This window comes from Jaculus jaculus, chromosome 15 (genome assembly GCF_020740685.1).
Source record: "Jaculus jaculus isolate mJacJac1 chromosome 15, mJacJac1.mat.Y.cur, whole genome shotgun sequence".
In the NCBI taxonomy this organism is placed as follows: domain Eukaryota; kingdom Metazoa; phylum Chordata; class Mammalia; order Rodentia; family Dipodidae; genus Jaculus; species Jaculus jaculus.
The window spans coordinates 6,795,467-6,939,645 of record NC_059116.1 but is presented as its reverse complement, the minus strand read 5'-3'; the positions used below and the strand labels follow the sequence as shown (position 1 = coordinate 6,939,645).

Genomic DNA, 144,179 nt, shown 5'->3' with positions numbered 1-144,179 from the left:
CATAAAGCCGGATGCACAATGTGGCACATGTATCTGAAGTTCCTTTGCAGTGACAGGAAGCCCTGGGGTGCCCGTTCTCTCTCTCCCCTCCCTCAAATAAATAAACACACATTAACAAAATGAAGTGGAAGGTTTTTCTAACAATGACACCACCTGAGGTTACTGCACCTCCATGTAAACACACACCAACCCACGTTCATACAGGAGAGAGAGAAAGAGAATGAGTGAATGAAACTCCTCCCAACTCTGAGTCTACAGGGAACTTTTGTGCTATGCAGGCCTCTATGAAAGTTTGTAGTAAGAATATATGGAGAAACCAGGTGTGATGGCACACGCTTTTAATTCCAGCACATGGGAGGCAGAGGTAGAAGGATTGCTGTGAGTTTGAGTCCACCCTGAGACTACATAGTGAATTCCAGGTCAGCCTGGGCTAACGTGAAACCCTACCTTGAAAAACAAAACAAAACAAAACAAAAATGGCTGGTGAGATGGCTTAGCAACTGGGGTGCTTGCCTGCAAAGCCAAAGGACCCAGGTCCGACTCCCCAGGACCCACATAAGCCAGATGCAAAAGGTGGCACATGCATCTGGAGATCGTTTGCAGTGGTTAGAGGCCCAGGCACACCCATTCTCTCTCTCTCCCCCTGTATATTTCTGTATCTCTCTCAAATGAATAAATAAAAATAAAATATCTAGAGATTAAAAAATGTAGAGAAGGAAAAAATTTTTTGATAAAAAAAATTCACAAGATACTTAATTCCTCATGAGATCCAATGAGGTGCCTATTGGCCTAGTTAGAGGAATTAAAAAAAAGAAAAAGGCAGTGGAACTCACGAAGCTTCCTGGTTTCCAGGTCAGCATTAGCGATCATTGCAGGAGGAGGGAGGAATGAGCAGAATGCGGCTCCCGGGTTCACCCAAAGCCTCTTTCACTGCAGTTAAGCTCCAAAAAGCATTCTGTCGTCAGGCAGGCCGAGGCTGCACAGATGCCAGCCTGGTGATGGCTGGAGGCTTCCTCCCTGCCTCCTGGCGTCGCTCCTCCTCCCCAAGCTACCAGACTTTCTGCCTGAGCTGAGCTCACCAATCTCCCTTTCCAGTGTCAGCAATCGATATTCCTTCTACGTCCATGGGCGCGCACATGTGTGTGCGTGTGTGTGTGTGTGTGTGTGTGTGTGTGTGTGTGTTGTAGTGTTTATGGATGGGCAGAGACACACCACATGCACACTCAAACACACACACGCACACACACACACACACACTCACACACATGCACGCACACATACACTCACACACACACACACACTCACACACATGGTACTTCAGCTTCATTGACTTTGGAGCTATTCCATGAACTTTCTTGTCTCCCGTGTTTTTGTTTCTGCTATTTCCTTCTTTTAAAACAAATTGAGAGAGGGAGGGAGAGGAAAAGAGAGAGAGAGAGAGAGAGTATGGCCTGCAAGGGTCTCCTGCTGTTGCAGATGAACTCCACACACATGAGCCACTCAGCGCACCTGCCTTTACATGGCTTCTCGGGAATCAAACTTGGGATATCAGACTTTGCACGCAAGTACCTTTAACCACAGAGCCATCTCCTCAGCCCTTGGATACTTGGTTTGTTTGGTTTGGTTTTCTAAGGTAGGGTCTCACTCTAACCGGGGCTGACCTGGAACTCACTATGTAGTCTTAGACTGGCCTTGAATTCACAGTGATCCTCCTACCTCTGCCTCCTAAGTGTTGGGATTTAAGGTGTGTGCCACCACGCCCGGCTTCAAATCCTTTTAAAACCTAAGAACTAAAGTCCCTTTACCTTCTTCAATCACAACGTCACTGCAAGCTTTTAAAAGCAAAGTCAGTATTTATTCTTTGAGCGGCCCACTGAAGCCCCCAGAGAGGTGGGTGGTATGTGAAGACATGTGGTTTGTATTCACTATACAAAAGAATGAAGGGGGCTGGGGAGATGGCTTTGAGGTTAAGATGCCTGCCTACAAAGCCTAATGACCCAGGTTCGATTTCCGAGTACCCACGTAAAGCCAGATGCACAAAGCATGCATCTGGAGTTCCTTTGCAGGGGCATGAGGCTCATCTGAGCCCATTTTCAAATCCCCTCTCTTTGCTGTAAATAAATAAATAAGATTTTTTTTTAAAAGAATGAAGGAACTTGAGAACACGGAGACAGCTATGCCTGGTAGGCAATTAATTCCTCTACAGATTACTATTCTCAGCTTCAGTATTTGCTAATACTTTTAGCTCTACAAAAGTTCCTTAGAGTTCTCCAAACCTTTATTTCCTCTATGATGGGAGAATCATATATCATTGTATTATCATGAGCATTAAATGAGCTAAGGCCTGACACTTAAGAAAATGACAAATGCTGGAGAAACATGATTTCCCCTGGTGGTGTGCAGGCCTGTGATTAGCTGTGAATATTCACTGGGAATTTATGTCACTGTAAATTATTTTAGAATGGAATGGGTGCTATTATGCAAGAATGTCAATGTAGGCAGAGGTAGGAGGATCACCGTGAGTTCAGGGCCACCCTGCGTCTTCATAGTGAATTCCAGGATAGCCTGAGCTACAGTGAGACCCTGCCAAAAAAAAAAAAAAAAAAAAAAGAATGTCACTGTATGAATTTCCTAGGGATACCATAGACAGTGGCCTCAAAATGAGTGATTTAGACAAAAGAAATTATTTGTCCCGCATTCTGGAGGCTGAGACGTCTCGATGGTGGCGGTGGCAGGGCCGGGCCCCTCTCCCATGATCTAGGGAAGGGTCTTCCTAGGCTTGGGTGATTGCTCCCCATCCTTTGTTGATAACTCCAATGCTCTAATATCTGCCTGGGTCACTGCCTGGCCTCCCTTCTGTCTGTGTCCTTGTCCTGAGGAATCCGTCATTAGACTAGGGTCCACTTATACAGCCAGAACAAGCTTGGTCACATGTGCAAGGACCTTCTTTCCAGATAAAGTCACACTCTCCGGTTCTGAGAGTTGGAGCTTGGAATAGGTTCAGCCACACCAGTGACCATGAACTCCATCTGGGTGGCGGCAGGAGGGAGGGCCTCCCCGGGAATCTGCTCGTGACCCCAGGTGAGTGCTGGAGCATTCCTGGATCTGGTTTCTGAATCATGAGAGGGGGACTTGGGATCGTAGGCTGGGGATCGGATGGCTTCACGAGCACCACTGAGGCTGACCTCAGGAGGTCTTTCTGTGGTGGGCACCTGGCCTAGCAGTAGATTCACGGTGTCCACTCCATGTGGCAGGAGCTTGCTTGGGCGGCATTCCGAGACAGCTCCCCAACAGCAGCCTTCACATATAGTGGGGACCTCATTTCTTTTATTCCTAAACCACTAACCTTAAAAAATATTTCTATTTTTAATGAAATCTGCTTTTATTTGATTTTGTAGATTTCTTTAGGGTCCAGATTCATTTCAAACATTACTGTTGACAACTTTTTTTTTGTTTATTATTTATTTATTTGAGAGTGACAAACAGAGAAAGAGGGAGACAGAGAGAGAGAATGGGTGCGCCAGGGCTTCCAGTCACTGCAAATGAACTCTAGATGTATGTGCCCCCTTGTGCATCTGGCTAATGTGGGTCCTGTGGATCAAGCCTTGAACCGGGGTCCTTAGGCTTCACAGGCAAGTGCTTAACCGCTATGCCATCTCTCCAGCCCACTGTTGACAACTTTTGAATGCCTTTAAGATAAAAGAGCCAGGATATGACAATGTTTTCTTTTTCTCTTTTCTTTCCCTTTCCTCCCTTCCTCCCTCCCTCCCTTCTTTCCTTGTTCTTTTTCTTTTCTTTCTTCCTCCCTCTCTTTCTTCCTTCCTTCCTCTTCCTTTTTCTTTTCTTTTTTCCTCCTCCCACCTCCTTTCCTTCCAAAAGTTCCCACAGATGACCAGGGTAACTGAGGGTAACTTGCATTCCCCTGGGTCACCAGAGGTCACACTGTGTCATTGGGAACATAGATGTCCCCACTCATTGGTTAAAAGTGGACCCAGATATTCAACGCTTGTGTGAACCTGAAACAAAAAGGGAAAATCTTTTAGTCTAGCAAATATTACACGAAGAAAAAGATCTGTTTTCTACTTACAAAGCAGTTGAACACATTTTATAGTCTGGCAGAGCCCTTATGGTCTCCCCAGAGATTTCCTGTTAAATAACTTTAAGTTCCAGGGAGACTGCAGTCTTGGAAGTTTCAGTTTTTATTACGAATGATGTCATTATCCAGGAAATAACCTCCAGAATTACATTCTTTGTGAGGATTATATTGAACACTCTACAAAAGTATAGATTTTTTTGATGTACATGCATCTAACAACCTAAACTTGCCAAATTGGCTAAGCACATTTGGAAAAAGAACCAAATTTAAGGATTTTTGTTGTAGAAATATTTCTAATATCTGTATTGTATAGTATATATCCAAAGAACTATATTTTGCCTTCCTATTAAGTTTTGCAAGTATGGCTTATTATAACAGTAATAGTCAAAAGAGAAATTGAGAATTTCAATTGAATGGAGAATGATAAAGTGCTGTGAGCCCATTAATGAGTGAAACTTAGAGCTATGTGATTAATTTCTTGATTAGCTTGGAAGGGTTTTCAAAGATAAAATCCAGCACAGTTCCCATGAACTTAACACTGACTTTGAATTAATGGCCTCTAAATTAATGAGGTTTTATTTTGAGTCTAACTTTATTTTTTAAAATTTATTTCAAGTATATTAAAATTTTCTGGACATCTGTAATAACTCAAAATGCTAAATCACAAGAGCCAAAGATAACACTATGAGGATTATGACATCAGCGGTATGCTCTTTGAAGACAAGCCTAACTTGAGAACAACTTCAGATCCACCTTGTTTGAGACAGGATGTGTCGTCCTTCTTCACCACGGTGTTTGCCAGGGTAGCTGGCCTGCGATCTTTCAGAAAATCCTCCTTCTCTGCCTCCCTTATTTTCTATAGGCACACTGGGATTACAAATGCTGACAGGGCTGGAGAGATAACTTAGTGGTTAAGGCACTTGCCTGCAAAGCCAAAGGACCTCGGTTCAATTCCCCAGGACCCACATAAACCAGATGCACAAGGCGGCACATGCATCTAGAATTGGTCTGCAGTGGCTGGAAGCCCTGGGGCGCTCATGCTCTCTCCTTCTCTCTCTCTGCCTCTTTCCCTCTCTTAAATAAATAAATAAAACTTAAAAACAAAACACCAAACAAACAAAACAAACAAACAGGTGTGGTGGTGCATGCCTTTAATCCCAGTGTGTTTATGGAATAACCAGGGACTATAAAGTCAAACTGGGAGCCATTGGGTTATTGTACAGACTGTCATTATATTATAATCACAAAACCTTCCAAGTTTCACCCGTGAATGTGTTTGGTCGTCTTCTGGCCAGTTGATTTTTTAATGTTGGGACTTTAAGCTTGAGACATTTGAAGGGTTGCCTGAAATTTGTTTCTCCAGCTAAACTTGTCCTTATTAATCCTTGAGGTTAGTTCCTTGGCTTCAGTCCCAGTGGAAAACTAGACACAGTTTTTGTTTAAAATAACAATGTTGTTTTTTTTTTTTTAAAAAAAAAAACAGAAACATTGTGTTTGAACAAAGTGTTTATGTAAAGCAACAATGACTCTCTGCCAGGTTCTGACTATCCAAACAAGTTACAGTGTCATGTTAAGGACAGTGCAATCTGAAGTTCATGTTTCAGTTTCATTGAGAGTTATTCTATGAGAAAACAGGTAAATTGGGGCTGGAGAGATGGCTCAACATTTGAGGTGCTTGCTTGCAAAGACAGATGCCCTGGGTTCGATTCCCCAGTACCCACATAAAGCAAGATGCACAAAATGGTGCATGTGTCTTAAGTAGTTTGCAGCAGCAGCAGCCTTGGTGCACCCGTTCTCTCTCTCTGCTCTCCTTCTTTCCTCCCAAATAAATATATATTTAAAAAGAGACAGATAAGTTTGAAGCTATAGTTACACAGGGCCATTTGGTTAATATCTGTGGGGCTGCTTAATGTTTTCAACAATAACCACATCTGATGTTTACAGTTATTTGGATAACCATGTGGTTGAGCCAATTGAATCATTGCAGCCTCTGACAGGGTAGACTGTGTGGCCATGGATTGTTTGGGCTGCGTCAGGACAAATGAGGCTCTGCTTGCAGACTACATCACTGTTTATTTAATGAAATAAATATTTTAAAAATACTTTATTTTTATTCATTTATTTATTTGACAAAGAAAGAGTGAGAGAGAGTGAGAGAATGGGCACGCCAGGGCCTCCAGCCACTGAAAATGAACTCCAGACGCATGTGCCCCTTTGTGCATCTGGCTAACGTGGGTCCTCGGGAATTGAAACTGGGTCCTTTGGCTTTGCAAGCAAATGCCTTAAGCATTAAGCCATCCCTCCAGCCCTAATGAAATAATCATAGTGGGTACAAACAGCACATGGAAGTAACTGTTTCTCCCTCTATGGCTTTGTTCGATCTCTGTCCCCTGATCTGGGATAGCACCTTCGGCAGGTCTCTTTGCTTTTCAGGGACTTTGGGTTGTAAAGACAGCCTCAGGAAGCTGTGAGGCCTGCTACAATTGTTCTGCTAGTCCAAATCAAAACTTATCTCCCTTCAAAACTGCTTCCATCCCATCTCTGGTCTCATCTGGGGTTTACAGCCACAGTAGGGGCTGGAGAGAGGCCTCAGCAGTTACGGTGCCTGCCAGCAAAGCCAAAGGACTCAGGTTCGATTCCCCAGGACCCATGTAAATCAGATGCTTAAGGCGGCACATATTTCTGGAGTTCATTTGCAATGGCTAAGAGCCATCTGCCTCTCTCTCTCTCTCTTAAAGAAATAAATAAGTCAATAAGTAAAACTAAAGGCAAAGTAGGAAGGGCCAGTCCCCCTTTCTTCATCCTTCCCCACACTCCTGACCCCCATCTACCTCTGAGAGTAGGTCCATAAAGCACGAGAGAGAGAGAGAGGAAGAGCCAGAGAGCAAGAGAGAGACAGAGAGAGAGAGAGAGAGAGAGAGAGAGAGAGAGAGAGAGAGAGAACAAACCAAGGCTATTGTCTTGGTTCCATCCTAGGGAGAGTGTGGCCTGAAGAGACACAGACAGGAGTCCCAAGATGTGCACTCTCTCTGTTTTAATTTGTTTATATTTTCCTTTAACTACTCTGATGGGAACATTAAATCAATGTAGCTCATTTTTGTGAAACACAATCTCAAAAATTCAATTATTTAGTGCCCAGAAGGGTTTTAGAGATTAAAATGCTGTATTAAAATATGAAAGTATTATTAAAATTAAATACATCTTTTCACCATGCAATTAAAATGCATTGTTAAAAATGTGTTCTTAAAAGGGTTGGCATAACTCCTCAAAACATATTTAATGCTATTTTTGTTTTGCCTTCTGCTAATTTCCCCAAGCAGAATTAGAAATTGTTTTCCTCTGTTGTTTCTACAGCTTTTTCCTTATGCCTTTATGTTAGTGAGATTGAATTTAATCTGATTTAGTTCCAAGTCACATTACATAGTGCGACTGCACGCTCAGTATGGAGCTGGCCTTCAGCAGCGCTTTCTGTCAAACGCCAGTCTGAGCGCACACACGAGCATATGTGCACACACGTGTGTGCATGCGCGTGCTATCTTTAATGCAACTAGTGTCGTGGGAAGAACAGAATTCAACAAGAAAAAGTGGGAGGGAGCAAGAATGACCTTAGATGCACGGAATGAGCAGTGAAGATCTTCAGTAAAGCTACGTACTTTCCGTACAACTGTAACATGGAAGTGAAATTATCTAGAGAAACAAGGGGCTGTAAGAGGAGAGGGCCGTGGGGAACATATAAGAAAAAATTTAAACTATAACTAAAAGTATAATTTTTTTTTTTTTTCGAGGTAGGGTCTCATTCTAGCCCAGACTGACCTGGAATTCATTATATAGCCTGAGGGTGGCCTTGAACTCATGACAATACTCCTACCTGTGCTTCCCGAGTGCTGGGATTAAAGGCATGCGCCACCATGCCTGGCTAACATTTTTAAATTAATGTGTGTATATCTCTATCTGTGTAGCTATCATCTATAATGTCCTTTCCTTTTTTTCTTTTTTAATTTTGGCTTTTCAAGGTAGGGTCTTGCCCAGGCTAACCTGAAATTCACTATGTAGTCTCAGGCTGGCCTCAAAATCATAGCCATCCTCCAACCTATGCCTCCCAGGTGCTGGGATTAAAGGCGTGCACCACCACCAAGCCCAGCATCTTTTCCTTTTTGTAAGAATTCACTTCGTTGATATCCTTATTCTCAGTCTCAAAAAGGCATAACAGAATATTCTGGTAGCCACATTTTCCTTTTACTACCTCTGGCCTTGAACTTGGTAAGCACACTTTGGCAAATTGGAAGTCTTTCCTAGGTTTCTAGTCTGTTCAAGTTTCCAGCGAGTGTGCCAAGTGTGTTGGCGCTTTTCCTCCCTTGTGCACAACTCTGACGTGCTTACAGGGAGCTGATGCTGTGTATTGAACAGTTGGTGTTCAAAAAAAGAATGCTCATGAGCCACACTTAATACGTTCATGGCAAATGTAAGATGCAGAGTCGCAGTGTGGATGTATATATAGGGTTGGGAATGTTACCAGAGAGGCTTTTTTTTTTTTTTTTTTTTTAAAGGAAGAACATTAAACAAATTAAACTAAGCCAAAAATGTACATTAAAGTTAAAATGTCACGAAAGGCAAGATGATATAAACCATTTGTCTTTACTAAAAATGCAGGGCAGAGCCCCCACCTTAGGCACACTTATTCCTGAAACTTCAGATTCTGAAGAGAATGAAGACTCTGTCCTGTTTACTTATCTATAAACATGTTTCATAGCTTAGTAACAGCTCCCGAGAAACAAAAACTCTTTCTAAGCCATTCTGGCGAGGGAGCAAGTTGGATGGGATATGGGTTAGCTGAATGTAAAAGGCCAATGACACAAATCAACGATAAAAGAGGGACAAAGGCCACATGAGCGGAAGGAAGACTGGATTTCACTTCTTATATGTCTCAGAACAAATTCTAGGGATGAAAATTTTCTAGAGAAATTGGAAAAACAAAAACAAAAATAAAAATGCAGCGATGGCTTAGCAGATGAGGCACTTGCCTGTGAAACCAAAGGACCCAGGTTCTATTCCCCAGGACCCATGTAAACCATATGCACAAGGGGGCCCATGCATCTGGAGTTTGTTTGCAGTGGCCAGAGGCCCTGGTGTGCCCATTTTCTATCTCTATCTGCCTCCCTCTCTCAAATAAATAGTATAAAAATAAAAAATAAATCTGCTAGGAAAAGCCTGGTTCTGAAGCCCCTTGTTAGGAAATGATTCTCTGAAATTTGTTTCCCGGTATTTTGCTGCTACAGCTGGAATACATTTTACTACTCTCAATTTCAATCTAAGAAATTTATACTTAGGAAATTGACAGGTCCTGAAGTTAATTGACAAAAGGCTGTGCAGGGAACAAAACTGCATGTGTAAACCTATGATAATCTGGTTCAATGCATCTTAGTGGTGGTTGCACATTTTACCACTTTAAAATTTTCATTATGTGTATTGTTTTTCTTCATTTAATTTTTTCAGGCATAATCTATTTTTCTTCTTTTTCCCTTTACTATAGAGCTCTTGAATTTTATTACTAACCTACAATCTCATTATTTGAAGAATTCTCAACAGAATTATTTTCTTCCTTCTCTTTATCTTAGGATCTTTTTGTGGTTCTAGAGTCCAGTGGTTAATTTTTTTCTTCTTCTTCAACCTCTCTTGATTACAATGAAGCTTTTGAAGCTTTATGTGTGTTTAGAGATGCAATTTTGAAACTCCTTGTTTTTATTCTGTTTCTAATTTCTGTTTTTTAACTACTTTGCATATTTATGGTAGCAGAAGGATATGTATTATATATACATATAAACATTTTTCTCTTTTTTAAAATTGTATTTATTTGTGAGAGTTGCAGAGAAAGCCAGATAGACAGAGAGAGAATGGGTGTGCCAGGGCCTCCAAATGAACTCCAAATGCATGCACCTCCTTGTGCGTCTGGCTTACTTGGGTCCTGGGGAATTGAACCTGGGTCCTCTGGCTTTGCAGGCAAATGCCTTAACTGCTAAGCCATCTGTCTGGCCCACATCTTTCTCTTTATACATAAGCATACATTGGAGAAGGGCAAATATATCCCCATATACACCAACCAACCATACGAAGTCATTTCAAGTAAGTTAGTGTTAACCAAATATCCCCAGACTTCTTTCATAACTCTAGTCCTTCTCTCCTTCTCAACATACATGCTAGTTGGGTCTCCATTGGCCTTTGAAGCCCTTCTCTCATTGCTGGGACTTTTTGGAGGTAGCCGCGGCTCTTACTTTCGTGGATAAATATTTAGAAATGACATCAACACTTGCAAGCTCAAGATCTCACCCTTCCCCCCAACATGCATGCTGACTTTTTTAAAATTCCTTAACATTTAGACCTCTAAACGTTCTCCAGGGGTGGATGCTGAGGAGGGTGGCAGACACACACCCGCTCATTGGAAGTTGCACTGACGGGCATTCCACAGCCCACACTGGATTCTTAGGCTCTGTGTGGAGCCAGAGGATTTGCCCTAAGGCCATGGAGCAAGTGGGGGGCAGAGGCCGTGTAGAATGTCTCACCAGAGGCTTCATTGCGCCACCGTCGTCTGACCCACTTTGACTAAGAAAGATGAGAGTGAGGAGGAGGAAGGCATCCCGACAGATCAGAAGAGTAGAGAGCAAGACTGGCCCCCATGAAGCTGGGACGTGGTCTTCCACAGAGCTGCCCAGTCCTCTTGTCCTGTTTGATGGGACCAGTTGGAAACCACACAAGGTGATCCAAAGGACTGGGTGATAATTTCCAGCTTTTGGGTCTTTGATTCCCCAAATGGAGGTTCCATTTCCTCTGCCCAGTAATGGCATAGTTTTGGATGTATTCTGGGTGCCCACCTTAGCAGATGATTCTTACCTAAGTCATGCTGCCCTGTACACTAGCTCTGCTTGCAGGTGACTCCAGATGTCTCAAGCTACTAGATATAATCCAAAGAGCTTTGGAATTTACAGTCAGTAAACATGGCATCTCAATATTTAACATGTATTTATCCAGAGATGGGTTGACAAACTACTATGACTAGAAATAGTTGGGGTTCTTATGTAAGCACACCCCCACGCCCACCTTCCCTCTGCTTGGAGTGCACGGCCCTTTCCTTCTCTCTTATCCATCTGTCCAGGGCCACCTCTATTTTCATCATGCATGCTGGGCCTCCATAGAGTTCTTACATTGTTTTTAACCCATGACTCTTTTTCACCTGAGAAATTTTATATACCTGTCCCAAGCATATAAATACAGGCATGCAAATCAAACTTTTACTTATAAAAACACCATAAAGGAATTTATTTTAAAACAATTCTTTGGCATCCATAAAATTTTACCATAAAAGCAAAGGCTGGAGACATGGCTTCATGATTAAGATGTTTCCCTGCAAAGCCAAAGGACCCAGGTTCAATTCCCCAGGACCCACATAAGAGGGATGTACAAGGTGGTGCATGCATCTGGAATTCATTTGCAGCAACTGAAGGCCCTGGCATGACAAAATGGCACAAATATATTTAGGGCCATCTTAGAAAGTGAGGGAAATTCTCTTTTAATCCCAAGCCATTATTCCTTTAACTATTTCTTTTAACAAAATTTAGATCAGCAACTTAAACAATAATTGTTAAAATCAAGCATTCTAACACAATACAATCTAAAGATATACCAACATGTTAAGGAATGATAATAGGAATATATTAACATCCTTTATTTTCCATAATTGAGCTATTACATAAGAGCAGAAACCTTTGTCTGTATAGAAAAGTATACTGCAATTCACAGCATATCATAGTCTGGACTCTGAGCCAAGTTGTTTTTGGCAGCTTTTATTGGCATTGTAGAGTGTGATGGCATGTCCAGTCCAAAATATGTGTGTTATATGTTCCAAACCCAGGCTACAGTGGAGTCACATGGTGCAACATGGGTGGGCACTACCAGAAACCCCTTAGGTACATTATATATTTGATTGAGTTCCTTTTATTTATTTATTTATTTATTTATTTATTTTTTTTTTTTTTGAGGAAGGCTCTCACACTAGCGTAGGCTGACCTGAAATTCACTATATAGTCTCAGGCTGGCCTTGAACTCATGACGACCCTCCTACCTTTGCCTCCTGAATGCTAGGATTCAAGGCGTGTGCCACCACACTTGGCAGTGAGTTAATTTTTGGTCTTTATGCATTTAGAAGCTTTTTACTGTCACCAAAAATTTCACAATCCCCACATTTAGTAACATCACCCCAATATGGGTTTGCGGCTCCCAGTTAAGAAGCTGAGTTCTGGTCTGGAGAGAAGGCTTAGCAGTTGAGGTGCTTGCTTGTGAAGCCTACGGGACCCATGTCCAAGTCTCCAGGTCCCACGTAAGGCAGACATGCAAGGTGATGCAAGCGTAAGGCTGCGCATGCTCACAAGGGGATGCGCAATGGAGTCTGAGTGCAGTGGTTGGAGGCCCTGGCGTGCCAATCCTCCATCTCGCTAATAAAAGAAACTACAAAAAAGAAGCTGAGTTCTAAGGCGCATGGCCTTGTATCTGCTCCTCTGCTCCTGCATCTCTGATGTGTCCCGGAAGCCTGTCTGCATCTATGTCCCATGAACTTCTACTCAGTCTGCAGGACTGTGCTCCAAATACTCCTCCAAGTCACACCAGCAGCCACCGAACTCATCCTCACTTTCAGAAATTGAAAGCAACGAGGGCTGGACAGATGGCTCAGCGGTGAAGGCACTCGTCTGCAATGCCTAACAACCGGGGTTCGATTCCCCACTGTACACGTCAGGTCAGCTGCACAAAGTGGTGTGCGCATCTGGAGTTTGTCTGCAGTGGCTAGAGTCCTGGACTCGCTTGCATTCTCTCTCTCCTTGCAAATAAGTAAAATATTAAAAAGAAAATAAAATGATGTCAGAAAGAATGTAAGAGCCAAAGGAAGGGTACCACTCCATACAATGCAACTGTCCAGACAGAAACTGGCCTCAATATCCAAGACCTCTCAGTGCCTGGCACTACCTTCACAGGAAACCTCATAATAGGTTAAAAAGGTGATGACATCAAATTAAAAGAGAGACTAAGGGGGGAGGGATATGATGAAGAGCAGAGTTGAGAAGGGGAAAGTGGGGGAGGGGAGAGAATTATCATGGTTTGTTATCTGTAAGTATAGAAGTTGTCAATAAAAAATAAAAATTAAAAAGAAGAAAAGAAAATGAAAGTAACTAAATCCAGCGGGGCTGTGGCTTTAGGGAATGCCAGAGCTCGGGTGACAGGCAACTCCTCCGTGGCCAGTTCCTGTGAATTTCGGTCTTTCCAGTTCATGGTCAGGATGGCACCGGCTGCCCCTCCTGCTAATTGTGACCCAGCCAGATCCTCAGCTGATAACAGCCTCCGCAGACACCTGGGAACCTGAGCAAGTCCCTGAGCCAGACCGCCTAGTGACCTTACTCCTGGATGCCAAACCCAGGAGCTCTGAGTGCTCACCCGTGTTGACACAGTCGTGGGAGATTCGCTACACACACGATGGAGAACTGTGACTATGAAACAAAGCTGAGCAGAGGCGTGCCAGGAGGGCTTCAGAAAGAGGCGATCAGGCTGGAGAGATGGCTTAGTGATTAGGAGGCTAGATGGCAAAGCCAAAGGACCCAAGTTCGGTTCCCCAGTACCCATGTAAAGCTGGATACACAAGGTGGCACATGTCTCTGGAGTTTATTTGCAGTGGATAGAGGCCCTGGTGTGCTCTCTCTCACTGTCTCAAATAAATAAAAATATGTTTTAAAAAATGACCTGGGGGGGGGTGCTGGAGAGATTGCTTAGTGGTTAAGGCGCTTGCCTCCAAAGCCAAAGGACCGTGGTTTGATTCCTCAGGACCCAGGTAAGCCAGATGCACAAGGTGGCATATGCATCTGGAGTTTGTTTGCAGTGGGTGGAAGCCTTGGAGCACCGATTCTCTCTCTCTCTTTCTCTGTCTCGTTCCCTCTCTGAAATTATATGTGTGCGTGTGTGTGCGTGTGCGTGCGTGTGTGTGTGTGTGTGTGTGTGTGTGTGTGTGTGTGTGTGAGCTTAGGGCTGGGGAGATGGTTAAAGGTGGGTTAAAGGTGCTTGCTTATAAAGTTTGCCAGTCCAGGTTCAATTCCCCAGCCACCCATACCAAGCTGGATGGGCATTTGTTTGTAGTGACGGGAGACTCTGGCATATGTGGGTGTGCATGTTCCCCGCCCCATGTGCACACAAGCCCCACCTGTGGGGTGGTCTGTGGTGACTCTGAGAGCAGAACAGTTCCTTTGTGATCCCAGGTGTGCACTGGCAGCTCTTGACTGGCATCTGGACCGGCAGGGTGAGAGGGTAGAGGTTAGTCCCTCGGGCGGTGGACCTTGGCGTCGCTCTGGCATTCCTCTGTACCGTGTTGCCGAGTCCCATCGGTCCTGCAGCAGTGTCTCTGCTCTGCGGGCCAGTGCCTGGAGCTGCTGTGACCCAGAGCTGCTCCAACTGGCGGCAGATGAGCATCGTCGGCGCAGCTCTGCAAAAACTCCCTTAGGGTCAGGAAAACTCAGGAAAGCTCGGTGGGTAAAGTGTTTGCTGCTCAAGCATGAGGACCAGAGTTGACCTCCGGCGCCCACATCAGTGCTGGCTGAGCACGGCTGGGTGCCTGAATCCCCTCACGAAGGAGGCGAAGTGGTGTCCCTGGGGCAAAGTAGCTGCTTTAGCCTAACCCGCGGGCCTTAGATGCAAGTGAGAGCCTCTTCCCTAGCCAGTAAGGAAGAGAATGATCAAGGAGGCCACCTCTGGCCAGACACGTCAACCCCTCCCACGCCCCACCCCCCCCACAGAGATTGAAACTCTTTCACCTGTGTTTTCATAAGGCCAATTAAGTCAGACTGTGCGGGATGGCTCTTAGATGACTCCTGGTTTGAAAATTCACCCAGGAGCTCTGATACCTGGACAGATGGAGAAGGCAACCTTGCTGTTCTCCCCGGCCTGACCTGGCTTTGTGCCCCGATTATTCCCTCCAGGAGAAATCATTCACACGTTGGGAGAATCAATTTGCAATTCTCTAAAACGTGATTGTTCCAGAAGGGATTATTGAGGGAGCCAATGAAACAGTGGTCTGGAGAGGCACGGTAAGTGTCCGGAGGCGGGCACTGTTATCGTGGGGAGTACGCTCCTACGCCTCGCAGGGTGATTCCAGCCCGGAGCACCTTGGTGGGGCTGAGACCTGCCTTTGGCTACTTGCCCCTGCCCCGCATTCATCTTCACACAGGGCCTGGTCAGCTTTGCTCAATCGCCTTTTGGCTTGGAAACTGGTTAGATTCCCATTTCATTTTCATTTTCGATTCCTGTTTGGAAATTTCATCTTTGACAATTTCATACGTGTACACAGTGTATTTTGATCATAGTCAGCCTTGTCACGCTTTCTTACCCCATGAAACCCATTCTTCATGCCAGCTCGTCTCCTTCCCTTCTTTGACGTATTTGCTTGCTGGTGACCTACTGAGCTGAATTGGGGTTGCTGTGTAAGCACAGATGGGGTGCACTTACTGGAGCATGGGCTCAGTGTAGACTTTAGAGGGACAAACTACCTCCAAGCCGCAGCAGCCCATATGCACCCAACTGTCAGCCCACTCGCCAGTAAAGAGTTTGAGCTTCTCTGATGTGAGAGCGTCGCGCTATGCTAAAGCTGTGGAAAAAAGACAAAGCCAAACCAGAGAAGAAGCAAGAAAGTGGCCTAGAAGCTCACAGAAGTGACTAGTCTTCGTCAAATAGAATCCTGTTAGACTTAAGCCATCTTTCAGTTTTATCTCTCTGTCTCTGTCTTGCAGTTCTCGAAAAACCCCTAAGAGACAAAGGACAGTGCTTACTAAGCTATGGAACAGGGCTGGCGAGATTTCTCAGTGGTTAGAGATGCTTGCTTGCAAAGCCTGATAGCCTGGGTTCAATTCCCCAGTTCCTATGTGAAGCCAGATACACAAAGTGGAGCAGACGTTGAGTTCATTCACAGAAACAGGAGGTCTCAGTGCATCTATTCTCTCTCTCCTCTCTCCAGTAAATATGTTTTTAAAAAAAAATCTATGGAACAATTTGGAGGATCACAACTGGCAGGCTAGCTTCACAGATGTGTGACCTGTATGGTCATTCAGACCTCGCACTTAGAAAGACCACCCTGGATCATGTGTCCTTTCAGTGATCAGCTCAAAATTCCTGAAAAATTTCAGGCATGGACCTCACTTTTCTGTTTGTGTTGAGATCCACAGAATGATAGCGAGTGTAATATTGTATTTATTATTCATTGACTTTATTTTATTGCTTTGAAAAGGCTTTAAGGAAGAATAAAAGGAGGCAGATAACATAAAATTTTAAAGTAACTTTTATTTATGTAATTAATTTATTTGAGACAGGGTTTTCTATGTAGCTCAGGCTGCCTCAAGTGTGTGTGTGTGTGTGTGTGTGTGTGTGTGTTATCCATGTATATATGTGTGTCTGTGTATGTGTGTATATGTGTATGTATGGTATGTATGTACATGTATGCATGTGTGTATGAGTGTATACATGTACATGTATGTGCGTGTAGGTCAGAGGTGGACTCCAGGGGCCTTCTTCAATTGCTGTCCATCTTGTTCTTTTAAACAGGATCTGTTTCCACAGCCCTAGCCTTGCAGGAAGACGTCGGCTTGCCTGGCACGTTGTGTGGGTTCTGGGGATCTGAACGGAGGTCGTTCTGTGAGCACTGCAAGCACCTTACTCACGGAGCCATCTTCCTAGGCTTTGGCCTCAACCCCCCCCTTTTTTTTTTTAACTTTTTTGGTTTATTTTTACTTATTTACTTGAGAGTGATATAAGAGGCAGATAGAGAAAGAGAGAGAATGGGCACTCCAGGGCCTCCAGCCACTGCAAAGAACTCCAGATTCGTGCTCCCCTTTGTGCATCTGGCTAACATGGGTCCTGGGGAATCGAGCCTCGAACCAGAGTCCTTAGGCTTCACAAGCAAGCACTTAACCAGTAAGCCATCTCTCTAGCCCTGGCCTCAAACTCTTGATCTTCCTGCCTCTCAACCATCACAACCTGCTCAAAAATGGCCCTTTAAATATTTTTAAAATATTTTATTTAGTTATTTATTTAAGAGAGAGAGAAAAAGGGAGAGAGTGAGAGAAAGTGAGAATGGGCACACCAGAGGTCTCTAGTCACTGCAAACAATCTCTAGACGCATGTGCCACCTGTGCATCTGGCTCACATGACACGGTACTGGGGAATCCAACCCGGGTCCTTAAGCTTTGCAGGCAAGTGCCTTAACTGCTAAGCCATCTCTCCAGCCCCAAAGTGGATTTTTAATGAGGCAAAGGAAATCTGAAGCAGGGAATTTAAGATGGAGCAGCGATTGAGTTTACCATGTTAGAAAGCGTATCAGGACATCTACTTCACCTAGTAGAAACTGTTCACAGATGCGATTTTAGGCTTCCTAGCAGCCATCGTAAGACGCACATTGCCCACGATCAGTGGTTAACAGAAAAGCAGTCGTGTCCATGATGGGGACCAGAAGGAAGTTTCTTTTATGAGTATTCACATTGGGGCACACTCAAGAGTTCTTTAGGGACATTGCCGGTAAAATCAATGTTCTGACCCAGTAAGTAGGGTCACCATGGCAGTCCTTTTGAGAATGCTTTAAATGGCTTCTTAGTGTACAAAATAATGGGCAGCATTACGACATTTTGATTCATATACATCAGGGTAATGTGTTCATATTCTCCTCTGCTCCCTTCACCGATTCCCTTCTTCCCCCTCACACAATCACCCTTCAGTTTCCATGTCATATATATGTGTGTGTGTGTGTGTGTGTGTGTGTGTGTGTGTGTATGCAAATACAAATATAATTAAATTTAGAGTCCACATGAGAGAAAATATGAAGCATTTTATTCCTTCCATTACCCTTTCTATTTTCCGCCTTTTGGATCACCTCTTCCTTCTTAATGCCCCTTCTCCTCTCATGTCATATATACGTGTTTGCAGTTATTGCACGTGTTTATATTTAAACCTGGCCCCTGCCCATGAGGGAAAGCGCGATGCTCTTCTTTGCATGGGGCTTAGCTTGCTCCACATGGTAACTTCTATTCCATCCATTTCCCTGCAAATGATACAGCTTTATATTCTCTACAGCTGAATGAAATCCCGCTGGGCACACGCACCATGGTTCACTTACCAAGCATGTGTGGATGGGCATCTAGGCTGGTTGCAATTCCTGGCTATTGTGACTAGTGCAGTCGATAGGCATGGAGGTGTCTGGGCTCCTGTGACTTTGAACCCTTTGAGGATATATCCGGCTCAGTTATACGGCAGGTCTAGTTGCAGTTTTCTGAGGAGCCTCCACGTTGATTTCCATCATGGCTGGACTAGTTTACACGCCTCCCCGTAGTGGGCCAGGGCTCCTCCTTGCCCACATCTTTGTCAGCGGTGGTTGTCACTTGTTTCTGGGGACACTTGATGCCATATGGAAAAGGATGAAACGACATCCCAATCGTCATCTTCTCCTTCCTCTTCCTCTTCTTTGTTTTTATTTTTTATTTATTTATTTTTTGTTGTTGTTTGTCTTTTGTTTTTTGAGGTAGGGTCTCGTTCTCGCCCAGGCTGACCTGGAATTCACTATGCAGTCTCAGGGTGTCCTCAAACTCACGGGGACCCTTCCACCTCTGCGTCCCAAGTGCTGGGATTAAAGGTGTGCACCACCACGCCCGGCAGATCCCAAGCTCTTTAAACAGGCACTGGACTGAGTTGGAAGCCAGTGCATTTTTTCAAAGCTTCTCCTTTAAAAAAAACACACAAAATATACTTATTTATTTGCAAGGAGAGAGAGAGAGAGAGAAAAGAGAAACAAAGAGAATGGGCAGACTAGGGCCTCTAGACACTGCAAAAGAACTCTAGACACATGTGCCACTTTGAGTGTCTGGCTTTATGTGGATACTGGGGAACCGAACCCAGGTTGTTAGGCTTTATAGATAAGCCCTTTAACTGCTAAGCCATCTCTCCAGCCCCAGTTTTTTTTTTTTTAATTTTTATTTATTTATTTATTTGAGAGTGACAGACACAGAGAGAAAGACAGATAGAGGGAGAGAGAGAATGGGCGCGCCAGGGCTTCCAGCCTCTGCAAACGAACTCCAGACGCGTGCGCCCCCTTGTGCATCTGGCTAAAGTGGGACCTGGGGAACCGAGCCTCGAACTGGGGTCCTTAGGCTTCACAGGCAAGCGCTTAACCACTAAGCCATCTCTCCAGCCCCAGCCCCAGTTTTTTTAATATTTTATTTTTACTTATTTATTATTTATTTGACAGAGGAAGAGGGAGAGTGTATGAGAGATTGAGGGGGGGGGGAGGGGGGAGAGAATGGGCACACCAGGGCCTCCAGCCAGTGCCAACAAACTCTAGAAGCGTGCACCCCCTGGTGCAGCTGGTGATGTGAGTCCTGGGGAATTGAACCTGGGTCCTTTGGCCTTGTGGGCAAATGCCTTAACCGCTAAGCCATCCCTCCAGCCCCACAGTGCAGTTTTAATTCACATTTGTCTCAGGGCTAAGGATGTTGAACTTTGCTATTTATGTATCTTCTTTTGAGAACGATCCATTTACCCATTTGTTGATTAAATGGCTTCTTTTCTTGGTGTTTCATTTTTGGAGTTCCTGGTAGAGTCCAGGGATCACAGTAGAGACGGCGGAGTTCCTGGTAGAGTCCAGGGATCACACTAGAGACGGCGGAGTTCCTGGTAGAGTCCAGGGATCACACTAGAGACAGTGGAGTTCCTGGTAGAGTCCAGGGATCACACTAGAGACGGTGGAGTTCCTGGTAGAGTCCAGGGATCACACTAGAGACAGTGGAGTTCCTGGTAGAGTCCAGGGATCACACTAGAGACGGTGGAGTTCCTGGTAGAGTCCAGGGATCACACTAGAGACGGTGGAGTTCCTGGTAGAGTCCAGGGATCACACTAGAGACGGCGGAGTTCCTGGTAGAGTCCAGGGATCACACTAGAGATGGCGGAGTTCCTGGTAGAGTCCAGGGATCACACTAGAGACAGTGGAGTTCCTGGTAGAGTCCAGGGATCACACTAGAGACGGTGGAGTTCCTGGTAGAGTCCAGGGATCACACTAGAGACGGTGGAGTTCCTGGTAGAGTCCAGGGATCACACTAGAGACGGCGGAGTTCCTGGTAGAGTCCAGGGATCACACTAGAGACGGCGGAGTTCCTGGTAGAGTCCAGGGATCACACTAGAGACAGTGGAGTTCCTGGTAGAGTCCAGGGATCACACTAGAGATGGCGGAGTTCCTGGTAGAGTCCAGGGATCACACTAGAGACAGTGGAGTTCCTGGTAGCGTCCAGGGATCACACTAGAGACGGCGGAGTTCCTGGTAGAGTCCAGGGATCACACTAGAGACGGCGGAGTTCCTGTAGCGTCCAGGGATCACACTAGAGACAGTGGAGTTCCTGGTAGAGTCCAGGGATCACACTAGAGACGGCGGAGTTCCTGGTAGAGTCCAGGGATCACACTAGAGACAGCGGAGTTCCTGGTAGCGTCCAGGGATCACACTGGAGACAGTTGGCAAAGGCATCTCCCTGTTTTGTAGGCCGCCTCTTCACTCTGCCAGTTGTTTTCTTTGCTATACAGAATCTTTTAAATTTCATTTTCAATTATCGGGATCATCTCCTGAGCTATTAGAGCCCTTTGCAGAGTCTTCGCCTGCACCTATGGTGTGAAGTGCTTTTCTGTGTTTTCCTCCAGTGGCGTCAGAGTTTCAGATTTCTTACATTAAGGTCTTTGATCCATTTTGAATTGATTTTTGTGCAGTGTGAGAGATTGGGATATGGTTTTACTGTTTTCCTTAAGGATATCCAGTACTATTTATTGAAGAGACTGTCTTTTCCAATGAACGTTTCCAATATCTTTGTGGAAGATTAGGTGGTTATAACTGTGTGGGGTTTGTTTCTCAACCTCTATTCTTTTCCACTGGTGTATCTGTTTCTCTAAGGTCAATTCTACAGTTCATGCAGCACAAAATTCAGTAAGAGGACCTAGCATAGCCTTGAACATTGGGAGGGTGTAGCAGACAGATTCAGGTTCACTGAGATAAACTTCCAGACCAGGCACAGTTATGGAGGAAGGGATTTATTGAAGCTTGCAGATCCAGGGGAAGTTCCATGATGGCAGAAGAAGCTGGCCTGCCTTCACAGGTCCAAGCAGAGAGAGAGAGAAGTACAAGCCTAAAGGTCAAAAGCCACAGCACACTTCAGGAACTCCAGCTAGGCACACTTTGCCTATCTTTAGATTGAAATCTGAAACCCACCACCACACCTTAAGATCACCCAGTGACATTGTCTCCAGCAGGTGGCTACAGATGCAAACTACAAACAATAAAGAACTGAATATATTGGGGGCCATCTATTCTATTCAAACCACCACAGAGGGCTTTTCACAGAATTGTCAAAGCATGCATGCATGATCGCATCACTGAATAGCTATGTGGGATAACACAAACCACACTAAATGTCGTGCTCCGGTGCTCTGACTTATTTCAGAGTTATTGAAAAAGAATGCATTCTATCTTCTTTAGATTTGCTTCCAAAAGAAAATCTATTGTCAAAAAACAATATCAACAGAGTGAAAAATCACCCCAAAGGATTAGAGGAAATATATACAAATCACATATTTGATAAGAGATGAAAATCCAGGACTGGGGAGATGGTCTGTGGTTAAGTGTACTTTCTAAGCAAGCCAGTAAACAGCTAGGGCATGGCCCTGTATGCCTGTAACCCCAGTTCTGGATTTATTTCCCGGTGCCCATGGAAGGCTGGATGCAGGCTGAAGCTTGAAGCGAGAGACCCTATATCCGAAGGTAGTACACAGACTCCTTGAGGCTCTCCTCTGACCTCCACCTGCATGCAATGGCATGTTTTAGCCACAGACACACACAAGCACATGCAAAGCAAAGACAGAAAAGCTGAAAGGAAGAAAGGGAGAGAGAGAGAGAGAGAGAAAGAAAGAAGAAAGAAATAATATATGCTGGGGAATTTCATAAATATCTCTGAGCTGCAATTTCTTCAACTGTGCACTGGGGTAAGAATTTCCTCTAGGCCAGGTGGGTGGAGGATTGAGGTAATGTTTACAAAGCACCTAATATATTGAGTTATGTGTATTACTGGATCAAGCATTATCACGTTACTGACACACACAACAAATGCTACCCAAATGGTAGTTAGCATTGCCTCAGTTTACCCTGTAGGGGCACACTCAGGAAGCAAGTAGCATGGGGCTAATACAGGGCACGGGCCGTAGAGTCCAACTCTGTGTCCAGAAGGGTCAGAGGAGGGATTCTTCTAGCGAGGGTGCCGCCAACAAGTGCCACAGAGTGGGTGGCTTGTCCAACAAATGTGTCACCTCCCACTTCTGGACTTTAGGAGCCTGAGGTCGAGGGCTCCTCGGGGTGGTCCACTCTGAGGGCTGGGAGGGAAGGCTGCGCTCTAGCCCACCTCACTGGCTTAGACACGGCCGCCTACTCCCATGGTCTCCATGTCAGTGTCCCCTCTGCTTATCTGTGGCCTGATTTCCCGCCTCACGTTAGCATCAGCCACTTTGGATTAGGACTCACCCTAATGACCTCATGTGTATGTCCAAATGTGACCTCGTTCTGAGGTAAATTGGGTAAGGAGTTCAGCATAGTTTTGTCTACTTTTTTACATGTGTGCGTGCTCCTGTGTTATGTGTACAGTGCGCATGTGTGTCTTTGTGTGCATGTGCATGCACGCGTGTGTGTGCATATATGTGTGTATGTGTGTGCCTATTTATAGGAGTGTGAATGCAACTGTCTGTGAAGGTGCATGTTCACATATGTGTGTGAGTGTGGAGGGAGAAGTCAGTGTCAGGTGTCTACCTCAATTACTTTCTACCTTATTATTATTATTATTTTTGAAGTAGAGTTTCACTCTAGTCCAGGCTGACCTGGATTTCACAATGTAGTCTCAGGTGGCCTCGAACTCATGGTGATCCTCCTACCTCTGTCTCCCGAGTGCTGGGATTAAAGGCATGTCCCACCACGCCCAGCTCCACCTTATTTTTAAAAAATATTTTATTTATTTATTTGAGAGATAGAGATAGAGATAGAGATAGAGATAGAGAGAGAGAGAGAGAGAGAGAGAGAGAGAGGGAGAGGGAGAGGGAGAGAATGGGTACATCAGGGCCTCTAGCCACTGGAAATGAACTTTAAATGCATATGCCTGTGCAAGGTCATCCTCAGCTAGTGTTGGAGGCTAGTCTGGGCTACAAGATTCTCTCAAAAAAAGCAGCAAAGCAAAGCAAATAAGCAAACAAATAAGAAAAAAAAAACAATAACACGCGAACGCAGAGACCTTCTATAAATAGTGTTAAGGTTTTCTTTACTTAATATTTTATGTATTGATTGATTTGTTTGAGTGAGAAAAAGAGAGGCAGATAGAGAGAATGGGCGTGCCAGAGCCTCTAGCCACTTCAAATGAACTCCAGACGCATGCGCCCCCTTGTGCATCTGGCTTCACATGGGCACTGGGGCACTGGCCCGAGGTCCTTTAGCTTTGCAGGCAAGCACCTTCACTGCTAAGCCATCTCTCCAGCCCAAAATTTCCTTATTTAAAATATTTATTTAGTTATGAATACAGAGAGCAGGGAGAGAGTTAGAGAGAGAGAACAGGCACAGGGAGACGTTCCACTGCTGCAAACAAACTCTACATGCACGCATCTCTGCGCGTGTCTGGTCTGTGTGGGTACCGGGAGCCTGAACTCCCCAGCCAGCAGGCCTTGCAAACAAGCGCTTTAACCCCTGGGTCGTCTCCCCAGCGCAGTGTTAAGGGTTCTTCTGAAGAGACAGGAAAAGGGTTGAGAAACACATGGACAATCTTCACCCCAAACCTGCTGCGAAAGGAGGAAACTGACAGTGGAGGAAAAGGCATCAACTCAAGGGCAGGGAGAAAGAGGACTCTGTGCTGGGCTCTTCCACCACCTCTACTGGCCGGGCCTCTGGGCCTCACCCAGACGATGTCGCTTCCCACCTGGCCACTAGAGGGTGCTCTGAGCGGATCCTGCTGATCAGGTGCAATAGAACCATGGTGGGTACACAGTGGAGAGGTCAGTGTCCACTAAGAAATTGAGGAAAAAGATAACTAATATACAAGAGTTAGAGAGGAGAGAGATAGAGGGGAGAGGGGGAGAGAGAGGGAGGGAAGATGTAGGAGATTTAGGTCAGTCTTGATCCTACCCTCTCCAGTGTCTTGTGGTTCAGGTGTTTCCTGTAAGGGTCTAGTGAAGGTTCAGCCATTTGGTCTGTCTTTTAGGAAGTAGGAATTTATGGTACCATTGCCGTTTGGGTCCGGATTACTGTTTTCCACCCTTTGATTCCCTCCCCGCCCTCCCATCCATCTTATTGTCTAGCCCATGAGGTGCTTGCTGGGTATGTAAGGCATCTTGGGCAGATTCAGGTTAGGTGTTGCAGATGAGTGAGACTATGTGTCGACTTTTTTTCTGTGATTGGGTAAATTTGCTGAGAATGATCTGTTCCAGGTTCAACCATTTTTCCTCAAATTTCTTTATGTCGTTTTTTCTTACTGCTGTATAGAATTCCATTGTGTAGATATACCACATCTTTGTTATCCATTCTTCTAATGATGGACATCTGGGTTGATTCCAGCTTTTAGCTATTACGAATTGAGCTGCTACAAACATGGTTGAGGAACCGGAAGAAGCCGAGTAGGTGTGAAGTTGGGGGCGAGTACAGGGTGCCATGTCTGTTCAGGTGAGCGGAGGGAAGGAGTACACGGCACTGGAGCCAGCTTGAGGGTCAGCCAGCAAGCCACTGGATTCGGACTTCAGTCTTGAAGTGGAGGGGCGCCTTCTTCTAATGCTTCTAAAGCTGCACCGGTCCACTGCCTGACAGCTGGAAATGCTCCTTTGACAGCCAGGTGAGGGGAGGAGCCAAGTTTGACGGACAGGCGGAGGGAGGGGCCAGGCTTGAAGGACAGGTGGGGGGAGGAGGATCCAGGTTTGATGGACAGGTGAGGGAAAGAGCCAGGTTTGACGGACAGGCGGAGGGAGGAGCCAGATTTGATGGACAGGTGAGGGAAAGAGCCAGGTTTGATGGACAGGAGGAGGGGAGGAGCCAGATTTGATGGGCAGGCGAGGGGAGGAGCCCGGTTTGGTCAGGTGAGGGGAGAGCCATGTGGATGCCAGGAGCAAGCTGGCAGCTGATGCAGAGGAAAGATGGGGGAGCATAGTAGCAGCCCCACGGGTGAACCAAAGGGAGGTACCTCTGAAGAGAAGGAGGACAGACGGGGCGATGGAGGACAAAGGGGTGGGAGAGGGCTGCGCATTGCCTGCCGCCCTCCGCTGCCTGCTCACCTATGGGCATGCCAACCCACTGGACAGTGAGAATGCTGCTCCGTTTGTGACGCTGTCCCTCTCCTGTGCCCTCCTTCTAACAGAGGCATTGGCAATTTACTGATGGGAGGGGGGGCTATGGGTCAACCCTAATTTGGATAAATATGGCAAGAAAACAGCAGGTGTCTGCCACCGTGGAGGGCAATCAGGAGTTGGATAGCCAGCCAGCATATCATAATGGGCATAATAAGTGACGGACCTTTGGCCATAGTCACATGATGATGCCCAGCTGCTTTGGAATATGTCTTGTGCTGAGGTTCAAAGAATAGTGATGCTTCGTTCAACCCATCACTACTTTTAGAAAGCAATCCTGGAAATAGAAGTTCTCCTTTTGGGATTTCCAAAATACAACAGCATTCTTTTGCATGTGTATGAGGCATGTAGTTGCATGTATGTTCTTTGTGTATGCGTGCATGCTTGTGTATGTGCGTGTGTGTGTGTGTGTGTGTGCATGCAGGTAGGTAGGTAGAGGCCAGAGGCTCACGAAGGGTGTCTTCCTCAATTGCTCTCCACCTTAAATTTTTTTAAATTTTTATTTATTTAATTGAGAGAGAGAGAGAGAGAGAGAACACCACGGCCTTCAGCCACTGCAAATGAAGACCAGATGCATGCGCCACCTTGTGCATCTGGCTTACATGGGTCCTGGGAAATTGGACCTGGGTCCTTTGGCTTTTCAGGCAGGCGCCTTAACCATGAAGCCATCTCTCCAGCCGTCCACCTTAACTCTCGAGACGGGGTGTCTCACTGGACCCATTGCTCACTAATTCAGCTAGACAGGCTGGTCACCAAGCCCAGGCTCTCTTTCATCTCTACTTCCCAAGTACAAGGATCACAGTGACATGCTGTTGTTACTGGTTTTGAGAGTGACAACAGACCCTCTCAAGCCAGTGACTCTACAATTTGTGGTCTTGCAACTTGCAAAGAATTGATGAGTAGAGATGTGGCAGAAGGGTGTGTTAACAAGCTTTATTTTTAAGAAAGAAGGTTCCCAGGGTGGGTGGGTCACCCTCATGGTGACTTTAATCAGAATCTCATATAACCATGGGAGTGTGAATTAGGCATGAGGCCCAGTGAGCTTTACTGGTTAGACACATGAGCAACAAGGCTGCATGCTCTCTCTCTCTCTCATATTATTTATTTATTTATTCCTTTATTTTTTTGGTTTTTCGAGGTAGGGTCTTACTCTTGCCCAGGCTGCCTTGGAATTCACTCTATATTCTCAGGGTGGCCTCAAACTCACGGCGATCCTCCTACCTCTGCCTCCCGAGTGCTGGGATTAAAGGCCTGTGCCACCACGCCCGGCCTTCTCTCTCTCTTTTGTTTGGCCCAACATCTCCTTGGGCCTTGGATTCCTGGAGTTAGTTATAAGCACATCTCTCGTCTCCAGCTCAGACATCAGAGCAGGCTGAGGACGAGCCGAGGGTCTCAGTGCTTGCCTGGAGCGCTCGAGGCTCTGTGTTTGACTCCCAGTGCTGATAAAACAAGACAGGAAGCCTCAGAGCAGCGTGCGTGTGTTGTGTTAGCTGATGCGCTGAATTAGAGAACCACGGAGGGTATTTGAAAGGCACCAGGAGCTCTGGGTTCTACATCTTAAGAAAGATGGTTTAGCTGTTGACACCTAGATAACTGTCTTCTTCCGAACTTAGAATGCCAGGTAAAGGCCACCGAGCCAAGAAGTGACCTGGTAAGAGGCCAGCTAGTGTTACACGGGAGCAGAGCCCACACTCAGTCCTGGGTACTTGGGTCTTTTAGAGTCTGAGCACAGGGCAGGTTTGGCTTGTGGCCTTCTCTCAGTTCCTCTCTTGCCTTCTTTCCCATCTTGCAGCTCCTGGTCTTCCTTCCTGGATTAGTTGCTGGGGACTCAAGTTGAAAGATGATTCTTGCCCTTCAAGACCAGGAAAGAGAGTCTCACAAGTTATCTAAAAGATCATCACATTCTTTTGTGACAGTGTCATCCCAGAGAGAAGCTTTGCCCTCGGCGTCATGGGATCGAATTTATCTCGGCCCCACCCTCAGTTCTCAGAGATTTAAGAGCTCCGCTCAATAAACCTTTATTGGGCACCTGTCCTCCAAGCTGCAGGCACAAGGATGGGTAAGAACTTAGCCCTCATTTGATAGGGCATCTGCCAGGTTAGGGGGCTGACTGACCTTGTGACGCAGTTCCAGTATCTCAACCTTTGCCCGTGGCTCAGGGTCGACCTCATCCCCTCGCTGCCTGGTCTCACTGACAACTGGGACAGTCTTTCAGTTTCCTGGTATTGCATGCTCTCTCGGTCTGCCTGTCTCATCTCAACAAGTATCTTCTAATGGGACTTCTCCGTTCTCTATCTAAAGTTCTCCCCACACCCACTTCCTTGCACTTTTCCCCTTCATTTTATCACTCATGTGATCACTATGTTATTTATAATCTTGTGTATTGTGTGTTTCTTCCCCCAGAAAATGCTATGACTGTAGGAACTTGGGTGTGATTTTTTCCTCTCTCTCACTCTCACTCTCCTGGCACATAACCTGTACCCAATTTTACTGTGCCATCAATATTTGCATCTTTTTCTACATTTACAGGACTGGGCACCTTCCTCGTAACCCCGGTTCTTCCCGCCCTTGGGCACTGTCTTGATTCTTTCTCTTACAACCACGCATCGCTGTCTGGGTTTTAAGTGAGCTCAGAGGCTCTGAGCTCGGTGGCCAGCTTGCAGCTCTGAACTCCAACTGGCCCTAGCTCCCTTGCTCTTGGATCTTTCTCACGGAAGAATTTGTTGCAGCATGTTCCTGCCTGTTCCTTGGTGTGCTGGCCTCCAGTGTGCCTTAAGAACTGGCCCATCCCAGCCTGCCCCAGTTAATTAACCTTCTCTGTGTGACTGCTTTACAAGACTGGACAGAAGGCAGAGCACCCATGATGCTCTGTGAATTAAAACCCCAGCCAGGGTAATGAAGAAAGTTGGAAGTGTTTTCTACAATATGCTGCATTCTTGTATTCCCTGCCTCAAAGATTGTCTAGAAAGCACATTAAAAAAAAAAAAAGACTCTAAACATTTTGTTATAATTACCGAATTCTGAAATTAGTTTCTCAAAGTAATCCTGAAAGCAATGTTTCATAATCATATTTCTAGGCTGAGATTTCTTAGTAAACTCTTCTGGTGTGAAAACTCACTCCCTTTAGTCCAAGCTCTTGGTCAATGTATGAGTTGTAAATGCCCTCCTTAGCTTCTCATTAAAATGCTTCTGAGGGGCCTGGAGAGATGACTGAGCAGTTAAAGCACTTGCCTTTTAAAACCAAAGAACCTTGGTTCGATGCCCCAGGACCCACCTAAGCCAGATGCACAAGGTGGTGCCTGTGTCTGGAGTTTGTTTGGAGTGGCTGGAGGCACCAGTATGCCCATTCTCTCTCCGCCCCCCCCCCCCCGCCTCTTTCTCTCTCTCAAATATATAAATATAATACCTAAAAATGTTTTGGGGACTAGATAGGTGGTTAAGATGCCTGCAAAGCCTAACAATTTGGGTTTGATTCCCCGGTGTCCACCTAAAGCCAGGTGCACAAAGTGATGTATGTGTCTGGAGTTTGTTTGCAGTGGCTGGAGGCCCTAACATCCCCATTCTCTGTCTCCCTCTTTCTCTCTGCTTGCAAATAAATATTTAAAAACGTTTTTAAAATCAGGCTTAGTGACTTGGGAAGCTGAGGCAGGAAGACTACCATGAGTTTGAGGCCAGCAGTAAGACCCTGTCTCAAACGTTTCTTTCTTTCTTTTTTTCTTCTGCCTTAGAGTTAAAGGTTAAGATGTTTTTGCAAAGTGACCCTTGTCTTCTAAGACATTCATATAGTTGACACACCTCTGTGGGGCACGATAGAGGTTGGAACAAAGGCAAAGGCTCAGCCTGGTCACTTCAGGAGACAATGATCAAACTGGGATCCCCAGAAACCACCGCTACCCCGCAAGCTTTATCTATGCCCAGACAGTAAAATTTCTGGCACATTTGGAAACACCATCAACAGTTTGTACATGTGGGACAAGAAAGGAAAGGCCAGGGAGTTTAAAGTCGATGGCAAAGAGCCCTCGTGGTTCCCAAGGGCTTCCTTCACTTTTTATGATCACGGCAGAAGTATTTTGATGGGGGTCCTAGTTGAAGGAGGAGACCCAGGACGCCACGACGAGCGCAATGCCTGTAACTGGGGTGTAACAGACACCATTCAGTTGAACCCCAGAGCTGGAGAACCCTCCCCCCGCCCCCCGGGAAGCTGGCAGGCTTAACTTGGTTTCATTCTGCCAAGAATTCTTTAGAAGGCGCCAGAAGCCAGGGGCAGTGGCCCAGGATGGGAAGAGAAACTATCTTCGCCCACCTCCCCCTGGGCTTCCCTAGGACACAGTTAGCTGGAAAAGCCAGGGATCCCAGCCTGTCTTTGGATTTTTTGGGGGTTGGTGGGGCATATGACACTAAACGTGTGTGCCTAAGGAAGGAGCTGTGTGCGGCTTGTTTAGTCTGTGAGAAGCTGGGACTGAACTCAAGGCCTTACGCGTGCCGGACAAACACTTCACCACTGAGCTCAGAAACCCGGCTCTGGTTTCGCAGCGGCTGGCGCTTCTTAATAACACAGGACCTGGCCCCTCCTGTTCCCCAGCTCTCTGCGCCCCATCCACCCGCAGGGCCCAGGTGTGAGGCTTCCCTACCCGGCTCTCCCAGGGCACCCCCCCCCCCCGGGCCCACAAGACCTCTCCCTGGCTGAGCTACGTGAACTTTTTTTTTTTTTTGGGGGGGGGTGTAGAGGGCAGCTAAAAAGGACCTGCAGGAAAAGACACTGTTTATAAACCTATAAAGTCCTCCCTGGCTGGGGTCGCGGGACCCCAAGGAGCCGCTGCCTGGGCCACCACCTCCGCCGGTGGGAGCCGGGCTCTCCAGTCACACCTGATCGCGTTCGGGCCTCTCCCGCGCGTGGGGGAAAGAAACGACGTCGGGGTGCCGTCTGGTGGCGGGTGGGCACTCGAGGCCAGTTCTCGGGTAGGTTGGCCACCTGGGGCAGACAGACGGACGGACTGACGGACGTGCCAGCCAAGCAGCCGGGTGGGGGGGGGTGCGGGAGGAGGTGGAGCCGCGGCCGGGGAGGGGCGGTGCCTCGGGAGCGGAGCCCAGCCTCCTCCCGCCCCTCACCCCCTTCGTGTTTTAGTCCCCGGTGGTGACACAGAAAAAAATAAAAATAAAAAAATAAATTAAAGAGCTCCGCGCTCGGTGGCGGCGAGTGCCTGGCGGCGGTGTCCGATCCAGGACGCAGCCCGGCAGGTGGGGGCGCCGCCCGATCGGTCAACCGGGCGGGGAGCTAGGGTTTGCCGGGCGCCACCGCCGCGCTGCCAGCCGCAGCCAGGGGCACGCGTCTGGCGAGCCGGGGCCCGCGCGCCTGGACCACCCAGGGATGCCGGATGCTGCGCTCCCGCCGCCCGGAGAGGTCGGTGAGTTTCGCTTTGTCCCCTCCGGGCTCAGGGTGGTGCAGAGGGAGAGAAAGAGACAGAGACACAGGGAGAGATTTGGAGAGATGCAGGGATGGATGTCTGCGCTCTCCGGCGGGCGGGCGGTGACACCTACGGAGGTGGGAAAGGACCCCCGTAGCCGAGTGTGTGGAGGGGTCCCATCTCGGACTGGAGTGTCTGCGGTGGCCCTGGGGATTGGGATCGCTGAGCCCGAGCGGACACCCTCCACCAGGAGAGGTGGTCCCGGGAGTTGCGTGCCTCCCCACCGCCACTCGCCCCCGAGCGCGCCCGCGGAGTTGGGGAGCACGGGTCGGGGCCGGGGAGCGGCGCGGTGGCGGGTTCCGCCGAGTCCTCGGATGCCCCCTGGACCGCGGGTCCCCGGGAGCGAAGGAGAAAGGGAGGGAGCTTTGTGCACGCGCCCCGCGCACCCCGGGGACGCACGGGCACGCGCCCTCGTCTCAGCTGCGCCCCCAAACCTCAAAAGCCCCCGCTGGTCCCCCGTAGTTCTGGGGTGTGTGTGTGCGCGCGCGCGTGTGTATGTGTGTGTGTGTGTGTGCGTGCGTGCGCGCGCGCCCATGGAGTGGGGCTCTCCCCCCCAGAAGTTGCCCCCGGGCCTCCCCTGGGAAAGGAGGAAGGCCCGGGGCGGGCCACACACCGGGGGTCTTTGGGGCGCATACGCGCTCCTGGGGCCCTGGCTCTTGGAAGGACACCGGCAGGACAAAGCCGGCCGGGGACTCGTGGGGCGCTGCTGGGACGGTGGCGACCCGGGATCCCGCCTACCGTGGGGGTGTGGTGGTGGTGGTGGTGGTGGGGAACGCTGCACGGATTTGGGAATCTGTAGGGACATCCAACCAAACAGAGTGACAGTGACTTTGATGAGGCGTCGGACAGGGGATAAAAAACAAAAACGCAAAATGCTCGCGAGGGCAGCAGCGCCGCCTGCCTGGCCGGGTGACTAGGCGCCCCGCACGGCCATCTGTCCCGATTTACCTAGGGTCTTTCGTTGGCGTCGCCTTTGCCCCGCGAGGCTGTTCTCCGCCCTCTCCCGCTCCTATTACCCCATGGCTAATGGAAGCATTAGCACGCGGAACACCCTCGGGGGCGGGGGAGACTGCGGAGCCCGGGAGCTGTTGTTTATCCCGCCTCGCCCCTTCCTCGCCCCGCTGGCTGTGCCCTCCACCCCGCAGCCGGCCCCTCCCCGCGCACCCACTCACTCGGGGCCCGCCCCCGAGGGTGCTTTCTTTTCGGTGTGTGCCGCGCGCACCTAACCCTCGCTGCATGTTATTTCACTGCAGGCTGAACAAAGCTCGCTCTCTACTGCGCTTCTGCTCGCCAGCGTCTTGCCTCCCCAAACGCGTTTCCACTTGATGTCATCACGCAGAAGGGGGTGAAAGGGACTCGTGACAGACCCAGGTAACCCCCACGACGATTTGGGTAGTCGCCTGGGTGTCTCTGGCTCATTGGGGCCCACCGTGGGTTGTTGATTTATTTTTATTTTTATTTCTTTATTTTTTGCATTTGTATGCTGACCTATGAAGAGATGGGAAGCTGTCTGCCCCAGCCAAACCAACTGTGAACTCTTACCTTAGGTGCTTGTTTGGAAAGTGGCATCACCGCCCCCCCTCCAAACAAATTGCATACGACTTCCTTCCTTCCTTGGGGAGAGGTCATTGGGAGCAGGGTGCGTTGGGGGGTGTATCCATTCCCCCTGGGCTGTAGCTGACTATGGGCTTTGGATGGGTTTTAGTAGTAGATTTAGGCTTCAGTCTATATTGAGGGTCTCGCTGGTTGAAAGGGCCACGGTGAGGTTGATTCTGTAAGGCTAATGATCAATTTGACCGGTGCTCAATTAGGTCACTGGCCAGGTACAGTGACCTTCTTATCAGATCATGTCTTCCTGCCGTGGCTTCGTGGTAGCAGTGTCTGTACTATCCAGGGACCTGCGGGCTCACATGCAGTAAGTTGCCGGGAGGTGTGTGTGTGTGGGGGGGGGTGGGGGGGTCGATGTGAGGGAGAAGACAGAGCTTCGGGTGACTTCTCATTTACACAGCCACGAACCCTGGGACTCTCTCTCACTGTGCATTTCATCCTTGGGATGTTGGTTCCTTTCCCCAAATGTTGGTGTGTTCGTTTCTTTCTAAGGATAGTTCTAATCAGATTCGGAATGGTGGGGGTGGGGGGGGGTTGTATTTTGCAAGTGTAATGTTTTGATTTGCCAGTACACCTGAGCATTCTCATCCTCTCCTGGAGACCAGCTCCCTGCGCATGCACCCCACACAGGGGAGCAAGGAGTAAGAGTGGCTAAGGAAGAGAGGGACTCGGGTTTTGCCCATAGCTTACAGAGCTCTGTAGCAACAGCATGGTGCCCAGCAGATGCTCCCACCGGCCCGCAGTGTCCCTGAACAATGAAGTTAAAAAGACTTCAAAGAAAGATTTGTCATTCACCTCTAGGCTGGTTTTGTTTTGAAAGGTGACTTTAAAAGCAGGAGCGACGCCAGCTTTCCTTCTTCTTCTGCCTGGAGAAGCGCTCGCTCTGAGGATCAGTTACTGGGTCCTGGCTGAAACAAAGGCCAAAGCTTTGGAGAGATGAGAGTTCCAGTGTGGAGCTGGGTGTTTTGACAGGTGATTTTCATGTCAGCAGTCACTCCGGGTGTGTACGGTGTTGCTGCAAGAGGAAACCCCATGTGATGGAATAATAGGGACTTGTAATCATGCAAGAGAATCCAGGGTGTGGCTTTTTTTTTTTTAAATAGAAAAAATAAATGCCTCACACACAAAATTCCACAGGGGAAAACAGCTGTCTGCACATGCAATTACTCGCCCAAGGACAAAGATAGGCTCAGCGCAGCAGTGCCGGGCTTCCCCGTGGCTTTAAGTCGTGTGCAGCGATAAGTCATGGCACAGTGTTGTACTGATGTCTGCTTTGGTGTCTGTTTAGAAGGAGACTCCTACCCCAGGTGTCTGCAGCAGTGGCTTAGCTTGGCTCAGCTCACCTTTGGGCTCCCGCACCTTTCACGGCATGCTGCAGAGGCTTATGGTCTCGCCGCTGTCACCTGGTAGCCTTCCGTGAGAGGTGCCCAGGGGTGGGAGGTGACAGCTTAAGGCACAAAGTGAATCACCGTCAGGGAGCTTCTAGGGAGACAGAGGAAGAGAGGCCTGATCTAAGTGGGATGGATGAAGGCAGTATGGGAACGGACTTGGAGGAGGAAGCCACCCAGCCTTTGCTTGGTGCGTCTGTCACAGGTGAGACCTCTGTTCCCTCAATGCCTGGGCTGCCCTCAGGGGTCGTCTTTTCATTGCCATCCGAGAACGCTTAGATTCCGTGAGTTCTTGGGCGTTCACATTGCAGGGTCATTCTATTTTTCTTTCTTCTTCCTGCCTATCTTGCTGGTACCCTCTTCCCTCTTCGTCCCAGTCACACTTTAGTTTTGAAACAAAGTGTGATTTTCCATATGGCAGGACTTAGAAAGCAGACGCAGGGGAGAGTGGTGGCTGGAAGAGGCTTTTGCATGTTCTTCCGCTGCTCTGAGCGGTAATGTTGTCAGCAAAAGGGGCTAGATTTTGCTGCGGTAACGAGTGCCTCCGCATCTGGACACTCGTCGTGGTTTCCTTCCTTTCCCTGGCCGGGTCTGCCTAGCGGGCTGCTGGGCTTTGCTCCCTGTAGCCACTTGTTCCACAGACCAATGGAGTCTTGATCGATCCTGGTCTTACACAATCACTGCAGCTCCAGGAACCAAAGTGTTACAGGGTGACATGCAGTTCCATGATCCTGTGCAGAAGTGAGCTGGCTTGCTGGGACTCCACTACAGCTACAGGAGCCCACTTAGCCGTGATTCAGTGTTTCTTGCACGGGATGCAGAAAAGCTAAGCGGCACTGGTGACTCCCACACTGAACTGTCCCAGAGAACCTGGTCCAGGACTTGGAGGTTATTCATTTTCCATGAGCATGGTTTGAGTTCATCAGTGATAAATCTCTTAAGGAATCTGGTCCTTCCACAACCTGTTATTTACTACTGTGTTAATCTGATATTTACACACATGACTGTCCACTGGTCTTCTTTTTGAGTGTTTGGAGTACTGGTCTACCCTGCAGTGACAGGCCAGTAGGCATGTCCAAGGCTGATGCTAACACACAGCATTATGTAATAGAGAGGTGCGCTTGCAGAATTCCTCTTCCTTACCATCTGCTTCTTGCTGAAGACTTCCTGATTTTGTTGGAACAACCCGGGGCATCAAAGGAGTGGCAGGTGGGCATGGAGTCACTCAGAAGGTGACCTGCTGTAGCAAAGAGCCAAGGAAAACGAACACTGCTGGAAGGGGCAGGCATGAGTTTAGGGTAAACGTGGGTCACCTTCTTGTTATTTTGATGTTTAGATAAAGCAAGTTTGCCAAGAGGCTTTTTTTTTTTTTTTAGGTCACTGGAGTCATAGGACATGCAGAAAGTTCTAGAACATTCACACTTTGTTAGCCACTATGTGGGCAGTGAGAACGGTGAAGTTTCAAAAGCTTCTTTGTCTTACTCTTCATAAAAAGAGTTATGAGGGCTGGGAAGATAGCCCAGTGGGTAGAGTGCTTATTGTGCAAGTGTGAGAACTTGACTTAGGTCCCCAGAACCCATGTCAGAAACAGCCCTGGGTGTAGAGGTTTGGGCTTGTAATCCTGGCACCTGGGAAGTGATGACATGTGGATGGGTCCCTGGGGCTCGCTGGCCAGCCAGTCTAGCCTAATTAAGTGAGTTCCAGGTCAATGAGAGAGCTTGTCTCAGAAAAGCTGGGTGATGTCTGAGGATATCGTCTGGCCTCCACAGAAACACACACACACACACACACACACACACACACACACACACACACAAAGATTTGGGAGTTGTGGATGAGCACCACCAGGGGTGTGAGCCAAGAAGTAGCAGCTTGCAGAAAGCCAGTTGGTTTGGGAAGAGCTGGTCATTTACCACATTGACACAACGACATGCAGAGAGCAGAACTTTTAAGATGCGGTAAGTACTTTAAGGCTAAGCATGGCATCGAATGAAGCAGTTTCGCTCCTTTCTCAATGTCATCTTGAAGAAGTCATTTTATTTATTTGCACACATGTGTGAGTGTGGGGGCAGGGTCTCACCAAGGCCTCTTGCTATTGCAAATGAATGCCAGGTGCTTGCACCACTTTATTTTTAATTTTTTAATTTTTTTGTTTTTCGAGGTAGGGTCTCATTCTAGCCCAGGCTGACCTGGAATTCACTATGGAGTGTCAGGGTGGCCTTGAACTCACTCACGGCAATCCTCCTACCTCTGCCTCCCAAGTGCTGGGATTAAAGGCGTGCGCCACCACGCCTGGCTTTATTTTTATTTTTATTTTTTTTTTTGGTTTATGAGGTAGGGTCTCACTCTGGTCCAGGCTGACCTGGAATTAACTATGTAGTCTCAGGGTGGCCTCGAACTCTTGATGATTCTCCCACCTCTGCCTCCCAAGTGCTGGGATTAAAGGCGTGTGCCACTATGCCCAGCTAACTTGCACCACTTTTTGCATCTGGCTGATTTGGGTGGTATGGGAATTGAACCTCGGCTGGCAGGCTTTTCAAGCAAGTGCCTCTAATCACTGAACCATCTTCCTAGTTCCAAAGAAACCGTTGATTTGTGTGTGTGTGTGTGTGTGTGTGTGTGTGTGTGTGTGTGTGTGTTTAAAGATGGCTCTTGTAAGTAGAAGTGACAAGGTAAACTGAGTTGGCCTCTGAAGTTACAGTGACTGAGGGGACATTCTGTGAGCATAAGGACATAGAGGTCACCGTCAGATCCAGCTTTTCTTGAGTGAAAGTGTGTTCTGGTAGTTGTCCTCCATAGCCTCGCGTATTAGTGAGTAATCCCCATACTTAGTCTCCAGTGGGTGGCAGTTTGGGAGGTGGAGCCTTGCTGGAGGGGTGTGTCTCTGGGGGTGGTCTTTGAGGTTTATCAGCCCAGCTCCAAGCCCAGTAATTATGTTGTGTCCACCACAGCTTCCTGCTCCTGTCCCCACCATAATGAAACTTCCCTTCAAAACTGTCAGCCTGCGGGCATGGTGATGCATGCCTTTAATCCCAGCACTCAGAAGGCAGAAGTAGGAGGATCACTGTGAGTTCAAAGCCACCCTGAGACAACATAGTAAATTGCAGGTCAGCCTGGGCAAGAGTGAGACACTACCTCAAAAAAAAAAAAAGAAAAAAAAATCTATCAGCCTAAAATAAACCCTTTCTTCCATAGGCTGCTTCTGGTAGGGTGTTTTGTCCCAGCAATGAGAAGATAAATGTGACAGTGCCCAAGGGCTTCCTCTACTGGGTGGTGGGAGACTAGGAGAAGACATAGACCAATCCAGGCCTGCTCAAGGAGCCAAGGTTGGGCTAAGGATGCACACAGGCTGAGTCAGAGCAAGCAGCTCATCTGGAAGGACATTTGGGAAGCTCCTACCTCTTTGGTCCCGGGAGAGGACACTTGTGGCAAAAGTGAGCGGTTCTCAGCACCACCTGTCCCAGTATCACAGCAATCCGGAAGGAAAAGGTGCTGGGTTTCTGCTGACCGGTGTGACTTCTCCATATGCTGGGAGTCCCAGCAGTCTGTCTGCATGGTGCAAATCCCAGTTTGGATGCGTTTCAGGGTTTTTCTATTTTTTTTAAGTATTTTAATTGTTTTATGAGAGAGAGAGAGAGAGAGAGAGAGAAAATGAATGAACGGGTGCAACCGAGCTTCTTGCTACTGCAAATAAACTCCACATGCATGTATCACTTTGTGTATCTGATGTGGATACTGGGGAATTGAACCCTGATCCAGCAGGTTTTGCAAGTGAGTGTCTTTAATCACTGAGCCATCTCCTCAGCGTTGGTTTTCTATTTTATTTATTTATTTATGAATGAGAGAGAGAGAGAGAATGGGTACACTAGGGCCTGTAACCACTGCAAACAAATTCCAGACACATGCATCACCCTGTGCATCTGGCTTTACGTGGGTCCTGGGGAATCGGACCTAGGTTCTTTGGCTTTGCAGGCAAGTGCCTTAACCTCTAAGCCATCTCTCCAGCCCTCTTTCTTTATTTTTTTTAATTTTTAAAAAATTTGTTTATTTTTATTTATTTATTTGAGAGCAACAGACAGACAGAGAGAGAAAGAGGAAGAGAGAGAGAGAGAATGGGCATGCCAGGGCCTCCAGCCACTGCAATCAAACTCCAGATTCATTCACCACCTTGTGCATCTGGCTTACGTGGGACCTGGAGAATCAAACCGGGGTCCTTATGCTTCACAGGCAAGCACTTAACTGCTAAACCATCTCTCTGTTTTTTTTTTTCTTTTTTTAAAAATTTCTAATTAACTTGATGTCCACGCAGGACTTAGACGGAGGTCTCAAGCAGTTGAATGTGACCCTCATTTATCTTGAGTGGCTTTAAAAATATTTATTCAGGGCTGGAGAGCTGGCTTAGCAGTTAAGACGCATGCCTAAGAAACCTAAGGACCCCAGTTTGATTCTCCAGGTCCCACATAAGCCAGATGCATAAGGTGGTACATGCATCTGGAGTTCGTTTGCAGTGGCTAGAGGCCCTGGCATGCCCATTCTTACTCTCCTTATCTCTGTCTCTAATAAATAAATAAAAATAAAATCTATAAAATATTTACTCATTTGCAATGAGAGAACATGTAAGTATGCTCTGGCCACTGCAAGCAGATTCTAGATGCATGCACCACTTTGTGCATCTGGCTTTATGTGGGTCCTGAGAAATCGAACCTAGGTCCTTAGGCCTCACAGGCAAATGCCTTAACAACCAAGCCATCTCTCTGGCCTGGCATCTTGATTTTTGCATAAATAAAACTCACTACAGTTATCTTGGGTGATCTATTCCGGCTCACCTGGCTTCCTGGGGTACCTGCATGTAGAGATGGGTGGGGGTGGTCAAATGAAGAGTCCTCCTCCCTTCCCATCTCATTCTCACCTATCAAGGAAATGCTACCCAGATGGCTCACCTCTGTTTTTCACTGCAGGTGGTCACCCTGACTTATGCTCCTCACTGAAGTTCCATGAGAGTTGATGAGATTTTGGTAAGAGTTTTGGCAGGTACTGTGGAAACAGGGAGCTTTGTTCTTGACGTTGTAATTCTGCTTCCTGACAGGGCAGTGGTGTCTGTTCTTACATGCTCAGACAAGGGGCACCTTTGCCTTCTCACATCCCCTTTGCACTGTCATGCTAGACCAAGAGGCTGTTGGCCATTCCCTCCCATGATAGCCTGTGTCGCTGCTGTTTTCTTGTGGGAGGAAGTTCACTGTCAAGTCTTTTTCTTTCAGCGTTTTCCCCTGCTTGACCCCAAGCTTTCTTTCTCTTTTAGTCAGGGTTCTCTAGAGGTGTCTAGCTGCAACCCCACTCCTGGTACCACTTTACTGTTGCAGTCAGGTTTGCATTGCTGGTAGAAATCGCCCAACCAAGAGCGGCTTGTGGGAAAAAGAGGTTTGATTTGGCTTACAGGCTTGAGGGGGAAGCTCCATGATAGCAGGGCAAAACTATGACATGAGCAGAGGGTGGACATCACCCTATGGCCAACATAAGGTGGACCATAGCAATAGGAGAGTGTGCCAAACACTGGCAGTGGGAAACTGGCTATAACACCTATAAGCCTGCCCTTAACAATACATTCCCTCCAGGAGGCATTAATTCTCAAATCTCCATCTTTGGGAACCTAGCATTCAGAACACCTAAGTTTATGGGGGACACCTGAATCAAACCACCACACTTTCCAATCTTGATTTTTCAAACTTCCCATTGGCTAAGCTAATTAGTCCACAGTTCATCCAAAATGCATTGGGTAGCCTCTTTTTAGTTCTATGGGCCATACTATGTGGACTACAATGTCCTTCTCTTTTTCCCCTTCTTCTATCCTATTATTTAAAGGTTCACCTCAGCTCTCAACCCTTCCAAAACATTTAACAGGTTCACTTTATCCTGTAGAGATCCTATATTATTCCAAAGTTCCCTGGTGAAATTGCTTATTCTCTTTTATTTAATCTATCTTCACTCATTCATTTCACTCCTTCACATGAAATCATTCATTCTTTGATATTCATTCATTCTTCAAAGAGCACTTATATTATCACTTTAGGTTGAAATTCTGCTTAAGTGAAAAACATAAGAACTCAGGAAGGTAATTAACATGAAGGGAGATACATTGAAGAGATACTTCCAGGATATCTTTTTTCACTGAGCCACACATCCAGGAATCCCCGTGCTCAGGGGCCCTTCTGGGACCTGCCCAGCTGTGGGAGAGGGTATGGGGGCACTCTTCTCCAAGGAGGAATAGAACCTTCCGTCTTCAGGATCTGAGCTTTCTCACACGTTCCTTCAACCCGCTTAGTGCTGCTTAGTATTGGCCACCATGTTTACTCACCAAGTCACTGGTGAGCCATCTTTTATCGTTCTTCATAAATCCTGTTGACATATATATACTTTTTTCACTTCATGCATGTGTATGTCTCTGTGGCGTGTGTGGTATGTGTGTTCATATGTGTGTACACGTGCATGTGGGGTCAGAGGTCAACATGGGAGGTCTTCCTCAGATCATCTCCACCTTATTCTTTGAGACCAGGTCTCTCACTGAACCTACAGATCCCTGACTCAGCTAGCTAATGAGCTGTGGGGAGTGATTCTCTGCCTCAGCTCTCCAGCACTGGGATTATGGGTGGGCACCACCTGGCCTGGCATCTTATGCGGGTGCTGGTAATTTGAACTCAGGTGCCCATGCTTGCAAAGCAAGCAAACACTTTAACCCACGGTGCCATCTCCCCTTCTCCTGACCTAAAAGTAAGTTAAAAGGAGAGAAATGTACTTCTAAGCACTCCCTCTACTTATACTAACAATAATTAAATATTTTGAACTGCCGGGCTGCCAGATGCACACCAAGGAGGTTGGAGGTGAAAGTTCTCCCCAGGGTCAGTCTAGCGAAATTGGTTGTTGATAGTATGTTTGTTTGTTGTTGTTTTCAGCTTCCATTTGTCTGTATTTTCAAAACAGGCAGCGTTAGGACTTCCCACCACACTAGTCCAGCCTAGAATAAATAGCACAGTGTGCGTGGACTTCCGATGACTGTGTTGATGGACCGACAGACCTGACCCCTCCATCTCTTACAATCACCTAGAGGGTATAAATACTTCGGCATTGCTCATCCACATGACCTGACCTCTTTTGATTTGGGAATACTCATTCACCAGCTTGATTATTATGGAGAGGGTAGAGTGTTATGACCAAAGAGGGAAATCTGTTTAGCTGCTTGGAGAAACTGGTCAGGAATACATTCATGCAAACACCACTCTCAGTTTTGAAGGATAGTCGATAGAGCTGAGATAAATGTCCCAAAGCCAGTCTTGATAGCCTGGAGAGATGCCCCAGTGGATAAAACACTTATTCTACAAGCATGAATTCCTGAGTTCGGATCCTTAGCACTTGCTTAAAGAGCTGCATGCTATGGTGGTCACATGTAATCCTAGTGTGCTTATGGCAAGAAGGAGGCAGAGAAATTTGAAATCGTTGTGATATTCCTTTTGTCATTATGTCACTCTGGGGTATATTTGCAAACTGTTTCCTTTCATGTTTTCACAGATTAAAAGTGGTGGTTGGAGCCAGGCACGGTGGCTCACACTATTAATCCCAGCACTCGGGAGACAGAGGTAGGAGGACCGCCACGAGTTTGAGGCCACCCTGAGACTCCGTAGTGAATCCTAGGACAGCTTGGGCTAGAGTGAGACCTTACCTTGGAAAACCCAAAACCAAACAAAACAATAGCAAAAGGAGTGGTGGCTGCAGCATTGAGCGTGGTGATACATGTCTGTCATCCAGAACTTTTTTTCGGTGGCATATTTTTTTTTGTTTTTGGAGTGAACCTAGGGTACTGGGAGGGTATAAACAGAAGAATTGGGAGTTCAAGCTCAGCCTCAGCTACATAGTGAGTTGGGGGCCAGCCTGGGCTGCATCAGACTATGTCAAAACAAAATGACACAAAAGAGCGGCTGGAGGCCAGACACGTGGAGAATGCCGGTACTTAGGTCGTGGTCTGCTCACCTTGTGTGAGGTGTAAGGACCGCCGCCGCCGCAGGTGGAGCTTCGACAGGCAGGTATGGCCAGCCTTAGCTTCATCATGCCATGCCGCGGGCACCGCCGAACTCCATCTGCCAAACGGAGCTTTGGTGAATAGGCCACATATTGAGAAAACCGTTTTTTTGTTTGGTTGTTTGTTTTGAGGTAGGGTTTCACTCTAGCCCAGGCTGACCTGGAATTCACTATGTACTCTCAGGGTGGCCTCGAACTCACAGCAACCCTCCAACCTCTGCCTCCCTAGCGCTGGACTTAAAGGCGTGTGCTACCACGCCCAGCTATTAATTCTTTTCAAATACTGAGTGCCTAGTCTTTGCCAGGCACAATTCTATCATCTTTGTCTTGCTAGAGTTTATTTATTTTTTTGTGATGGGAAAACTGAAATGGAAGAGAATAAAAGAAACGAATGTATGTAGATACTTTTCTCTCAATTTGTGTTTTTTAAATAAATTATTTACTTATTTGCAAGAGAGAGAGAGAGAATGAATATGAATATGGGTGTACCAGGTCCTCTAGCCACTGCAAACAACCTCCAGATGTAGATACCACTTTGTGCATCTGGCTTTATACGGGAACTGGGGAATCCAATCCAGATTGTTAGGCTTTGTAAGCTAACACTTTAACTGCTAAGCCTTCTTTCCAGCTCTTTTCTCTCAGTTTTTTATTTCTTATCATCTATTTTACTTGGTCAATTCAGTGGAATAGTTTAAAAGGTGGGGTTTTACATATTTATTTGAGAAAGAGAGCAGAAGCACTAGTGAGAGAGAGAGTGGGTGCACCAGGGCCTCCTGGTACTGGAATGAACTCCAGATGTATGCAGCACTTTGTGCGGGCCTCTGCTTTTGCATCAGTACTGGGGAATCGAACCAGGGCTGTCAGTCTTTGTAAGTATGCGCCTTTAGCCACGGAGCCAACGCTCCAGCCTCCGAAAGGTGAAGTTTTTAAAGTGAGATGATTTTGGGCTTAAATTTCAATTCTTCCATGTGACCTTGAGTAACGAAGTTCTGACCAAATCATAGGTCTCCTCATCTTCAAAGCCAGGGAGAACAACGTCCCTGAGTTGTTGTGAGAATGAGAGAGTTCAATGCATAGCCCACAGTAAATAAACGCCAGCTCTTTTTCAGTCCTGTTTCACTCAGCTTCACCCTCCTGCAGTGACTGTGTTCAGGTCTGGGGTAGACCAGAGGAGCTCTTAAGCTAGCCAAGGAGGTAACTGCATTTAAGTAATTACAGCCTCTGGTGTTTACAGAAGGATTTCTTTTGTATGTCCTTGTCATAGATGTCTTATCATTGCAATATCTTTGTGACACTTTGCTTAAGTGTTTTGGAATTTAAAATAATAGGCTTTCCCCGGAGAAAGCTGAGAGGGCTGGGAAGAGATTCCGTAGGCAGGTGGCTACCTGAACGGTCTCAGGACAGTAGACTTCTTTTCTGTAGCCTTGCCTGGGTCTCAAACCACTGAAAAACACCCTAGACTGGTCTTGTCATCAGAGATGTTAGGGTGAGAGCCTGGCCTCTGAGGATCTCACAGGTTAGGCTCTGCCACCCATCCCCATCGAGCCTATGAAAGCGACAAGGAATGGTGAAAAGCCGAGAAAGATTTACTTCGTGAGACCACAGCTGACACAGAGAAATAGTAGCCCTCCCAACGTCCATCTTCAGGGTCTGACATGGGCTTATGTTCAAGTAGAGGGCAAGAGGCACGCATATCTAAGCAGTGCTGCTCAGGGTGTGGCCCTGACCGTCATTGACCCATTATTATGTGGGTTCTAGACTCTTCTGCAAGGTTATCTGACAAGTTATCAGCACTGTCTGAAGCCTCTTCCTGGGAGGAAAGTTCCTCCTCTTAATGCCTCCAGGCTTGTTTTTTTTCTTTTTCTATTTTCCTTTCTTCTAGGATGAGATTCCTTTTTTTGGGGACAATTGTTCATTGGTCTTTCTCCTAGGATGAGATTCCTTTTTGGGGGACAATTGTTCATTGGTCTGATAGCCAAAGAGAGGGACAGAAGTGTCTCTCTGTAGAGTATCAGCATGTCATGTGTTATGAGAAAACTTGGGGAAGAGTAACCTCCAAGTTTTCTCATGACAAAGGAGTACTTAGGTCATGGAACTTTTATTTTCAGGCCAGAACAATCTCAGGAAAACCGAGACAAAGTGCTTCCTCAGGTAGAGGCCGTGTTCTGTTCCATAGTTGCTGCTGGACGCCCTGAAACAGACGTCGTGGGCAGGTTCGACATGCTCAGGCATGTGAGAGGAAGGGAAGGGGTCAGGCTAAGAAGTGAGGGTGGCATGGCTTTGTGGGGCCCTTTAAGAATACATTTTAGTATGGGATCTTTTTTTAATATAACTTTTTTTTAAAGAAAAGAACACTTTAATAAAGGCAAGGAAACTGGGCTATACCATAGAGATATAAATATGCAGTAGAAATTAATGGAGGTAATGGAAGAAATGAGCAGAAGTTAATGAGCTGGTTTTGAAATTTTTCCATCGACAGTGGCTGTATTTGTCAGGATTGTTGCCTAAGGCTTGGCACACAGTAGGCACTCAGTGAAGACTTGTTGGAGTCAATTGATACTTGAGAAATAACTTCAAGGGTTTCAGAGGGAGATGAGTGGAACCTCTGAGGCCTGAGGCCCAGGTCAGGCTGGGTTGCTGGTCATTTTCTGGCTTGACTCACACTATAGGTCAGCTAGATCCCTCTGGCAGGTGGGGAACTTGAAGGAATGCGTATCCTGGGTTCTCCTTATGGTGCCATCTGGAATGTATTGATGTAAGAATGTGTGCTCTTCATTTCTTTTTCTTGGGGGAAACCACCCAACTCCAATGGACAATCAAATTGCCTTTCTTTTGTTTGCAGCTAGGATGCTTCTGGAACCTACCCAAAGTTCTACACATGACAGCATGGGCCGGCCTGGGAATGTGTGCACACAAGACCCAGTGTTTTCTTCCCAAAGATTCCAGGATGAGTCTGTAATACCACGTGAGGGTAGAGAGGTGGACCGGGCCTGGCTTTCTACCGTAGAGAGCTGGCTCATGGGAGAAAAATGTATAAGGGCTTTAGATGAACCATGCATTCTCCTGGTGTTTTAGCTGATGCCTCGAAGGGTAACCCTTGTGTTCGGTTTCTCCTCAGGAAGGCTGTTTCTCTGGGGCTATTATGCTGTGGCCAAGAGAACGTGCCAGCAGCAGTCATCATGAGTCCATTGGTTGCCCATTCTGTAACCCTTCTGCCCGCAGCCCGAGGGGTAACTGCGAGAGGCTTACATCATCCCTTCCCATGTAAACTTGCACCCCAAGATGCTGTGTCCACCCAGATTTCCTCATCGCCTGTGGCTTCACCTAGGAAGAAGGCCAACAGCTTGTCTGTGGCAGGGCAGTCTTTTGGGTTGAATGGGACACATTTAATGACAGCCCTATATTTCTGCACACTGCGTTGGCTGAAAAAGGATTTCTCTCCCTAGACAGGTTCATTTTCTTTACAGCAGTGGGAGCAAATCTATCCAAATTAATTGTTTGTCTACCCTTAGGTTTATAAGAATAATAAATAAGGTGGTTTGCTGAGAATTGTGTCTCAAGGCAGCCACACTGCCCACACAATGTTTGTTAATTTTCAAGGAAAAAAAAAATCTTTCCAACACTTGGGAGGCAGAGGTAGGAGGACCACCATGAGCTCCAGGCCACCCTGAAGCTACATAGTGAATTCCAGGTCAGCCTGGGCTAGAGTGAGAGAGACCCTACCTTGAAAAAAAAAGCCAATAAAAAATGTCTTTACTGGGCTGGAGAGATGGCTTAGCAGTTAAGTGCTAGCCTGTGAAGTCTGAGGACCCCTGTTCGAGGATCAATTCCCCAGGACCCACGTTAGCCAGATGCACAAGGGGGTGCACGCATCTGGAGTTCGTTTGCAGTGGCTGGAGGCCCTGGCGCACCCATTCTCTCTCTCTCTGCCTCTTTCTTTCTCTCTCTGTTACTCTCAAATAAAAAAACAAAAATGAACAAAAATATTTTTAAAAAATGTCTTTACTAAGAAGGAGGCGTATGTCAGGTTTCAAAACCCATTTTACCTTATTTTGGAGCCTTCCCATGGAGATGAAAACTGTTTCTCTTGATTTCTTAGAATAACATTCCTTATGAGCCAGTGTCATCTCCAGTGGAAACTGGAAAAGAGGTGACTTCTAGGCAGTTTAGAAGTCCTGGTAACGTAGGAGGGCAGTGACGATCTATTTTGAAGTGTAAACTTCATTTAGGCTGGCACTTGTAACACCCGCTTCTCTTTGAATCCTTGTGAGCAACGTGGTGAGGTTCTGTTAGCCCTTTCTGTGAAACCGAATGCGACTTGACTTACGCCAGAAGTCTAGAAATGCATTGCCTGCTTGTTGTGGAGCATTCTCCCATCATCCTCCAGGAAGATGTGAACAGGATTGCTGTCTTGTGGCTTCTGGGGTCTGCTTCTCTCATTAATTTCTCCCTCGAGATTCTGGCTTGCAAAGAAACAAATTTCTTTCAACTGTGAGTCTTTTATTGCTAGTGATTGACGGCGTTCGATATAATCTGTAGTACTTAATAGCAAAATATACATTGTTTTCCCAAAGCTGACCACAGTGAAATTAAGAAAGGTATAAATACAATGATGGAGGGTGAGGAAGGGAGACAAAAATGGAGGTAAGGTGGTACATGGGAAGCATGGTTTAGTTTTAGCCTTGAAGCCAGGAAGACTTGCTGTGCGTGTGGGAATGTCCTCTTTGTAATTAAAAAATGTCTCACTCAAAGCAAGTTGAAGTTGTTCACTAACAGTGTTCCACAAAATGATGTGGGAGGTTACTAAATATTTTCCATCCCAGATCATGTTGGGTTTTACCTTAGATTCCATAGGAGCTATACAGTAACTGTATGTAGCCCAAGGATAACAGGTCCATTACACTCTTGCATCAGTTACTTCCTCATTGCCAAGACAACATGCCAGACAGGATCAGCTTAAGGAAGGAAGGTTTGATTTCCATGTGCAGTTCCGGGTCACAGTTCACCAGGGCGGGCAAGGAGTGATGCAGTACCCTGAGGTTCAGTCCACAGTGAAGAAATTAGTCAGGGCTGAGTGCTGGTACTCAGTCATCGTTCTCCTTTGTGTACTCCAGGAGCCTAGCCTGTGGATGACGCCACGCACAGTCAAGGTGGGCACTCCCAGTTATTCTATTTTATTTTATTTTTATTTACTTATTTGAGAGAGAGAAAGAGGCAAACAGAGGGAGAGAGAGGGAGGATGGGCACACTAGGACATCTAGCCATTGCAAACAAACTCCAGACACATATACCACCTTATGCATCTGGCTTACATGGGTCCTGGGGAATCGAACCTGGGTCCTTTGGCTTTGTAGGCAAACGCCTCAACCACTAATCCAGCTCTCTAGCCTGGGTCCTCCTACTTTAATCAAGATAATCCCTTACAGGCCAACCTAATCTGGGTCATCTCTGACAGGTGATTCTAGGTCTAGTCAAATTGATAACCAACATAAACCATGACAAAACTAACATAAACCATAACCATGCTTTAGGCATTTTAAGCTTAAAGTATCTGAAGACCATTTGCCTGGAGGTTCAGGATACAAGGTGGGTTCTGCCAACTGGGGCATGACTTTGGGTGGTGATGGCCTTTGTGAACCACACTCAACACTTGGAGGAGGGAGTGGAAAATGTGGGGACTCATTAAAATTGCGTCCACATTGTGTAGCTGAGCCAAGGATCTGTCTTTGGTCTCCCATGCGCCTGAGTCTCCATGACTTGGCAGCCATGTTTGACAGAACTGGCGTTGCGTTCTTCCAGGAGAGTTGGAGTGAAGCTTTGGTCTGTGGCACAGGTTCCATGGGAATTATTTCCAGAAGGTCCACTTGTTAAAAGCCAACTTTTGTTGTTGCATGAGAGATTTGTTCAGATGCCCAGAGCTATGACCTTCCTGCATACACTACCAAAAACTTACATTTGAGCAGAAAGGCATTTTTCAGAAATGAGGAAAGCTATGGATTCTGGCTGCATGGGGGAAGAGAACAAGCTTTTGTTTGCTTGTCTTGTATATCATCAGCATTCTTGCTATAATTCTTGTATTTCCTGCATTTTATCTAAAATCAAGAAAAAATGTGAGTTTAATATTCCTACCACTGTAAATCATTTTGACATAAGAATAACAACCAATTTTGAGCCATACATACTTTCAGTAAAAGGTAATAAAACAGCAAATGTACTAACAATTTTTGTTTCCCTGTGTATATATGTGTGTGTGCCAACACAGTCAAGTTGACATATTTGTGGCAATGTATATTTAGTACATTTAAAAATTTTTTGGGGGGGGATGATGATAGATGTTGGCACCCTGAAGTCACAGTTGTCCCCTACTCCATTAATAAATAAATCACTGTATGACATGATGGTCTTTGAAATAGGCTCTCACAAGCTTAGCCTGGCAGAATGCTACGGATTAGTGTCTTTTAAAAAGCTGAACCCAGAAGCTTGCTGATCAGACTGAATTCAGCACACACTGCTCGATTTCTTTTGCAGTGATTAATTGTGTTTGCAGTTGTGTCTGCGTGTGGAACCGTTGCCCAAAATGTGTAAGTCAGATGGTTTCCCTTGGTGGCTCTCTGGGTGACAGTAACAAACTTGTATGTTGGGAAACAATGGCTATTTGTGGATCAACTCTTGGGTGACTGAAAGCTTTCTGTTTGGATCTGGCTTATATGCCTGCTTTATTGCATTGGATTCAGGTCATTGTGCAAAAGGCCACCCCAGTAACTTTCACCCTACCTGTCAGACTGAATTCTTGCCAGGTAAAAAGAGTACAATATGGCTTGACAATGGCAAGATGGTAAAGTCTCTTTCTAATTAAAAAAAAAAAATCCTGATAGATATCTTACCTTCCAAATGTCTGACTTTTGTGTGCTTTTTGTCTGTAGAAAACATTTTTGCAACAGTCAAAGTAAGAAGAGCTGTCTTATGGCACCGGTTGTATGTGCCATAAGACACACACAGGACAGGGCTGGAGAAATGGCTTAGCAGTTAAGGCATTTGCTTGCAAAGCCAAAGGACCCAGGTTTGATCCCCCATGACCCATGTAAGCCAGATGCACAAGGGGCCCATGCATCTGGAGTTTGTTTGCAGTGGCTGGAGGCCCTGGTGCACCCATTCTCTCTCTGTCTGTCTCTTCTCTCTCTGCTTGCAAATAAATAAATAAAAATTTAAAAAAGACACATAAGACAGAAAATACTGCTAGTAGCTATGTTGTAGAGATGAGGAAAATCAGGCACAGAAGGACTGTGTAACCCTTCCAAGGTCACAGTGCAAGTACAAGCCAGGGCTGGGATCAGAAATCAAGAGTGACGGCTCCAGTCTGCGCTGGCTTGTACAGAACGCCACCTCAGCCTTTGGGCCCGGCCATCGGCGTGCGTCCCATGCCATCTCCAAGGCCCGTCTAGCATCTGCATAGGCCGCTTACAAAGTTCTTCACAGCACGTCATTGCTTGCTCTTTGTGTAGGTCCAGCATCATTTCCCAACCTCGCTGATGCTGTGTGCCCTGTGCTTCCTAACACTTCCAGTCGGAGGGCTCTAAGTCAGCAAGTTGATTTTGATTGTTTTTTATTGCAAGAGGAGGAGACCCAGGGGCACACAGGAAGAAAATGCCAGGTGGCACTGGATGAAGTGAAATTGGAGTTCAGAGGGCGGGCACATTACTTCCTGTCAGAGGATTTTGAGTGGCTTGGTGAAAAAAGCAGTATTCATCATCACCCTTTGAAGAGCGAGTAGTAATTTTCAGGATGTGTGGGCAGGTAGGAAAGGCATTTCCATTGCAGCCATAGGGAAGTGGTGGGGGAAGGTGCGTCTATCCCCTGGACAGAAAACAGTGCTTTGGATGGAGCATGGAGAGGTTGACGGCATGGGACCTTGGGGTTTATTTGGCAGGAAGATGGTGTTTATCATCGGGAAGAGGATGTGAGTAGGCAGCTGTTTTCAGAAAGCCCAATTCTGCAGCAGGCAGCATGGATCGGAGCAGGGGGGACCCAGATGAGGAGACAACGGGGTGTTTAGAGAAGAAGCCTGGAAGACCTGAGCACAGGAGCAGCCAGCGAGAGTGGGAAGGGCGACAGAAAGCACAAGACATTCAGAGATAAGATTCATAGAACTGTGCCGTCTGGCTCGACGACAGGGAGAAGAGAAGTGGAGCTTTAAGTCTGCTGCACCGCACGAATCATGTTAACAACATTGCAGGGAAAGAACAGAGTCTAGCGAAACTCAGAGCTCAAATTTGGAAATAGTGTTGCGTAAAGGGGTTCCTTGTCCCTGTGAAAATTCATGACCAAGTGTCCTTTACGAATCTCATCCTGAACCACACTGCTGACAGTGAGAGGGACCTCCCAGACAGCTGGCCTTCAAAGTACGTAGGTCAAAAGCTTGATAGGAATAAAGAAAAAGATGTGTGTTTCTTAGAACAGGGGCTGCTTGCCTGCATTGAAAATTAACAGTAATGTGTCACGACTGTGGTATAGCTTAATTTATTTATATTTATTGCTCCCAAATTGATTATGGTTTCTCCTGGGTATGAACCACTTTAAATCTTTTTTACAGTCTGTACAGTCTTTCAAGCGCTGTTCCCTATGGGAGCTCGCTTGGGCAGAATCTGCTGGAAGGCTTCCTGTCCATGCAGACTGGTTAATGCACACAGCGCCTAAGCGGTTGGCTCCTTGGGAATGCCAGCCTTCTCCCTTGTCTTCTTTCCCCCTGTGCCCTGTGCAAATTTTCACACTTCCTTTCAAAGCCCCTTCAAAGACCACCTCTGAACGCCTGATGACATCCAGCTGAAACTGACCTTTTCTGTCTTCACCATCTTGCAGACCTCAACATTGCCCTGGATCCGCCAGCTGACCAGTCAGTGATAGATGTGGACGCTTTGGAGACTGGGCCCAGCTGATTCCTTTGTGCACCCCAGGCACTTAGCTTGCTTTTTGCACAAGTAAATTTTTGGTGGGGACCATTGTGTTTCTCTCTAGTTTTTGACCGTAAGGACTGCAGTGATATCATACTTCAAAAAAAATTTCTTTTGACATCTCACACTTTTTTTTTTCCCTTTGGTATTTTTTGCGGTAGGGTCTCTAGCCCAGGCTGACCTGGAGTTCACTATATAGTCTCAGGCTGGCCTGGAGCTGATAGTGATCCTCCTATCTCTGCCTCCTGAGCTGAAATTAAAAGCACGCTCTACCACACCCTTCTCTCTCTCACACTATTTTTTTGTGGGTTGGGTGTTCAAAGTAGCGTCTCACGCTGGTCCAGGCTGACCTGGAATTTAGTCTTAGGGTGGACTTGAACGATGATCCTCTTGCCTTCAATCCCAGCCCTCGGAAGACAGAGGGCTGGGATTAAAGGCTTGCAGCACCATCCCTGGTTGGCTCTTACACTGTTTTTTGTTTTGTTTTTCAAGGCAAGGTCTCCTTCTAGTCCAGGCTGACCTGGAATTCACTATGTAGTCTCTGGGTGGCCTAATCCCAGCACTAGGGAGGGAGAGTTAGGAGGATTGCTATAAATTCGAGGTCACACAATTTTTGATGAAGTGTATTGAGTGGTATTTGTTCATTGAGGGCTATATCATCAAGAAATTCTTGCTTCTCTACCTATACTAATTATATCTTGCTCTAATATACTGTTCATTACTATTGGCTTAATTTATATATTTATTACTAGGAGACATTGTAGTGTGTATGTGAGAGAGAGAGAGAGAGAGAGAGAGAGAGAGAGAGAGAGAGAGAGAGAGATAGATATGCAGGGGAATAGACTTGAGCATTCTCACAGGTGAACTACACCCCCTGGCCCCATGCATCAAAACTTACCTTTTGAATAATCAAAGCTTACAATGCTAGCAGGAAAGGAAGCACATGACATTGGTAGTCCCAACTAGATTTTAATGGTGGAGATTGCAATGTTGAGCAAAGTTTGAATATTAAATGTCTACAATCTATGTCCTTTTATTTATTTATAAAGTTGAAAATTTTAACAGGTCCTTGGTAATGACTAAATTCCAAGCATTTTTGTGAAGCCCTACTACATAAGTTATCCAGTTGAATTCTCATAGTAATTCAGAAATAGTATCTATATTTTAATTAAAAACAAAAAACTTAGCCGGGCATGGTGGCGCATGCTTTTAATCCCAGGACACAGGAGACAGAGGTAGGAGGGTCGCCATGAGTTCAAGGCCACCCTGAGACTACATAGTGAATTCCAGGTCAGCATGAACTAGAACGAGACCTTACCTCGAAAACAACAACAACAACAAATAAATAAATACGATTCCATCTGTAAGTGAGTTCATGTATGTGTGATGTGTGTGTTGGGGGGGTGCATGTGTGCCAGACACCAGAGAACAACCTTGGGGTGTCTCTCCTCGATGTTCACCTTCTTTCGAGAGAAAGGGTGTCTTGTTGCTGAGCCTTGCAGGCTCCAGACTCTTCTGGCTCCACCTTCCGTTGCCAGAGAAACTTTGGGATTATAGACACAGGTGCCACTTTGCGTCTGCCTACACACGCATCTGGACGAGGATGGACCTGGGCTCAGAGGCTCACAGGCAGGTGCTGCTGATTGCTGAGTCACTCCCCAGATCTTGGAATCTGTTTTACCCTCTTTCTTTCATTTTTTTTCTTTCATTTTTTAAGAGGGGTACATAGAAGACAGAGCAATGCTTAGCAGACAGCTCAAGATTGTTCTGGTGAGTGAAAAAGCAAGGCTGGAAACCCTGAATTGACATCTGTAGTGTTGATAAGTTCTCTGTTCAAAAGTTTGCAGGAAGCCGGGCGTGGTGGTTCACGCCTTTAATCCCAGCACTTGGGAGGCAGGGGTAGGAGGATCGCCGTGAGTTCAAGGCCACCCTGAGACTACATAGTGAATTCCAGGTCAGCCTGAGCCAAAGTGAGACCCTACCTTGAAAAAAAAAAAAAGTTTGTAGGAAGGCTGAAGAGATGGCTCAGTGGTTAAAGGCACTCGCTTGCAAAGCTTGATGGTTCGGGTTTGAATCCCCAGTACCCACATAAAGCCAGATGCACAAAGTGGAGATAGTTTGTAGTGGCTCTGGTATGCCTTTTTTTCCCCTTCTTCTTCTTCTCTCTCTCTCTCAAATAAACAAGTAAGTATTTTTGAAAGCCTGGGGTAGAGTTACTGAAAAGTATCCATGAAAACAAGATACCATGAGAAGCAGAATAAACTAACATGAATCTTTAGTAGTTGTTTACTCACCAACAAGATGAATATCTACTCAAAATGAAATACTAAAAAGTTGGGGAGATTTTTGTTTCCAGCCACCTTTTGCTCTAGTAATAATAGAGCTGTAATTAATTGTATTTTTGTGGCTACTTTGTTTTTACACAAGAAATGCATCTGGAAATTATAGTGCCACAAGTAGCTGCTCAAATCCTGATGGTGGTGATTATATCAGTGACGTAATTGTGGAAGTAGAGAATGATGAGGTTCTTTTGAGAGAAGTCAGCTTCAGGAGGCCAGGGAATGCTTTTCAAATGTAGGGCAAGCCAGAAAGGAAAAAGGTTTAATTATGGGTTCGTGAGATATCATGAAATGGGAAATGGGTGGGGTGGCATGTGTATTTTGGAGATTAAAAATAGGACTGCCTGGGGTTAATTCAGAGTTTTGAAGGGAACATTGCCAGGGTCATTGACAATGTCTGGGGCCTCCATAGTGCGTTTTATATAAATATTGTTATCCTCTGGACTCGCTGTAGGATAAGAGCGATGTTAGGTATTTTTGCTCTCCTTCCTAACTCAGTACCTGCGGCTGATTTCTCCCTTAGTGGAGGGTTAACGTGTGTGTGCGTGCATACAGGTGTGCATGCACATATGTGTGCATTCACATGGAGGCCAAAGGTCAATGTTGGGGGTCTTCCTCAATCACTCTTCACCTTATTCACTGAGACAAGGTCTCTCACCGAATCCCCAAGCTCAGGGATTCAGACAGATAGCTAAGCAGTGAGACAGAGGGCTTTTTCCTGTCTCCACCTCCCCAGAGCTGGGATTCAAGTCATGCACCACCAGCACCACCAGCAGCAGCGTTTACCTGGGTTCTGAGGATCTAAACGCAGGTCCTTAATACTGTGTGGCATACACTTTACCACTGAGCCGTCTCTCCAGCCCAGGAGAGTTCAATGTTGCTGTGAACACATCAAGATGTCAGGAGCTTTCCATGTCCCAACGTTGTTCCCTTTAAGTATGGGAGTGAAGACAGAGAGAGGCCATCAGAGCCTCTGATGGCCCGAGGTGGGCCCTGAGTTGTTTCTGGTAGAACAAGCCATCTTGTTCCTGCTTCAGAAATCTGTCCCGACTTTGGATGGCTTTGTACCAGATGCTGCTCATCCCTGCCTTAGAGGTCTGTTGGCTTGGTGGGCCCTTGGGGTTTTGCCCACAGAGTTCCATTCTTCGTGGTGTGGGGAAGGCAACCTGGATGGTCTTCTCATGGGTTGAGCGTGACAGGACGTCTCTGCTGCTTTCCCGTCCTGTGACCCTGAGCAAATTACTCAGCCTTGATGTGGCCAGCACACTGGAAAGATTAGGACTGATATTAGACAGGTGGGGTTTGTGGTAAGGAATGCCTCTGGGTTTGATTTTTTTGAAACATTTGTTTATATTTTATTTATTTATTTGAGAGAGAGAGAGAGCTGCAGAAGAGAAAGAGAATGGGCATGCCAGTGACTCTTTGCCACTGCAGACAAACTCCAGATGCACACTCCGCCTGTGCATCTGGCTTACATGGGGACTAGGAAATCAAGCCTGGGACCTTAGGCTTTGCAGGTAAGTGCCTTAACTGCGAAGCCATCTCTATAGCCCACTTTTTTTTCCCCCTTTGGTCCATGATCTCTATGCTGGAATAGTCGTGTTCCAGGTAGAGAACGACTCTCTGAAAGTGGGTGCAGGTACTAAAGAACCAGGAATGGGGTTGGGATCTGGCTTTTGGTAGGAATATTATTTCTACCTGTGGCCTGTATTAGGGTTTTGGGGAGGAGGGCTATGGGATGAAGAGTCAAGGGAACCTTAGAACAAAGCATGGACACAGAGACAAGATGGGAGCTCAGTTGTCCCTCTGGACCATTTGCCTAGACTGGGATGGTCTCCTTCCCCAGACTTCACTATTTATTTATTTTTGGCTTTAAAAAGATGCTTGTTTATTTATTTGCAAGCAGAGAGAGAGACAGACAGGGAGAAAGAAGAAGGAGAAGACGGATAAGATGTGGAGGTAGAGGTGGAGGGGAGGGGAGAAGAAAGAAGAGAATTGATGTGCCAGGGCCCCTAGATGCTCTATATGTACTCCAGATGCATGTATCATGTGGTACATCTAGTTTTATGTGAGTACTGGAGACTCAAACTTGGGTCTGAAGGTTTTGCATGCAAGCACCTTAACCATTGTGCCATCTCTCCAGCTCCTGAGCTTCACTTTTTTATTGGACCTAAAAGCTGCGAGTTTACAAACTAAGGTGGGAACATGGGATTTGGGTTCTTGGGTTTTTCTTTTGGTTAGCTTTGACAGAACTCTTTTTCTCCTCTCCACATCTTTAAATGGGAGATAGAGAGAGAGAGGGAGAGAGAGAGATGCTTAAAGCCAAATGTCAAGCAATGAGTTTGGGCCAAGATTGAAGACTGGGCTGCAATATTACTGAATTGGAGGGACTTGGAGTCCGGGTGTGTGCGTGTGCATGTGCGCGCGCGTGTGTGTGTGTGTGTGATATGTGTGTGCATGTTCATGTGAGAATGCAGGGACACACTTGCCATGGTGTACCTGTGGAGCTCAGAGGGCTACTTTCGGGGATCCCGGTCTTCTATCTTGCTTTGAGGCAGGGTCTTTTATTGTTTTGTCCTCCAGGGTAGCTTGTCTCTAGGCTTCTTGGAATTTCTTCTGTCTCTCTTCTTGCTGGAGATGGGCTGGGATCACAGAAGCCCCCCACAGCTTCTGACTCTTACATGGGGTCTAGAGATCTGAACTCAGCTACTCAGAGCTGCATGGCAAAGGCTTTCCACACTGAGCCGATCTCTCTAGTCCCTGGAGTCTTTTCTTAAGGGGTTGACATCTGAGGAGTGAGGTGACACTTTTGGTTTCTGTCTTCCTGGAGTGGAGGTTAAATAGAGCAGGCATGTACCTCCGTGAAGAAAGAAAAGAGGTAAAGACGGGAATGGTAACAGACATGAGCACACTTGCACACACACGCACACCCACCATGCTTGTGTGTTGACATGCCTGTATCCCAGCCTCAGACTCTGACTTGTAAAGAAAGCTGCTTCCTTTTGGAGCACAGGGCGCCACATCATAGCCACAGTGAAATCTGACCACTGAAATTTGTCTTCCGTGACACGTCCCCAACTCAGCTGTTTTGAAATCCTAAAAGCCGGGTGCCATCATCAATTGTGGGTGCAATAAAATTCTATTTCCATACTTTCAAAAAATTTCTTTCCAAGAAATTGTGAGGTTTGGAAGATGTGGGAAGACCTTCTTAGGTTGTCCTAAGGACATGATGAGGGCTGGAGAAGTGGCTTAGCGGTTAAGGTGTTTGCTTGAGAAGCCAAAGGACCCAGGTTTGATTCCCCAGGATCCATGTAAGCCAGATGCACAAGGGGCGCATGCATCTGGAGTTTGTGTGCAGTGAGTGCCCATTCTCTCTCTCTCTCTCTCTCTCTTCTATTTCTCTCACTCTCTCTGCTTGCAAATAAATAAAATTAAAAAAAAAAAACACCTAAGGACATGGTGAATTTATGGGCTCCCCCATCTTTTCCTCCATGGATTAAATTCGTGGATCAGCCCAAGGTAGAAGTCTTTATCCAAAAATATAAGTGCTTCCAGGCAATCCTAACCCCCCATTCTCTCACGACCTCCTTTCCTCAGCCGTCTGCCTGTGAACCTTCTCATTCCATCTTCATGTCACTGTGCCGAGTTGATGGACGCCTGCCAGCGGAGGTAGTTGCTGCCTAAGTGTTTGATTTGTGATCATGAAATTGCTGCATCCAGATACGTGTGTGTATGGGGGGGGGTGTTCATTGGTGGGTGCATGTGTGCATGAGTGAGTGTGCACAGGTGAGAGGTGTGGGTGCTAAACTTTATGGGTCAGTTGCCTTCTCATCGTTCGGATAAAACACCCAACTCCAAGAAGCTGCCGGGAGGACAGGATTTACTTCAGTGTACAGTCTCCCAGGGTCCGCCGTGACGGGGAAAGCCCGGGAATGGAGGCTGGCCAGCACAGCTGACACGGCAGCCAGGAGGCAACAGCCAGCGTCGTCCCCGAGCGCCAGCAAGGGGACCCTGGCTGTGACACTCTCAGGCTGCCGTCCACAACACACCTCTCAGCAGAGCTCCACCTCTCAAAGGCCCCAACCTTCCCACATTGCCACCAGCTAAGGACCAAGTATTCTGAGTGCATGAGCCTATGGGGGACATTGCATTCAGACCCCCACATCTCCGTAGCTTCCACTGAAGGGATGGATGTAAGGTGGAACCATTTGCAGTCTTCAATGGTTTGCAGTCTTCTGTGACGTGGGGCTCTGAGTGCCCACCTGTCTGCTATGAGGGTGCCCGTGTCATTATTCCCTCCAGAGACAATTTGGCCAGGGGCAAATGACATTGTCTTTTTTGGCCCACAGTTGTTAGGATGTAAGAGATGGGTTTTTGTACCCCCCAAAACCTGGATCTTTATTGGAGACCAGCAACATTTGGATTACTTGGAAATATGACTAGTAGGTGGCCATTGGTATCTATGGACGCTATGTAATTCTTGCTTGTAGAGAGTAGACACCAAGAAGGACTTTGCTGTCATTGCAATGGTGACGTTTGGGTTTGACTTTAGCTCGTTTTACTTAAAATGAAAGCGGGACTGGGAGAGGGAAGTGTGAGCACCTGAGCTTGGCTCTCTGGAATCCATGGGACGATAAAGTCAGACCTGGCAGTGCAAGTCTGCAATCCCAGCATGCCTGTGGTGAGGCAGGAGAACCTCCCGGCCAGCCTGGTGAACACAGAGTGCTGAACAATGACAGGCCTGCCTTGAAACAACGTGAAAGCCCAGCGTGGTGCACACCTTGAATCCCAGCACTCGAGAGGCAGAGGTAGGAGGATCGCCGTGCGTTCGAGGCCACGCTGAGACTACAGAGTGAATTCCAGGTCGGCCTGAGCTAGAGTGAGAGACGCAACCACGATAAACCAAAACAAATAAACAAACAAAAAAAAACACCACTAACAACAAAAACAAAACAAAAAATAAAAAACAACAACATGGAAGAGGAGGACTGATGCTGTAGGTTTTGTGACCTCTACCCGCACAATCCATGGCATGTGCACCCTGGTACTTGTGAGCACGTGCACACACACACACACACACACATACACACACACACACACACACCCTTCCCAAAGGAAAGAACAAACAAAATTAGGAAACTGTAATTACACCCAAGATTATCTGCATGATGTTAGAATGTTTTGGATATATTTGCTGAGAACCTCATATCTGTGTTCTTACAAATAGCAAGTGGTTTTAGTGCCCACTCAAGTGGGCATCCTGAGACCTTGGGTAGGTACCAACCTGGGTTTCCACACGTGTGAATTCTGTGCATGGCGTCGGTCTCGTCCTGAAGACATGTTTGTCTCACTGTTGCTGACTTCCTCTCCGCTCCTCTGTCTGCCATCTTTGCTGCACTTATATGACCTTCCCTCCACTTACCAGAGGACCGGACGTAGCCTGCCTAGGTGTTACGTGTGGTGAGTGACCTGTAGGGTCAGCTGAGAGGTAACTGGGCTGGATTCCCTCTGTGTCCTGTTCTCTGAGCTAGCACTGAGCAGGTGCAGTTGCTTTGGAAACTGAACAATAAATATTGGGAGAAAATGGAAGGGATAAATATTGGAGAAAATTCAAATATTGCTTTTCCCTGGGAGAAATGCCCTTGGCCCCTTGCCCCTCACAGGTTTGTTTAGTGAGCCCACAGCAATGCGTGTGGACCCACGTCACAATCTTAGCCAATTCTCCACATGTGTGCTGGCTCCAGGGACAGTGACAGGAGTCACAGAACCCCTCTCCATACATGGCTGAGAGTCACCTTAGAGAACACTGTAAAATATGGGTCTGGGGGTCAATGCCCCTTGGGACTCATGAGGTTCTAAGAAGGTGAGTAAAATTGACAGGTGTTTAAGGTTAACTTGATATCATTGTGGAGGTGGATTTTTTTTTTTTTATGGGCATCTTGTGTATTTTTACAGCGCAGCAGAGTTTCATGTAGAATCAATGTACATCAGACATTTGCAGTTTTTTTTTTTTGTGGTGGGGGTGATTCCAAAGCAGTATCTTATTTTATTTTTATTAGAGAGAGAGAATGGGTGTGCCAGGGCCTGTAGCCACTGCATACAAACTCCAGACATATGTGCCACCATGTGCATCTAGCTTACGTGGGTCCTGGGGAATCAAACCCGGGTCCTTAAACTTCACTGGCAAGTGCCTTAACCGCTAAGCTGTCTCTCTAGTCCAATAAGCAGTATTTTGCATTTTAAATGACTCCCCTGGATTCAGTTGCTATCTTCTCCTTATGCATGGCTGAGGTTATCGGGGCTTATTTGATGCTGAACTCAAAGTCAGAAAATTCTCTCCACTCTCTAAGACAGGTGCTAAGGACCAGCCTGGTTTACATATGGTTTTCCCCATGGCTAACAGTTTGTGTGGCTAGGGGGTGTAACACCTCCTTAAAATTTTGAAAAAAAAAAAGTCCTTTCAAATGTGCTGCTTCCTTTGTCCCTCCTTGCTCCAGGGAACAATAAAAACCAGGTGACAGTTTAGTTGTCACCTCTCTGCTTTGTCAAGCATCATAACTCAGAGTTCCCACTCCGAGGACTGCTCATTTGAAATCTAGAGCGGGCTTGCTTCCCCAGCGCAGTGTCTCATGGGAAAAAGTAAACAAAATTATTGATAGGACAGAGCCTTTAGCAAATTCTCATAAACACCTTTCTTATTCCCCACCCCACCCCTGCTTATAAGGGACTTGAATCATTTCGGGACCAGCCCAAAGCCCGTTTCTTGGTTTTATTCTTGCTTCCAATTTTACTCATTTTCCATACTGCATTCTTAGTGTCCAGGGACAGGCCACCTTGTCACACACGCCACAATGAAGCAAGTGGGACAAAGGGCAGCTCAGTAGAAAGGCCAGAGCTGCTGCCTTGGGGAAGGTCACCCTCCCAGGGTCACCCCAGTGTCAGCAGCAAGGAGTGCATGGTTGATGCAGGGCTGAAGGGCTGCTGCAGGGACACACAGGAAAGAGGCGAGCTGTGGAAGGGCCCCAGGACCTGGAGACAGGTGAAGGGCACAGGATGGGAAACTGGTCTGGGAAATCAGGAGGTGAGGTAGGTGGGCAGTGAAGGTCTGCTGAGGTTGGAAACCCACCAAATTTGGATCTGTGGAGTGGGAGGGGCCTGTGGGCCTCCCAGTGACAGGTACAGTGAAAAGTCTTCAAGTCATGCCAAGTCATAAGCAAGGCACAGAGCCCAGGGAAGTGGGCAGCGGAGAGTGTGGGCATGAACCCGGGCTCTGGTCTTTACTCGAGACCTTGAGTTAGTGTTTGGGCTGTTTTTGCTGCTGCCTAGAGGTCTGGAAGATTGGGAAGGTGAGCACGCCTTCTCATTGTCCTGAGGGTGCAGGGACCATGGGCGGAGATATACCAGGCATAGAATATTCTCTCTGCCAGCAAAATGGCTCTCCCGGCTGCTGAGCAGCAGGGCGGAGTCAGGCAAAGCTCAGAGACGGGGAGCCCGGCTTGCCAGTCTTTTAGGAGGATCTGGGCAGAGTGGGCAGTAAGGTGGGTTCTGTGCCTGTCACCTTAGCTGCTAAGCTCCTGGGAAGGACGGGGGGTCTGCGGTCAGCATCGTTCTTCACTGATGCCTAGGTTGTGACCCTGCTGCTGATGGACGGAGCAGACCCGGAAGTACAAGGAGACAGTATAACCTGAGCTTGGTGACTTGTAGGAAGCATCATACAGGTTTCTAGGGCAAGGTGTTTACTTGCAAAGGCTGATGACCTGGGTTCAATGCCCCAGCACCCATGTAAAGCCAGATGCACAAAGTGGCACATGTATCTGGAGTTCATTTGCAGTGGCTCGATACCCTGGTATGTTCATTTTTTTTTTCTTTCTCCCTCCTTCCCTCTCCCTCTCTCTTTTGCAAATAAATACATGACATGTTTTTTTAGAACTAAACATAGTCACTGTCATGCCCTTTGACCAAACATTACAAAAACCTAGTGGCTAGCTTTCCCAGCCACTTTCCTTGAGTTTTAGGAGGGTTCCTTGGTAATCAGAACCGGCAGCATGACAATTTTCACCTTCACTTTAAAACTCCACGATTGTCTAAACTCCAGGGTTGAGAAAACTCTTCTTGAAGGACAAGAGTGTTAGCCCGATGTGGACGGCTTTATAGCGGGAGAGACAGTGCTAAGCTCCACCAGGAAATGGAGGCGTCTGGTAGGAGATGATAGAGGACTTGGGTTTCAGCAGTTTGCAACACAATTCAGCAGAGTATATGAAGGCAATGGAGGAAAACAGCATTGCTTTTATTTTATTTTATTATATATGTATATATATATATATTTTTTTTTCTGTGCTGCCAACCAGGTTTGTTACAAGGATTAGTAATTTAGATAGAAACAGCCATGAATCACTGCTCAGAATTTCACATTCAATTTTATCCTGGAAGCAATTTCCTTTCAGCATCCTGAGCTGTAGTTATCATTAATGAATTAAACATTACGAAACCCACAGAACTACTAATTCATTTTGAAATAAGTAGACATTTAAATCTGAAAAAGAAACCTTATTATTTTTTTTTCAGTGGTGTTTAATATTTGCCATCTGACAAAAATATAGAATGGTATGAATCGCCCAGCATGGTGAAGGCTAGGGAAATGCATGCTGGAAACCTGGTTGCGGGTTTGAGGGGACAATATTATGATATCATAAGACACATGCATTTGATCTCCGCATCCCCCCTCTGGTTTCTGGTACAGTTTCTAAAACGCTTGTGATTTCCTGTCTTCACAGTAAAGCCGTTGGTGTGCCTTGCATACAGAAGTAAGCTAAGCACGGCTTGTTACTCATGACAGACCCATTTCACCTAAGCCTGAGCTTATGCCAATGGGGCAACCCTTGGTGGGCTCTTAGATGGCCCCAGGGTGGGACCAATCATGAGAAGAGCCACCACGCTGTCAGAGCTTTGGAACTGTTAGCTTCACTCATCCCCTCCCCCACCGCAGGGAAGAGGAGCTAAAGACTGGGTTAGTCACGAATGACTAATTGCTCATTCAATCATGCTACGTCATGGGGCCTCCAGAAAACCCCTAGCTGAGGGGCTGGGGCAGCGGGGGGGGGGGTGTGTGCAGTGGATGACATGCTTCTGTTCAGCCCCCAGCCCCACGTCAAAAAGCAGCGCGTCTGTAATCCCATTGCACTCAGCTAGGGTGGAGTGTGAGGGGGAGACCAGAGGATCGGAAGCTGGGGCGAGGGGCTCAGCTAGCCTGGCAAATGCAGCGGCAAACAATGGAGACCCCGCCTCAGACAAGGTGAAGGTGAAGACAGACGTCCAACATGGTCCTCTGATCTCTATACCCGCACTGTGGCACGTGAGACCCCATCACACACCACAGCACACCACACACACACACGCACACATGCACACACACACACACACGTGTACACAGGGTTGAACTGACTGGAGAGCTTCAGGTTTGAGAAATGCACGCAGGGGTCATAAGAGCACGTCCCAACTCCACCTCCCAATGAGCCTGCACGTGGGGGATGGGACTCTGGTGCATATTTGAAAAGAGAAAGAGCAAGGCAGAAAGGTGGGCGGGGGGAGAGCGAGAGAACATGGGCACACCAAGGTCTCCAGCAGCTGCAAAGGAACTCCAGACACATGTGACACCTTGTGTATCCGGTTTTAAGTGAGGCCTGGGGAAGTGAACCCGGGTCCTTTGGCTTTGTGGGCGAGGGCTTTAACGGCTCAGCCGTCCCTCCAGCCTTTGGTGGAGCTTTTGAGGGAACGCAGCCCCGCCCTGCTCCCCCCCATGGTTTGATATCCATTCACACTGGAGCTCATTCTCAGGGCAGCCTGCATGGCTTGTAGCCCAAGTCTCCCCAGAGCTCTGAGCTGGGCTGTTTTTAACGAATGTGTCCCGGCGCCTTGGGATTGTGCAGTGGGGAAGTTATACAACGCTTCCCGGAGCCCTCTGGAGTTTGGATTTGTTCAACAGCTCTCATGCTCCATTGCTCATTTCACTTAAGCCGGCTAAGCCTGCAGCCAGGAAGCTCAGATGGGACCAGTGGGAAGTGCTGAAGGCCTTCCGATTTGATTTGGAACAATTGGTTTTAACAGAAGGACCGAGGTGGGGATTTGAGCAGATGTGTCTCTGAGGTAGATCAACAGCATGATGGCTACGGAGTAGTGCCCATGACCGGAAGGTGTCTGAGGGAACCACCCACGCTTGTCTGTGAGGAAGGGTTGTGGCTGTGGCACACATCAGATGTGCCGCCCCATGGGTTAGAAAATGTCCCCTGTGCCCTCCCGTCATCGGCAATTGACATCATCCAGAGTGTGAGAAACGTGGAGTTTCATACAGTGTGAACAAAACCAGGAGCCCCCAAGATTTGTCCCAGGTTTGCCCCAATCTTGCCAACGAAACCACACAAATTTCTTACTCAAATGGGATCTTGGATTCTCAGCTTGGTACACATAAAAATGTGCTGCGTCATGCTGTCTGCAAGGCAACTAATAGGTCGCTGTGTGCAAGCTGCTGGCAGCCCCCAGGAAGGTAGCGGGGGTGGTCCTGAGTACAGCCCCTCGAACCTCATCACAGGATCAAGAGATACTAGGCTGGGCCAAAGGGGCTTAATAAGAACAATGCCTGCTGGTCTTTCCTCATCCATGCGAATGGTCTGTCAAATAAGCCTGTAGATTTTGGGGTGTGCACATCCTTTCGGGGTCATGAATTAACAGGGCAACTTGAAGGAAATACTACAGTCGAATAGTCCCAAGGGTGGCAGGACCCCAGGACTGAATCTTCGTCCTGGGGTACAAGGGTGTAAGAGAGTGTAAGTCCATGTGTTTTGAGGGCGGGAGGAGCTGGTGCGAGTCTCTACTGAGCTTTAGACCAAGACAGTTAAGATGCCAAGAAAGCATCCTGGTGTTAGAGACCCTGACAGAAGGTCACAGCCAAGCCGGCGGTTGGCCAGCTAAGGTGGAGTCCCAGACTGCCTAGGTACCTAACTAGGGTTAAACTCTTGCTTCTGGAAGTCCAGGTTAGAGGGGGTGGGTGTGCACACGGCTAGAGAAGGGTGTTCCTTTGTGTTTCAGGCCAGCCCAGCCCCAGGGTTTTCCCAGTCCCTACAGTATTAACTTGGGTCACTCCCTTCAGGAGACTTAGTAATGGCAGAGACCCCAGTGCCAAGCTGTGCTCTTCCCCAGTCCCTGAGCATGGACTATGTTTTGGGGTATTTTTTTTTTTAATCTCCTGCTGATGCTGTTGGCTCAATTGTCCATTGATTTGTAATCACAGGGCCAATGTATTAGTTTGGAAAACACTTTTAAATGTAGATGTTTATAAACTTCCATGACGAATTTACTTTAAATGACTATTGATTCAGAGGGCCAAGCCTGAAAGAAGTCCTGTGACAGGCTGTCATCCAAAAATGGAATGAACAGAGACCCACAGTCTTCCTTCTGAAGGCTGGCCAGGCCCTGGAAGACATGGGACAGCAGTGTGGGATAATTTGCCACTTCTGTGCCCTGAATGGCCATAACATGGCCATGAAACAGAAGGGCTGGCCATTTAACAGAAGTATCTGCAGGTTAGGAGAAGCATTCTAGCAGTAACAACAGACTGGGGAACATTCTCCTGACAGTTACTGTTTTTATATAGAAAATGCCCTTTTTTTTTTTTAACCTATTGAAAATTTGCTTTATTTTCCAGGATTCAAACCATAGCCTTTGTTGGTTCTAAGGGCTCATCAGCAAGTCCAGGCCCAATATTTGACAACCTTAAATATATTAAAAAAATCATATTTAGTATCATCATGAAAATAAAAGTATAGGGATCCAGTGGATGGAGTCTTGGAACATGAGTTGGAAGAAGAAAGTAGATGGCATGACACTGGATAAGTCATTTAACTTTAGTCTTAGTTTTATTTTATTTTTATTAATTTATTTTATTAATTTATTTATTTGCAGGGAAAGAGAGAGGGAGAGAAAGAGAGGGAGAATGGATGTGTCAGAACCTCTAAGCCGCTACAAGCACAAAACCTTCAGATGCATGCACTGCTTTGTGCATCTGGCTTTCTGTGGGTACTGGGGAATCAAACCCTATCCTTGGGCTTTGCAAGCAAGTACCTTAACCATGAAGCCATCTCTTGAACCCTCATGTATTTATTTTTTGAGGCAGGGTGTCATGTATCCAGGCTGGCCTGAACTCCCTGTGTCACTGGAGATGGTCTTCAACTCCTGATCCTCTTACCTCCATCCTCTTGAGCGCTCGGATTAAAGGTGTGTACCACCATGCCTGGCTAGGATTAAAGGTGTACCACCATGGCTGGCTGTAAGTTTAGATTGTTTTTGACCATTTCCTTGTGTGCTTGTGTGAATGTGATATGGTGTATGTTTGTGTGGGGTGGTATACGTGGTGCATGCAGGTGTGTGCCCGTGGGATGGGCACCCATACGCTCACCTACATAGGGAATGGTCACCTTGCAGCGGTCAGGGCAGAATATCGGGTGTCCTGCTGCATGGCTTCCCCACCTGTTCTCAGAGCAGGAGTCTCTTGCTAATAGCAGAACCTGCTGCTTTTCATGAGCCTACCTGATTCCCTGGTGTCATGGCTACACTCAGCTGTTCATATGAGTTCTGGTGCCTTTAACTCAGGCAGTCAGGCCCCTGGAGACCCTCATGTGAGTGTAGGCAGCGACCTTACCTGCTGAGCCATCTCTCCAGCTCAAGTCTTGGTTTGGAAAGGCACGACATGAAACAGTATCTATACTTACTCCTCTTACCATGTTGTAAGTGGTCACAGCTGTTGGAAAGCTCAGCTAGTGCAGAACCGCCTATAGGAATTGTTAGCAGTGAGGTGAAAACCCAGGCTGCTTCTCTTTTGCCTGTTCCCTGCTTCTGTCTGCATTCATTCACTCCGGAGTTTTGGTTGAAAAATGCTGATTTCTTTTTGTTTCACTCCTTATTAATTTAACATGTTGTCCTGTGTAACTGGCTCTCTGTCTGGCAGAGGGCCATTAGGAGAGGAAGGATTGCGCACGGGGGTGTTTGTAAATAATGCCTTTGTGGCACTATTGGGATAATTATGGCTGTTTGAAGATGGGTTTTATAGCAAGTCTTCAATTCTCCTGTCACTCCCCCCACCCCCCGGCTCTTCCACTTAAGCATGCACATTTGTCACATGAAGCTAGCCATCCAGGGGACTAAATCCCAAGAGGAGTAAGAGACTCTGTGAACTCGCTTTGCGTTTGCCCTGGCTCATTCTACATCCCCCAGGGTCCAGAGCTTGCTCTCCACACCTTGAAAGGATACAGTCAGGACAACAGGAGGGCGCTGTCATTCTCAACACTCGAGTGTCAACCGTTTGATGTGGCTGTCTTAGTCAAATTTCTCATTGCTGGTCCAAAACACCCCACAAAAGTCAGTTTAAGGGCTAGAGAGATGGCTTAGTGGTTAAGGCGTTTGCCTGCAAAGCTGAAGGATCCAGGTTCAATTCCTCAGTGCCCGCACAAGCCAAATGGTACAAATTGATGTACATGTCTGGCATTCGTTTGCAGTGGCTGGAGGCCCTGGCGTGCCTATTCTCTCTCTCTTTCTCTCTGTGCCTCTTTCTTTCTCTCTCAAATAAATACATAATAAATAAGTATTTTTTAAAAAAAAATAAGCTTAAGGGTTTATTTCTACTCACAGTTTCATCGTTGTGGGGAAAGGCGTGGCGGCAGGAGCTCCAGGCAGCTCTCACATTCAGTGCAGTGAGGAAGCAGAGGGAGGCGGACGCTGATGCTCGGCCAGCGCTCTCCTTTTCAGACAGTCCAGGGCCGCAGCCACTTAGTGATGCCACGCACAGTTGAGGTAGGTACAAAACAATGTGCCAAGATAGCTCCCCTCAGACATGCACACCTACTCTACACAATCCTTCCAAGATGATTCTAGGTCCTGTCCAGTGGACAGTCACTATAAGCCATTGCAATGGCCATCTCTCTCTCCCTCCCTCTCTCTCTCTCTCTCTCTCTCTCTCTCTCTCTCTCTGTGTGTGTGTGTGTGTGTGTGTGTGTTAGTTTCTTGTGGCTGTGAAAAATTATACGAGGGCTCATGGTCTCAGGTTCTGTCCACACTATGTGTCGCCACGTGCTTGGGCAGAACATCTTTGTGGCACAAGTATGTGGTATGGGAAGAGCTTCTTTGCCTTGTAGAGGACAGAAAACAGAGAAGAGAATATAGGAAGGTGATGGAGCAAGATGAAGCTCCCTCCCCCCCCACAATGACCTGTGTCCTTCAGCTAGGCCACACTGTTTACAGTTTCTAGTGTTTTATTATATTTTAAACAAATCTTATTTATTTATTTATTTATTTATTTATTTATTTATTTATTTAAGAGAGTGAGAGTGGGCATGCCAGGGCCCTAGCCACTGCAAATGAACTCCAGATGCATGCACCACCATGTGCATCTGGCTTACGTGGGACCTGGAGAATCGAACCTGGGTCCTTAGGCTTCACAGGCATGCACCTTAACTGCTAAGCCATCCCTCCAGCCATAAATTGTTTTATTTTTATTTATTTATTTATTTATATGGAGAGAGACAGACAGACAGAAAGGGAGAATGGGCATACCAGGGCCTCTTGCCATTACAAAGGAACTCCAGATGCATGTATCACTTCGTGTATCTGGCTTTACATGGGAACTGGAGAGCTGAACCCAGGCTGTCAGACTTTGCAAGTAAGCTCTTTTAGCCACTGAGCCATCTCTCCAGCCTTTCCACTGTCTTTCAAAATACTGCCACCAGCTGGGGACCAAGCATTTAACACATGGGCCTCGGTAAGTCTCAGTGACGTGGCAGTCTCTGCCAGAAGCACCATTCCCTGAAGGGTCCTAGCCACGGCTTCATGTGGGATTCGTGTCCCAAGACTGTCCCTACCTCACCCACCCTCCTGATGCTGCCCTTGGATCTGGGTGCTCGGGGTGACACGTATCAAGAGGCCTCCCCTGCGGACAAGTCTGAAGGTTCTGGATCTCTGTCTCTGTAGCTTGTCCATGAGGGGAACTGTGTGTTTCACTGAACACGGTTGTTATCGGGCTTTATGTGGGCACTGGGGAATCAAACCAGGGACAGCAGGCTTTACAAGAGAGTACCTTTAGCCACTGAGCTATCTCCCCAGCCCCAGTGTTTAGTTTTGAAGAGTTTTAGTCACCACCTTCTGCTCCCTAGCCCAGAGTTGGGTCCAGACAGAGATCAGCTGACGAATTTTGTCTGTGGCTCTCTTGGAAGTGTTTGGAGTCAGCTTTGAGAGGCCTTGGCAGATCATTGTCCCCAGATTCCTCACCTTATATATGCCAACCCTGATACCCAGAGAAGCTGAGTGACCTAACTGCGATGGCACAGTGAGTCAGGGACAGAGCCAAGACTAGAGCCCAGAGCTCCTTAAATATCTGAATGTAGAGACACTTTGAATGGTTCGCTCATTTTGATTTACACTGGTTGTTTGAATTCTCCCACATGGACTTTCTAAGTCCCTCCTCTTCTTGTACAGTTTTCCAGTGTTTGTGGCAGAGTCGATGAGTACTCCCGGATGATGTGTAAAAAAAAAAAGTCATGTCGCTGACGGCTGTCATGCCAGTTGCATTTTTTTTTTTTAACTTCAAGAGTGTGAGAGAGAATTGGCATGCCAGGGCTTCCAGCCACTGCAATTGAACTCCAGACACTTGTGCCCTCTTTTTGCTCATGGGTAACCTTGCACACTTGTATCACTGCATCTGGCTTATGGGGGACCAGTTCTTCTCCCTCCTGATGAGTTTAGGGAAAGGAGAGATTAAATCCCAAGTTAGCAGCGAAAGAATGACTACCATTGCAGGGTGTTCTTTATGCAGAAAATTCTCCCATTTTCTGGTTACCCTGGCAAAACCCACCCTCCATTCCAGAGGATGACTCGCTGGCTCTCTTCAAAGCTACCTTTGGCTCTCTTCAGTTTCCTTGGTCAACAGGAAGAGAGGAACTGACCATGGAAAGTCACCGAGGGCTTGCTGTGGGTTTCTGAAGTGAGTGTGTGCATGGAGGGTGTGGGTGTGACCTATTACAACTAGTCCTGGAGACTTTTGCTGTGGGCGTGCTTGTTTTGGCAAATCCAGATCATTCTGCACCCTGAAATCTGAGAGCATGCTGGTCTTCCCCATGGGCTTTCTTGCGTGGTTGTGATGTAGCGTCTACCTCCGTGGGCTTGCTGGTCCAGTGAGACCAAGGGAAGGTCTGGCAGGAAGAAGACTCACAAGAGGTGGAAAGCATGTGGTATGCATTGACAGAGGTGATAACTAAGTCCCAGAGAAAATACTTATTAACAAGATGGTAAAAGCTTAGGAAAGAAAGCACCACAGTTATTATCTCATCAGGGGATGTCAAGAGGTGGCATCGTTAAACTGGGTCTTGAGGACTGGAGAGATGGCTTAGCAGCTAAGGCGCTTGCCGACAAAGCTTAAGGCTCAGGTTCGACTTCCTGTACCCACGGAATGGGTCCTGGAATGCCCTCCTCTATCTACCTTCTCTCTCTCAAATGAATCAATAAAATATTTTTAAAAATAAAGTGGGTCTTGGAGTTATGAAATTAGGTTCCAGTTTTTTCCCATTCTAGACATGGGGCTTGGGCACCTTCACTGACTTTGAGTCTGAGTTTTCTTATGCGGAAAATGGGTGTTGTGGGCAAGAGCTGTGGGTTTAGTTAGTGACGGCACCAGTGACGCTGGCTTTTCTCTGGTGCACTGCATAGCGGTCACCAAGTGTTGCAGTCACGTTCACATTGCTGGTAGAAATCACCCAACCAAGAGCAGCTTATGGGAGAAAGAGGTTTATTTTGGCTTACAGACTTGAGAGGGAAGCTCCATGATGGCAGGGAAAACGATGGCATGAACAGAGGGTGGACATCACCCCCTGATCAACATAAGGTGGACCATAGCAATAGGAGAGTGTGCCAAACACTGGCAGTGGGAAACTGGCTATAACACCCATAAACCCGCCTCAACAATACACTCCCTCCAGGAGGCATTAATTCCCAAATCTCCATCAGCTGGGAACCTAGCATTCAGAACAGCTGAGTTTATGGGGGACACCTGGATCAAAGCAGCACACCAAGGATGTTCTCCTCTTCCAATATGTTACTTTATGTGGCAAAAGGGCATTTCAAAACACCTATGTTTATGGGGGATACCTGAATCAAACCACCACATTCCGCCCCTGACCCCCATAAACTGATATCCATACATGATATAAAATACAATGTATTCAGTCTGACTTTAAAAAGTCCCCATAGGTGGGCTGGAGAGATGGCTTAGTGGTTAAGCGCTTGCCTGTGAAGCCTAAGGACCCCGGTTCGAGGCTCGGTTCCCCAGGTCCCACGTTAGCCAGATGCACAAGGGGGCGCATGTGTCTGGAGTTCGTTTGCAGAGGCTGGAAGCCCTGGCGCGCCCATTCTCTCTCTCTCCCTCTATCTGTCTTTCTCTCTGTGTCTGTCGCTCTCAAATTAAAAAAAAAAAAAAAAAAAAGTTCCCATAGGGGCTGGAGAGATGGCTTAGCAGTTAAGCGCTTGCCTGTGAAGTCTAAGGACCCCAGTTCAAGGTTCGGTTCTCCAGGACCCATGTTAGCCAGATGTACAAGGGGGCACATGTGTCTGGAGTTCATTTGCAGTGGCTGGAAGCCCTGGCATGCCCATTCTCTCCCTCTCTCTCTCTCTCTCTGCCTCTTTCTCTCTCTGTCACTCTCAAATAAATAAATAAAAATGAACAAAAAATTTTTTTAAAAGTCCCCATAGTTTTTATCAATCCCAATGATATTCAAATATCCCCATAGTCCAGGGTCTTTTAACTGAGCCATAATAACAAAAAAAATCCCTCCAAAACCAATAATGACACAGAATAAATATTCACACTGCAAAAGATGGCATTGGGCATAGCAAAGAAATATTCAACTAATACAAGATTTAAAAGAACGAGGGCAAACATCAGACTCTGTAGCTTCAAGTCCAACAACTTTTCTAGCAATCTCCAAGTCCGATAATTCTAACCTGCAACAAGTCTCTGGCATTGCAATTCTGCCCCTTCAGCTAGGCTACTCACAGTCCTGGAAAACTTCATCAGGGCCAGCAGCTACTTAGCAGCCATCTCGTGTTCCCAGCATCTCCACTGGGTCTCCACTGCAATCCAAGGTTCATCCTCATGGCCCCATGGAGTCTCCATGCAGGCGTCCAGCAAACCTGCTTCATACTGCCCATGGCCATTTCCAAAACACAATACTGTATTGCAAACTCAATGACTCTCTCTTTCCTGCATTTCTTATACTCCACAATACCAGGTAGGGTGCCAATTTCTTAATTGGGGGGGCGGGTAAAGCAGACTTCGAAGAACTGGACACTCCTTGAGCACTCAGGCCCCTTCAAAAGAATCTACATTCTTTCTATTTCCCCAGTGCAGGTCAGCTGGCCCAATCTCAATAGTTGTTGTCTCTCAAACAATTTTCAGGTGAATGGGCAGCAGTTTAGGCCCAAATATTTCATTTTTTTGTGCCATATCTCTCTGTTCATAACAGCCTATTTCTATGCAAAACAACCCTGTACAACTTCTCAGGATACAGGCATAACAGCAAGCTTTTCATACAAACTACTACCCCAGTCCAAGCAAAGCACTTTCTTACTCTCATAAGCCAAACCTCATAGTCCATAGTTCTTACTGCATTCACATCTTTCAACTCTGACCAGAATAGCCCATCAAGCTGTTCTTACAGCACTGCAAGGCATCTGTCAGGCTATGTTTTCAAATCCTTCCACATTCCTCTTGAAAACCAGCTCCAAAAGGCCGAAGCCACAGTCAGGTGTCCAGCAGCACCCCCACTCTCGGTACCACTTTCCTGTGGCAGTCAGGTTTGTGCTGCGGGCCGAAATCACCTGACCACGAGCAGCTTGTGGGGACAAAGGTTTACAGGCTTGAGAGGGAAGCTCCATGATGACAGGGAAAACAATGGCATGAGCAGAGGGTGGACATCACCCCTGGCCAACATCTGGTGGACAACAGCAACAGGAGAGTGTGCCAAAAACACTGGCAAAGGGAAACTGGCTATAACACCCATAAGCCCACCCCGAACAATACACTCCCTCCTGGAGGCATTAATTCCCAAATCTCCATGAGCTGAGAACCTAGTATTCAGAACACCTAAGTTTATAGGGGACACCTGAATCCAACCACCACAGCATGTAAGCACCTTAACCACTAAGCTACCTTACCAGCCCTAATCAATGGAAACTTTTATTACATAGAGGTTTTTCTTACTCACCTGTGACAGAGACAAAAGGAAGGCAGGAGGCTTTTTCCTCAAAGGATCAAGTCTCTGAGAATTGGTAAACACTGCTTCGCCTTGTGTCTTTGTGTGTCTCTAGTTTGGAGGAGGACACAATAATTTTGGAATTTCTGGAGGCCACGGTCTCTGACATTTGCCTTGCTACCTTCCCTGTGTCCCTGTTTTGAGCCGTGACGTGACATACTGCCAAAGCCAGCTCTGAGCTGCCTGTCATTGAGTACACTCTCTGACCTTTGACAGTAGTTGACATTATCTGCCTTTCACATGTCACAGGGAGGAAGTCAGAGATAAAACTGCTTTTCATAAATCATGGTGTGCCATCAGCTGTTTCCTTTACATTTCTAATGGGGTTCCTGGATAAAAAGGAGATGGAAAGCCTATAGAATAAGCTCATGCTCATGTGTAAAAGCCAATGTCTGAGATTCTGAGCAGGGACCAAGTAGGGTCCTGACTCTGGTGTGACTTCTGTGTGTGTGTGTGTGTTTGTGTGGGCACATGTGCGCCTGTGTGTGTGGAGGCCAGGGGTCAACCTCAGGCATCATTTCTTAGGTCCTGTGTAACATTTTTGAGTCAGGGTGGCAGGTCCAGCATGGACAGGCCCCAAAGTGTGCGAGTAGTCTAGTCAGCTGGCTGCCCAGCAGACTTCCGGAACTATGTGTTTCCGGTCAGCTAGAAATCAACAAGTTACGTAACCTCCCACGTGATGTGGTGTGGTGGTGTTACGTAACGCTGGTCTGGACAGTAGCCACCTCTGCCGGGACGTGTTGGGAGTGCGATGGGCGATGACATGCAGGGCACGGAAAGGTGAAGGGTGCATTGAAGAACGGCCACTGCTTTTATTGCTGCTCTTAGATTCTTTTCTCAATGAGCAATTTCTTCTCAGCCCTCCTGCCCTGCTGCTGGGACTTCATGCAGGCTCTGTCACTGGTCTGGAATTTGCCAAGTATGCCAGACTGGCTGTCCAGCAAGCCCAGGGCGCTACCTGTCTCCACCTCCCCAGGGCTGGGATTACAAGTAGGCTCCATTACACCTAGATTTTTTTAAATTTAATTTTTAAATTTTAATTTTTAATATTTTTCAAGGAAGGGTCTTGTTCTAGCCCTGGCTGACCTGAAATTCACTATGTAGTCTCAAAATGGCCTTGAACTCATGGTGAGCCTCCTACCTCTGCCTCCTGAGTGCTGGGATTAAAGGCATGCACCACCATGGCTGGCTTAATTTTATTTTATTTTAAAAAATATTTTATTTATTTATTTATGAGAGAGGGAACGAGGCAGATTGTTAGAGAGAGAATGGGCATGCCAGGGCCTCCAGCCTCTGCAAATGAACTCCAGACGCATGTGCCACCTTGTGCATCTGGCTTATGTGGGTACTAGGGAATCAAACCTGGCTCGCTAGGCTTTGCAGGCAAATGCCTTAACCACTAAGCCATCTCTCCAGCCCCCCCCCTCTTAAATGGGTTCTGGGAATCTTAACTCTGACTTTCATTTTTTGTATATGGTTAAGTGTTGTGGTCAGTTTCATGTTGCTGGGATGAACTTCCAAACCAGACACAGTTTCTAGGAGGAAGGGAATTTACTTGAAGCTTACAGATCCAGAAGTTCCATAGTGACAGAAGAAGCTGGCCCACTTTCACGGGTCAGCACCAGCAGCACCATAAGCCAGCACACTCCAGGAACCGCAGGCAGAGCTCCACTCCGCATACCTTAGGCTGGAATTCAGATGCACCCCTAAACACACCTTAGGGTGGGACCCTAGGATGCACTCACAGTGACACCTCCTCCAGCTAGACAGCTGGAAATCCACAAAGCTTTAGTAAAACTGAATCGACTAGAGGACATCCATTCAAACCTCCACAGTAAGAAGTGTATCACTGCTATCTCTAGCCTACCATGAGATTTCTTTGGGGTGAAATGTCTCCTCTGTACATATAAACATCCATATCTGGCCTTTTTTTTTATTAGACTGTATATTTAAATTTCTTTTTAAGTCATATACTTTTAAACCGGGCCGTGTTTTAGTATTCAGGCACTCAGACAATGTTGAATTCATTAGTGTTGACAGAAAAGAAGCATAAAAAATGCAAATGTTGATGTAACTTGAGCATGCCTGCATCAGTGACCAGTTTGTTATCAAAGACATATTCACTGGCAGTAAGATGGAGCACTTAAAAAATACTGCTAATGGGCTGGAGAGATGGCTTAGAGGTTAAGGCATTTGCCTATGAAGCCAAAGGACCCGGGTTTGATTCCCCAGGACCTGCGTAAGCCAGATGAACAAGGTGGAGCATGTGTCTGGAGTTCATTTGCAGTGGCTGGAAGCCCAGTGCATCCATTCTCTTGTTTTCTATTTGCCCCTCCCTCTCTGAAAGAAAGAAAGAAAGAAAGAAAGAAAGAAAGAAAGAAAGAAAGAAAGAAAGAAAGAAAGAAAGAAAAACCCTTTGCTGTGAAACTTCCTTTCTGACAGACACTGGTAATTTTCTCTTCTGTAGAATGGGCACGTAGGATCCCCTGCCCATGGTTGTTGGGAGGTTTAGGCAACACACGGCAGACATCCCATCTCAGCTCCTGCACACGTCACCCTTGGGTCTGGGGCAGCTCTGGAGTTGGGGTATATGCTTGCTCCCTATGTCCTTCCTCTAGTAAGCATTTCACCTTCTGTGAGGAACTACACCACAAATATGGTGGTTATGCCAAGAAGTTGCTCTTGTCAAAGACTATGTAGTTGAGAATTTAATTTAAAATCTTGCCAGGCATAGTGGTGCACGCCTTTAGTCCCAGTAGTTGGGAGGCAGAGGCAGGAGGATCACTGTGAGTTTGAGCCCAGCCTGAGACTATATAGTGAATTCCAGGTCAGTTTGGGCTAGAGTGAGACCCTACTTCAAAACACCAAAATAAATAAATAAATAATAAAATCTTGGTGCAAGGCAGGAGAAATAGCTTTGTTGGTAAAATGATTGCCATGCAAGCAAGGGATCCTGACTTCAGTTCCAAGAATCCAACTGAAAAGATAAAGTTGGCATGGTAGCACCTCTTTGCATCCTAGTACTAGGAAAGCTGAGCTAGAAGAATCCTTTTGGCTAACCAGTCTAGCCTAACTGGCAAGTTTCACACTAATGAGATACTCCAACTCAAAATAATAATAATAATAATAATAAAAGCCGTGTGTGGTGGCTCGCGCCTTTAATCCCAGCACTTGGGAGGCAGCAGTAGGAGGATTGCCTTGAGTTCGAGGCCACCCTGAGACTCCACAGTGAGTTCCAGGTCAGCTTGGGCTAGAGTGAGACCGTACCTTGAAAAACCAAACAATAAAAATAAAAATAAATAAATAAATAAAAAAGGTGGATGGTGCCTGAGAAATAACACTAGCGGTTGTTTTCTGGCTTCCACATGCATGCATACCACATAGAAAAAGAAGAAAGGAAGGGAGGGAGGAAGAATTCGGGGTGCAGAGGTGCTGAAGAGTGAGACCAGGAAAGCATTGCTGTTCCTGACAGGTAAGAAATGGGAGCCCTGGACGGTTTACTCACACCAGCTGGAGTCGGGCTGCTAGGGAGGAAGTTTCTGACCATTGTGGATATCAGGAGATGGTCTTGGGGGTCAGGCAGAGAGAAAGTTTTGGGATGCTGGATAGGCCCCCCAGAGGGGCTCCTGGGGAGTAGCTGTGGCTCTCTGATCTGCTTTGCAGCACAGTTAGCCCTGTGTGGTAAGGTCTTTCCACTGGTTGGCTGTTGGAGGTGCCCAGTAGGAGCTTCCTGAGTATTTGCAGCTTAAAGATGAGGAACTGGAGAGTTAAAGCTGCAAAAATCTGGGGGTGCCTCCTCAGGTACCCGCCTCAAAGAAGCTATTTGCATAATCATTAACATCACATGCAGAGCCCTCCCCCACCCCACGAGGTAGGCTTTCATTCACTGGAGCCCCGGCTGACCTGGAATTCACTATGTCGTCTCAGAGTGGCCTCGAACTCTCAGTGCTGGGACTAAAGGTGTGCGCTACCACACCTCTGCTTCCAGGTAGCCCTCACCAGTAGTTTACTGTAAAGACTCTCAGAGCTCTCTACCCATCCCCCACCTCCCTGCCACCAGCAGGTTATGCTAATCTAGTATGATAATTTCAATTGCCTCTGGGCTAAAAGGAGGGAAGTCCCCCAATTCCTCTAGCCTTGCATAGCACTTCTTCCTCCTTTCTCTCCTCTAAAACACCCTCTCCCTGGCCTCCTCTCGCTCTTTCTTTTCAGTTCTGCCTCAAGTATGTGCAATCTACCCTTTTCCTCCTCCTCTCTTTATCTCTTCTCTCTCCCCCCTCTCCTTTCTCTCAGGTACTTGCACCCCTTCTCTCTCTCCCGCTTTATTTCTCTGCCCTTTTCGCCCTCTCCCTCATTACAGTAAAATTTTAGACCCAAGAAATTGCCCATGTCACTCCTCCATAGCAAATCCCCAAACCTAACATATACTTTTGTCATAAAAAATGGGGCAAAGTCAAGTCCTCTTTTCCCAAGATCCCTTTGCAAATTTCTTATGCTGTAGTCAGTTCTATGCAGATTGATTCCGCCTTTCAGTAGTAACTTTTTCTTTTTTGTTTTTTTGCCATTAGAGCAAGTCACTAAACCTCATGGCAATTAAAATAGTTATTTGAGTTATTTTTAACTTGACTTTTCAAGAGGAAAATTATTTTAATTATTTGAAAATGCTTAAAGAAGTTTGTTCTTTCACTAGTTTTGCTTAAAACCATTTAAGAACGATGTTGAGGATCGGAATGACAATGATGGCATTCTGTGAGGTGGTTACTGTGTGCTAGATGCTGGGCTGTGGCCTTTGCACACATTTTCTCGTTACTCAGCTATGTGGGGTGATATTTACTCTCTCTCTCTCTCTCTCTCTCTCTCTCTCTCTGCCTCTGTGTGTGTGTGTGTGTATGTTCACATGTGTGTATGTGCATGTGGAGACCAGAGGATGACCTCAGATATCATTCTTTTTCCTTATTCATCTTTTTAAGAAAAATTATTTATTCACAAGCAGAAAGAGATAGGAGGGAGGGAGGGAGGGAGAGAGAGAGAGAGAGAGAGAGGGAGAGAATATGGGTGTGATAGGGCCTCCAGCTGCTGTGAATGAAATTCAGATGTATGCTCCACTTTGTGCATCTGGCTTTATGTGGGTACTGGGGAATTGAACCTAGGTCATTGGGCTTTGCAGGAAAATGTTTTAACTGTTGAGCCATCTCTCCAGTCCTCTTTTTCTTTGTTTGAGACTTTCTCACTGGCCTGGTGCTCTGGATAAGCAGATTACATTGGCTGACCAGTGAGTCCCAGGGGTCTTCCTGTCCCTGCCTCCCCAGTGCCAGGATTACCATACCCATCTGTCTTGACCAGTGGGTCCTGGGAATTAAACTCAGGTCCTCTTGCTTGCCTTGCAAACATATTACCAACTGAGCTTCTTCCCCAGCATGTTAGTGTTTTTTTTTTTTTTTTTTTTTTTTTTTTCCTTAGTGTTCACATCTTTTGAATGTGGAACATGTGGCCCAGCAAGGTTAGAAAATTTGGCCAAGTTCAAGAGGCTTGCCCCAGGAAGATCTCCCAATTGATTGCCGTCAAAGCTGACTCATTTGTGCTTTCATCTACGATCTTACTGCCTCAGGCAAAAGTCACAGTTAGGAGGCAGGGAGGAAAGGGCTTTTAAAAGAGCTAGGGTTAGCTGATGTTCCCCCCATGTCTGCTTGACAGTTTGGATACACTGAGAAAGTGCAAGTGGTCCTAGCGTCAGCCCACAGAATCTGTTAAACTGAAAACAGAAGCCAGGGGCTCCCCCGAGTCTATCAGTGAAGGTTCCATTCACACAGTTGCATGCTTCTAAACTGACTGATGGAGGAGAGCTTCATTTTTTGAGGGGGGTGTGGACAATCTGTAACCACTGGAGGAGAGCTCCATGATTTTGAGGGGGGTTGTGGACAATCTGTGACCGCTGGAGGAGAGCTCCATTATTTTGAGGGGGTGTGGACAATCTGTGACCGCTGGAAGAGAGCTCCATTTTTTTTGAGGGGGGTGTACATCTGAAACCAGAGGTTTAAGGTTATAGGCTTTGGTACTGTGTTGGCCATTTTGAGTGGACTACTTCAACTTCAACAAGGGACTACCTCCCTTGGATGGGTCTGTTGGGAAGAACGGCTGTTAACACTACCTAAAACTTATGTTTCTTATAACTGCTCGCTTAGGACACATTTTTTCCTGAATCATAATCAAAGGTCCAGGGAAATTCTTCAGGGTCAACTCTAAGGGAGTAAATGGAGATTTTCTAGAGAGAGAACTGATCATACCATGTAGAACACAGCTTTATAGTTTAAAAAAAATATTTATTTATTTATTTCTGGTGTTTTGAGGTAGGGTCTCGCTCTAGCCCAGCCTGACCTGGAATTCACTAATGTAGTCTAAAGGTGGTCTCAAACTCACAGTGATCTTCCTACCTCTACCTCCTGAGTGCTGGGATTAAAGGTGTGCATCACCATACCCAGCCCAGCTTTAGTTTTTATATGTTAAGTACCAGAGACCACTTGACTTGTACAAGAATCTCAATGTAGTTGGTCCTGTTTGTCCATGAGTCCCCCATTTATAAGATCCAATCATGCTTGCATAAAAAAGAAAAGAAAAGAAGAATTGGGAAGGGGCTGGGGAGATGCCACATAAACATAAAGACTTGACTTTAGATCCCTAGTACCCACATAAAAGCTGGGTGTGGCAATGTGCTGGGGAGGAGGAGACAAGGATATCCCTGGGGCTTACTGACCAGCCAGGCTAGCCAGATCACGTGAGCTCCAGGCTCTGTGAGAGACCCTGCCTTAACAAATAAGGTGGAAAGCCATTGAGGAAGACACCTAACATTGACCTCTGACCTTTATATGCATGGTCACAAGCATACAGACACACTTGAACACATATGTGCATGTAAACATGAACATGTATATACATAGATACCAACACACACATTTTGGAAAGAAAATTGCATCTGTAGTGAACATGCAGAGTTTTTTTAAATTATTATTTTATTTTATTTTAGAGAGAGAGAGAGAGAGAGAGAGACATGAGAGAGAGAGAGCTGGGGCACCAGACACTCAGCCACTGCAATCAGACTCCAGACACTTTCGCCACCTAGTCTCACCTTTGTGCGCCTGGCTTACATAGGATCTGAGGAGTCCAACATGGGTCCTTGGGCTTTGTAGGCGAGTGCCTGTCCTCTCAGTCGTCTCTCCAGCCCTTTTCCTGTCAGTAGTCCACAACAACGCTGTACAACAACTACCCGCATAGCATTCGCCTTGCACTAGGTTTTATAAATAAGTTGCAGCTGACTTAGAGCGAACATGAAGATGTATGCCGGCTATACGAAAAGATGATGGCATTTCATACAAGGAACGTGAACATCCTTGTGTTTTGATGTCTGTGGCGTTCTGAAAACAGTCCTTGCATACTGCATGAGCTTTGCCCTCCCCCAACCTCAGGGTAGCTACCCCAATGCCCCATCCACCTCTTGTCTTTGAAGGGAGGGAGGAGAAAGCGAGCCCTCTGCCTTTGGGTTGGGTTGGCCTCTGGCAGAGGCTGGAGGGTCAGAATGGACAGCCAGAGGACTCCCACGTGCCCTCCTTCTGAGCCTCTGCTCATTAGCTCATTAGAGGGTACGGGCCTTCTTCCATGGCTCGCGGCCCTTACGACTGTGATCACAGCACCTGTCTTGCCCCTGGCAAAGGGTTTTGCTGGGACCTACCTGCACACCATCCTTAGCGATGTATCCGTGTTCAGGTCAGCATATCTAACCTAGGCCACTATGCAAGAAAGCACCGGAGGATGTATGCTCTTCAGTGACTGACTTTCAGTGTTATCCGGGGAAAGGTGATTGTTAGCTAAGAGGTCCTGGCTTTTCTTTTTCCGATGATAGTAGGAATTGAACCCAGGGCCTTGCCCACTCTATCGCTGTGCTACACTGCTATCCAGCTTTTTCCCTGTTCATGATATTTGACATAGAAGCTGAGAGCTTCTCTCTTAGAATATGGAATTGCTATTAATATTGGAAAAAAAAACTGTACAAGTACTGGTATCTTTTGTAAAAATATTGAGTAACCGAGAAAAGTGTAACCTGTGATGTGGGGCCCATAGAGAGGCTAGGGTTGATTACAGCTGACTCTCCCTTTCTCCTCACAGGGTTTAACTGGCAGATTCTAGAGAAGCCCAGAGGCTTTTTTTTTTTTTTGCTTCTTTTTTTGGTTTTTTGAGGTAGGGTCTCACTCTGGTGCAGGCTGACCCGGAATTCACTATGGAGTCTCAGGGTGGCCTCGAACTCACGGCAATCCTCCTACCTCTGCCTCCCGAGTGCTGGGATTAAAGGCGTGCGCCACCACGCCCGGCTCCAGAGGCTATTTTTAATTTGAGTGTCTGCTGAGTTTAAGACGTGGTTCTGGATTCTGGGGTTGGCTCTGGGTTATGGGGTCAGGTCATTGAATAACACATATGTGGATCTGATGTTATGGGGAGATAGGTGACGATACGTGAAATAGAACATGGAGATGACATCCATGTTAGCAGATAATATGTATGTGGATAAAAGAAGTGGGCAGAGGTTGCTGGGAGCTGTTGCCATTTTGTAAAACGGCCACCAGGAAAGCCTTGGGAAGACAGTGCCATTTGAGTGCCAACCTGAGGGTGGTAAAGAAAGGTACTAGAGGTTTAGCAGAGGGAAAGCGGTGAGGGCTGGGTTGTGGGAGCTGGCAGACCAGTCAGGGTGGGGGTGAGGGAGCTGGAAAAAGGCTCTGAGGTTGAGGGCTTAGGATGGGATGGGCAGGTGGCACAGAAAATGTGTGTACTTCCTATGCATTGTGTGGTTACTGTAGTTGGGAGACGGGCATTGAGCTCTGACTTGGGCTATGGTGACCCCAGTGGCAAGAAACTGTGGGCACACATGGACATGAACTGGGAGCCGGGCCGGGCTATTGGTGCTACCCGCTGAGAGGGTGGTGTCTGTGGCCAGGGCAGAGGTAGTGGGGTGCAGATGTATGTATATGGGGGCTGCTGACATATTTTACATGGAACCTGTGGATGGGTTGAAGATGAGGTGGGAGGGAAATCAATGTCCCCATAATGGTACAGGAACTGGGGATGTCTTTGAGAGTGATGGGGCATTTTGTCTTAAGAATTTTTTTATTTTTTGGATTTTTGAGGTAGGGTCTCACTCTAGCTCAGGCTGACCTGGAATTCACTTTGAAGTCTCAGGGTGGCCTCGAACTCACAGTGATTCTCCTACCTCTGCCTCCCAAGTGCTGGGATTAAGGGCGTACACCACAATGCCTGGCTTATGATTTTTTTTTTTGGTATTTTTATTTATTTATTTGCAAGGAGAGAGAATGAATGGGGACACCAGGACCTCTAGCCACTACAAATGAACTCCAGATGCTTGCACCACTTTGTACATCTGGTTTTGTGTGGATACTGGGGAATTGAGCCCTGGTCTCTAGGCTTTGCAGGCAAGTGTCTTAACTGTTGAGCCATCTCTCTAGCCCTGTCTTATGAATTTTATAGATCATAAAGGATGAGGTTCAGAAGGAAAGCAGGTCGAGCTCGCGTCCAGGCGGGGGTTCTGGAAATGGGACATGGGACAGCCCCTCTGCAGACCCTGCTTCGGGCTTCTTCTGGGAATTAACCAGATGGGGGCTGAGCTCACCTGTCAGTTCTCATTCTGTGTATCCAGGCCATGTCTGGTTTTCAGAAGGGAATAAGCTCATTTACATCCCCTCTCTTGGAAGGGGTAAGATTATCTCTTCCACTGCTTTTAGGAAGAATGGAGGGTTCAGAATCCCCCCCCCCCACCGCCACGTCATGTTTCTGGCCTCTAGCAAGGTGGAGGCTGCAGGGACTCTTAGGGAAAAGAAGAAAAAGGCCAGATTCTCCCTTTACAGGCTCAATGACTTTCTTCTCATACAGCCTCAAAGACATCCCTCACGTTTAATTTGGGGGGCCCTGTTACCCCTAAACAACCATGATAAGACTTTGAGGGTATCGGCCTGAGCCACTGGAAAGATGAAAGGAGAGGATTGTGGGATGAGCACGTTTGAGCTGGATTTGAGGGAAACGAAGAATTCTACATGTTAACTGTTAACTTTGCTGTGTCCTTGAGAGACTCTGGTGGCCTTCTCAAATGCGTGACTATCGTTGACATTTGGATGGCAGTTTTAAGTTAAAAATCATATCAGCCCTGGCGGCTTGCTCTCTCTGATGTATGCTTTAAGGCAAAAATAAAATATGTTTACACAAGGGCTGTGGTGGTGGTTTTGGGAGTTCGCCTCAGGGCAGAATACGCAATGCCTCTATTTCCCACTGATTGAAAGCCAGTGTGCATAATTAACAGAGTCCAGGACACTTTGGGGGAATAGTTACGGAGGCTGAGGGACTTCTGTCACTTTGATCAGCTCTGGAAATAGCTATGTCCCCACCACACCCTCAGCAGAGTGTCCCTGCATTGTGCAAGGAAGATTGCAAGTCAGTCACGAGAGCAGACTAGACTAATGGAAGTGGCATGTTTAGCACAGCTCTGATTTATATATATGTTTAAACTTCACTGCCCTTTTGTCAATAGGCTTTTAAAAACATTTTTTTAAAATTTATTTTAGAAAGAAAGAGAGAATGGGTGTACCAGGGCCTCCAGCCACTGCAAACAAACTCCATGCATGCGCCACCTTGTGCATATGGCTTACATGAGAGCAACAGACAGACAAGAGAGAGAAAGAGTCGTGGGGTGGGGGTGGGGTAGAATGGGCACATCAGGGCCTCCAGCCACTGCAAATGAACATCAGATGCATGTGCCACCTTGTGCATCTGGCTTTACATGGGTACTGGGGAATTGAACCCAGGTTGTTAGGCATTGCAGGCTTTCACCACTGAGCCATCTCTCCAGCCCATGGCTTTTTTTTTTTTTTTTTTTTTCGTTTTTCAAGGTAGGGTCTCATGCTAACTCAGGTTGACCTGGATCTCATTCTATAGTCTCAGGGTGGCCTCGAACTCATAGCGATCCTCCTACTTCTGCTTCCCAAGTGCTGGGATTAAAGGTGTTCACCACTACACCTGGCTTTCATGGCTAAATTTTTAAATGGGCAAAAAGTCATGTCTCAACAAATGAAAGCAACCATTAAGCAATGTCCTGCCACTCTGGGACTCCCTGGAAGAGTGAGAATTACAAGTGCGGTGGGAAGAAGTCATCTATAGCCTTGCCTCAATAGAAGATTGAGTCCATGTGCATCCGGCTGTGGTATCTTAAGGTACGCACGTATCTGCCCATTGAAGATGCAGTAACACATGCTCATTCAAACTTGCTGTGGAGGAAGCAGCCTTTTTGACTGTCAACTTGAGATTGGTCTGTAATTTTCTTTTTTTGTTCTATCTTTGTCTGGTTTTGGTTTAGAAGGAGTTTGGTAGAATTCCTTCTTTTTCTATTTCCTGGAAAAGCTTAAGAAGCAATGGTGTTAGCTCTTCCTTGAAGGTCTGGTAAAATTCAGCAGTGAATCCGTCTGGGCCTGGGCTTTTTTTAGTTGGGAGATTATTGATAAGTGTTCGGATCTCCATGCTTGTTATAGGTCTATTTAAGTGATTAATCTCATCTTGATTTAATTTAGGTAGGTCATATAAATCAAGGAAATCATCCATTTCTTTCAGATTTTCATACTTTGTGGAGTATATGATTTTATAGTATGTCTCTATGATTTTTTGAATTTCTCTAGAATCTGTTGTGATGTTACCTTTTCCATCTCTGATTTTACTAATTTATGTCTCTTCTCTCTTTCTTTTGGTCAGATTTGCAATCTTGTTTATCCTTTCAAAGAACCAACTCTTTGTTTCATTAATTCTTTGGATTGTTTTTTTTTTTTTTGTTTCTATTTATTAATTTCTGGCCTAATCTTTATTATTTCTTCCCATCTACTGATTTTTGGTTTGCCCTGTTCTTCTTTTTCCAAGGCTTTAAGGTGAAGCCTTAGGTCGTTTACTTGCGACCTTTCTAACTTCTTAATATGGGCACTTAAGGCTATAAATTTACCTCTTAGAACTGCCTTCAATGTGTCCCATAGATTTTGGTATGTTGTGTTCTCATTATTGTTTGACTCTAAATTTTTGATTTCCTTCTTGATTTCTTCATTGACCCATTCATCATTTAGTAGTGTATTGTTTAGTTTCCATGATTTTGTGTATGCTCTGTAGCCTTTGTTGCTATTGATTTGTAGTTTAATTCCACTGTGGTGAGATAGAATGCAAGGAATTATTTGACTGTCAACTTGAAGCTCGCATTTGACTGGAACAGGACCTCTCGGGGCCCCGTCAGCTCTCACGGCAGCTCCAGGTGTGTGTCTGCCACGGCTGGGGGGGAGCTGCGGTGTTCTGAGGTGACTCCTTTGCCTGCTGAGGGCTTCTCTTAGGTCCTTAGCACTTCCCTATTTACAGGGCACCGTTCGAGCTGTCACTTATACAAGCATGTAAGAAAATCATTTTAACCCAGCCTCTACAGGGTCACCAACCTGTTCGGTTCTTGTGCCCACTGAGGGCCCTAGGGAAGATGAGGAAATAAAAGACTGAAGCAAGCTCTGTGTCACATGCCCTACACATGTTGTTAATCACTGGGGTGAGTGAAGAAATGCTTTTTTTTTTTTTTTTTTTGCAAGACCATTGTGAATATGTAAAGGTCAATGGAGGTTTCCAAACGAGATTAAAATGTATTTTGCAAATTCCTGTGAGAAATCAAATCTCACTGCTCCCAGCTCTTAAGCACCTATGATCTGTAGACCCATGTTACTGTTATGTCATTTTTTTTCATAAGCCCAAGAATTACTGGGTAAACATGAGTGAATAATTCCTTGGCCTGTTTGTGGAGTCTTACCTTTAAGATTAAAAATAAATAAATAATAAATAAATAAAAGAGAAAGTTACTGTAAATGTCCTACAGTCCCACATCCTAACAGTATCACGTAAAACCCACCAGAACCAGTGTGGCTTATCTTCTCTGATCAAAGTAATAACTGTTTTCTTTGGTCATGGTGGTATGGTTAATGGGCATCATTTTATGACTCCCCACTATTTGGTTACTCAGAACTTCTCTTTGGTTAGCTGTGCAAAAATTTCTAGATGTTTACTCATGATTCTGATCTTGGCTTTCACACAAAATGATCAGCAAAATTTGTACTTTGTAAAGTCTTAAACTTTGTGTCTTATTGACACCTCTTCTGTATTGTTTATTTTTACTTTTTTATGATGTAATAAACATAGTATTATTTAAAAATATTTTTATTACTTGCAAGGAGAGAGAGAGAGAGAGACAGAGAGAGAGAGGATGGGCACTCCAGGGTCTCTTGTCACTGCAAGCAAATTCCAGATGTATGTGCCACCTTGTGCATCTGGCTTTACCTGAGTACTGGGGAATTGAACTCAGGCCATCACACTTTGCAAGCAAGTGCCTTTAGCTGCTGAGCTGTCTGTTCAGCTTCCATCTTATCATTTTAATCACTTAAAATATATACTTCATTGATACTAAAATATGCATTGCCACCTTTTCCAGAACTCTCCATCTTTATCTGGTAGAACTTGCACTTTGCACCCATTAAGTGTCGTTACCTTCTTATCGCTGCCCTTGAGTTCATGGAAAGTACATGGAGGTAGGGTGTGTGTGGGGTGTGTGTGTGTGTGTGATTGTGTGTGTTGTTGGGTGTCTAAATAAAGGCCCTTCTACCACTACACAGCCCTGTGACTTTTGATGACAATAATACCTTGAGTGGGAACAGACAGCATTTTTGTGACTGGCTTATTTACTTAGTGTAATGGCCTCAAGATTCATGTTTGTGGTAGAAAGTGTCAGAATACCTTCCTTGTATTATTTATTTATTTAGAGTATGGGCATTTCAGGGCATCTAGCTGCTCCAGATGAGCTCCAGATGCACGTGCCACTTTGCCTATCTGGATTTACACAGGTACTGAGGAATCAAGCCTGGCCTCATCAGGCTTTTCAAAGGGCACCATCTCTCCAGTTCTCCTTCCTTTTTTTTAAAGCTGAATGATAAATACTCCCTCACGAGGACATACCATGTTTTGCTTATCCATTCATCTGTCTGTCATGCTTGGGATTTTTTCATATTTTTTCTATTATACAGAATACCACTGTGATATGCATTTAAATATGTTAAGAGCCTGCTTTTGATTTTCCTGAGTATGTGCCTGTAAGAGGAATGGGTACATGAAATGATATTTTATTTATTTATTTTTTATGACAAAGAGAGAGGGAGGAAGAGATTGGGCACACTAGTCCCTCTTGACACTGCAAGAGAACTCCAGACACATGTGCCAGTTTGCACATCTGGCTTTTTATATGAGTACTGGGGATCGAACCTGGACCATCAGAATTTGCAAGCAAGCACTGAGCCATCAACCTGGCGCCTGTTTTCTTTTTCTTTTTCTTTTTCTTTTTCTTTTTCTTTTTCTTTTTTTTTGAGGAACTCCCATAATGCTTTCTACAGCAGCTGGTACTGTGATTTTTAAACACTAGCCAACAATCCTGAAGACTGTTAATTGTCTAGTTTGGGCGAGGCTTGAGTTAAGAAACCAATGAAAATGACTGGAATCATACCATGGACCTGCATCATGTCTAGAGAGAGACGGCTTCTCTGCAGGGCATTCATGATCTGAAAAGAAAACAATTTTCTGAAACCCTCAGCATCTGTACACAGGGTGTTCTGACGTCCTTCCCATAGAGCAGGCTGGCTGACCCCAGCTAGGTCTGCACTGGGGTGACGGGCGCTTGGGAGGAGACGCACCTGAGCCAAGCCCAGTGCAGAGTCGGGGTGCGGGGCTGTGAAGCGGGAAGGAAAAGCTGACGTGAACACCTGACCTTCTGCCATGTGGGAGCAGAGAGGCCAGAAAGTCTCTCGTGGGTCCTAACTTTTGTGGAAATAAACCTCCAGGGAAATAAAGCCCTATAGCAAGGACCTTGAGTGTGGCAGCTGCAGGGCTTGTCCGAGCAATGACAGTGGCCCCCGCCAGAGCAAAGGGCCCCCCGGAGTACCGGAGAATGTGCTTCCCTTTTTGCCTGGTTTGCGGTCGGCTGTCAATTAATAGAACTGCACTGTGAGTTAGAAAATGCGGCCACAAAGGGTCTTTCAGGGAATGTTGTTAACGTGGAACCATTCTGACCCTCATTGTGTTGGTTGGAAAACGGAACAATGGCTTGTTCATAACAAATTGTTTGGTGGGGGGGGAGGTCCTAAATCGAGTTGCTGGTTAAGGAAAATAACAAAGTGCATATGAGATACTTGTGGTTAAAAATAAACGTGAACCTTTAGAAAGTCCAGGACCGAGTTGTTTTGTGCTTTACTCTTGTATTCTTTGTACTAAGTTTCTTTTATTTCCCCGTGCTTGCAAAGCAGGCCCTCGGCACACGCTCCGCCAGTGCCCTGCCCCTTGGCTGTACCCACCCCCTGCCCAGCCACTGGCGCTGGCTGTCATGGAATTGTTTATCTGGGGAGGTGGTTCGGTTGGTGAAGTGCTGGCTTTGCAAGCCCAAGTATCAGAGTTCAGTCCTTCTAACCCGTGTAAACAAAGCTGGTCGAGGTGGTGCATGTGTACAATCCCAGCTCCAGGGAGGCCCGAGCTCTACTGTGGCCAGTGGGTGAGTTCCAGGACAAGGAGTGCCCTGGACAGCATTCCTGAAGACCGACACCAGGGGCTGTTCTGTGTCCTCCACATCCATGTCTGCACACTTTCCTCCTGCTTTTGCAAATCAAGTTTTATTGAAACCCAGGTTAATTTGCACCCATATCATGTACGGCTGCTCACGGAGACGCTGGCAGAGCTGGGGTTTGCAGCTTCCTTTGCATGGCTGGCACAAAGCCCCTGACTAAAAGCAGCTGGCGGGAGGAACGTTGTCTATTTTGGCTTACGGTTTTGAGGGGAAGCGCCACAATGGCAGAGGAAAGCATGGCGTGGGCAGAGGCTGGGCATCACAGGCTGGTAGAACAGCACAGTAAGAACCCGGCTCAAGCTGTGTCCAAGGGGAACTGTCAGTAACGCCCCTAAGCCTGTCCCCGAACACACCTCCTCCAGCAAGGCCCCTCCTCCCACATTGCCATCAGCTGGGGACCAAGCATTCACAACGCGTGAGCTCATGGGGGACCCCTGATTCAAACCACCACAACACAGATGGACCTAAAACATTCCCACCTGTCCCTGAATGGTGGTGGCTCTGTTCCAGAGAGTGGCTGGGGAAAGTAGCACTGGACAGTCACGCGCTCCTTAAAGCACAGGAAGCTGGCCGAGCCCCTTCCTCAGCTAGGGCTTCCGACTCCATATATATGTGTGTCTGTATAAAATTAACTTTTTTGGTTTTTTTTTCAGATTTATTGATTGATTTATCTATTTGTTTATTTGTGTGAGAGAGAACAAAATAGATAGAGAGCAAGAGAGAATGAGCATGCCAGGGTCTCCAGCCACTGCAAGTGAACTCCAGGTGCATGCGTCCCCTTGTGCATCTGGCTTATGTAGGTTCTGGGGTCTTTAGGTTTCGCAGGCAAACGCCTTAACCACTAAGTCAATTCCTCAGCCCCAAATGTATATTTTTTTTTTTACTTCCATCTCGAAGGAAGAGGTGTTCTCCCCCATTCACCTACTAAGCATGGATTATATGACCCTAGTTAAGAGTCACTAGATAAGGGATGGAGAGATGGCTCAGCAGTTAAGGCGCTTGCCTGCAAAGCCTAATGTCCCAAGTTTGAGTCCCAGGCACCCACATGAAACACAGTGTGGCGCATGTGTCTGGAGTTTGTTAGAAGCCTTGGTGCACCCATTCACTCTCTCTCCTTGGAAATGAATGAATATAATAATTAAAAAAAAAGTGTACATGGGGGAAGCCTTGGTTCTGAACCAATTCCCATTTAAAAGTATGGTCACAGAGATGTCGCTACTCTACACTGGAAACAGTCCTTCTCTTTTGTTTGTCATTTTCAAACAAAACACGTACTTTTGCAGCAAAGCCGAGCCATGGGCTGCATCATTTTGTGGGTATTTTTGAGGGACAAGGACTCCTTCATGTGTGTCGGTCCCTTGGGCCTTGATAGCTTGTATCATATCACACAGCATGGCGGGAGACATTTATTACTTACTGCTCCCACCTTGGAAAAGTGAAAGCTGTCAGTGTCTAAAATTTTAGGCCTTTATAGAGAATTTTATGGGTGCCTGCTGGAAATCATTGCTAGTTAGCCTGACAGTGTTATTAAACATTCAGCATGCATGGAACCCTGAGGGAATTTCTGAAAGGTAGAAGGGGCGGGAGAGATGTCTTAGTGGTTACGCCTGCAAAGCCTAAGGACCCAGGGTCAGTTCCCCAGGACCCACGTAAGCCAGATGAACAAGGTGGCACATGGGCCCGGAGCCCATTTGCAATGGCTAGAAGCCCTGGCATGCCCATTCTCTTTCTCAAAAAAATTAAATTAAATTAAGATGAAACAAACTAAAAGGTAGAAGATCTCTGATGGGCTGAGCCTGACTTCAGACTTCCCTTCCCATGCCCTGCTGTCTTGCAGACCCTGTGGAAAGACCCATATGAGGCTGAGTAACATTTAGGTAGACCCAAATGCAGCATTGGGCACTTGCGTAGGTGGGCTTCAATTGGCAGACCCGTGCCCATTCCTGTGAGCTGCCCTTTTTTTCGCCAGACCTTTCAGGGCCTTCTTGTTAAAGGGGAGTTCCTCCATCTAGTCCTTGCCACGAGTGTTAGTGCTCTCTGGGGGCAGCCTAGGGTCATCTGGGGGTGCCCTGGGGTCAATGGGTCGAGGTGCCAAGGACTTCAGGAGAGTCAAAACTGCATTCTACAGAGGAAGGCTGGCTTAAACCACACTGCAGTCCACTTCATTTCCTCTCAGGGGTTCTGGGATTCATTTCTGAAAATGCTTGTGAAAATCTGGCATTGCGTAAGATGTAAATGTTCCTCCCCTGTCTTTGGCTGATCTTTGAAGTAGTTTGTGGCCACTGCTCTGGTCCCCTGAACCTGTCAAAAGCCAATGAGAAAACCACAAGAGCCTGAAGTTGCATTATACGCTCGCTCGTGCTTCCTGTGGCTTCATTGGCCTCCGAGCTGAACGGCCGGCATGTGCTTAGACGCCTGCAGAAGTGGAGAAACGTGTTGTTTCCCGCCGGAAGGGAAGAAATCTGAGGGTGGGGAAGACTGTGAATGAGCAAGTCGGAACACAGCCTGCAGATGCTTTAATGGGGGCTGAAAACGGGCTGAGGAAACGGGCAAGGGAGGATCTGCCCAAGTGTGCAGAGTGGGAGGAAGCCTTTGAGTCAGGAACTGTGAGGAGTCGGGGTGTTGGGAGTGTGCCCGAGCCCAGGGAAGCCGCAAACTGCCAGAGCTGGATTCCCCAAGGACCTAGGTAGCCCCTTGCCAGGCCTGGGGGACAGAGCACACTTGGGCATTGGAAGCCACTTTGGATACAGTGCAAAGTCAATCAAAGAGGACAGCTTGGGGACAAACACCTGTGTAAAGGGCCACTGATAAATTCTAGAAGCAGAGAGGCTTGCTAACCCCTTATCAAGGCTTTCTCTCTCTCTGTCCTAGAATCTTAAAACTATGAAAATAGGCAATAACTGAATAGGCAGACAGGGATCTACATGAAACATTTGGCTATGTAAGTAAGGGTACAGACAGGTCTGTAATGAATGAATTGAACCTTTTAGTTTGAGATAAATTCAGCTCCGTAGAAAAGTGAAATGAATGGCATGAAATCGTCAGCATTAGCGTCCTGACACATGTGCCAGCAACAGGACTTTTACTCCAGGACTCTTCCAGCCTGGGCCCTAGAAAGGGGAAATGTTCCCACGGAATTACAGCCCCATTGTCACGGCAAGTCACTCACTAGTCACCCAGTCACTTAGCCGATGCGCAGTCCATATTCAAGTCTCTTACCACTATGGGATTTTTCCTTCCTTCTCCATCCAGAATCCCTTTGTCATTCATGCAGGCAATTTTAGTGTCCTTGTTTCCTGGTCTGCAGAAGGGTCCTTTTACCTCTTGTTTTCTTCCCATGACGTTGGCAGTTCTGAGGAACGCATGCCAGTCCTGTGTGTTTCATTTCCTCATGATTAGTTGCAATAAATATTTTGGCACAATACCTCCTAAAATGGAGATAAGCACTTTGGCATGACACCTTCTAAATGACATTGGAATCTTCTCACTGTCACTCAGGAAGTATGAGGTCATGCTCTTTCCTGACTGGGGTGCCGTCTTTACTGTTGATTGAGGGAATGCCTGCTACATGCTAACTGTTCTCTCTGACTTCTGGTAAGCAATCTGGTAGTATATCCTTTGAGACCCGTCAGCACCCTGTCACCCAATGACAGCAGCATCTGTAGGTAATCTTTGGAGATGACAACATGGTAGCTTTTAGATTGAATGGGTTGTTTGTGTGGATAAGCTAGCATTCATCAGATAAAGAAGAAAAACTCTTCTCTCAGTCCTAACTGGTCAGAGTGCTAAAAATAAGAAGCTGTTGAGTGCTCAATGCTCAGCCCTACAGGGAAAAATCTATACCACCCTCTCCAAGGATCAGGGAAAAGGAGAGGGAAAGAGACAAAGCGCTGGAAGATGGGAAGGAGCCCCGCCAAACTCTCATCTGGACATGACATGGCCATTATAACCCATGTATTCTCTCTCATGAAGAATTCTTTGAAAACATTTATGTGTGTGTGTGTGTGTGTATGTGTGTGTGTGTGTGTGTGTACAGACATACCAGAGCCTCTTGCTGCAGCATATGAAAGCCAGACACATGCAACATGTTGTGCTGACTTTCCATGGGTGTTGGGAGAACTGGACCTAGGTCAAGAGATTTTCCAAGCAAGCGCTTTTAACTGCTGAGCGATGATGGTTCCCATACCCTAAACATTTCTTGAATATTGGCTGTATTGCCAAGTTGAGTTCAGTTTATTTGCTTCTGTTTGAATTCAGCTTTAGGGTGTGATTTATTCATCCTCTGTGATTTATTGTTTTTGGATGTGGAAAGTATTTACATGGTGGAAAAATCCCAGCTGCGTAAAAGACACACCAAGGGCTCTCGCACTTGCGCCTACCTCCCAACTCCTCACCTGCTCTGCTCTGGCCAACTGCTCTGCCCTTCCCGTGTTCATTTTTGTGAAAACAAACCAGAGTGCGCTCTAGCTCTTCCAGCTTGCACACCTACTGATTGACAGCACTGCCTAGCTTCTGAGGAAAGAATGCACACAGATCAGAACCCTGGCCTCATACGCATCTTTCTGGCTGAGGAGATCCAGGTGAACTGGGGTCCACCGGGCACCCCAGCTGGTCTAATGCTGGGTGTTGGTGTAAATTCCTGCCCTTGAGGCACTTCACTTGCCAGTTAAGGGACACAAGTAAGAAGATCTATGATCTTTGTGGAGAGAGGCGCTAGGAGAACAGGACCAAAGGGAGGTTTCTTGAAGGACAGGCTTTTTCCAGGTTAAAAATAAATAAAAGGAAGGATGTCATCCCAAGAAAGCAAAAGGCATAGAGCTGAGGAGGCACGTTGGTTTTAGAAGAAGGCAGGTGGTTCGGAGTGCGTGGAGTGTGGGGCTCATCTTTGCTCTCATGTCGGGATAGGGATCATAGTTTATTCCTAACGAGTCCTTGGATGGTTGGTGATTTGCTTACATGTGGAACAGAACAGCCTTACGTGAGGTTTTTGCTGGCCATACTAAGAAATAAGGGAGCTGGTATTCCCAGTGTTTCTGGCATTTTATCGTATGGATAAGTGGATTGTTTCTTTTACACAAATGGCAATTAGATTATGAAAGTAGCCATCATTATGAGAGGTTTCCTGGACCCATTCCAGGTTTATGGACAGGAAAAAGAATCTCTTCTAATTGTCATGATGTTTTTGTCTCTTTATCTGTTTGTTATAATCTAGCTTCAGGCATAGAGGACGTTTATAAAATACATAGCCTCTCTGGCCCTCCAAGCTCTTAAAATATTTTCCATCAGCTAAAGAAAAACAAACAAGCTAAGTTGTTCCTCAGATTGAGTTATGTTGGAATCACTTCCTTAAGTATTTGTGTGCGTGTCCCCATCTGTCCTGTGGTCTCCTGGATGGAAAAACAGAGGCGAGAGGACAATTCAAGGACTGGAGTTCCTGAAGGCACCTGGGATTGCATCAGTGGCCCCAGCAATGAGGCATCAAGGACCACCTCGAATTGGAACTTCTTGGAGGCTCTGCTGTCTCCTGCCTCCTTCACATATAGGTTCCGTTTGCCCTTGATTTGTTTTAAGTTACTCAGGAACTTGAGAGCATTTGTCTTTTCTGAAAGTACTTTTCTGAAGTACACTAGCTGTCTCAATGAACCAATTTAATCTGATTCTTATGACCTACATCAACTAACTGTTTATAGGAAATCCATTTTCATTTAAATCTGTGTTTGTTAACTCTCATGACTGCCACATCTTTGTGAGAGCAGTCAGAATGTACATAACCTGAAGATGGTCTTTTCTCTTTCGGTAAAAGTTGGTGATTTGAGTAGAAACATTCAAACCAGGGACCTAGGAGGTCCTATTGCTATTGTCTGGTTGGCACGGGGGCTTGGTTTTAGGTCTCTGTATGCTCTCAGGTATGCTAGGGATCTTGAATAATGCACAAAAGTGCCATGCTGTTCAAGGCACTCACATCATGCCAACAGATTGACACAGCCGCCAGTGTCTCCCTGGTATGCTGAGTGGGGAAATGCTTTATTACCAAATTTTTATTTGGTGCTTTGGGACTGGGGAGGTAGCTCTGTGGGTAACATACTTGCCTCACAACCATGAAGAGCCTGAGCTGGAAACCCGACACCCATGTGAAAATGCTGGTGTGGCCGGGCGTGGTAGTGCACGCCTTTAATCCCAGCACTCGGGAGGCAGAGGTGGGAGGATTGTGAGTTCGAGGCCACCCTGAGACTCCATAGTGAATTCCAGGTCAGCCTGGGCTACAGTGAGAAAACCAAAAAAAAAAAAAAAAGAAAGAAAATGCTGGTGTGGTGGCACACAGCTGTAATCCCAGTGCTGAGGAGGTAGAAGCAAGGTGACCCTGGCATGCCCAAGGACACATAAGAACTGTGTATGTGCTCACGCGTGTGCGTGCGCGCGCGCGCGCACACACACACACACACACACACACACACAAATATAAACAGACAAACATATAAACACAGGACACATTTTCATATCCAGCCAGGCTTAATACAGGCTCTAAATACAGAGTGGTCAAAATCCTGCCAACTTTACGTGCTAGCCTAAGAAGACTCTTAATTATTTTTTTATTATTTTTAATTAATGAATGAATTAATTTGCAAGCAGAGAGAGAAGAGAGAGACAGACAGACAGACATAATGGGTACAGTAGGGCCTCCAGCCATTGTAAACAAACTCCAGAAGCATGCACCACTTTGTGCATCTGGTTTACACGGGTACTGGGGAATTGAGCCTGAGTCATTAGGCTTTGCAGGCAAGTGCCTTAACCTCTGAGAAATCTCTTCAACTCCCCTTGATTATTTTTTATTTGCAAAACAGATGTCTGTTAAAAACAAGCTGTTATATGAAATCATAAGTAATAGTTGGGTAATTTCAAGATAAATTTTTAATTTAAAAACTTTTTTATATTTTATTTATTTATTTTAGAGAGAGACAGAGAGAGAGAGAGAGAGACAGAGACAGAGACAGAGACAGAGAGACAGAGAGAAGGGCAGATAAAGAGAGGATGGGAACGCCAGGGCCTCTAGCCACTGCAAATGAACTCTAGACGCATGTGCCCCCTTATGCATCTGGTTTACATGGGTACTGGGGAATTGAACCAGGGTCCTTAAGCTTCACAGGCAAATGCCTTAACTGCTAAACCATTTTCCCAGGCCCTTAAAATCTTTTTTTAAAAAGAAACATTGGAACTATTTTTTAAAAATATTTTTAAATCTTTTATTTCTTTATTTGAGAGTGAGAGAGAAAGGCAGAGAGAGGGAGAGACAGAGAATAGGCCTGCCAGGGCATCTAACCACTGCAAACAAACTCTAGAAACATGTACCACTTTGTGCATCTGGCTTATGTCAGTCCTGGAAATTGAACTGGAGTCCTTTGGCTTTGCAGGCAAACACCTTAACCGCTAAGCCATCTCTCCAGCCCTAGAACTATTTTATGTAAGCAGGTTATTAAGATTTCCCCCCGCACAAAGCAAATGAAAGATGAAGTGCTTATGAGTTCCTAGTAGGGAAAATAGAATTAATTCACAGGGGTACATAGGGCTCTGTGGGGCATGTTTATTGTTCTACTGAATTGAGATAGCAGCTTTCCCCAAGAAAGGCTTAGCAATTACTTTAAATCTACTAGCTTAACATGGATAAATATTCTATAGTATAAAAAGTAGTTGTTTTTATGTTTAAGTAGTTTGAGTTAATTAGTATGTTTATAGTTGTGTACATTTTATAGTATAATTTTTATGGACAATTTTCATACATATACCCGTAGTATATTTTGATCATAATCTTCTCCTATTATTTTGTCTGTCCTTCCCCATACTCCTTCCATAAACTCCTTTTTCTTTTTGAATTAGTTACCCCCTCTTTCTCCTCTTCCTCACCTCCTTACCCTCCCCCTTTTTTTCTCCTTCCCTACTTCCTCCTAACCCTTCCCCTCCCTTTAACTGATCTGTCCAGCCCTTATTTCTTAGATGATGATAAGATATTAAAGTTCACCATTTAATGGGTGACTTTTGTTGTCCTCAACCTGAGTATGTCCTGCTTTCGTCTCCCTGGGATTATAGAAATGCTCATCATGCAGGGTCTTAAGATCATTTGCTCTTTTATAGGACTTATTCATACGTAATGTTTTTTAACAAAATAAGTCTGTAGAGAAAATGTACCCCATAGTTTATTTTTGTTGTTTTGTTTTTGCTTTGAGTGCTCGGTGAGAGTAGAAGGTAGACATGTTGCCCTAGTGCTTAGTATTTTCTTTTCTTTTGTTTTTCCCTTACAAGACCATGTGTGGCCTTGATATAAAAATTTGAATTAGTGTGCAGATGTAGTCCAGTGGTTGACTGTTTGCATAGCATCTGTGAGGTCTGGGTTTGATCCCTAGAGCCCTCCTCACCACCTCTCCCCAAAACAAACTCAATGGTCAAAGCCTTCTATTTCATTTTCTGCCTCCTAGAAACCGAGTATTATTATTAGAGATAATGTGTGGAGGTCAGTCATGCATGTCTGTTTAGCAAACATTCACATGTCCCGGGTGGGCCAGCATCACTGATAGGTAAAGATGAATCTGTTTAAAGAAAGCAGTGTTTAAGCTAAATAGCAGAGGGGAGGATGAGGAATCCTGGCATTTCTCCTCGCTCCCGCCGTGATCACAACCCTGCCTGAGGAGACCGGGTTTCCCAGAGCTTGGGAGAAGGCTCAGTGGTAAAGTGCTTGCCACTGAAGACCTGAGTTCAGAACCTCAGCTCTCACACATGCCAGGCATGGTGGTAGATGAATTAATTAACATAACTATGTATTTAAATTTTTAAAAATTTATTTGCAAGCAGATAGAGAGAGAATGGACACGCCAGGGCCTCTGGCCACTGCAAACAAACTCCAGACGCATGTGCCTCTTTGTGCATCTGGCTTTACATGGGCACTGGGGAATCTAATCCAGGTCATTAGGCTTTTCAGGCAAGTGCCTTAACCACTAAGCCATCTCTTCCCCCCTAATATAATTATATTTTAATAGGTAGGAGCAGCATATTTGTTATTCTAGGATTTTCTCTAGCAAATCTGAAATTGAACAAGGACTTTATTTACAAAAATATGACCCTTAGGTCATCTAAAAGTATACTCAGGGTGGAAGCAGGGAGAATTTGAGTTTGAGGCCAGCCTGAGGTACACAGGAAGACCATGCCTAAAATAAATAAACATACAGGCAATGTTTGCTCAGAATATTACCACTTCCCCCTAAGCCAGTGTTTCTGGGCTGGGATTTCCATACACATATGCAAAGGTAGAAAGAGCCGTGGCCGCTGGAGGCAGGGGAGGCCGAATGGGTGACCAAGCTAATAACGCTCCCGGCGCAGGGAAACTTCAATGAGTCCATTTGTCAAAAGTCATCAGCTGTCCGCTTCAAATATGTGCATTTTGTTGTTGTTAAACCACATATCGAAGTCGATTTGAAAATACATTTAAGAAAGCAAGAGGAGAACTCTGGCATTCACTGTAAGGTTAGGAAAGACAGATTAATGATGGATGGCGTTTGTTTTCACCGCTGTTCAATATATACTTGCCAGGTTTTGTGCTTTTTTTTTTTTTCTTTCCTTTTTACTTTGCCTAAATGGAAAATCAACCCTCATTGAGTTACTGCAGCTGGAAGTAAGAAAAAGGCAAAGTCATGTGCAGCCTGACAGCTGACGCCCCGAGGTGCTTAATTTTAGTGCCAATGCCTTTCGGAATTCTTTGTAACTTCGGTTTGAGTCTTCAGTCCCGTCAATTGTCAATGCTGAGGGGAGGGAGAAGGATGGTAGCAATAAACACTCCGATCAAAGAAAAGAATCTTTGAAATGGCTTTTGAATAAACTTATTTAAAAAGGTGTCTAAAACCCACCGGGTTCAAAACTTGCTATTCTTTTCAACTTCAGCATGGAATGTTCTTTGGGTAGTTTAAAGGAATTTTAAGCAGATTTGTGTGTGTTGAATGTGTGAAAGAAGGTGGGTCTTCACTCATTAGGTAGGTTTTTTTTTCTTCCTTTCCTTTCCTTTCCTTTCCTTTCCTTTCCTTTCCTTTCCTTTCCTTTCCTTTCCTTTCCTTTCCTTTCCTTTCCTTTCCTTTCCTTTCCTTTCCTTTCCTTTCCTTTCCTTTCCTTTCCTCTCCTCTCCTCTCCTCTCCTCTCCTCTCCTCTCCTCTCCTCTCCTCTCCTCTCCTCTCCTCTCCTCTCCTCTCCTCTCCTCTCCTCTCCTCTCCTCTCCTCTCCTCTCCTCTCCTCTCCTCCCCTCCCCTCCCCTCCCCTCCCCTCCCCTCCCCTCCCCTCCCCTCCCCTCCCCTCCCCTCCCCTCCCCTCCCCTCCCCTCCCCTCCCCTCCCCTCCCCTCCCCTCCCCTCCCCTCCCCTCTCCTCTTGTTTCTATGGCTTCCATGTTGAATCCTGTGTTTAATAGTTTGGCGCTATCCCTCTGTTCTCAGCTAAGGGGATTTATTAGGCTTTAAATCTTTGTGTGTGCATGCATGCAAGTACCCATATACTATGGTTGCTGGTGTTCGCATTTCAGCACAGGGTATTGGTCTTCACTTTCCAAACACTTTTACCCACTGAGTCACCTCCCTAGCCATCACGAAGGGTATTTACCGGTACTTACAATGCGGGGGGGTAAGGGCCACCTTGCCTGAGTTAAAGGACACAAAGACTTCGGTGAGGCTGAAGTATGTGGTATCGTCAGCCATGGTGGCTGCACACCTGAAATCCTAGTGCTCAAGAGACTGAGGCAGTTGGTTCACTGTAAGTTCAAGGTCAGCCTGAGCTACATAGTCCCATCATGCCCCTCCCGCCCACTAAGCATCAGTGATGTTAGGTGTGTCGTTGAAGATATTTTCTTAGGACAAGAGCTGTGGGAGTGAATGAGGTGGGCACACCAGCCTCCAGGGTAGCCAGGAATCATTTAATAAGACAGTGGCCCAGAGAGGACAAATGTAGGAGGCTAATGCACCCCGTCGCCTCGCCTACTCCCATGGCACTGGACGACACCTATCTCCTTCCCAGGACGTTGCCCATCCAGGCTCCCGGGCCACCATGATCGCTAGAGCCAGCTCTATGTGACTTCTTTCTTTTCTGCCTGCATGCATATGACTGCTGGTCTCTGACTCCTGCAGCGGGTCAGGCCAACGCCAGTCGCCGCTCATGCGCCTTGTTCTTTTCCTGGCTGTGTGGAGTCAATTAGAAATGTGGCATCAGTAAAGTTGAAATATGGTGTGAGCATTCTTATCTCTGAAGTGCAGCACAAAGTAATTATGAAGATTTTTTTTTTTTTTTATCCTATAGCTTGCCCCCAAACTATCTGGTATTAGAACAAGCTGGTTTGGGGATGAGTACCCCCAGAGTTACAGAGTTACAGTTAATGAGGAGAGGACAAATAAGGAAGAGCTGTTGACCTGGAGTTAGTACACAAGGGTCTTGTGTGTGTGTGTGTGTGCGCGTGTGCGTGCGTGTGTATGTATGTGTGTGTGTGCGTGAGTGTGTGTGTGTGTGTGTGAGGTATGCTTTCTCTCTAGCCCAGGATAACCTGGAATTCACTCTGTAGTCTCAGGCTGGCCTCACATTCCCAGTAATCCTCCCACCTCTGCCTCCCTAGTACTGAGGTTAAGGGCGTGGGCCACCACACCTGGTTAAGGACTTGTTTTTATAAAGTCAATTTTATTGGAACTGTTGGAGAGGAAATAACGTTTTATACTGTCTTGGGTTCAGCATCTGCGGCCTGTGAACTAAACTGACCAAAAATAAAAAAAGATTATGGGGGAAGATTTGTGTTTAGACACGCAACTCATGCCCAGTAACGAGTGAGTAACTCAAAGGGAGGGGCAGGAGGCAGGGGTTATAGAGGCAGATTAGTAGGGGAGGGGGGAAACCAGTGGGAAGACCCATTAGGTGTCTTCATGAGGAAAACCAAGTGAGTTCCTGAAGGACAAATGGGAGATGAAACGGGATCATGTGTGACGAGATTATCTTCTTTCTGGTCATGAGACTCGGCCAGAGGGATTTATGGAATGTCCATTCCCAGTCTCTGTCCTGGAAATTAGACCTGCCCTAAAGCAAGAATTTATGGCAGTCTGACTTCTCAGAAGTTTCATCTTTTAGTCAGACAAGGGATGCTCCCACACGCTTCATTCGCATCTGTTGAACCTCAGATATCTTCCGCATAAAGTGTCTTTATACTCGATTTGAGGTTCGGCGTGGGTGTTGTAGGCTGCAGCCTCCGCCTCTTGACTAATGTCCACAGCTACCCCACGTTCGAGCCCCATTGTTACCAGTGCTGCTCATCAGGCCAAGTCCTAATGCAGCCATCATAGACTGAAGATGTAGTGCATATCCTTAATAGCTTTATAGTGTAGGGCACTGTGGCCTACCCACTGTTTCTCCAATGGGATAAGAAAACACTAAAGGGGCAGAGCGAGCGAGCGAGAGAGTGAGCTCAGTGGGTAAGCATAAACGGGCTGAAGTTCTATTCCCAGCATACTTATAAATGCCAGGTGTGGTGGTGGGCACCTGTAATTCCAGTGCTTGGAGGCAGAGACCACCCAAGAACCAGATGGATAGAATCAGTGGTCTCTAGGTTCAGTTGGAAAGCCTGTCTCAGTAAGATAGAGAACAATAGTAAGAGACACCTGACTTTGACTTCTGACCTGCACATGCACATACATGTACCTACGTGCATATTTACACAATTACACACACACACACACACACACACACACACACACGAGACACGTACATACAAATCACTGAAAGGAATCACTTGACTTAGGGCTTCAGCTTTTATCTGGACTTTGTGGCTGGGTTAAAAAACAACAACAACATAGGAGTTGCTGGGCATGGTGGTGTACTTCCAGCAATCTCAGAGCTCAGGAGGCTGAGGCAGGATACAAGGTTGTGATCAGCCCAGGCTATATTGTGAGAGCCTGTGTCAACAACAACAAAATTTAGCACACATGTGGTTGGCTTTATAAAAGTTTGGGTGCTTCGGAGGTTCTTGGTAGCTTGGCAGTGTTCCAAACACATAGAGGCCATTGCTCTCCGTGAGTCTGAGCTTGTTTGTGGAACCTTCCCCCCAACTTCTACTTAATGTATAGATCCTGGCTATCAAATCCTCAAGTCCTTAGCCCACAGCAGTGTCTGCATACCTGACTTTGAAGTGTCTTCAAACCCTGCCTTCATCTGCATTAAACTCATGGATCTCATGTGGGCTGTGAGCTCAAAGCCTGCCTTGTTCCCTTGGGAGATCCTTCACCAAACAAGAAATCGCAGTGTCCTTCCCTCCAAATTATCTGCCTCTCCACAGTATCCCTGGGATGGAACAAAAACCGCCACCAGCATGCAGGTTCCTTGAGATGTATATTAGTTACTTCTCATTGCTGGGACAAAATACCTGACCAGAAGCCAAGTTGAGGAAGGAAATGGTTTATTTTAGCTTTACAGTTTTGTGGATGTATTTTCCGTCACGGTGGAAAAGACAGCACACGCAGAATACTCAGGTTGCAGTCAGGAAGCAAAGAGCCAACAGGAAGTTGGGCTGCGCTGCCACACCCCCACTGACTCATTTCCTCCATTAAGGCTTTATCTCCTAAAGGTACCACAACCTTCCCAAACACCACCCTCTGTTGGGTTGTCCTAACATAAACCTATGGGAGATGTTTCCCATTCAAACCACAAGATTCAATTCCTGTGTGGCTTCAACAGACAGCGTTGTTATTTAATTTCCCTTTGCTGAGACAAAACACCGGACCAAAATCAGCAGATGAGACATTTTGGCTTAAGCCTCAAGGAGAAGCTTCATGATGGCTGGCAGTGAAAGACGATGGAACAGAGGCTGGACATCACTTCTTCTCACAGCAGCTGGCAGAAAGCAGCAAGAGAGTGAGTTGAGCTAGCATTAGCAGGCTGGGGGTTAAAAACATCCTCAAGGTCCATCCTCAGTGATACCCCTCCTTTAGCAAGGCTCCCCCCTCAAATTTCCACCAGATAGGGAACCAAGCATTGAAAACACATGAGTTTATGGGGGACATCTGATTCCAACCACCACAGGTAGTGATCATTTGTTAGTGGTTCTGCCAACCTCTTATGTGGTGAGCTGCATGTCAGATGATACATAAATTGGAGTCCTAGGAGGGATTACATCAACATAAAGATGCTGGAGACTTCTATCTGAGTCCATTGAACCCCAACTTTGGATCCTTGTCCAAGTTACTAAAGAAATGAAAATGGAAGACTCAGAGAAGGGTAAATTATAAATCATGAGAATTATTTTAGGGAGAATTAGGAGGGGAAAGCAGAGCAGGAAAGCCCAAACCAAGAGAACCCCATCTTTCTAATCTGGCTGGAAAGGTAGAGGGAGACTGGGAAAATCTCCCTCACATAGAGAAAGTCTGCAGAAGGTGTCCACACACTTGGGAAGCAAGTAGGAAAGTGCCCAAAGCAAAGTGGGAAGACACAGGTTAAAAAAAAAAAAAATTCTCCCCCTTCCCAGCCAGCCTGAAGATCTCCCTCACATGGGAACATGGTGAGCTAAGAGACTGGTAAGAGGCCAAGAACCAAGAGAGCCAATGAACCAAGAGAGCTAACAGGCTTACATACATGTCTCAGGCTCATTTGCATGAATCAAACATCCAATTAGGATGAGCCTCCTCACCAGACCCAGGTGTATAAGGGAGGGACCTGATTGGCTGGTGGGCTCCAGAGGCTGACTCAGGAAGGGAGCTGAGCTGAGGAGGAAGCAGGAAGGGCTGCTGGGGAGGAGTTGTTGCTTGCAGCCATCTTGCTTGAGACTGGATCTGATGCTGGTTCTAGCCCCAGCAGGTAGGCTATGTCCAGACCCTGCGAGCACAGGGACTTCTTTACCATGGTGGCCCCAGTGCTCTGACAGAGGCTTGGCACATGGTAAGTTCCTGGTAGACATCCACACACCTCAACAATTGGTAAGGTTTGGATTGCTGTGTTCTTCCACCACCCCCCCCCCCCCATCTTGTTGGTTTTCCCAATGCACCAGAACCATCTGTTACTTCAGTTCTGCTCAGAATTTTGGCAGTCCATGTAGTTGGTTATTTCACATGTTCTGTTTATCTGTTTTTAATCACTCCTCCTCCTGATGGTCTTTTATAGCTATTGCTTGCATATAATGGATTTCCTTTCTTCTTTCCTTTCTTTTTTCCTTTCTTCCTTCTTTCCTTTCTTCTGTCCTTCCTTTTCTTTCTTTTTTTTCAAGAATAGTCTAAACAAATTAATTTGCTTCAAGGTCTATACATTTCTAAATGGTTTCCGTGTGTGTGTGTGTGTGTGTGTGTGTTATATGCACATGCATGTGCCCCCATACACCATGAGCATGCTTGTGGCAGCTGGGGCAGGAGGTTGGGTGGGCTGCTCTGTGGCTCCTTGCCTGTTCTTATTTTGAGCCGAGATTCTTCTTGACACCAGAGCTTGCTGACTTTTTCAAGTCCCGGGGTGAGTCCCTGGTTTCTGCTCCCCTCTGTAGGATGGGAATTGTAGGTTCATTTGGCCACACCCAGCAGTGTTTGATCTGGACACTCAAACACAGGCAGTTTTAGGGCCCCTCAGGAAGTTCATTCTACCAGCCTCATTTCTTATTTTTGCAGGATTCAGCTACATGAGAAAATGTCATGACTTTCAAAACACTCTATTTTGTAACAGCACGCAACTTTCTTAAATTTTTCACAATGACAGTATTTGTTGAGACTGGTTCTTCTGAAATAACCAAAGTGATGTATAAGCCAGGGTTGTATTCGCTATTGGTATCTGACAGTTTTTCTTGTTCGTCACTGGGAATTGGAACAAGACAAGCTACAGCAGGATGAAAGGTCATGGGGGTGGCCCCGTGGTTAAAAGCAGCTGCGCAGAGTTCAGATCCCCCAAATCCACATAGAGCCAGACAGAAATAGCCCATGCTCCTATAATCCCAAAGGGACTGTGTCAGTAGGGGTGGAGCCAGGAGAATGTGACGTGAAGCCTGTGGGTCAGCTGGTCTGGTGTTTGCCAGGGCAAATGAGAAGCATCCTGTTGCAGACAAGGCCGACAGCAAGGACCAAAACCTGGAGGTTGTCCTCTGACCTCTACGTGCACTGTGGTATGGGCATGGGATGGCCAGACACAACACACTCACGCACACATGCACGCACACACAGGGGCACGCGCGCGCGCACACACACACACACGTAGCAGAGGTACTGGTGCACGTCAGACGTCATCTTGGGATCCTGTGTGAGAGTAGGGATTACCTGGATCACAGCTGGGGTGACAAGGATCAGAGACAATGTGATAAGATACACATTTTTAAGAAAAAGAAATTACTTATTTTGAGAGAGAGAGAGAGCGAGAGAGAAAAGGTGCTCCAGGGCCTTCCGCCACTGCGAACGCGCTCCAGACGTGTGCGCCCCCTAGTGCACATGTGCAGCATTGAGTGCTGTGTCACTGTGCATCTGGTTCACGTACGGCTTAGAGATTCGAACAGGAGTCCTTAGGCTTCGCAGGCAAATGTCTTAACCGGTAAGCCATCTCTCCAGCCTACAAAAATACATATATTTTTTAGTTATTTGCAAGCAGAGAGAGATAGAGAAAAGAGAGACAAAGAGAATGGGAACACCAGTGCCTCCAGCCCCTGTAAATGAACTGCAGACGCCTGTACCACTGTGTGTATCTGGCTTTCCGTAGGTTCCGGGGACTCAAACTCGGTCTGTTAGCCTTTGTAGACAAGCACATCGACCGCGTCTCAGCCACTAATCCGTGTCTTCAGCCCAGGATATACATTTTTGATTGTTTCTGAAAAATCAGTTGTGCTGTTCCTGTGGGCATGCTAGCTCTGGCTACGCGCGTTCACTAAGTCAGCACGGGGAAAGCAGGCACTACTTCCCACAATGTCGCTCTGACCACAGTGCCTGGCACAAACGACTTAAGGAGGAAGAGTTTGCTCTGGTTCCAGTTGGGGATTTTCGTCCACCCTGGAGGGGAGGGGTGGCAGCTCTCATGATGCTATGGAGAAGGCTCCGCATGTCACCGAAGACGAGGAAGCAGGTGAGAGGCCGGACGATACTCTTCTGAACCCCGTCTGTAGTGATGTACTTCTCCGAGGTAGGATGTACTTCCTACAGGCTCCATAGCCTCCCAGACTGGAGCTACCGTGTAGCGAGCCAGCACTCAGAGTGTGAGCCTGTGAGGACGTCCCAGACGCAGACTACAGAGTGTTCTAATGGAGGCTGATGGCTTAGATGGCCACGCCTCACGTCACCTAAATGTGCATTCCTGCAAGATCACTAACATGCTTGTGAATAACCCATCAGAAAGCATCACCCAAGAAGCCTGGCAGGCTCGTAGCTGTTGGAATCCAGGCAGCGCCTCATGCGGTGTTTTCCCTACGGAACTTTTAGGAGATCCTCTAATCCAGACTCAGTTTGCCTAAAGTAACTTGCCTATTTAATAGTGGAATTATGGAGGGAGAGATGGCTCAGCAATTAAAGGTGCTTGCTTTAAAAGTCTGCTGTGGGCTGGAGAGGTGACTTAGTGGTTAAGGTGCTTGCCTATGAAGCCTAAGGACCCATGTTCTGCTCTCCAGATCCCATGTAAGCCAGACTCACAAAGGGGAGGAAAGCTCAAGGTTGCACATGTCCACTAGATGGCACACATGCCTGGAGTTCTGTTGCAGGGTCTGAGGCCCTAGCACTCCAAATCTCTCTCTCTCTCTTAAAAAAAATCAGTACTCACATAAAACCAGTTTCACAAAGTGGCACATGCATCTGGAGTTTGTTTGCAGTGGCAAGAGGCCCTGGCATGCCCATACTCTCATGCTAGCTGTAAAATAAATAAAAATGCTTTTTTAAAGAGTAGAATTAGATCTAAAATTCTTCTGTCCTAATGATATTGATTGTTGGGTAGATATTCAAACACCACCAATGGTTAGCATCACTCATTGTGATGTTGAAATGTGGTCTTAATTAATAAAAGTATCTGATTCCAGAATACCTTACCAGTGTGTAAAACCAATCAGCAGAGGGGCCAAACGCATTCATCGTTGGCTAACTTACATGAAATGCACCTGGGGCTGCAGAAATACCTTTTCTGGCGAGCGTGCCCTCGGTTACCATGGCACGTACAGACAGGTATGGTAGTCGGGGTGTGGCAGGCCCATGGCTGTACGCTGAGCCCCTGGGGTGACCTCAGCATTGTAGATGACCTGTTACTTCCTTCCTGTTCAGTTACTGAAATTCGCTGCCCGATCTTGCCTGCCTCTGCCATCTGGTCCAAGGAGCCACCAGCAATGTCGATGACTCCTGCTCCACTTTTCTACCTCACCCAAGACAGTTACAGGACAGTCACGCTGTCCAGATTCTTGGCTTCTAAGCTCAACGGGGGTATCATACAAAGATTAGAGCTGAGGCCGGTGGGATTTTCCAGTCAGCTTTCTATCAGTGGTCAGGTGCCTGTTGTTTTGCTCTAGTAAAACAGTGGCTGGAGTTGCACCAAGTAGACTGTACGTGCTGCAGGAATTGTGCCCCAGAAGGATTGCTGCCAGAGAGCTCGAAGTCGGTGACAGACCTGCTCCTAGGTCAGTTCTTTACTGTCACTAGCTGGAGTGTTGGCTACAATCTAGACCAAGTGGTTTTGCCAGCTAAAAAGTGCTGGGAGCAACAGAATTGGCATGATCATTATTGTTTTTGCATACGTGTGTGTAGGCCGGGTAGGGTGGAGTCCGGATGGGTGTCAGCGCATGTGCGCCCTGTGTGCGGAGGCCCGGAGAGAACGCTGGCTCTCCTCCATCGCTCGTCCACGTAGTCCCTTGAGACAGAAGCTGCTGTTTTCGTGAGCCCTGGTGATTCTTTGACGATCTTTGCTCCCTGCCACAGGACTGGGGCGACAGGCATGCATGGCCGTGCCCAGCTGTTTAGGTGGGTGCTGGGCAGTTGAACTCACGGCAGTTCAGGCCCTCTGGCTGGTGCTTTGACAAGTGTCCTTATCCGCTGAACCAGTACTCCAACCCGGATTCAGAAGTATTTTGTTTAATCTCATTTCAAATATGTCTTTCCCCTCATCTTTATCACAGAGACAGGCTCTGTCAGCAGAACACGCAGAGCCGTGTGGTGCGGAGCTTAGTCTCTGATAGATGGGGCTCTCTCTGCGTGGCCATTGAGTTTAGGTCCTCGGGTAGATGGTCCCACTGAACCGTCAGGGCCCCCCGCCCCAACTTAAGCAGTATCACGCCCTGCCGCCATTCCACACGGGCCTCAGCGTCAATCCCATGGCGGGGAACAAGAGAACCAACCTGGATGGGCCGCTGGTACCGTCACCTTCCTTTCAGCCTTAGGCTCATAGGCCCGGACGTCGGAGAAGCACCTGGGGCTATTAAATTTCAGTGCTGCAGACGATAGTTTTACCATTCACTGCATTTATGGGAGCACTTTACCATACTCAACACTTTATAGAGATGCATAAAGTTATGTAGTTCAAGCCAGAGAGTTTATTTTGTAAAAATATGTTAATATTGTAAAGTAGGTCCACATCCCTAAATATCCTTGATCCCCAAACCAATAGTAACACACACATTTTAGTTTACCTGTGCATTGTATAAATGACATTATACAGGTAGTCAATATGGATACATAGTTTGGTGAGGGGGAGGGATGCTTTCCCGTAGCCACCATTCCTTTGCATGATCTGATTTTTTCTTTGATCTTGACTTCAGGTACTTAAAAAAAATAAACTGCTGTGACATTTAAAAATCTTTCCAATATATTTCAGCCCATATGCGTTTACAAGATCCTACCAAAGTCCTCTCTCCTCTTAAAGGTGAATGAAGATTTTATTGGAGTATCACATCTGGCGGTCGAGAAAAGCAATGGCAAACAGGCTCCTGTGGGAGTCACCAGTGTGCGCATTTGTCCCACACACCTGACAGAGATCTCCAGGTTTCTCTGTAGCCTGCCTGGACCTTGTTCCCATCCTCCGTCCTCTGTACTTGACTCACGTCTTTTGACTTCATGATGAAAGGAGAGACGAAGGATTCATCATTAGCTTCAGGCTATAGCCCCATAAATTTTCTTCTCTTTACCTAACTAATCATCATTATTACTAATTATGCTCTGGAAAATCCACTGGAATGCTCTCCCGGCTGGCTTCGTGGAGAACAAAACAGTGCATAAATCAGAGACGCTGCTGTTACAATGCCTTGCAGGGCCAGAGCATCAAGAAGAAGAATCTTTTTTTTTTTTTCTTCTTTTTTCCCCACCCTGCGTCTGTGTTCAGACTGCATTATAGGGCCTAGAATTTACTTGGATAGAGTTGGAAATTGAGTATTGTAATCTAATTTTAAGGGAGCTTAACAGAAATTAAGTGAGCATTACTCTGAGCATAAATTCATGAATAAAATTGCATGTTGGTCTTATTGAAAAATGATGGCGCGGCTGGTCTTGGAGCAGGGCCAGGGGTGTTTGCTTTCTCGCTGGCATGCTGTTCAAAATGGCAGCCCTTGTGATAATTGGGAAGTTCCTCTGGGCATGTTGCCTGGGCAGATCACACACTCCTGTTGTGAGCCCGGAGGTGAACTCACTTGACCTTCAGCCCCAACTGCACCGTCCCTGCTGGACTAGTGAGGAAGGAGCTCCGAGCAGCTCAGTGATTAACCCAGCTGCTGTAGTCATGGCTAGTTAGTGAAAGAGCTGGGGTAAGATCTCACAGACATGGGTCAAAGGGAAATTAATTAGTACAGTGGTCGTCATGGTTTTGTTGTGGGTGTCATGAAATCTTGAATTTACATTGAGGCTACTTTTTCTAAGGTGTTATTGTTTTGTTTGTTATTTATTTATTTTATTTATTCAAGACAGAGAGAAAGGTAAGGGGAGGGAGAGAATGGGTGCACCAGGGCCTGTATCCACTGCAAACAAACTCCAGATGCATGTGCCACCTTGTGCATCTGGCTTATGTTGGTACTGGGGAATTGAACCTGGGTCCTAAGGCTTCATAGGCAAGCACCTTAGCCAGTAAGCTATCTCTCCAGGCCTCTTTGGTGACATTGTTAAGGAAAGTTCTCTCTGCATTCATCAAATGTTGATAATCTGTCATTTCCATATTTCTCTATGATCTCTGTTTTTCTGACCATCATCATATCTCGTCTATGACATTATTGTCTGATCTCTGCCAGGGGGTTCAGCATTCAGGGTAGGTTAGAGCATGATTCACCAACAGGTCTCACCATCAACCTTGTGGAGTATGAAAGTTTTTTTTTTTTTTTTTTTTTGCTTAAAAAATAGCTTCATTTTCATGGGTACAAAGTGAGAAGACTGTGATTGGCACCGAGGCCGGCTGCTCACCACTCAAAAGCCCATAGTCCAGAGGCAAGAGTTGGTGGAAAGGAGATGGGCTGTGTTCAGCATAGGCATCCTGAGATGATGGAGGAGTGTGCTGTCTTCAAAGTTCCATCTTAGGTACCTCAGATAGATGACATGATTCTTCTTACAGAGAAGGAATGGAGATGCGCTGAGACAGTGGGCAGGCAGCTACCTGCTAAGCATGGTCTTTCTCCTCCAGGGTCTGTCTTTCTCCTGTTTCCTTGTAACCTTCACCTCATGGGACTACATGTCGCAGTTCCTTAGGCAAATGTATTACTTTTTGCAAATGGAACCTCACAGCCATTTATATGGATTTAAAGAACAAAGGCTGAAGAGATGGCTTAGTGGTTAAGGTACTTGCCTATGCAACTTAAGGACCCAGGTTTACTTTCCCAGTACCTAACTAAGCCAGTTGCTTAAAGTGCTACATGTGTCTGGAGTTTGTTTGCAGTGGCTAGAGTCCCTGGCCCATTCTCTGTCTTTCGTTCTGTCTATCTCTGTCTGATTCTTTCTTTCTTGAAAGAAAGAAAAGAAGAAAGAAAGAAAGAGAGGAGAAGTGTCACATTCTGATTTCATTTGAATGTCACTGTGTTTTGGGTTCTATAAATTTAAAGGAAGGTTATTTAGCAGTTGACATATTTTTATTTATTTATTTATTTACTTATTTATTTATTTATTTAAGAGCGACAGACACAGAGAGAAAGACAGATAGAGGGAGAGAGAGAGAATGGGCACGCCAGGGCTTCCAGCTTCTGCTAACGAACTCCAGACACGTGCGCCCCCTTGTGCATCTGGCTAACGTGGGACGTGGGGAACCGAGCCTCGAACCGGGGTCCTTAGGCTTCACAGGCAAGCACTTAACCACTAAGTCATCTCTCCAGCCCGACATCTTTTTTTTTAAATACAGAATTTTATTGTGTGAATGTATTGCATAATGGACATATTCCCATTAGGTTATATACACTCTTATGTTCCCTTTCCCCCACGCCTGTTGCACTGATGTCCCTCCTCAGTGGGGTCACAGGTATTCACTGTGGGGTCATGACTTTGCCTCCAGGAAGATGGTGGTAGACACCGAGAAGACTCCGAACCCATCGAAGCAGAAAGCCAGAGCTCAACACGAAGGGAGGCTTATAACATGCCCCTCAGAGCTCGGGGACATTGTGGAAGGGGGGGAGAATGAAACAGCCACAGGGTGGGTAGGAGGACCCTGAGGCATTGGGGTCTTTAGGATGTTGGACACACGGAGGGTAAGTGACCTTGTATAAGGCAAAGTGAGGGAGAATCTTGCAAAGACAATGTACAAAGAAGCAGCCACCATTCCACAATATTACTGTACACAGTGGGGGTTTCTACCTCCATTGTCTATTCCCTGGTAAGGATCTGCTCTCCTCCTCAAAGTTCTGTCATGACAACCCCTTGAATCCGTGGCTCACCTCCCTGTGAGTGTCAGCGACCTCTGAATATCCAGGGATGCCTTTTTCTCTGCAATATTAACTCTGCATTCCCAGCTGTTCTTGTGACTCTTTCATGTCTCAATAATTTAAGTATATTCCTAGAACCTGCAATGGGTGGTGGCCTAAATAAAACGTGTTGTATTTGATCTCTTTCTCTCAGAGATACCATGTTCCTATCAAGACTCCACCTTGACTTGTGATTCCATGGCAATATATTGTGTGACTCTACTCTGTTGTGACCTCTAGAACTTTACATCTCATCTTCCTGATCATCACAGCACCTTATCAACTCTGGTCTCGAACTCATGGCAAACCTCTTATCTCAGCCTCCCAAGTACTGGGATTAAAGACGTACCCTACCATGCCTGGAAGGGCTCATTCTCCTACAATTAATCTTACTGGTCTTTTTTCCATGGCCCATTGTAAAGCCTCCACTGATAAATTGGAGCTGACCACAGTTTTCACTATATGACCACCTATTCCTGATTCAGTTTATTTCTCCCTTCCCTGTGGGATCTTCTGTCCTGGCTTAGCCCAGAAAAGATTGCCCAGAATGTATATTTTCTGAGAATTCTATTTATTATATCTCTGAGATCTGAGTACTGCCTAGGACCTCACCCATACTGGGCAAGCACTCTGTACCATTTCCCTAGCCCTTAATTTGTTTTGGCTGGTGGTAGGCATTGACCCTAGGCCTGGTGCATGCTAGATAAGCAGTCATCTGTGTCAAAGACCAAAATAAAAGAGTTAAATCTATAAAATTCTTAGAGAAAATGACTGTAAGTGTGACTCTTGTGTTAGGTAAAATCCTCCAACCAGTGTTGTGGGTAGGATGGAGAAATAATGAGATAATTGTTAACATCCTATTTTGTTCTTTCCTAGCCTGAAATAGCCTGCCTGTTCATGTGCCTGATTCTTACCTGTAGTTCAGATCTTTTAAAAAATATTTTGTTAATTAATTTATTTGTAAGCAGAGAAAAAAGAGAAGGAAAGAAAGGGAGGGGTGGGGGGAGAGAGAGAATGGGTATGCCAGGGCCTCCAGCCACTGCAAATGAACTCCAGACGCATGTGCCACCCTGTGCATCTGGCTTTATGTGGGTCCTGGGGAATTAAACCTAGGTCCTTCGGCTTTGTAGGCAAGTGCCTTAACCACTGTGCCATCTCTCCAACCCCAGATTTTTCATTAGGCTTCCCTCCAGCTCTTTTATGGGAGTTGATATAATGTTACTGAAGGATTCAGAGCTTCCACCTTTAGTCTGGGAATGTCTGTGGGCAAAGACAAGGTCTTAGCCACAGGGACAAAACTCGGTGCCGCAGTGGTGGATCCACAGCTGCTCCGTGCACAGCAGGCACTGAGACAAGGGAAGGAGATGCATTAATTCCCCTGGGGCTTTCCAAGAGCTGCGCTGTCCTGCTTTTAATATTTCAGGTGCTCTTAATTCAGCAAGAGAATATATGGTTTGTATTTTAAAGTGGACTGCTTTCATCTACATTCTAAATGTTGATTTTAACAAGTTGAATATAACGGGATGATTTTAAAATATATTTTTAACAATTTTATTTATTTATATATAAGACGAGAGAGAGAGAGAAAGAGACAGAGAGAATGGGTATTCCAGGCTCCAGCCACTGCAAAGGAACATGGGCCATTAGGCTTTGCAGGCAAGTTTCTTACCAATAAGCAATCTCTCCAGCTTCAAGGGGGTGATTTTTTTAATTTGACTTTCTGTAGTTTGATGTAGTATGACCCTGGACTAACAGTTGTTTCTACAATTATAGCCAATTGTTCTTTCCAGAGCCACTGAGGTTCCATACAAAGAAACACAATTTGAATGCTTTCAATAGGAAACAGGCTGGGGAAGCCTTTGTCATTGCTATGTGGGAACCCTGGGGAAGAGAGGGGCACCTAAACCCTGCTTAAGTTGAATTGTCTGCCTCCCTTCTTGGCATCAGCAAAGCTCACATAGTTTTCTTTCTTTTTTTAAAGTTACTTAAAACTCATAGATTCCTTATTTGTATAATTTTCCATTTTTTTGAGGCAGGATTTCACTCTAGTCCAGGCTGACTTGGAACTCATTCTGTAGGCCAGGCTGGCCTTGAACTCATGGCAACTCTCCTATCTCAGCCTCCTAAGTACTGGGATTCAAGAATATCCCACCACCCCTGCTCACATATTCTTCTTCTTCTTTTTTAAAATAGACTTCCCTGTCAAGTTTCCATTATCACAAACTACTGTTTGATTTAGGAGCTGGGATGTGCAGCTCACTGTTGGCGTGTGTGCCTGGCATGGGGAAGACCCGGGTCCCATCCCTAGCACTGGGAAAAATGAAAAAAAAAATGGGCTGAAGAGATGGCTTAGCGGTTAAGCACTTGCCTGTGAAGCCTAAGGACCCCAGTTCGAGGCTCGATTCCCCAGAACCCATGTAAGCCAGATGTACAAGGGGGCACACTCGTCTGGAGCTCATTTGCAGTTCCTAGAGGCCCTGGTGTGCCCCTTCTCTCTTTTTCTCTCTGTCTGTCACTCTCAAATAAATGAAAACAAGTGAAAACATATTAAAAAAAAGGAAAATAGAAGTATTTTCTTTTAGTCAGGCAAGCCTAAATAATAACAAAATTGAATATTGTTTGAGGTGATGGACATGTTAATAATTCTGATATGACCATTACACAATGTAAACATGTATTGAAACATCCCTTTGTGCCCTGTAAATTTGGACAAGTATTATGTATGATTGAAGATAAAAATGTTAAGTTGGGGTGGAGAGATGGTTCATCAGTTAAGGTACTTGCCTCAAAACCTATGACCTGAGTTCGGTTCTCCAGAACCCATGTAAACAAGATGCACAAAGTAGTACTTTCATCTGGAGTTTATTTGTAGTGGTTAGAGGACCTAATATGCCTGTTCTCATTCTCTCTCTCTCTCTGTCTGCTTGCAAATAAGTAAATAAAAATATTAAAAAACATTAAGAGGCTTGGGAGATGGCTTCCTTGCTAAGTGTGCTGGTCTGAGTTGGATTCCCTAGCTACGCACAAACAAAACACGGTATAAGCATCTGGCCTTCATTTGTGTGACAGGATACCCTGTGGTGTGCATTCACACATGCGCAAATAAGTAACATATAAAGTATTAAAAAGTGGGCTGGAGAGATGGTTTAGCTGTTAAGGAACTTGTGTGCAAAGCCAAAGGACCCAGGTTTGAGTCTTCAGGACCCATGTAAGCCAGATGCACAAGGTAGTGCGTGCATTTGGGGTTTGTTTGCAGTGGCTGGGTGCCCTGGCTGTGCCCATTTTCCAATTAGAAACTGAAAAGTTAAGAATATAATAAAAAGTGGGCTGGAGAGATGGCCTAGCGGTTAAGCGCTTGCCTGTGAAGCCTAAGGACCCCAGTTCGAGGCTCGGTTCCCCAGGTCCCACGTTAGCCAGATGCACAAGGGGGCGCACGCATCTGGAGTTTGTTTGCAGAGGCTGGAAGCCCTGGTGCACCCATTCTCTCTCTCCCTCTATCTGTCTTTCTCTCTGTGTCTGTCGCTCTCAAATAAATAAATAAATAAAAATTAAAAAAAAAAAGAATATAATAAAAAGTACAATAGCAGAGCAGTCCCCCAGTTTTGTTCGCATGAGGCGCCTGGCCTGTGAAGCTGCCAGAAGCTGGTAGGAAATACAGACAAGAGTGGAAGTAAAGGCAGGAAAAGGAGGCCAGAGGAGTTAGGGACGGAAATTTACTTCTGTGAAACGGTACAAACTTAGTGGAAGTAAGAGAGCTTCTCAGTGTATTTTAGGACACCCCAGGGCCTGCTAGCATATGAAAGACAGAAATGGCACTCTTTATGAAATGAGCAGGTATCCATTTCTTTTTGAAAAAATTTTTTTTTTAATTTATGAGACAGAAAGAGAGAGAGAATAGGCATGCTAATGCCTACTGCCACTCCAAGTGGGACTCCACATGCATGTGCCACCGGACACATCCGACTCTATGTGGGCACTGGGGCATCGATACCCTGTCTTCATGCTTCAAGTGCCTTTAACCGCTGAGCCATCTCTCCAGCCCAGTATTCATCTCTTTAGGAACAGGTAGCATATTTGTTGTGTGAGAACTTTTCTTCACCTCCACTGAGTATTAAAGGAAACCTACAGTCTCAGAAGTGGAAGTTTTGATGCTTTTGACCTAGGGTCAAGACTGTAGAACTAGGATATAAATCCTTTAACGATATTAGCATGGCAACTCCTTCGAATGAATTAATTCGTTTTCTTTGCATTTATTTTTCTCCCTCAGAAATGAGCATATCTGTCGAGGCTAAATGCTCGTGAATTTGGCGACCCGCTGGTGACATTTGGGAAAGACAGACAGACTGCTATATTCTGAGAACAAGCCTCCCCTGTTCTTCTCGTCCCTGCCCTTCGCTCTCGGTCCACGATGGAGACACTGTCCCAGGATTCCCCGTTGGAGTGTCAGATCTGTTTCAATTATTATAGCCCCCGGCGGAGGCCGAAGTTGCTGGATTGCAAACACACCTGCTGCTCTGTGTGCCTCCAGCAGATGAGGACAAGCCAGAAGGACGTGAGGTGCCCCTGGTGCCGTGGCATCACCAAGCTGCCCCCGGGCTTCTCTGTGTCACAGCTGCCTGATGACCCTGAGGTCCTGGCTGTCATTGCTATTCCGCACACATCCGAGCACACCCCAGTCTTCATCAAACTTCCCAGCAATGGGTGCTACATGCTGCCCCTGCCCATGACCAAGGAGCGCACGCTGCTGCCAGGAGACATGGGCTGCCGCCTGCTGCCCGGGAACCAGCAGAAGTCTGTCACAGTGGTGACCATCCCAGCTGAACAGCAGCCTCTGCAGGGCGGGGGTCCCCAGGAGGCTGTGGAGGAGGAGCCAGACAGACGGGGTGTGGTGAAAAGCTCTACCTGGTCCGGAGTATGCACTGTTATCTTGGTAGCCTGTGTCTTGGTCTTCCTCCTGGGCATCGTCCTCCACAACATGTCCTGCATTTCTAAGCGCTTCACTGTGATATCCTGTGGTTGAAGTCCCGTGCAGGGAAGGCTTTTGTGGGTGCCTATTTAGGGGGGTGAGCAGGTGCTGGTGATGGGATCCCAGTGAGGAGATGCATGTGTGTGTGTGTGGGGGGGGACACACTGACCATTTGGTGCCAAGCATTGACCTCTCTGGTTTTGTCACTTGATCCCCCGCCACACCAGCCAGAAGACAAGGGTGGAGGGTGAGATCTCAACAAGATACGAGGTGGATTGTTTTGAGAGTTGGTGGCTTTGAAGATGCATGTTTCCTCATTATCACGTACTCAACAATGGGCTGTAATTTATGATTTTCCAAGATCCTGTCCCGAGATAGACATAATCTCCTTAGATGTGACTGTGCACGTGGGTACATTGTAATATCTAACTGTGGTAGGTGGTAGGTGCAAACCGAGACTCTGTGTGCAAGTAGGACCAAACCTCAGATCTCTGTACAAATGCAGTGAAGACGCACTGTGCTGCTCCCTTGCTTTCTCGTTTGTTTTCAGTGAAACTCAGTCCTCATTTATTTGCTAAGACTTTTCATATGTTGAATGTCACAGAAATCAAAATAAGTGAAACAGACTGTTGAGAATTTTTTTTGAAGAAAATATCTAAACAAGTGTCTCCAAAGTGCTGTGTTTTGTCAGGCACCTTCATTTCCCTTCACTTGTAATTAGAGCTCGCTACATGTTTATGGAGCTGAAAGCCCAATAGGGGAGCGATACGCCAAGAAATAACAAGAAATGCCTAATCCCACAGGAAACCTGTATGCCAATTTTTTCTCAAGCCATCTCACAGAATAAGAATTTACAAATGTAAATACTGTGTATTTGTGTGTGTGTGTGTGTGTGTGTGTGTGTGTGTGACTTGATTTACCTCAGGTGTTTGAGTCCTTCCAGAAGGATCCCTGGAGAAGAAAGACTTTGTGAGCATGAACAAGTTTAGCACTTGAAACACTGGGTGTCTTGTCGCCACCTGGACTTCCCTCGTGGGGCGTCTCCCACACGTCACCCCAGCGTTCACTTGATCCTCCTCTGTGTGCTTAACCTGTATATACGTAAGGCACAGAGTGCCAGAACAGCTTGTGCCCCCCCCCCCACCGCCCTGCAGTTTGGGGTTTCGTGAAAGCCACCAGTGTTGTTTACCAAGTATACACCCAGTTGGGCATTTTAATAGACAGCCCGTGATTATGTTTTGAAAGAATTGTTCCATGGACATTCAGACTTGTTGGTAAAAACAAGGAAATGTTTTTTTTTTTTTGTATGTCAAAATATGTTTTTGTTGTGAAAAGTGACAAGGTCAATTAACAAGCTCCCATTCCCAGTGTAAGTGGGCCAGTTCCTCTGGAATGCTGGGCTGTTTTTAAGAGTGTCGTGGTGTGTGTAGGCTCATGAAGAAAGATTTGCTAGACTGGGTCGATGCGCTTCTCTCCCGGGGTGCACTGCTCAGAAGGAGTTTGACAGCTCTTTTATTCCTGCTGGGGGACCCAGGAAGCAAGTGCTGTGTGTCAGGGACTCTTCTTCAAGATGTATTTTTGCGTTCCCTCAAATCCCTGAAAACGGTGGGAAGGATGGGAGAAACATGTCACTGGTGAGCAGTGTTGGGTTCTAAATATCAAGGCTATAAAATGTAAAATGGGGACATTTTATTAAATCTATTACGTGAGGTATTACCTTCAAGCAGCACAAAATATGCAGAAGTGAGGTGACAGAGTGAGTGTGAAAACAAAGTAACAACCAGAATGCAAAGCTAACCCTTAATTGGCTTCAGAATTCAATGTAAAATTATGAACTCTGGCTTTTCAAAACTTTCAGATTTGTTATGCCTTTAGAAAATGTGTTTGAGGGCTCATACTAGAAATTAGATTAAAATGCCATTTTCCTGTGTAAGCTATTGGGCATTGTACAACAAATAATCTAGGATTTATTTGGAATTAATAATTTCAGTATTATATTAGGCAAATACTATAACCTCTATTATGTAACGTAATATACTGTTGGATTCATGTCAGTTTCTCAACTCCTAGGCTGCTGTCAAGCATGCCTGACCCAATTTCTCTTAGAGGGGGAACCACCCAGAAATGTTGCAGTAGAAACGCTGCATTTCAAATGGACTTTACCCTCGTGATTTTACACCAGGCCACATTTAAATTAATTTTGTCAGAGATATCTGCATTCCTTTCTGTATAGTGTGAAATGACTGATCCTGTAGTGTAACCATATGTGGTAGAGTCTATTCCTCAGTAGGTTATATATAGACACTATTATATGTGATGATTCTATGTTTCTTAGCACCAAGCTGTAGGGTTAAAAAAAAAAATAAAAGTCGACCAAAACTTTTACCTACAAACACTCCTCTGTCAGAACTGCAGTGACGCAGTAGAAATCAGTCAGCTCTCTGGTAGGTTCTTGATCTTATAACGTAACAATATGAACTCAAACCAGAATTTGCGTGTGTGTGTGTGTTTGCTGTAAGATATATTAGTTAAAACTGCTTCAATGGACTCTACCTAAAGTCTGCCTGTTCGCTTGTTAGGATGTGCATTCTGAGAGAGAGTGGGGGGGGGGATATATCAGCGTGCCGGATAGAATTCATGCAGGTCTAACGATGTTATCACTTTATTTTACACCCCGTTGCTCTGGCTCGTCCACCGTCCCCACAACACTAACGACCTATGTACTTCTTGTGACCCGAGCAGCTAGAGCTGACAGTGGCATCTCAGGACGAGTGGCAAGCACAGAAGTTAGAACTGAAAGCAGTGCCCCCTCCCACGCGGTGCCTCGTTTTGCAGACGAAGGCATAAGGCCCGGGGGGTGGGGGGTGTAGCTCCTCACTCGGCCTTAAGCCCCGTGCGCTGCTGGGTCCTGTCTTTCCCTCCCAGCGCTGACCTGTTCCCTGTCCACATGTGACCGTAGCTCCATCAGCGGTCGGTTCGAGGGTGACTTTGTAGGTTCACTTCATTTTAGCCAGCTTCCTCTCTGGGGACTGAAAGGAACATTGATTATGAATGAGTATGGACGTTGAAAGAAAGCCATGCGATTTGAATTTTTAAAACTGTAAAATACTGGTCAGGACCCCTTCCCCGCCCCACACGTAAAGGTCCGTGAGTGTTGTGTAAATAGTAACCCTATATGCAGCATGAATTTCCTTCCTTATTAATGATCTTGACCTGAGCAAAGGGAATGCTTACTTTGTTAGGTAGAGACAAGTATGCCACACTCAAAAACATTGTCTTTGCAAAATTTTTGTACATTGACCTGGGGCATAAGTTGTGAGGAAAAGTCAAGTTGGTTCTGAGCTCGGGCCATGCTCTATGGTCTGGATGCTCTGTGGTATTTTCTTTAAAAATATAATTAAGTTTAATGTTGTGCAGGACCTACAGAGTGGGTCCCCTGGAGTTTCAGCTGCACACTGGTACAGCCCTGGGAATTTTCTAGATCAGAGCCATTGATAGAACTTTATGGAATGATGGAAATGTTCTACATCCTGTGTGGTCCAGGAGCGTAGTCACAGCCACACTGGCTGTTAGGTGCTTAAATGTGGGTTACAAAAGAATCAGCTTTTAAACTTTATTTAATTTTAAGTTACTTAAATAGCCCCATATGGCTGTGGCTACCACATTGGCTGAGGTCATCAAGAGATTTATAAAATTTATTGTGAGGGCAAGAGAAAGTTTGGGGGTTAGTAACATTTATTAGGAAAAAAAAAAAAAAGGAAAGAAATTCCTTTCTGGGCTTTGGAAAGTACGCAGTGTCCAATGCAACAGTAAAAATTTAGTAATTGTCATTTGGTGTTTATTTCTAAGACATTTGGGACCAAGGAATGGCCAGTGAAGCTTGAAGAGTGCTTTAATAAGCCCCTTTTCTGGGACCACTAGCTGCATGTGAATCTATTGTCCAAAATTTGTAGTTAGGCAGTATCTGTAAAAATGTTTGACTTGCAAGCTATGCATGACTTGTGCTGTGAAATTGTGTTTAGGGTCTTGTGGCCAAAAAAAAGTAAATGTTACAGAAAAAATAAACAAACAAATAAACAGAAGCCTGATGAAATCCCCGTTCACTTCTGATGTCTTACCCAAACTCCATCCGCTGCGTTGGGAAGGCGTAAAATCTAAGAGCAAGCACGTTTACCGTGTTCAGAGCATTTTTCTTTGCCCTTGAAGTCAGCCAGCTTCTCATTGTACTTGCTGTGGGCATATGGGCATATGTGAATATCATTTGCTTCAGATGCCAGGCTAAGATGTGGTATTATTTTTTAGAGTGAGATTGACATTGTTTTATTCTTTTTCCTTTTTAAATTCGAGTTACCATGAAAAGACTTGAAGATTTAAAGCCTTGCACGAAGGCACTTTTTACATGCTTTTAATGGTTTAAGAAAAACATTGCCCAACAAAATGTAAAGAGTGGAAGGTTCTTAAAGCTACTCAAAATGTTTTTTAAGTAAGGGAAGCAGAAAGTTCAGTTTGGGGTATATTTTCATATAAAGATCAGCCAGTTTCTTACTGGTAGCCTGGCATTTATTCTAGTCTAGATTTTTGATTTAAAGAGTTTTCACTCCTTTGTCTGAAAAACAAAAGAAAACAAAATTATGCTGTGTCAAAATTGCTTAGTTTGCTTTTTCATTGCTTCCCAAATGTAATGTAAATCAAACTTATTTATATTAATGCAGCAGAATCATGTTGGGATTTTTAATGCTAAGACTGCTCAACAGGGAAGGCTGTTCTCATGAGCTTTTCTTCACATTTTTAAATCTTTGTGTCTGCCAGATGATTTTATTTTTTAGATGTAAGAAAGTTAGAAGGGTAAAGGTTATTATTGGTGGGGCATGGTTAACCTGCAAAAGATTCGAGTTTCACTCTTTCATTAGAAACATGATGCCACCAACTGCGGAGGCATCTGTTTCCACACCGGAAGGGTTGGTCCATTTGGATTCTCGACCTAGATGAAGGTATTCTGTTATTCTCAATAACACGTCACCCACAAGGCAATCTGCACGAGAACAGACGCTCCAAGAAGAATGAGCTAGTCAATGAGCTAGTCAGGTAATTCTGTCATGATGTCTATTTCAAGCTGACACACTTCTAAAGATTAAGTGGAAATTCAAGCCATTGATTTATTTTTTTCCTGACACAGTTGATTTACTAAGTGTATATACACACAGAATTTAGCAATGTATTTGGAGTTAAAAAATAAAGTAGCAGATGTTGTTAGTCTTTCCTATTTGTGGACTACAAAATGTTGAATTTGGGTGTCAATTGTTGAACAGTTGCTATGAACTCCATATGTTATAATGTCCAACCAACTTCAGTGGTGTGTGTATGTTTAAACGCTTCAGACTCCTCCAATGTGTGAAGAGGTGGGTTTTACTGTGTACATGTTGTTGGAACGTTTGCGTCACCGAGGTACCTTGCAGGGTGGGGCTACCTATTTATTAATTCTCTGTCTTTGAAATAGCTTAGTTGTTGTCTCTGCTGAAGGTGTCAAGAGGGTGGAGCCTGATTCCCGAACTCCTGTAGGGCGGCTTCCATCTTTGCACGAGTCTCCATACACACTGTGACCAGTGGTCTTTTGATTTCTTTGTTTCCCCCGAGTCACTGCCGGGGGCATCCCCTTGCGGATCTCACTTACGACGTAGTGGTACTTGAAAACACTCGTCTTGTTAGCTGGGTTCTAGTCTATCTTAAGGTTTTTGATACTCCCCATATTGTGATATTTTTAAGGACAATCAGTACAGGGAAGTACTCAGGGGCCTCTTGAGAGTCCCCAACAACATGAGTTTTCTTTTTCTTTTTTGGGAGAGGGGTTTTCATATCACCTCCTGTTTTCTCGGATCACTGTTCTAAATTCGCCATTAGATGTAGGACTGGTAACCCACAGGAAAGTTGCCTGTAATCTCCGTGGTATGAGATTGCCTTATTCAAGCAAAGAGTTTTGCAAAGGGACAGCCTCATTTTCAAGTTGGCATTTGCTTTTTGACAGTACAGAGGTAGGTGGTTGGATATATTGGTGGCATGGGAGTGTGGACTGGAAGGAAAGGGGAAACAGGTTGGTACCCTGTGTTATCTTTATTTGAATAGTGAGAGAGGGCAGTAGCTGTTGGTTACACTGTGTTGAGTGCCTGGGCTCAGACACAGCCCACTATTAAGGAGAGTCATGGGCGAGACAGACATAGCTCTGGGCCCTGAGCAGCTAGGCAGATATGCCCCGGGGGCTGAAGGGATGCTTGCCGAGGGAAGGGATATTTGTAATGGGGTTACAGTTGCAAGAGATGACAGGCACTTTAGGTCAGTTACTGCAGGAACCATGGACAGCATCTGGAATGACCTCATTCAGCCTGGCTTGCCATCCTCACGGGGACTACTTGTTCAGAATGCTGAAGCCCAAGACACACAGGGCATGCTCTCAGCGGAAGGAAGAGTGGCAGGGGAGTCCTGTCTGTCCCCTCGTCCTCTGCAGTGGTCTTGTGTTGGGTCAGCAATGCCCTCACGTGTCAGCGTTGGCGCCTGAGTCAGTACGCGTGGATCCTGCGCAGAGCGTCCCTAACTCCATGGGCTTTTCCCTGACTTGAGGACTGCACTTAACTACTGCTGGGAAATGAATGAAAGAGAGTCTTGGTGTGTGCCCAGGTTGTTGCCATCCAGTGTATGCATTTACCCCATCGCCGGCTGCTGCTGGGCTCACTTGATGGTGATACGTATGCAAGCCGCCTTCTGCCTGGGGACAGTCGTTGACGCCCAGTGGAAGCCACGAGCTTGCGGCCAGGCCTCCTCTCGTCCTTCCAGCCCCAGGGGCGCCGGGGACTCTGGAAAACTGCTGCCGTGGAATGGGGAGGTGAATGCTGTGCCCAGGCTTTTGACTCCAGTTCTTCATGTTTTGCGTACAATTATGTGAGTTATTTATTTTAGGAGCTTTTCTTTTCAAGAGCCAAATCTCCCTACAGGTAAATGAGCTGCTAGGCCGCGTAGAAATTATTGTCCAAATGTTGCCAAATACTGACTTCGTAAAGAGGGTACCAAGCTGCTGTTCATCAATCCGACTGTCTTAAAAGCATTCATGCTTGCTCTCTCTGTGATAGATGGTGTCTTAGCTACTCCTGAGTTTTTCCAATGGCCCCAATTTTAATATATGGTATTTTTGTATGCCAAACTGGTGTCTCGTCCTTTGTATATGTGGTAATGTTAATTTTATGACTACTGTTAAAACACATTTGCTATGATTAAAATTCAAAATGATTTCAAATAGACTCATGCATTGAGTTTTTTTCCCCTCCCTAACCCACAAAGAAAAAAAATTACTGACAGGGATTTCATCAGTCAGTTGAAGAATTTTAGTAGATTTGCGTATTAAAGCAATAAGGCTCTCTGAAGCCAGGGATTTTAAGTAGAGGTGACTCTCAAATGACCAAAACAAAACAAACAAACAAAAAACCCAGTCTAATTAGGATGCTCAAGGTTGATTTTGCGTCTTGGTTTTTCTGGCATCTGGTGGCTTCTACTGTTATCTTCCTCTGTTTGGCAATGGCGCAGAATACGTTAGGCCCTGGGTGGACCATCACACAGTATGGTGCTCAGGACATCTCTCTGTGGCCCCTGACCTTGCCTTTTAGCTCCAACCCTGTTTGGCATCTTCAAATACCTGCTTTCATTGGTAGTACAGGATGTCTGGAGAGTCCTTCTTGATCAAAAGCATCTTGTCTTTTGATTACTAGATCACGTTAAAGAAAAGCAATTCAGTTTAACACACAGCCTCACACTAATTGGAGCACGATCAACAATGTGCCTGCATGGTGCCCTGTAAGCAGGCTCTCTATCTTTTTTTAAATCGTCCCCACAGTTTAGTAAATAAGATACCCCTGTGATTCAATCCTTTTTTTGTACCAACCATCAAGCTTTGTATTAGGGAGTTTAGGTTTTTGAAACTGTGAAATTTGTTTTTCATACTTAACAAATTCCTAGCACGGCTTTCCCTCAGTGTGGGGAGGAGGATGGGGCGGGTGTCGGTTCCCCTTGTCGGTACCACGGTTCACGGTTGAACTCTTCATCAGCTGGAACACTCCACAGGAAGAAGATAGAAGGTCTGCTGCAGCAGCTCCATGCTGTTAGGATGAACTTCCAAACCAGACATGGTTTATGGAGGAAGGGATTTATTTGAAGCTTACAGATCCAGGGGAAGTTCCACAATGGCAAAAGAGGCTGGTCCCCTTGCATAGATCCAAGCAGAGAGCCACAACCACCACCAGAACCACAAGCAAAAGCAAAAAACTGGAAGGCAAACAGCAGGAAACCGTGGCAGAGTGAAAGCACTCTGTATATTTTGGGGTAGAAATCAGATCCACACCCCCCAGTGACACCTCCAGCCAGGCAGGTGGAGAAAAGCTTTTTTATTAAAAACACCTGAGTCTATTGGGGGGACAGTCAACCTACCACAAGATCATTTAGGGAAAGCAAATAATTGCCTTAATACCCCCAGGCTTGGCTGCCCAAGACCATGCCAAGGATTGATAACATCTTTGTTATCATAATTATTTATTATTATTATTATTTTCCGTGTGAGTATGTGTGTGAATGTAGACCCTTGTGCCACAACATGTGTGCATGGAAGTCAGTCCTTACTTTCCACCTCGTTTGAGGAAGGGTCTCATTCACTTCTCAGTTTTCCAGGCAAGCTGGTCTGAGAACTTCCAGGGAATCCTCTTGTCTCTGTCTCCCTTCTCCTTGTCGGCATTCGGAGATTGCTGAAGCCCACCACTGCTTCCAGCTTTTCCATTGCATCTGGGAATCTGACCTCAAGTACTCAAGCGTGAGAAGAAGGGCTTTATTCCCTGAGCTGTCTCCCCAGCCTTGTGGTATCTTTGTCTTATCCAAAATTTGCCTGTAGAGTGATGGCTGAGGGTGAAGGAAGTGGAGTCAAAGGCAGCCTTATAGATGTATCTTTCCTGGGTGGCCTATTTCTACCCACCCCGGAGAGGGTAATGACAGCCAGAAACAACGATTCCTCTCAAGTCCAGCTTGGTGAGCCAGTGGAAGTTACTGAGGTGACTTATAGGAACACAGCTGAGGGGTTACTTCCAGGCACGTGGGCACCTTATGGGCAGCTATGCCAGTAAAGAGTTTCCCAATGATCGTTCACCCTTTATATATCCTCAGGAAAGAGGGGCTTGTGAGCCATGGGAATGTTAGTGGTCTCAGTATTGGGAGGGTCTTATTCCAGTGATCACAGCTGCTATGATTTCAAGATGGTGTCATGCTGAGTCCCATAACACAAAGGGAGGGCTGAAAAAAGGGCAAAGCTATGTCAGCTTCCCGAACCTTACTACCCTGGTCTCTTCCTACAAAGGAGGAATGTGTGGAATAGCTGACGGTCTGAAGAGTAAGTACCCCCAGGTCTCGCACTGACTCACGCCACCCTCATCCCCCCCCCCCACCAAATGCTAGACCAAGTTTTGTAAAACAAAAGCCCATGTGCTAATGCATCATTATTTTAAAATACGCATTTATTTGTGAGGGGAGAGAGAGAGAGAGAGAGAGAGAGAGAGAGAGAGAGAGGCACACCAGAACAAATTCAAGACACATGTGCTACTTTGTTTATCTGGCTTCATATGGGTGCTGGGGAATCAGACTTGGGCAGACACGTTTGGGGAGCTGAACCATCCCTCCAGCCCTACCACCCCCGTGCATCATTTCCCATAATCCTTTTGTTCCCAGTGACACTAGCCGCAGGCTGCGCCCCTTGGCAGTGTGTGCGGCGTGCCGGGCTGCGCACAAGGCAGCTGCGGGAGAGGAACCAGTGCTAGGATTAGGGTTGAACCTCTGCTTTTCTTTTTATAGGTCTGAAAACTTTTGCACAATTCTACTTGACCCAGAAAAATGATACATCTGTAATTGGATTCAGCCTCCCGCCTTCCCCAACCAACTGCTTCCTCTCCCCATCACTGACCGTACCACCGTGCTTGTGTGTAATTACTCATTTCTGTCATTTTTTAGTTGACAGTGTAAGTGAATGTATAGGGGTGTGTGTGTGTGTGTGTGTGTGTGTGTGTGTGTGGTTGTGTGTGTGTGCCTACATAGTTGTACAAGCTCTTGTGAGCACTCCACGGGCTCTCAGAGCACAGTTTGCAAGGTTAAAGGGGCAGGCTCCTTAAGAGACCTCACGGCAGGGAAGCATGCTGATTTAGCTACAGAGAGAGTTATTTATATGGATGATGAGGACACTTGGAAGCACCCTTCAATCCTTTGTTTTCACCTGGGGTTCCCCTGCTCACCAGATTCTAGGGTTGTGATGGGTCCATCTTGTGCAGGATGGAAGTGGCCCCTCGGTAGTTCGAGGAAGATGGGATCTAACTTCTCCTCACCCATGGCAAGGGTTAAGGCCAAGGCTCCCATAACAGAAGACAAATTCATAAGAAAACCATAACAAATTTATTTAATGTCAGGTTTTCCTGGCAGGGGAGGCTTGTCCCATGAATGCCTTGGGCTGGGAGGGTAGCTCAGTGGTAGGGTATGTGACTATCATGTGCAAGGCCCAAGGTGAATGTCCCATGACTGCCACAAAAAAGAAATAAGTGCCAAAGGCCCAGGGGAGATTATGTTTTTATGACTAGTCATGCATACGTGTGACTGGAAATTAGAAGAGTGTGAGTGAATGGTCATACTCAAGAGGGAGTTGGTAAGCTCTGTTTGAATTCTTTATGGAGTTCCCACATATGGGCATTTCTCCCATCTGGCATTGGCAGGATCCTTGACACATGAGAGTCTTTGGGGCAGAATGGAGAGAGAAGGTCAGAGACTCACCTTCCCAGGTTTTGTGGACCACTGCCATCAAGCAAGGCCAAGGGAATGCTATTTTACTGCTGGCTTGTGGGGCAGGAGAAGGCCAAAGAGACTCTATCCTGTTTCTGCACAGGGCTGTTGGTGACTTCCTTTAACTTAGCTTAGAACATCAATAACCTTGGGGGGGGGGCTACATTCTTACGTTTTTCTTAATGCGTGTATGTGTCTCTGTGTGTGTGTGTTCATGTGAGGAGAGGTGAGTGTGTGTGCAGGTGTGTCTGCATGTGGAGGCCAGAAGATGGTGTTGGGCGTCATCCCCTGAAACACCAACTATCCCCTCTGAGGCAGGGTCTCCCATTGGCCGGAAGCTCACCAATGAAGACAGACTGGCTGGCCAGTTCACTCAGGGATTATCTGCCAGTTTCTACCTCCCAAGTGCTGGGATTATAGACACCATGCTCAGTATTTCTATGTGGGAACCAGAGGTGGAACTCAGCACTTTGCCAACTGAGCTGTCTCCCCAGGCTGAGGGGCTATATGCTAATATATTGTGTTCTAAGCTCTGATAGTCTCATAGAACTTAAGTCTTATAAGAAATATGGGCATTAATTAAGGGGAGGTTTTTTTTTTTTTTTTTTTTTTTGAGGTAAGGTCTCACTATAGCCCAGGCTGACCTGGAATTCATTATGTAGTCACAGGGTGGCCTTGAACTCACAGCGATCCTTCTATCTCTGCCTTCTGAGTGCTAGGATTAAAGGTGAGCACCACCATGCCCTACCCTATAGGCATTAATTTTTTTAAAAAATGATGCTGAGTCCAGGATATCTGGGTACATTTTGCAGGAGAGAGAGGTTTGCAGGCTTGCCTGGTTTGGAAGGGTATACGGATGCAAAAGAATATCTGAAGGACATGGCTTGTAGCATAAAATCAGAAGGATGAGTTGGGTTAGTGAGAACCATTTCTGGAAACACACTCAAGGGAAAATAGGAGAGAAAATAGGCATGGGTATCTGCTTTTCTTGTTAGACGACCTGCTATTCATACCCTATCATGTGCTAATTATACTGCAATGGATGATAGTTCCACATATCTGCTCTGACCTGTGGCTATCTGTGCTCTTGATATTTGTGGCTGCCCCAAATTCATATGTGAAAATTATTTGGGGAGGTGGTTAGATCACAAGGGCAAAGATTTCACCCATGCCACTAATGTCCTTATAAACCAGACTGAATTTTCTTCCAGAGAAGAGTAGCTAAGGGGAGAAGCCCCCTCTTGGACGTGAATAGTACCAGGCCATGGTCAGGGGCCAGAGTGGACTAACAGTGGGAGCTGGAACCCAGGCACTTCCCTGCTTCCTGGGTGTATGAGCTATTCTGCTCCACGGCTCTCTCCCACCAAAATGGAATAAAACCCAGATAACTCTTTCAGACAGACACAGACAGAAAGACAGAGGCATGAGGGAGACAGAGAGAGAGGGGTGGGACGAGGGAGAGAGACAGAAAAAGAAAGAGAGAGACAAGGAGAGACAAAGAGAGATGGGAGAGACAGAGAAAGGGGGAAAGGAAGAGAGAGGGAGAGAGAGAAATCCAAAGAAGAGGAAGTGGTCTTACTTTCCTTGTTGGGTCCAGAGGAAGAAGCTGGAAGGTTCCACTTGACCATTTGCAAACACAAAACTGTGCCCTCATAGACATCAAATCTGCCAGCACGTTGACCTAGAACTTCTCAGCTTCCCGAACTGAGAGAAATAACTTGTTTATAAGCTACCAAGTTTATGGCATCTTGTTATAGCAGCCAAGTAGACTAAGCTGTTTGTAAAAGAGCATTTTCCAAGAGTACAGCCATGGGTCCCGTTTCACAAGTAGATATTTTTTTCTTAGACACAACTGCATGTGAAACTGGCTCCGCAGAGGACCTTTTGCACTCAGATAACATAAAGTTATTTTCTTTTATGCCATGAACAGAAGAATAAGTGGAGTCTCTTGTTCTGAAGCCTGTGCTGTTAGTTTCTGAATGAAACAGTCCAGGATTGCTGACCTAAGCTACAGATAAATTTATCTAAGGTAGGGTCTTGAGAAATGCACATTCCAAGCTATGTTTTTTTAAGATATATGTATCATGTAAGAAAAGGTTTCATGGTTAAGTAAACTGGGAAAACCCTGGGTTAAACAGTTGATAAAAAATATTTTTTCAAATCTTAACTATAGAGCTTTTCAAACATTTACTGTGTGCATGAGTCAGGGTTCTCCAGAAAAGCCATAGGATGAATTTGTGTGGGAAGACAGAGACAGGGCTACAAAGAGATTTTCAGAAATTGGTGCAGCCTTGTGAAGGCTTGAAAGTTCAAAATCTCCAGGGGAGGTGGGCAGGCTGGAGACCCAAGGAAAAGATGGCATTGCGGCTGACATTTAGAGACAGCCTCTTGGCAGAATTCCCCTTTCCTCTGAGGAGCTGTCATTTTCTGGTTAAAAGTACATTAGAAGAGGCCTCTCTGAACTAGAAACAGTACTCTGCTTTACTCATTTCTACTGATTTTAATGTTAATTTCAATTTAAAAATGCAGCAACATTCCAGACCAATATTTTAGCCTAATATCTAGGCATCATAGCTTAGACAAATTGACATAAAAATTAACCACTGGGTGTGGTGATACACACCTTTAATCCCAGCATGTGGGAGGCAGAGGTAGGAGGATCGCCGCAAATTCAAGGCCACCCTGACACTACATAGTGCATTCCAGGTCAGCCTGGGCTAGAGTGAGACCCTACCTCGAAAAACAAAATGAAATACAACAATAACAACGGCAAAAATAACTATCAGAAGATGTTGGAGATGTAGCTTCATTGTAGAATAGTGACCTCACACTCACAAGGCTCTGGATTTGATTCCCAACATCCCAAAATGATAATAATTGATCATAATGATAATGATGGCCATCACAGTGTTTTAAAGCCCTAATAAATCTTTAAGAGGGGAAGATATGTGTGTATCACATCGAATTTAGTTGAGGAAAGAAGCCAACATTTGGAGAGCATGCATGGGAGTCTTATGGGACATATTTTGGAGGACACAGATCTTAAATCAGGACTCACAGCTTTTTTTAATTTCTTTTTTTCTGATTTATTTATTTTTATTTATTTATTAGAGACAGAGAATGACAGAGAGAGAGAGAGAGAGAGAGAGAGAGAGAGAGAGAGAGAGAGAGAGAGAATGGGCACTCCAGGGCCTCTAGCCACTGCAAACGAACTCCAGATGCATGCGCCACCATGTGCATCTGGCTTATGTGGGACCCGGAAAATCAAACCTGGGTCCTTAGATTCTCCAGGCGAGTGCCTTAACCACTAAGCAATCTCTCCATTCCAGGACTCATAGTTTTAATTTCCACATTAATTTCTGTGTGGAATCGGTGATCATCCAAGCTTTACGGCAACAAACCAAAAAAGCATATATTAAGTGTTTATTTCTATTGGTATGATATTAAAACTTTAATTTATCTTTGCTTTGTATTTAAAAATCATATCATCTAAGCATAAAATAACCCGATTATTGTATTTGATTTACCTTGATGATATATAAGTAATTTTCATGTTAAAAATCATGCATTGCACACATTACCAATGAAATGTTCTTCATGAATAAAAGGATTGGGAGGGGGCATGCATGCATCTATTTTAGCAGTAAGGGTATTATGACTCATCCTTGAAAGCATTGCATACATATCAGAGTCTAGTTTTGGAAAATTATAGCCTGAACCTTCATAAATATTCATTAGTACACATTGTGGGGTTAAACACAACCCATAACACACTAAGTTGTTAATGATGATTAGTGGCAACAATAATTTGCTATTAAGAAGCAGGAAGAGCAGTAATTAAACAGCCCGATCAGTTCCAGGCTGACAAGAAGCATCGGAGGAATTTCATCTACTTGCATGTGCACTTCCAGGCACTGAAGAAACAGTTTGTGGTTTTGGGGGTCCACCCTTAGGATGACCTTTGGGGCCCATCCAGTTGGCAAAGGGTCATACTTTGGGAACCACTGCCTATGCCAAAACACAAACATAAAGCAACTTTCCATTTCTTTTTAATAGCAATATGTCATTTTTTAAAGAAATGCAAATTCCATGGAATGAAATCAGTAGTTGTAAATACTATCAAATATACTCAAATAAGCCAGGTACGGTAGTTCTTACCTTTAATCCCACAACTCAGGAAGTAGAGGCAGGAGGATCATGAGTTCAAGGCTAGCCTGGGCATCAAAACGAACAGCTGGATACAGTGGTGCATATCTGTAGTGCCAGCACTCAGGAAACACAGACAGGCAGGCAGGCAGATAAACTTTAAATTCAAGGCCAGCCTGGCTTAAAAATATGTTCCTCAGGATAGCCAAGGTTACAGCGAAATCTTATGTTTACCTAACACTAAGAAAGTCAAAGGCTGAGGAGATGTCTCAGCGGTTAATGGCCCAGGTTCAATCCCCCAGTACCCATGTAGAGCCATGTGCACTAAGTGGCATGTGTGTCTGAAGTTTGTTTGCATTGGCAGGAAGCCCTGGCATACCTATACTCACTCTCTCTGATTGCCTGTTTCTCTTTGTTTCACTCACTCATAAATAAATAGATATAAATAAATAAAAACTCAAATATGCTCAATTTGTATGAAATATAAGGGCTATCCATGCTTCATAAATATCGATATGTTCTTGTATGTGTTAAGCACATGACTTCTCGTGGTATACTGGTAACATTTCCTCTTAAATCACCCCCCATATGCACCATTTATAACAATCACTACTTCTTCCTAGTTTCATGTCAGCCAACCAAGAAGTGGTCCAGTTTTTATTCCCGATGATTATGCCTCATCCCCTACACTCTGGAAATTAGAATTCACTCTGCAGTAAGATCTCTGCACTTGCCTAGGATCCAACCCACCTCCCGTGGTCCTTGGTGGTGCTGACGTGCACAGAGATGACTACTGTGTAAGTTACTCTTCATGTGGCTGTGACCAAATCCATGACATCAGCAACTGAAGAGAAGAAAGAAGTCACTGGGCTCACCATCTCAGTGAATCTCACCCCCAGTCCTCGGCTGCATCAGTTCTGGGCCAGTGGTGAGGCAAATAGGCCAGCGGCAGGCATGTGGAGGAGGCTGTAAACAGAGTGAGTGGGTCTGGGACTAGGCACAACCTCCAAGGGCATGCCCTCTCTGGCCTCCTTTTTCCAACGAGGCTGTACCTCCTCCTGTTTCTTGAACCTCCCAAATAGTGTTACCTGTCCAGGACCATGAGCCTAGAGGGGCCATTTCATATTCAAACTATAAATTTAGCAGTGAATTCTGAATATATAAAATGGATGGCAGCATTTTGCTATATATCTTCAGACTGCATATGTAAATTTTGAAGGGCACCAGAGTTGGTGACTATGGGGTTGGATGGAGGAGACTCCCTAAGGAGACTGAGCCAGGTGTCCCCACCAGAGGTGGCTTCTTGCCCTTGCTTGGGATCTGTCCCAGGTAGACTGTCTGTTTCACGCTCCCCATTGAGTCCCTCACTATCCATGCTCGGTGAACCCTTGCTGAATGAAAGAGTCAATGCTTCGTCTTCTTGGCTGAGATAATTCAGGGAACTCTGGCCTTTGAGTACCGACAGGCTGGAACCCACAGGGTAGTTGGGACTCGCTTCTTTGTAGATCTCATCATTTTCTGCACTTAGATTCTTGCTTTTGCTGTGGGGAATAGCTCATTTTCTTTCTCCTGCCCATCAATCCCATTTTAATGAGCTGTTCCTGTTCAGCTGTCTTCCTGCGATAAAGTCATATCCTCTCTCCCAAAATATTCACATTCAAGGCTGACTGGCTGGGTAACTGCTTGTTAAAAAGAATTAGCTGACGGAAAGACCCGCTCGCCCTGTCCCTTTGACCACCCGCAGACGTCAGGTACTTCCCCAAAGCCCACAAACACTACCACCCTCTGTTCTGATGTGCTTACTTTATTTTCTTTTAATTTATTTACTTGAGAGAGAGAGGGAGAGAGAGAGAGAGAGAGAGAGAATGGGTGTGTCATGGCCTCCAGCCACTGCAAATGAATTCCAGTCGCCCGTGTGTACCACCTTGTGCATCTGGCTTTATGTGGGTACTGGGGAAATGAAAATGAAGTCATTTGCCTTTGCAGGCAAGTGCCTTAACAGCTAAGCCATCTCCCCAGCCCCTGTTATGTTTACTTTCTGTATGTGTGCTATGGGTTTAGAAGGTAGGGTGAGCCAGGGAAAGGACCTGGGGTAGAAGCTTATGGGGTGCTTGCTCCCTGAGCAAGTCCTCATTCCTCACCTTAGTCCCGACTTTGCAAGTGGTCAGCAGGATCTGAGTCAGTGTGAACACAAGAACTCCTCCTCATCCTCTCTGCTAACTGGATCAAAAGTGAGATCATCCCATTGGTTTCCCAACAATTATCAGCACATTCATAGTAGACAACACTATATGTAGATGCTTAATAACTATCTCATATGCAAAGTGTAAAAGAATCCAAGTTACCGGGTGATATCTTAAATTCCATGAAAGATATAAAGAGCGAAATATGATTTGGGCAAACTTGGATATATAAACTTTCAGGGCTACAGAGATCAAATGTATACTTGAAATATAACTCACCTAACTGTAGAATGATTTTGAATCTTCATGGCATTTTTTTCCTGTTCATGTCTTCACATACCTAGTTGTGTCAGATGACTTCTACACGACTCATGGTTTCCTCATGTTCGAATGGCACCTGACTTACACCATTGCTGTGAGAATTATAGCAGTTAATGTAAATAAAGAAAACAAAATTAGGGCCAGGTGCAGCTTGGTGGCAGATTATGAGTTTGGCATCTTGCAGCTCCGGGTTTGTTCCCCACCTAAATAAACAGACAGCGACTTCGGGGAGGGTGGTGGAAGCTCAGCCGGGAGAGCTCTTGCCCCAGAGACGAAGAGGTGGAGATAGAAATTGACTGGGAGGTTGAGGGTAACCTGGCCCCAAAAGCGAACTGTTTTTTTTTTTTTTTTCTTTTCTCTCTTGGCTAAAAGTGGAAAATGTCTTTGAGTTTATAAAATGGGTGTCTGATTCTTCCTAATCTCTTTTTCCCCAGAGGAGTCCTTGCAGCCTTCATCTTGCGGGAAGCCAGAAATGTTAGAAGGCTCTGCTCTTCCCTTGTTTCTTTTATTTATTTATTTATTTAGGGCGCGCCAGGGCTTCCAGGCTCTGTAAATGAACTTCAGACGCGTGCGCCCCCTTGTGCATCTGGCAAACGTGGGACCTGGGGAACTGAGCCTTGAACCGGGGTCCTTAGGCTTCACAGGCAAGTGCTTAACTGCTAAGCCATCTCTCCAGCCCCCCTTGTTTCTTTTTCCCTACAAACTAGGCATGAAGATACAAAGACTGCAGGATGCCCAGACACTTGGCACAGGAGCCGGGGTGATGAGGTCCCCTGGCTATCCAGTAGAGACATATTCCCACAAGAAACTCTAGTCAGGATTACCCACTCATGACCCCTCCTGCACTCTGCCTCTATTTCTCCTCTTGAGTTCTATAAGAAAACCTTTCTAAACTTCACCCTCTGTGGCCCATGGACTATATTCACCAATCCATGAGGCCAGAACCACTGACTCAGTAGAATTTTCATGTGACCGTGAGCATCAAGCACTCTAACTCCTGAGTTAAAAGCCCAACCGAGGACCAAGAACAGCTCCATTGCTCTCAAAGACACCCCCAAATTCCCATCTTACTAGCATGCACAAAACCCTGGATTTAATGTTCAGCATTGCCAAGACCCACCCTATAAGTTTCATATCTTGTATTCTATGAAGTTCAAGAAGAGTTTGGTGTACATACCCTGGTGTGTGTGTGTGTGTGTGTGTGTGTGTGTGTGTGTGTTTGCGTTCGAGCCCACATGTCTCTAACTCAAGGAGATCCATGTTGCTTAAAGTATACAAACCTTGGGCCGGGCCATAGGTCAGTTATATAGTGCTTCTTCAGTGTATAGAAAGCTCATCCCCAGAGCTGTACATATTGGGAACGGTGGCGCATACCTGTGATTGGAAGCAGGAGGATGCAAACTTCAAGGTACTCCTTGGCTGCGCAGTGAGTTCAAGGCCAGCCTGGGATATGTGAGACCTTGTCTCAAATGAAAGTAACGATGGAAAGTACAGAAACAGGGAGAACGACCCTGATGTGAATTGGGGTGCCTCTGCCTTCTGCGGGCTTTTCTGCCTTTGCTCATGGAGTTTTGGGACTGAAACCAAGGGTCTGCCCTTGGCCACAGGCTCTCGGGGGATGTTTTAAGGAGACCCACCTTACCTTCTTTTTGGGCATCAGCTTATTTATCCAGCACCATATTGCAACTGACTATTTAAAAGAAACTGCAGCCAGATTTCAACAGAAGATTCTAGGGAGTCAACCATATCAAGGAGATGGGAAAAGGCAGCCAGGAAACAAAGCCTCAAGAACAAGCCAATTCTCCAGGCAGATAAAACCCTCTTTTGAATTTTTCATGTCTTTCCAGTGAAATGGTTCTCTCCCTTTTGCTTTTCCTCAAGTTTTTTTTTTTTTTAAAAAAAAGCCCATTTCTCATTTCATTAGGATCTCCACTTTACTCCTCGAGACTGAGTGACTTTGGAAATGCCTAATTCAACTGGATTTATTTGAGATGTTCAGGAGCTAATTTATCTATTGCATTTATTTTACAGCACACCCATTACCCAGGGAGTCTGAGCATATATAAATAACCTGTTTGGGATTGGCAAAAGGGAACTGGCAATAGATGAGCCTGAGCTAGGTCTGAACACATCAGTCAATAGGACTCTTCCCTTCTAGAAATGCCTGGCTAAGCAGGTCAGTCTTGCAGGTTTGTGGCATATTTTTTAAACATTTAAAAAATATGTATTTATTTGAGGAAAGAGAGAGAGAGAGAGAGAGAGAGAGAGGAAGAAACAGATAGAGAATGGGTGCACCAGGACCTCCAGCCAGTGCAAATGAACTCCAGATGCATGTGCCATCTTGTGCATCTGGCTCCTGTGGCTCCTGGAGAATCGAACCTGTGTCCTTCGGCTTGTGCAGGCAAGTGCCTTAGTGGCTAAGACATTCCTCCAGCCCTCGCCCTCTTGCTGACACATGCAGACCAGAGGAGCAGGGCAGGTGTGATGTGGTCAAGCACAGCAGAGCGAAGGGGGGGAGGGGGGCTGGGCCGCAGCGCTGAGGAGACCTGGACTTTTTCACTTGAGGGAGGGGCGTTGTTTGTGATTCACAAAGAAGACAGCTCTGAGGTCAAGGGACCTGTCCTCAACAGGTCTCTAGTAGTTCCCCATGGACTTAAGGAGGAAGAAGAGAAGCTCCGGATCCCCTGCAAGGGGACGTCAAAAGGGAAAAAGCTAGAGGCACAGAGCTGAGGGTCTTCCAAGGACTGCCAGTACAGAGCAAAGCAAGAGCATCTGAAGGTTGAACAAAGGGGGTGTGGGCTGGAGAGATGGCTTTGCGGTTAAAGGGGCTTGCTTGCAAAAGTCTGATGGCCAAGGTTCTATTCCCCAGTACCCATGTAAAAGCAGATGCACAAAGTGTTACATGCATCTGGAGTTTGCAGTGACAGAAGGCCCTGGCATGCCCTTTCTCTTTCTCTGCTTCTTTCTATCTCTCTCTAAAATGAATAAATAAATATTTTAAAAAGCAAAAGTGGGAGGCTCATAAAACTCCCTACTTTAAACATAAACAAACAAAAATAAGCAAAATATTTCCTCTTTTAAGTCCTTCTGTTACTGGAGTCATTAGGATTAGGGCCTGAACCCTGAAAGCTCTTACTAGATGGTCTTGGCCAGTTGTCCTCAATAACCCAATTAAGGAGACAAGTAATGGTGACAAGCAATTAAAGGAGGCTTATTCAATGTAGTCACCTTGGAAAGAGGAACAAATCAAGAGGTCCTGTGACTTCTCCTTCCCCCCATTGTCTTCCCCAGTCATTGCTTCAAGGTGCTTCGGCAAGTCAGAACCAAGTTAAATCACTTCCTGAGAGACAAGTTGCTCCTCTGGGAAGAACCAAGGCTTGTGATGACATTTTCTTTCTAACATGAGATTCCTGGGGGGGGGGGGGGGGAAATCCCAACTTCTTGGGGGGTATATTTTTAAAATATTTTATTTACTTATTTATGTGTGCATTTACTTATTTGAGGGCAAAGAGATAGAGACAGAGAGAGTGAGTGAGAAAGAGACAGACAGAATGGGCTTGCCAGGGACTCTTGTCACTGCAAACAAAACTCCACTCCATGGGCTTATTGGTTAAGGCATTTGCCTGCAAAGCCAAAGGACCCAGGTTTGACTCCTCAGGACCCACATAAGCCAGATGTACAGGGTGTTGCATGTATTTGGAATTCATTTGCAGTGGCTGGAGGCCCTGGCATGCCCACTCTCTCCCCCCACCCTCTCTCTTTCTCTCTCTCAAATACACAAATAAATAAGTAAATTAAAAAAAAAAAAAAGCCCTCCACTTTGTGCATCTGGCTTTTTGTGAATACTGGGGAATCAAACCCCAGTTGGCAGTCTTTGCAAGCAAGTGTCTTTAAATATTGAGCCATCTCCTGAGCCCCAAGGCCATCATTTCAACAGTCTGAAAGCCAAAGGGAGGGGCCTAAGTATCTCTCTGCGAGCTGTCTTAGCTCCTTTTAGGCCAGGTACATCTGGCTGGACAGTTCAGTCTGCCTTCTCCAGCTAGTTACGGAGAAAAGACAGCACAGACACCTTTAAGGCTGTTTTCTATACCATGTGGGGCCAGAGGCCAGCCTTTGCGTTCATGAACTTCGATGGCATAAAGTGGGTGAGTTTTAAAAGGCTGCATTAAAACAATGTAACTCTGAATGGGCCTCAGCCCTAAGTGCTCTCCAAATGGAAGATCTTATTGCAGCAGGACCAATCTCCTTTATACAGCAGTAAAACGCAGACCCAGTCTTGTAAGCACATTGGTGCAATCAGCCAGATTTAACTGTGAATGGAAAATGATGTTTTATTTATTTATTTATTGGACCAGTAGGTCTGGGAGGAACAGATAGATGATGTGGTTAACAGAAGGAGGAAGAGATGGCTTTGGCTGTTTAGAAGGCTGCCGGAGCCTGCCGGCTGAAAGGGTTCACGCCTGATGGGGAGTGAGGATTAAGGAAAGACAGAAGAAAGAGTGAAAGAATGGACTCCAGTCCAGGGCTGAAGCCAGGACTGAAGACCTGGTTTATTTCACAGCATTCCTTTTTATATCTTTTTACAAATAGTTTTTCCATAGACAAAGATTTTATGAGCTTTACAAGTTCCTATCAAAAAACCTTCCTGTTACAGAGTTTTTGCATTTCAATCATTTCTAAGTACAAAGGACCAGCCAAATGGCTGAAGATACCTAATCTTGCTTACAGGTAGGCTGCTATAGTTTTGTTAATGTCTTGCTGCCAGACGGCTTCCTGACACTGCTTGTAGGAAGGCTGCTATAGTTTTGTTAATGTCTTGCTGCCAGAAGCCCAGAGCTATGGATACAAGTCCAGCCATTCAGAATGGCTCCCGACAGAAGGCCCTTATGTTTGAGAAGCAGGAGAATCAAGTCACCAAATCAAGTCAGTGGAAAGCGAGCATACGCCTCAGTTCCCAGAGACTCCTGAGAGCAAATTAGGCCTCACTAGGCCACCAAGGGCCTTTTGGTTTTTCTTAGCGATGGAGGGAGCTCACCATGGTCCTGTCAGCCCTTCCGTCAGAGGCAGAAATTTTACCTGGGCTGCAGAGAGGAGGCAAAGGCATTCCTGTAGACACCGAAATCGCCCTTCTCATCATTATCACAGTTGTTGTGTACGTAGGTCCACTGTGTATCTCCGAGTAAACTGCAGATGTTTTCCTTTCATGTGCCAGGACGTTGTGTCTAGGTCAGTCACTCAGAGAAGTCCACAGTCTGCTGAAGCCAGCTTTCTTTGCACCTGTTCTTTGCTTGTTCTTGAGGCAGGGTCTCCTGTATCCTAGGCTGGCCTCAAACTCACTAAGCCAAGGATAACCTTGAACTTCTGACTCGTCTGTATTTACCTCCTCAGTGCAGGCACGACATGTGTATTTCACAGCTCTCAGTGCGTGTGGTGCTAGAATCAAATCCAGGCCTTGGCCATACTAGGTATGGTGGTATGAATTAGGTGTGTCCCCCTATAAAGTCATGTGTTCGGAAGGCTGGGTCCCCAGCTGATGGTAATTTGGTAATTGGAACCTGCTGGAGGAGGGATATTGTGAGGGGCGAGCTTAAGGATATTATATTCAGATTTCCCTTGCCAGTGTTCAGCATACTTTTCCGCTACTCTTTTCCACCTGATATTGGCCAGGACATGATGTCCAGCCTCTGATCATGCCACATTTTCCCTTGTCATCATGGAGCTTCCCCTCGAGTCAGTAAGCTAAAATAAACTCCTTCCATAAGCTGCTTTTGGTCAGGTGCTTTGTGCCAGCAACTCAAAGGTAAGTACAACAGTAGGCAGACAATCTAAGTGGGCCACATTCCCAGCCCTCTTTGAAACTTTTCACTTCTGCACTGGGTGACCCACTGTGGAGGCAGGTTGCATTCCCTGGAGGTGGATCCACTGGAAAATTCTTTTGAGCTGATGATGTCCTGGGAGGGTGGAGGGTACTCCGGACTCAGAAGTTTGGACTCTAATGAAGTTACCTGTCTATGATCCTTGCGACCCTGGGCCAAGTGAACAATCGTCTGTGAACCTCGCTTCACCTGTACAATGGGGGTCAGAAAAATTTCCCCATGCCCTGCAGCCACTCTTGAGAGCAAGCAAGATTATGAAGAAAAGTTAAAAGTAGTCAGGCGTGGCCGGGGATCCTAGCGCTTGGGGAAGCTGAGGCAGGAGGGTCACGAGTTTGAGGCCAGTACGGGCCACCCAGTGAGACCCTATCTCGAAAACAAGCAAAGTCAACTGAAAAATATTACACTATGACTGAAAACAACAATGCTCATCGACCACCTGTTGCGTCAATGACTAGAGATACTCACAAGAGTGGGCGAGCTCACTTCTCTTCTGCGCGCTCTCCGCGCTGTTCTTGCGCAGGTGCTCTTGAGAAGCGGCCCAGCCGCCTGGCCAGTGTCTCCGTGCGGCGCTCTGTTTCTGCCATCTGCTGTTCATTCAACCTACGGTGCTGGTTCAAAGCCCACAGATCTCCCACTTATCAATAATGAACACCCGCCTCCCCCGACTTCTTCAGTTATTATTATTCTTTTAATGTTAGGGCCTTGTCCAGGTTAGACAAGCGCGGTTCCCGGCCGCCCTGGGGCCGCAGCGCATGGGTCCCCCCGGGCGTGCAGGCAGCCGTGGGGCAGGCTGGACCCCGGGGGACAGCTTCGGAGAGCAGCTCGTTCCCGGGCCAGGGGCGTGGGCTACTGCGCGCTTGCGAAAGAGCAGGAAGAGGTAAGGGTCATAGGGGATAGGTTAGTTCACAGTCCTGCCGATGCCTGATTAGCATGGAGTGACGTCATAGGGGATAGGTTAGTTCACAGTCCTGCCGATGCCTGATTAGCATGGAGTGACGTCATAGGGGATAGGTTAGTTCACAGTCCTGCCGATGTCTGATTAGCATGGAGTGACGTCATAGGGGATAGGTTAGTTGAAAGTCCTGCCGATGTCTGATTAGCATGGAGTGACGTCATAGGGGATAGGTTAGTTCACAGTCCTGCCGATGTCTGATTAGCATGGAGTGACGTCATAGGGGATAGGTTAGTTGAAAGTCCTCCCGATGCCTGATTAGCATGGAGTGACGTCATAGGGGATAGGTTAGTTGAAAGTCCTCCCGATGCCTGATTAGCATGGAGTGACGTCATAGGGGATAGGTTAGTTGAAAGTCCTCCCGATGTCTGATTAGCATGGAGTGACGTCATAGGGGATAGGTTAGTTCACAGTCCTCCCGATGCCTGATTAGCATGGAGTGACGTCATAGGGGATAGGTTAGTTCAAAGTCCTCCCGATGCCTGATTAGCATGGAGTGACGTCATAGGGGATAGGTTAGTTCAAAGTCCTGCCGATGCCTGATTAGCATGGAGTGACGTCATAGGGGATAGGTTAGTTCAAAGTCCTCCCGATGCCTGATTAGCATGGAGTGACGTCATAGGGGATAGGTTAGTTCACAGTCCTGCCGATGTCTGATTAGCATGGAGTGACGTCATAGGGGATAGGTTAGTTCACAGTCCTGCCGATGTCTGATTAGCATGGAGTGACGTCATAGGGGATAGGTTAGTTGAAAGTCCTGCCGATGCCTGATTAGCTTGGAGTGACCATCATACGGGGATTGGTTGGTTCAAAGGTCCCGCTGATGCCTAATTAGCATGAAGTGACATCACGGGTGAGCGGGAAAGGGTCGGGGGTCTAAGCAGTGGCGGGAAAAGGTACAGTGTACGGGTCAGGTCGTAGTGGGCATTGGCTGTGCAAAGGCTGCTGGCTGATACCTCATTAACACATAGGGACGTGACAGCCAAGCGGCAAGGGGTCACAAGGCTCTGGGGACAGCGAAGCCTGTCTTATCAGGACGTCCAGGGGTCCTGGGCTGGGGGAGGGAGCGGCCTCACTCCTGCCAGCCTCTGCTGGGGGTTATAAGGATCTAGGCCAACTACCACCTCCTGTGGCCTGGGGCCCTTAGCCATACCCAACAGACAAGTAATCTACCACTGAGATACAGCCCTCTATCTCCCATCGATTTCTTTTTTGGACAAGGTTTCATACAGCCCAGGGTGTCCTCAAACTCACCGTGTACCGGAAGGTGACCTTGAACTTCTGATCCTCCTGCTCCACCTCCTGAGCGTGGGATTACAGGCGTGTGCCACAGCCTACAGTTTATGCAGTTTATGGGATGCTGGGGATGAGACCGGGGACTCCCTTACATGTGGGTCAAGCACTCTGCCCACTGAGATATACCCCATCCATAAGCTCCAGCCATGCTGAGAGCTGCACATGCGTTTGTCCCTACACGATGGTCCCTTCCTGCAGATCTAGATCTAGTCTGGTCGGGAGTTTCTACTTGATTTTCATCACCCAGTACAGTCGCTACATCCACCACGAAGCTTTCTGACCCTGAGAGAGTGGTCCCTTCTCTGTGGTCGCTTGGCATTTTAGAGGCTTCAGTTCTTGTGTTTATCCCCTTACTTGCCTTGGACCACCTGCTAGACTGTGATTTGTCAGCAGAAAGGGATAGGCAGGCTCTCACATGTCCTCTTGTGCCAATTGGTGCCATGCCTGGCTAGAGCAAAGGCGTGTGCCCTCAGGCCACTGGAAGGTGGGCCAGGCTTTCTGTGCCTGCCCAGGTGTCCTGTGTGGGTTCTTTCTTTGTCCCTCCCTCCCTCCCTCTCTCCCTCCCTCTTTATTTTTCTGCACATTTCTCCCCAGGGATAGAGTTCAGTCGCCTGGTGAAGTGTGTGCCTGCCTTCCCTTTCTGTCTTCAGTGTGAGGAGACTTCCTTGGATATCTTAACAGAGAAGGGTGCCTGGGGAGGGGAGCTCTCAGTCTTACACTCTAATAGTCCCTTCACCCCAGTTAGTCCTGGGTTAGTAAATAATTCATATTGAACCAAAAAGACTTATCTAATCAAATTATTAGATCATTTAAATATAGTTCCATGTAAGTAGATGGATAATCCTTCATCACATAAACGGTCCCTGAAGGGAAATAAAATTACCCAAACCTTTATGAACAAATGGGTATGTCTGTGATGTCATACACGGCACTGGATGGCAGCCTGCCATGAATGACTTTCATTCTGGTTTTTCAGAGTGTGTCAAGGCCCAGGAAAGGGACTGTCACTTTCCTCGGGCCAGACATGTGGTTCATGGCAGTGTCAGTCTCAATTGCAGTCTGAAAATCACAGGTTTGAAAAAATCAGGAATCTTTTCTTTTCAGAGAATTGAAGCTTTGGAAGATGTGTATAATTAGGCAGTTTGGGTGCTAAAAATATTATCCTTTTTGTATATTTACCATTAAATAGAGAAAAAGGTGAAGGAAGCACGGGGGAAGAGAGAATGACAATTACAAAATAGAGTACACATTATAATGTAGTTGACCTTGAAGACACATCATAATGTAGATGATCTGGAAGACATGTCATAATGTAGATGATCTGGAAGACACGTCATAATGTAGTTGACCTTGAAGACACGTCATAATGTAGATGACCTTGAAGACACGTCATAATGTAGTTGACCTTGAAAACACATCATAATGTAGATGATCTTGAAGACATGTCATAATGTAGATGATCTGAAAGACACATCATGATGTAATTGACCTTGAAGACACATCGTAATGTAGATGACCTTGAAGACAGGTCATAATGTAGATGATCTTGAAGACACGTCATAATGTAGATGACCTTGAAGACACGTCATAATGTAGATGACCTTGAAGACAGGTCATAATGTAGATGACCTTGAAGACACGTCACAATGTAGATGACCTTGAAGACAGGTCATAATGTAGATGACCTTGAAGACACATAACAATGTAGTTGACCTTGAAGACACGTCATAATGTAGATGATCTGGAAGACACGTCATAATGTAGATGACCTTGAAGACATGTCATAATGTAGATGATCTGGAAGACACGTCATAATGTAGATGACCTTGAAGACAGGTCATAGTGTAGATGACCTTGAAGACATGTCATAATGTAGATGACCTTGAAGACACGTCAAAATGTAGATGACCTTGAAGACACGTCATAATGTAGATGACCTTGAAGACACGTCATAATGTAGATGATCTGGAAGACACATCATATTGTAGTTGACCTTGAAGACATTATGCTGAGGGAAAGAGGCCAGGCAAAAAAAGACACATTGTGTAATTCCAGTTATGTGAGCTGCCTTTAGTAGAGAAATTCAGAGAGACAGAAAGTAGAGATGAGACAGGCATTGTGATGCTGAGGCAGGAGGGTTGTTAGTTCAAGGCCAGCCTTAGCTATATAGTGAGACCCTACTTCAAAACAAACAAGGAATAAACTTTCAAATCCAGGTAATCAGGGGCTAGAGGATAGGAAGCAGGGAGCTATTGTGTAATAGGTAACAATTTTCTGTTTGGAATGATGTAAAAGTTCTGGAACTCGATACTGGTAGACACACTGAATGCCTGTGAA

General features: G+C 46.1%; 1 protein-coding gene across 4 annotated transcripts; it reads left to right on the top strand.

Moving 5' to 3' along the window:
- Nucleotides 1-30,845: 30,845 nt before the first annotated feature.
- Rnf152 (ring finger protein 152) lies at nt 30,846-123,508 on the top strand. Of its 4 annotated transcripts, none has more exons than XM_045134986.1 (3): nt 30,846-30,950; nt 32,268-32,385; nt 115,528-123,508. In XM_045134986.1, the coding sequence occupies exon 3, from the start codon at nt 115,669-115,671 to the stop codon at nt 116,278-116,280; it is 612 nt and encodes a 203-aa protein (XP_044990921.1). In that variant the 5' UTR covers nt 30,846-30,950; nt 32,268-32,385; nt 115,528-115,668; the 3' UTR covers nt 116,281-123,508. The 4 variants fall into 4 exon arrangements, with proteins under 4 accessions (XP_044990921.1, XP_044990919.1, XP_044990923.1 ...); XM_045134984.1 differs by having other exon boundaries at nt 30,865-30,954; XM_045134987.1 differs by lacking the exon at nt 30,846-30,950 and adding an exon at nt 31,819-31,923.
- The last annotated feature ends 20,671 nt before the right edge of the window (nt 123,509-144,179 follow it).

Coding starts and splice junctions, on each gene's coding strand:
- Rnf152 (XM_045134986.1), top strand. CDS start 115,669: ATGGAGACACTGTCCCAGGATTCCCCGTTGGAGTGTCAGATCTGTTTC.